The following is a 127,494-nucleotide window of genomic DNA, read 5'->3' as shown; positions in this document are numbered from 1 at the left end:
TCCAGACATCCGCTCTTTCAGGGAAGACCTTGCATTTTCCAACATGACGATGCAAGACCACATACTGCTTCTATTACAACATTATGGTTGCATAGTAGAAGGATCCGGGTACTAAAATGGCCAGCCTGCAGTCCAGATCTTTCACTCATAGAAAACATTTAGTGCATCATAAAGAGGAAGATGCGACAAAGAAAACCTAAGACAGTTGAGCAACTAGAAGCCTGTATTAGACAAGAATGGGACAACATTCCTATTCCTAAACTTGAGAAACATGTCTCCTCAGCCCCCAGACTAGAGGTCTTCACAGTGCACCCGAGACCCGTCGACCCGGGACCCGACCCGGGACCCATACGGGTTCGGGTCTATATTTTAAATGATCAGCCGGGTCCGGGTCGCGTTCGAGTCTATTACCTCGGGTCCCGGGTCTGTTTAACATTGTGTGTAATACCCGTGCGATCGGAGTCATCGGACTCGGAGAACACCCGGCCGTGATCAAACACTGCTTGTGTTTTTTGTAACTTGCAACTTGTAAAATTAGGAAAAGAAAAGAGTGAGCCAAAAAAAATCTCTCTCTCTCTCTGCCCTTAGAATCAGAGCACGCAGACTCAGAGTTAATGCAAGTGCACGCATGGTGATAATGCTTGCAGATTTGACACACTAATATTTAATATATTTCAAATCAGCAACATAATCTGAGGTGAACTGTCACATGAATGTTGTCTATGATGCTCAAAATGCGTTAAAGCATATTTTAGGTTGATACAGCTAGCACACATGTGCAGTCTCGATCGCGTTTCATGTTTCTATGGCAACCAGTGAGGGACACTTTGACTGCCAAACCGCGCTTTACATTTTCTTCCATTTTTATAATAATATAAATGAACCATTTAATCTTAAAGTTTTATTGGTCAGATTCAGACTCGACGCAGAGCAGAGAGCACAGAGATGTTAGCAAATAAATAACATCAGCGGCCATGGCATTGCACGAGCTATCGTTATTATAGTTCAAAAGGGCAAACAGTTCAGGTTATTATGCGAGTTAACTCGAGTCAGAATGTACATGTGCACAGTTGCATTTGTAATCCGTCAACCGTGACATCAAGAGGACTTTTGAAGCTGAAATAATGAGTGGATTAAGCTTGGACTTGGAATAACGAGAGGAATAACATGGATAACTTTCTTGTCGGAGGATTGTAATGCATCACAGGCAGTCAGGTAGAGAGACTACGGCTCCTTAAATTAGGTAAGACAAAAAGCTGTATTTTTCGCAACAGGTTTATTGACTTGTAATAGCAATTTAAGGTGGAATATGTGACAATCGGGTCCAGTCGGGTCTGTGTCTTCCCGACGGGTTCGGGTCCAGCTTTCAAATAATAGACGGGTCTGGGTCGGGTCCGGGTAGGCATTTTTCGGATCTACACGGGTCTGGGTCCAGCTTTTGAAATATTAGACGGGTCCGGGTCGGTTCGGTGTAGTACATTACGGGTCTCTTTCGGGTTCAGGCATGAATTTTTGGACCCGTGAAGACCTCTACCCCAGATGTTTGCAGACCGTTATAAAAACACTGATAAAAACGATTTTGTGGTGTAGTAAATACTACATAAAAACAAATGTAATTTCTACATTAAATAATTTAGTTAAGGCAAGAAGTAAAAAAAATAAGTACATTCTATATTAGTACTCAATTTAAGCTTGTAGAAATTAAAGTTTGAACTTATAAGTATATTTTACTAGGAATTGCTTGTTATGTTTACAAGGATTCTTTAAGTAAATATCAATGATTCCATATTTCCCATCATGCACTGGGGCATGACTAATTAAAAAAGAAATTTAAAATCAACTTGTTTTTTCCTTAAAATGATACATTTTCTCGTTTTAAACATTTGATATGTCATCTTTGTTGTATTCTGAATAAAATATTGAAATTTGAAACGTCCACATCATTGCATTCTGTTTTTATTTACAATTTGTAGTGTCACAATGTTTTTTGAATCGGGTTTGAAGATTTTCCACTGTCAATGTATTCTTGAAAGTATCTCACAAAAGCTGTTAAGAGCATGGTCAGCATGATGTCTTTTCTTATATTGAAATAACAACATAACAATAAGAACATTTGAGCGTGCCATAAAATTTTTAGTAACATTTGAATGTGCATCCACTGCAGCTTACTGTGACCTTCAGACACACATATATACCCATTGTTTGGAGCAGAAGTATTCGGGGTGGAACACAGCAGCTACTTTCTGAGACAGAATTGACTTAATAGCCAAAGCACCATCAGAGAGCTGATTAAAGAGAAAAAATAATGGATGGAAAGCCATACCCAATGTGTATAGTGAGTCATGTCACTTATTTTATTTATTTATTTTTTTCTTCCCTTTTATTTTTCTCTTTTAGAAGAAAAACAATGTACAGCAGAAAAAGAAAACAAGTCAACAGAGGTAATACAAAAAGCAAAACAGCAAAATAAAAATAAATAAAAAAAATAAATACATACATCCTTAATGTCAGCCATTTTCACATTTACACTGGAAATTAACTCTATGACAGCCAGAAACAAAAAAAAATTGAAAAGCATAAAAAATAGGTCTTTATTGTTCTTTATCCCATTTTTTTGTTAATGCTAATTGCCAACTATCTGATTGTGGCCTGCTTTTATCTTTTATCATATTCTTAGTAAATAAATAATAATGTTTTAGGAACATAACAGATCATTCTAATTTAATATGTTTCTCTCTTTTGAAAATAAAATATTTACCAAGAAGCACAATGGTATTTAACAACATGTTTTCTTCTTCATACACACCCCAAATTATATATATTGGTGACATGTCATGTCACTTATTGACAGGCTACAGAACTGACCCAGAATGTGTGCCGACATTATTTAACAGGAGCCTCAGCAGAATTCCACAGAATTTCAACACCATTCAATCACAAAATCCTGCACATCCACACCTCTTTATAAAATTTTGCCAGTTCATTATTGCTTTCAGCTAAAATTAAATGTATGGAGTTTTGCACATTCTGATTGAAACTTATTGCTTATTGAATTCCCTGATGTTTCACATAAGAAATCAGACAATGGACAAGAGTAGCAGAAGGGACCAATATAATAGTTTGCACAATATTGCTAATTGCAATTGCTCCATGATGATATTTCAACTTTTCATAGTTTTTAATGTATGTGACGTGAAAATGCCACATTAACTTCTTGTTCCTTCATTCTTCTTAATTGTTTTATCACAGTCATGTCTCGAGGTGGGTCATTCCAGCTCATGCAGACTTTTAAGGAAATCTCCAGCTCTTTTCTGCCGCTGTTTCTGCCAGGTCCCTGCTCAGACCCTCTCACATGGTGATCCACTTTTCAAAGTGCACTACCTTGGTACGAAAAAAATATATTCCCTGGATGTAGTGCAGGCTGAGGAGGCCATATGCCACTTACTGGAGAAATCACCAGACATAGCTACCCTAGGCAAGCTTGGCAAGGAGCATGCCCTTGTTGTCCAACCTCGCTACATAGAGGTGAAGGAGATCAGTACGGGCAGAAAGTTCACTAAAACCTGAATATCTGAAAGATATTGCATATTGCACAGCTGACACAAGCAAGCCCAATCTTTTCCTCTACATCTGTAAGCAGCGAGGCCAGCAGTTACAGTGCAGAGTGTTCTGGTGTAGCAGACCTGACCGAGCAAAAGATAGCGAGAGGTGCGAGGAGACCAGTCATGTTACAGGAGAAGAAAGTGAAAAGGAGGGTGGCAGTGATGGGAAAAGGCAAAAGCTCCACACTACCAGCAGACTTGAGAAGTGAGGTAGTGATGCTATGATGTGTGAAGAATATGGATGTGGAACTTGCACACTTCCATAATTTGTAGCGTTAATGAAGTAATGGGTTGTATAATTTTTTTTTTTAAACAGTGCATTTATGTCTGCCTACCTAAGAAATCGCTGGGTGATATAAGGTAAGGGACAGCGATACAAGGTTGTTACCTAGTCATTACTTAGTTATTGTAATTACTGTTAATAAGTAAATAAAATGTACATGTAGAACAGGAATGTAAAGTTATATAAGTATTTGTAAACCATTACACACAGTTTTTAACAATTCTGTTGAATTTAGCCTCAGTGTTAATAGCTATGGAATTACTGACTAAATGGACATTATTAGGCCAAATGTTTTTATTTCATCAACAACTATGATGTGAAAAATATGACAAGAAAAAGTTAGATAATAATAGATCCCAAATAACCAATTTCTTTTTCCAAAAAAAGACACTTTGTTGCAAAATTTGTTGCTTCTGTGACAATTTATAGACAAGCTCATTTTTGTTATTTTTTGTCTTTGATTGTAGGTCAGTGGCAGAGACAGAGCCCTTTGAGGGTGCTAATGAGGAGAACCAGTATCAGTGACATTTTATTACCACACCAGCTTTTTTTATTGAGTGAGTGACGTGACATTCAGCCAAGTATGGTGACCCATACTCAGAATTCGTGCTCTGCATTTAACCCATCCAAAGTGCACACACACAGAGCAGTGAACACACACACACACTGTGAGCACACACCCAGAGCAGTGAGCAGCCATTTATGCTGCGGCGCCCGGGGAGAAGTTGGGGGTTCGGTGCCTTGCTCAAGGGCACCTAAGTCGTGTATTGAAGGTGGAGAGAGAACTGTACATGCACTCCCCCCACCCACAATTCCTGCCGGCCCGAGACTCGAACACAGAACCCTTCGATTGGGAGTCCGACTCTCTAACCATTAGGCCACGACTTCCCCTATTGCTGATGAAAATACTAATAGCCTAAGACTTTTGCAAAATACTGCAAATATATGTATATTTTAAACAGATTTCATTAGACCAGTTTTATGAAAAGTGAATGGATGTTGATTCAACAACAAATAGTCCATAGTTGCATCATATAATGGCATATAACAATAAGTGTGATTGTTATTGGGAGCAGCTTTATGTTCAGACAACTATGGGTGTTACATTGGGACAGTGTTACATCATTGTTGATAGTGTTTTTCAGGGGGTTTCATGTACCTAGAATATGTTGAATCAGGAAAAAGACAAACATTACAACATACAATTTCAAAGAAAACCAGCTTTGCTCATTTTACCCAATACACCACTGCAGCTTTTTCTGAATTTTCCTAAATGCTTTATTACTTTATACTTATCCTTGTTAAAATATATATGGTCTCCAAGCATTTAGAATTTTTTGTTTACAAATTTATCGAGATGTTCATCTTTATGTTTATAATAGCATGTTTCTAAAATAAAACCCAATTTCCCTGTTGAACTTGTTTGTCAGGTTATAAGAGTTACTGACCCTTCATTAAGCTCCACCCCACTTGGGTATTGTTGCTAGGTCTGACAAGCTGTTCATGCAGTGCATGACGCAACTGACAACCATAACTGAACTGGCACTGCAAGAGTCTCATCCAACTCTCACTGACATTGGTTACTGACATTTGGACATTCAAGGTTTTGTTTTCTTCAGTTTGTTGTTTGTTTTAAGATATCATGTTTAGCACCTGTTACTACCTGATCTCACCTGATCAATTTTATTTAAAGCAGAAATTAACTCTTCCTTCATCATCTTATAAAGAGGAGATTTGAAAAGCTTTGTTTTTTTTTTTTTTTCAGTTGATGAATGTAAAGAATAAGCCCCGACAATTTTCTGTTGAGTTAGAGAACAATGATATGGCAATAAACCTACAATAGACTTATAGATGAACAAATATCAATGATTACATGTAAGCCTGTGTTTCAATAATGAGGACTAACATGTACAAATTTTACTGTTCATGTAAAAATGTTATTGCTGACAATAAGCCATAAAATGAACTGTACAATTACAATTTGTTATTTGTTTGTATTGTATTTAAGGACCATTTGTTTGTATCCAAAGATAATTTTGGTAACTTATACAGAACATCTACATAGTCAAAAATTGACAAAAAGGTTTCTAAGAAAGTTGGAAAAAAGTAATTTATGTGACTTTCAAAGTGGCATGGTTGTTAGTGCCAGACGGGCTGGGCTCAGTATTTCAGAAACTGCTGATCTACTGGCATTTTCACACACAACTCTCTTCTCTAGTGTCTACAGGTCCAAAAAAGACAAAAATATCCATTGAGCAATAGTTCTATTGGTAAAATACCTTGTTGCTGCCAGAGGTAGAAAAAAAAATAGCCAGACTGGTTCTAGCCGATAGAAAGGCAACAGTAACGTTACAACTGTGGGATACAGAAGAGAAAATGGCCTCAGTCACCAGTTCTCAATTCAATAAAGCACATTTTGGATGCCGACAAATTGGCAAAAACTGGGTTGTGCTGTCATATCAATATGGTCAAAATGTATTAAGAGGCGGGGGTAACTTGAAGCTTATCGTAAATTGAATTTTGTCTTATTTAATTATACAACATGAAAAAAACTATATGATATTTTCACCTCAGTTGAGTCCCTCAATTGTCCTCAGAGTGAAAAGATGGTCATAATAATACAGTCACTGTTGGAGAGTAGTAAAATATGCAGAAGATGCTGGAAAACCAAAGAATGTGCAGGAGCTGGAAGATTTTTCAGAAGAACAACAGGCAGCTGAACTGCTCAGGACCAATAAGGCACTCATGAACAAACATAAAACAGCCTCGGATATTCCAGGAAATGACACACCGTATTCATATTCAAACTTGTGAACAGGGCTATTTTTATAAATTCAGTTATTATTTTGTCTTTCAGAGTATAAACATCAGTTATGTGAAATGGCTTATTCATGAGTACTAAATAAAAAAATTACATTCAATTTTCAAGATCTTTTGTAACAATTTACATATTCTTCAAGGGTTATTTAAACTTATGAGCGCAAAATATATAACTATTCCATTGTATTACTATATATATGTTCTATTGTATATTATGTTACAGCTGTGCTGTTAGTTTCTTTGAATTTGGGGAAAAACAACGATTGATCTATTGATCTACTGTACACATAAAGTAACTAATTGGGAGTAAATCAGTTTCATTCGGATAAAAGTTTAAAACTAGAATAATAATAATTTCAAGATGTTAAATATAAAATAAATAAATAAAATAAAGCATTTAACAAATATTTTAAATAAAAATTGAACACCCCGAATTAACTTTTTCTTTTTGGGGGACCTGATCACCCTATTGAAGTTTATTCTGACATTAAGCAGCTGTCTGTATTTTATCCTGCTTTTTAGGAAGATGGACATGAATTATTGATTTAAGAAGCAATTATTTAATTATGTGAGAAAATATATGAAACCAGCACAGCTATTGAGAAAACCAATTGCCAGTTGACATAAATGGTCATTTATACATTTTAGCAATCATTTACTAAAATGAGTGCAAATTGCACCAATCAAAATCAAGTACTCCAGACAAAGAACAGTGTAATAATTACCAATACATAAATGAACAAACTGTATGATGGGTAACGTACTTTATATGAATTTATTAATCTTTTTTGTCTTTTCGCATTAAACAATATTCTCTAAGGCATAATCTGACACATGCCATTATAAAGACATTAAACTAGTCCACTTAATAAACTTGTGTCTTTAATGTCTCTGGTGCTCAACAATACAGATACATTTACACACAGGAATTTATAGAGTTACTTAACATTTTAATCCCACTCATCAATAGTGCAAGCTCATAACTGACCTAGTAAGTTGCACTACATCAAATAAGAGCAAAATGAAGAATAAACAGCCCTACTAAAGTGCACAACATTGTTATTATTAGTAATATCAGTGTTGACTGCTGGCCTTGCCAATTATACATCATCCACATTTCCACTCCTTCCACACAAACACAAGCATAAGAACATACAGCAACCCCCTAGGAAGGTGATGCCCAGTAATATATAGACCAATGTGGTGGTCCAGAAAGCAAAAAGGTACAATGTCTTATTGCAATAATTTATCCCAGGGTTGTAATCAGGCTGGTAAATAGAGTAGATCCAAAAATTACCTGCAGGGGAGAGAGGGATGAAGAAGGCATTATGAAGCACTTTAAAAAGCACTTGAAAGCACTTTATGAGTGAAAATTATTTACTGAAAAAAATTAACCTGTAAATTAATAGTACTGTACTTTTTAAACTGTTTAATGAAGATCAGTCAAACAGGCCTTGCTCAATTCCCACGGCTCTCAGCCCCGCCCCACTTATCACAGGAGCCCTGAACATTTTCAGAAATGGAGCCATCAAAAACCTTTTGGTTGCCATGGAAGCCATTTTACCTATTACTAAAATTATGTATTTTGTGTCATATCTTCTGAATCAGACATTTGCCTTCTGGCCATTACCAAATTACATATTTTGTGTCATATCTTATATACCACAGATGGCAGCCATGGTTTGTTGGTCCTTGGTATTTGTAATCTTTTGGTTTGTTTGTCCTGTCTTAAGCAATATTTTTTCCCGATCAGATTTACTAGGAACAAACGCCTGGTAAATTGCTTGGGTTTTTTACGATACCGGTGCCATATCGATACTTTTAAAATGGTACCGGTGCCTGAACCGATACTCAAAAAAAAAGAGCCACAAAAAGCTATGGATAACATTTAAAGAACATTATAAATATTTAAAACAAATCCATGGTTTCACACACTCCTTGGATGCTCTCATTTCCCAAGTTGTGCTTCCCTTACTCTAAGGCTAATACATTTATTTCATGATTTGGATCATTGTTTAATACAAAACCACACATTATGTTTCTACTGTATCTCTGTCAATCACTCTGATATTTCGTTAAAATGAGTGCTGTCTGTCACAGTCTTTAATCAGTTCTGTGAATGATTGTATGGTCATTCTTTATAAAGTAACAACAATGTCGTTTGTAAAGTACAGTACTGTGCAAAAGTCTTAGACACATTAGTATTTTCATCCCAAAAAAGATTTTAATCCAGTTATTTATATCTTTTGCAGTAGTATGTCATTATGAAATATCAGTTTACATGTCCAAACATTCATTTTGCCATTAATTTTAATAATAATCTAGTGAGATTTTTGAATGCACAAGCAGTCTGATAACAGACGGTGCTCCACACCAAAATTCTCACTAAATTATTATTAAAATTATTAGCTTTAATTTTAACATATTTTCTACTGACACATTACAGCCAAAGATATAAATAACTGGCCGAACACCTTTCTTTGGGGTGAAAATACCTAACGGCGGTTTCGTTTTCATTTTTTTTAGCACCCATGTTAATGGATTACAGCATTCACACTGCACGCAGCTGCGGTCTGTCAGTGCGTTCCAGGAGCGGTCCGTCTACAGCAGTGCAGCGTTCGTTTATGTACTGAGTCTATTGCTGCACGCACTGAATTAAAGTGACAGTGCATTGTTCATGGTAAAAATGAACATGGATTGACACGGTAATGCAGTAATCTCACAATAAATGTATACAATTAAAGCGTGTGTTTCACAGTCAACATTTGCCTTTTTGGCCAGGTTTAAAACAATAAAAAGAGCACCTTTAGATAAACAAGGCAACATAATATGTGCACTTTTATGGAGGCAGTAAAAAGAAGTTCCTTAAGACCCGTGGGGTTGCTTGTAATAAAGATTTAAATACAAAAGGCACATTAGTCGACTTTTTCCGTCAGTGACAAAGTTTTCAGTTGATCAATCAGGCATTTAAGAGGCACCGAAATGAGGCACCGAAATCTGCATTCTAATTTGGTTCGGTTCATACTGGTTCCATAGGTACCAGTGCCAAATTGGCACCAGGTTTTGATACCCAACCCTAGAAATAGCACACCAAATAACTTTCTGCCTACATTTGAACATTCAGATGTTTTACTGGACATTTTAGTCAGAGGAGCTGCGTTCCTATACAAGTATTCCAGGCGAAGCAAGAGTGCCCGCATGCTCTTAAATTCTGACAGCATAGATTTAGGATGCCGCTGCCGAGCATTCATCTGGCCAATCTCAGCTCCCTAGCAAATAAATCAGACAAACAACAACTCCTCACACGCACAGAAAAGGACTTTTTAAACTCCAATGCGCTCTGCTTCATGGAAACTTGGGAGAACGGAGTCATCCCAGAAAGCAGTTACATCTAACGGGCTTCCAGCTGTTTAGAGCAGACCACGTCACAGAGTCATCGGGGAAAACAAGAGGCGGTGGATTAGGTTTTTATATCAATGAATGCAGGTGTAAAGATGTGACAGTTTTAAAGAAGATGTGCTGCCCAAATTTGAAAGCTTTCTTCATTAACTGTAAGCCTTTTTATTCAGTGAGGGAATTGTCATCATTTATTCTGGTAAACGTGAACTTTCCTCCTGACATGCATTTGAGCACCACACTATAACTGTTGGCTGATAAGATCACACAGACAGAACAACATTATCCGGACTCTTTCATTATCATTCTCTGTGATTTTAATAAAGCTAACCCGTGAACTGCCTAAATATAGACAGAACATCACATGCCCCACCAGAGACAGCAATATACTGGACCACTGCTACACTGTTTTAAAGGATGCATACCACTCTGTCCCCCAAGCAGTGCTGGGATTCTCTGATCACTGTTTAGTTCATCTTCTACCAGCCTACAGGCAGAAACTAAAATCTAGTTTCTAAAAGCAGGAGATAAGGAAAACCAAAGTTCCATACGGCGACCCTCCAGCATGCCTCAAAACCTGTGCTGTCCAGCTATCATCCATCTTCACAATGATCTTCTACAGATCACAGGAGCTGTGTGAAGTCCCCTCCTGCTTCAAATGCTCCACTATCATCCCTTTACCCAAGAAACCAAAAAAACACAGGGCTTAATGACTTCAGACCTGTTGCTTTAACATCTATGGTCATGTCATTGAGAGACAGGTGTTTGCCTACTTGAAGGACATTACTGGACCCTTGTTGGACCCCATGCAGTTTGCTTACCAAGCAAACAGGTCTGTGGATGATGCAGTCAATATGGGATTGCACTACATCTTCCAACATCTGGACAAACCAGGGACTTAAGCAAGGGTCTTTTTTGTGGACTTCAGCTCCACTTTCAACACCATCATCCAGGACACCCTTCAGAATAAACACACAGCTCTCTGCGCCCACCTCCATCTGTCAGTGGATCACCAGGTTCCTGGTGGCAGCAGCTAGTGAGGCTGGGAAAACTCACATCCAACACCCGCACCATCAGCACCGGAGTTCCTCAAGGCTTTGTTCTCTCCCCACTGCTATTCTCCCTCTACACAAATGACTACACTCTAAAGACCCCTCTGTCAACTCCTGAAGTTTGCAGAGGACACCAGCCTGCTTATTGACAAGAGGTTGAGCAGCTGGCTGTCTGGTACAGTCACAACGACCTGGAGTTGAACACACGCAAAACAGTGGAGATGATCGTGGACTTCAGGAGAAACCCCCCTGCTCTCCCCCAATTCACCATCATTGACAGCACTGTGGCTACAGTGGAGTCATTCAGGTTCCTGGTTTACAACCATCTCTCGGGAACTGAAATGGGATATTCACATTGACTCCATTGAGAAAAAGGCCCAGCAGAGGTTGTACTTTCTTCACCAGTTGAAAAAATTCAACCTGGCACAGGCACAGATGACACAGTTTTACTTTGCTATTATTGAGTCTGTTCTGTGCTCTTCTATAACTGTCTAGTTTGGGTCAGCCAGCAAACCATATTTAAGAAGACTGCAATGGACTGTTAGGATAGCTGAGTGTATAATTGGTGAGCACCTGCCCGGTCTTCAGGACTTGTAACTCCAGGGTGAAGAAACAGGCAGGTGACATCAAAGACCCCTCTTACCCCAGACACAACCTGTTTGCACTTCTCCCCTCAGGCAGACGCTACAGATCTCTGTGCACTAGAACATCTAGGCATAAAAACAGTTTCCCCCCCATGCCATCTCCAGCTTAAACAGCTAACACAGGGCTATTCAATTGGTGGCCCGTGGGCCTAATCCAGCCACCCAATCATCTTCATCCGTCCTTGGAGTAAGATTTACACACACGCCTCGAATTGGTTTTGCTCTAATTAGTTTGTCCACGTGGTGGCAAACACTGGCCCGGGCTGTTGTTTCACAATGGAAAAAGAAAAAGAGGACACTCACCGACAATCGCTCATGTGATTATGTATTATTATGAGATATCTGCAAATTGAAACAAGTATAATGACCGTGCTATCGGTCATATCTTCTAGCGATAAATAGCACAGAGAATGGACAAAGTTGATGGTCAAATGAAGTTTGAAAGTCTGCGCATTCAATTTAACACATACGCTGAGCATCTTCAGCTGACAAAAATGCACACAATTATGTTAAAAGGTGCAATGATGGTGAGTTACCTTAAAGGAGTCCTAAGTTACCATAACATGTTGGGAGAAAAGAGAATATTTGTGTCATGTCCTGATCTAACATACGAATCATTACCTGTGTTCTGTAATTAATTTCCGTAAATCATTCTACATCTTTATCTAACTATTTCCTTTATCAATTATGGGGTTCCAATCTGTAAGCTGAATAGATACAAATTTTCTCTAATTCCATTATCTGTCAAATTATTGAATAAGTTATTGAAATTGTTGTGTGGGTTAGTGTACGTGTATTATAGTGTACTGTATTATTAGGATTGTGTGGGAATTATATAAATTTTGGAATGGTGTATTATTATTATTTTTTTTGTGTGTGTGTGTGTGTGTGTGTGAATGTGTGTTTTGATCTGCTCTCCCGGTTGCCTATAACAAATTTCTCCTAAGGGAGACAATGAAAGAGAACTTACTTATATTCTGATGGTCAAGGATTACAATGATGCAACAACATAAATGTTTCAGTTGAATAGTTAATGGTGAAATCAGTGGCATGAGAAGGAAATTACTGTATCTAAGTAGCACAGTATCACAGCATCTACAATAGTCCATATTATGGCTAATTAGAAGCTTTTGATATTTGTATTGTTTGATTACTGCACTTAAGTGTCAAACTGTCCTGCAGTAGTTTCGATATGAGCCATTCGCGTGCTATAGGCTTTTGCGGTGTTAATTGTGTGCTAATTATCAAGATGTCCACAGAGCCCTTGAAGTGCTTTCTATAAAGGTTGCAAGGCATTATTGTTTTGTAAAAGTGTTTGGAACTTCCTTGGCAAAGGGAATGACTGACCTAATGTTACCTTGAAAACACATTCAGCACTCCATCAGTTGTTGCAAATAAATATTTCTTCTTATTTTTTTTCCCAAGTATTGTATAATTGTCTTATTTAGTATTAACATTTTTCAAACAAAATTAGCTAAAACTTGATTACCTTACTGCCTTTAATCATATTTCTCTCACTGATGAAAAATATTTTGTCTTGCATTAAAAGACAATTTAATTAGCCTATTCTATTTACGTTAGTTTGTGATGTCGAAATCAACCCCATTTTGCTTTAAAAAACATTGCAAGATCTCCTAACTGAAGATAACATGATCACAAACGGAAATCACTTCTGTGAAGTGACCATTGCATGTTCCCCTTCGCTAACGGACTTCTGGAAGTGTTCTCAGTTGTTCACTTTCATTTGGAACATCCCTACAAATGGCATCCCCTTCCCGAAGTGGCCTTACGGGGCACAAAAAAAGCTGTTTGGAATTCGCCTACAGTGTCAGATAGAGTGTTGACAGTAGAGTAACCGTTCATCAAGAAGAAAGGCTGCACTGAGAAGTATCAACTAAAATAAATGCCTGGCACTTGTGGACACTAGCATGATAGACAACTCTGGCCCCAGAGAGTGATTGTAAATAAAGTTTACAGGAAATATGCTTGAAATTTCATTCTGCATCTTCTCAGATACTGCGATTTCATTGTACTTCTTCTGACAATATCACTGAATTCACAATTAACCGTTCCCCTCAACAGTTTATGTTGTTGTATTTGAAATTATTGACCATAAAAAAAAAATATATATATATAGGGTTAGACATCCCCTTTTCTCGGTTATCATGTTTGGTTCAGGAGATACAAAACACAGAATTTGGTAATGGCAGGAAGTAAAATGGCTGCCATGGCAACCACGAGGCGTTTTTGCAATGGCTCAGTATCTGATAATGTTCAGTGCTGCAATAGGGGTTTCCCATTTAATGGCTGTACACAAATAAGCACTGCACTTATAAACGCTACTTTATCACGGTTTATAGGAAAGATAAAAATGAAAATTATGTCGAAACTTTTACCTTCAGAGATTCATTCAAACAAAAACACCCACACCTGGCGAGACTTGGAAACGTGCAGCGCTAATATTTATGCAGTGAAATCAGCCTTTTGAAGTTGACCCCCCCATCCTATTCTGTGTACATGCCTTTATGCTATGATTTAATTATTAAACGTGAGCATGTATGCTGTGAAATCAGCCTTTTGAACTTCAGTCGTCAAATTAATCCATATCGCAATTCTTGATCTGTTCTTTTGAAATTATAATTAAGAATTTTCTTACACCATTTAAAGCATTTAAGACTTTTCATGGCCCTAAATTGGATAAAACTAAACTGAAGAATTTAAAGACTCGTAGGAGCCCTGCATTTAAGATAGCCTATTGGGCAGGACAGTCATTTTCCGGTCAGGCTGGTACATTTTGCAAACCCTGATTATATCTTACCAGCGATGAACCAGCAGAAGAGGAAGAGTGACACCAGTGAATTCCAGGCAGTGCAGAGACTGCTCAGAAGAGATTGAGTGCCATCTTCTGGCTCTTGGGTGCAAGGCAGGCAGGAGAGCAGACCTAGCACCAGCGCAAACACACCTGACACAAGCAGATAAATGGGGATATAGGGCTCCTTTTGACATTCATGCAGATATATTGCACCTGTGACGAAGAAGGGACTTGTTTATATACCCAAAATTAACTTAGGTTTATAAAGACCTGATAAAATAAGAACACATACCAATTGATACTTGTGCAATTGGCAGAGCAGTCATGATGAGTTTGGAGATTACTGTGAAACATTAATTAGAGACAATTAAAATGGTTTTTAACCATACTTTTGTCATAATTTAATGAATCATCATGTCAACATATTACACACACAAACACAATAACAGATTAATTGTGAGTACTTAGAACAGGTGTGCTGAGTTTGGGTGGTTTGCGAATATTCTGCAATAAACGTCTGTTCTCCATTTTCTTTACTTCACTATGACCTGACAAAAATAGGAAAGAAAAATTAGCACCAAGCTATTTTTTATATCTTGCAGGAAAAACTGTGGCTAGATAAGAGCTAAATCTCAGTAATTAAGAGGTACTGAGTTAAGTGAAACCTTCACAAACAAACAAACAACAACAACTAAACCAACCAGTAAATATAAATTCTGATTTTGCTGACAACTTCTTTCCTAGACAATAGTGATTAAAATTTTCAATAACTTTTTAAGGGTAATTTAACCACCAGCCATAATATATCACCCCAGCATTTCAAGAAACTGGAATAAATTAAAGACAGGTATTAGAGGAAATAGTCCCTAGTGAGGTTTGTATGCAGCTATATGCGGGTTTAAAGTGTGCGAGATGCAACAGTTGGAATGAAACATGATTATAGTTTGAGATATAAGACATCTAATATAATCAAAGTATGTTTTTTTTTTATATTAAAAAAAAAAGTTTAAATGAAATTAATTATATCTTTATATTTATATAAATGCACATGGATGTATTATACATATGCACATTACAAAAACCTAAGGTCATTTCTATTATATTTATTAAAATAATATACTGAGACATATATTAAACTTATTTAATATGATTGAATTAAGTCTATCCAATATATAGGACCTGAACATAGCTCCAGTCTCTCCATTTTAAAGTCATGAATCAGAAGTTGTGACCGACTTTACTTCAGTATTGTGATATATTTCAGAGTGGAACCATTTCTAAATGAGATAAATAGATTTATTAACTTCCTGGATGCTAAATTCTTGAATTAAATTGGGTTCCCAGTTACGCCAAAATAGTATGCGGTCATATTTGATGCCATACCCCACCCAACAGGTTATACATTTCAAGAGCTTGTGGTAGTGATATTTCTGAAGCAATATATGTTAAAGACAGCATGTTTCTAGAGGTGATGATACACGGGGCAACTTTCTGAGCAATGCTGTCATCAAAGGGCAAACAGTTGAGACACAGGGACCATGTCTGTTTAAAGTATCCAGACCAAATATGTTGCCCATTCTCAATGGGAATGTGCCCCAGCAACATTGCTCAAAAACACTGCCTTGGAACAATTGTTAAAAAATGTTGCACGTGTATCATCAACTTAGAAGACACTGATTCTTAATTGTACTAATAAACATATTTCTACATATATTTTTATATTTGTACTAATAAATATATTTCTACATATTTTTTATATTTCATAAAAGTTTATTGTGGACCTATGCATTTAGAAATATACTTTTGAATAAAGCTTGGCGTTTTTGTGAAATATACTGTTTAAATAAAGTAAAAACGGTTACATTTAATTTTACATGGTATATATCCAGCTAAAAGTGTGTTAAATTTGGTTTAGATACTGATATACTTGTGATATTTGGTCAATAAATAAATAAATACATACAATAAAAACAATTCTATGATCCATATGTCATGTAATTACAATATGAATACAAATGGATATGGAAAATTTTATTAGAAGGAAAACAAATATTAAATTCAAGTTAAATAATTTTGATATACACCTAACAAAATTATAAATGCAACATTTTTGTTTTGGCTCCATTTTTCATGAGCTGAACTTAAAGATCTAAGACTTTTTCTATGTACACAAAAGGCCTATTTCTCTCAAATATTGTTCACAAATCTGTCTAAATCTGTGTCAGTGAGCACTTCTCCTTTGCCAAGATAATCCATCCACCTCACAGGTGTTGGGCATATCAAGGTGCTGATTAGACAGCATGATTATTTCACAGGTGTGCCTTAGGCGTGTCCACAATAAAAGACCACTCTAAAATGTGCAGTTTTACTGTATTTGGGGGTCAAATACAGGTTTAATTATAATTATACATAATATATGATTTCATTATTTGTGTGAATGCATGATAGGAAACTGAATGTCTTCAGAAAAGTCTCAGTTGCCTTTGCTTTACATCTTCCCTCTGTGTAATGCATAATAAAGCAGTGTTTAGAAGCACAGAGCAGGTTTTTTTTTTAAGAGGTTACCGTGGAAACAGCTCTGTTCAGCAGTTCATAAGCGCCCTCTGCTGTCAAACTGGATTTACAAATGAATTCAGTCTGCCATATTTTTGCTCACACCAATGCAAAATCAGACAAGAGTTTTGTTGTAAATCTTAACCGGACGATGAAAATAGCCTACCTTGTTATCAGAAGTGTTGAGATTTTTAGAATGCACATTAGCTTATGTAGAACTGTTTATGGAGCAGATAAAATTATTATTATTAGTTTTTTTTTTTTTTAATTCTGACTCATTTTATTAAAAATGTAAAGGCTGATATGTTTATAATTGTATTTTTAAAAATTGTCTAAACTTTATTTAAATGTAGTACGTCAATAGATAACATGTTATCAATATTTTTTGTTAGTTAGATTTTTAAAATGTTTTATTTCACTGTTTAGGCAACTTAAAAGTGCATTGTGCTGCAAATTTTATTTGTTGGCTTTTGTCATAAAACTTTTCAGTGTGTGTATCAGTACTTCTTTAATATTTTCATCACATTTTAACAACGGCGTATATACCAGCTTGGATTGATACATTAAGAGATTTAAGTACTGTATAACATTGGTAGCTCTCAGCCGCTTTCATTTTTAAAAAGTAACTCCCGAATGAAATAAGATTGGAGAACCCTGCAATGGAGAATGAGTGCAACGCATCATAACACACACACACACACACACAAACACATATACATATATATATATATATATATATATATATATATATATAGATGGAGCAATGCATAAAAGCTACTGTGTGACAAGGTGTACAGTAAACAGCTAAAAAACTCAGAACTACGTTTTTATAAGCTGTCCACACCCCCCAGAAACGAGCATTTAGGACACAAATAGTTGTAGATGTCGGGGTATTTCACGTTAGGCCGTTCATTTTTATCATTTCTCAAATGAAAAGAAGGTCAGAAAAAGGGACACAGACTAATAAAATGTAGTTTCTAAATATATCTCCTCTCAGATTCACAAAGGGTGGCGACAATCGTTTGATATGGTTACAAATAATGAATCTTTCCTGTCACCAATTACATTTCCTCCTAGTGGGCGCAGTTCTCAAAGTTATATGACACGTTGCGCAGCTCTACTTTTGTGTTCTAAAAGCTCGTTTATCCGCCCCGGTGTGGGCGTGGCCTAAATGCGCTCTGTCTCAAAGAGGAAGTTTGAAGGAAGTTTTCAAATTTTTGACAGAGGCATACAATTATTATTATTTTTTTCTCCTGTGGAATAAATTGCACTGATTAATTGTTAATCACAAGTAATTTCGTTACAGTGATCTATCGGATAGTATTCATATTAATGTAGCATGGCACTACTCTAACTTACTATATAATGGAACCACATCTAAAATCATCTCCACCTGACCTCATCTCCACCTGAAACCATGATGTTTGTAAAACAAAACAGAAAGCACCCGGACAAGCTTTTGAACTAAGAGTAAAAATAAAACTGTAAAACAGTATAGAAAGTGAAATGATTCTAATATTAAAAAAAATATATAATAGTAAAAAATATATATTTAAGACCTAACGAACAAAGACACCAATATTTAATTAACGTTAACAATTCAAAATTGTGCCATAAGATCTTTAGGAATCTGTAGCCCAAAACAACCATAAGCAAAGTTATTTTTAGGAGCAGCAAAAGAGCTTTAAAACCCTCAAAGCATTTTCGGCCAGACCAAAAATGGAAGAAATACGCAAACTAAGCAAACGACGAAGCATGCAACAGAACCACTGTCTCCAGGCTGGTAGTTCATGGTAGATCGCGAGTCTTTTCGTTAGCTTAATGTGCAAACAGTACGTTTTTATTCTGATATAACGTTAATTAAAAATATATAACGGCAACTTGATCTCGCACATGAATTACATTTTACACTGTATTCAGTTAAAATTTACAACTTCTTACTTTCTCCTACCCAAGGCAGGGTCCGAACAGTTTAATATGGCTGAAAACAGCGGACGGAACAACAACATTCGGCGAGGTTGAAAAAAAAAATACTTAACGTTAATCTGTTTACCAAACCTACTAAAATTCCCGAAGCTCAGGTTTCTATTATAATTCAGAAGTTGATAGAAATACTTAATCTACTTACCCAATCTAGTAAAATTCCCTAAGCTCGGGTTTGTATTATAACTCAGAGAAACTGAGTAACATACGGAAACTGTGGCCTTACCACCGTGTACAGGCAGCACTCCTCGGGGGTGGGATCGTTCAGTTTGCGCTTATTTGACAAGCATAGATCACGTTAAAACCCAGCAACTTATGGTCAGGAATCAGGATCACGTTGAGAAACGGAGTTTCAACACATTATATGTAATTTACATAAATAATGTTAAACATTAAAAAAATGTAAACGTGTGCTTCACGTTTGTTTATAAGCATTTATATGATCGAATATGTATATAATTACTTTCACTATATTGTTGTTTCACTAGCGTAAAAACGTGTATTTCAATGAAGCAGTATTTTTTTATGTTTGTTTCTCTTTTTAAATAGTTTTTTTGTATCTACTTTACATTTACATTCTATTTTTTTTACTATTTCATAAATGTGTTCAGGCTGTAATTGCACTTAAAAACCACGTTTTGTTTTTGAGAAAATAACTTGATATCACTGATCTATATTATAGATCAGTGCTTGATATAGCCAACACATGTCATATCTGAAAACTGTGGTTTTATACAGCTCAGCATGTGACATCTGAAAACTTGTTTCTACATCTCATAGGGAAATGACAACTGACAACCACATTGAAAAACAAAACAAAACAAAAACCTTTATTATAGAAGATAAAAATGAACATCTACATCAAAGCAAATCAGTTAAATTGTTAATTAAACCCTATAAATCCCCAATTTACAATCATAAAGCACACATACTCTATGTACTTAATTATACAAATGTAAATTAGACAGTGCTGGACCCATTATCCCTTTTTTGTTTTCTACCCACACAATCCACATCTATCATTCCTTCTCCCATTATAAATATAACCATATCCTTATGTTCATTAATGAAGCATGGCTATAGCTCTGAGCTCAAACACACTGACTTGTGCTATCTTCACATACACCACTATTTTAGAATTTCAAATCACAATCAATTTCTATCCTTTATTTTTCTTTGATGTGTGTATGGCTGTCACCATAACATCTTCTCTGTACACACGTATATACAAACAGTATTCAGATGTATCTGTGTGTATACATGATTGATTGTTCATGTTTAGATATAATTGTGTGTGCGTATATATATATATATATATATATATATATATATATATATATATCACACACACACATATACACACACACTCTGTGTACACAGTGTTGATGTTTGTGAGTGAGTCTTATTGTCCAAATGTGCATAGCTATTTGCTCGCTTTCCTAATTCTAAGCATGCATGTCAGTTTGTCGGAAAGTGTTGTGCAAGCACTATTACGAGTCTCAAGCTACATTTATTGTTCTTCTGTATCTTGGTGGAGAAAGTGAGTGTGTGTTTCAATGTGTTCAATGTGACTGTGTGTTTGCAGCCGGTGATTCTGAACGTTCCAACTTGACAGCCGACTCCATACTGATAGGTGAGGTAGAGGACGGAAGGACACTTGAGCCCTTGTTCTCCAGTGAGGAAGAGGATGAAGGCAAAGACACCACAATGTATTTCTGAAGAGGGCGCGAGCCACTCAGAGCACCTGTGTTTCCAGACTCCAGTTTGACCAGTGGCTGTAAAGATGTGGGGGTGCTAGGGACTGTACTTGTTACAGGAGATCCAGACTGGGAGGAGCTGAGAGAGATTACCTGCAGAAATATTTTATGTCTACAATTACAACAGATATATAGATCAAAAATTGATAAGACCAAAAATAAAACAATGCCTGACATCTTAGGCAAGTCATTTTACCAGTCTCCACCCAGACAAGCGTTATATCTTTACCACAAACAGCACCCTCTAAATTTACAGACGTACGTCATATGGTTTATTAAGAAACACGAACAGAAACTATAAAATACTGATTCTGCTTGAAGTGAACCGATTAATTATTTTATACTTTTTATGCCCTGCTCAAATACTATGACACAAACTAATTTTAAACTCTTACCTGCTGTGTGGAGGCAGCTCCTGCACTTGTTGCCATAACAATGTATTTGGTAGCTGGGGGTGACGGCTGGGTAGGTGTCCCAGGGCGAGTGGACATAAGGGTGAGTGAACTGGGTACTTTAATAATGCTCGGTGTGCGTGGCCCACTTGATGCTGACAATCCACTCTGAGACACTGACAGAGTTGGGCGTGGCTGCAAAGAGAGACAAATGGAGAATTTAGGTTTGATTTGAACAATGTTAACAAGGTTTTTTTTTAAAGGGGTAAAACTACAGGTTATGATTCAGATCAGCTTACTGACAAAAGTATATTATAACATTACAACCGTTTTATTTCAGATTTGCTCACCTGTGTGATAGTGAGTGTGGTTCTGTTAACAGTTTGGGCTTGGAAGGCAGCCTGTGCACGGGCCTTCACCACATGTGAACAGAGCATGGTGCCCAGATAACCATAATCTGCCTTGTATTGATCCACCATATCTGGGAGTGGTCTAGTTTTAGCAACCACACTTGCACAGTGTTTCTAAACAGAACAAGAGAGAGAATTGTGAATAAACCAGAAAAAAAGGAAAAACAGTCAAATTACAACTAAATTGTATGACTTAATTTAATTGCTTTCAAACATTAAAACATAGAGCTTATATTTTGGCAGGAGAGCTTAAAGCATCTCTTTTACTGAGAGATTTATAAATGATTCTTATTAAAAAATTGGGAAGAGTGACTTCTAGTGATAAGCTAAAGCGCAAAAGAAATGAGAGATTATATGGATAACAACAATAAAGTGGAAGCATCACAGTGTCCTTTGGTATACTGCAAAATCAGTGATCAGAGGAAAGCTAATAGCTCTTGCATTGCAGAGGAAAGCTAAAAGTAAGTAACATATGATGAAGAAATAGAGAAAAAAGCTAAATTTGTTTGGCAGAGATATTCTGAAAATGGCTCAAAGGCTCTAAAGCTATTAGGGGTTGAATGCCTAGTGATTTTTTAAAGTCGACTTTTATGTGAGGAAAGTCGAGTCGAAGTCGACTAGTCGCTGATGACGTCATTAATGAACATAAGCTTGGAGCTCTGAAAAACACTGCACAGCTATGGCATATGACACAGCGCTGCCCACATTGTTATTGCTCCTATAACATCTCATTTTTATCAGTTCTTTTGGCTTTGGATCGTTATATTTTTTACAGATTTCTGCTCGTTTTAAATCAGATACAGATAACGTACCACAGTAAGGATTACATTCATATAAATGCATTAGTGAGAGCGATTGTGTGTGTGAATTATGTCTACATGGCACCGTCTCTCCACTAGTGAAGCTGTGGGATTTGGTTATTAAGAAATAAATTATAGAACTTTTCACTTTCCAAGGTATTTTATTGAGAAATCACAGAACAGCGTTGACAGTACATTTCCACGTTAAATGATTCTGTGCGTGAGCGATCTGCGCGTGACGTACGAGCCACTGTCTGAAGCCTGTGTGTGTGCATTACAGTGCAGCAGTGCATTAGATTAGAACAGCAGTTACCTTACCTGTACAATAAGCGGTTTAGAATGTGCATTCTCCCGTTCAATTTCAAGCGTCCAGTAATATAATCACCCATGCATGTGGAGTGCTTTCATAACATGTATGTATTTGTTATTTTAACTGTTTGGAAATGGGAGTGTAAATGTGGAAGTCCTTGAAAGATTCTCTTGTTGATATCCTGTTGCGCCCTCTATAGGACCGGCGACTAGTCGACATCAAGCTTAAAGCGTCATGGCACACCATTGAAGTCGACTAGTCGACTAATCGATTACCGTAGTCGGTGTAACCACTAAAAGCTATAGACTTGGAGGTTAAGAAAGCTACAGACAGAGAGTAAATTTTATGAAATTAGGGATTCCCAAACAAAAAAAGTCTGCCATAAGCAAGAAGATATAATGAAAATTACTAAAGAAATCTATATAAAGAACCAAATACAGCCAGCTCACAGGAAATAAATAAATTTTTTAGAATCACTGGACTAACCCTCCATATGGGAAGTACAAAATAAAGCTCTGATGGTAGAGATTACAAAGGAAGAAACAGAGAAAGCTGTTTCTATATTAAAGGTTAATAATGTGTTGGGAACAGATAGATTTTCAGCGGAGTCACATAAGGTCTTTAAAGATCAGTTAGTTTCCATACTTTTTGAATGTTTTAGATGTATTGAAATTATATATTCATCACAAAATGCTAGAATAAGGATCAACAGCCACCTCACCCAGAGTATTAATTTGGAAAGAAGTTGCTGCCAAGTCTGCCCTCTTAGCCCTTATTTATTAAGCCCATAGCACAGTTAATTAAAGATTTAAAGAGGATAAAAGGAGTAAGGGTTTGAGGTTTAGAGCAAAAGATTTGTCTTTACACAGGTGTGCTGTTATTTGTTACAACATTAAAGTTTTCCTAGGCCAAGGTCCACCTTAAAAAAAAGGGGAACTTACCCTAGATATAAATTAAATGTCCAAAAAACACAACTCTTAAGGTACAGTATAATTAAACCCTTCAGAATGTCAGGCTGAATAGAAATTAATTGGAATTCACCAAGTATTAAATAACTGGTGATTACAATAAATAAAAAGGAGCTTCGATGAAAAAAAAGGTAGAGGTAGAGATACTTTGTACTGCATGGATGGAAAGTTCTTGTACAAACAGAAAATTCTTAAAAAACTGCTAGATCTGCATAGTTTTCATCACTTTTAGAAGAAAGCAATCACAAGCCCATTTATTTATTCAATACCATGACTAAATTAAGGAAAAATAAAGCATCAGCAGTAGTGATGTAACTATTAACTGTGAGCCGGTTGAAAATCTATTAAAATATGTGACAGTTTAAATCGGTTGAGATCCTAAACAAATTGCAATTAATTTAGAGTTAGTTTATATGAATTCATGTCTGAGGGGAATTTACTGTCTTTAGAAAAGTTTAGATGGTATTTTTTCTTCTTGCCTCTGTATAATGCTTATTAAAGTTCATAATGCAGTGCTGCTCCGTTTACAGCAGAAACCAGAGAAATGTTTAAAGGGTTAGTTCACCCAAAAATCTAAATTATGTCATTAATAACTCACCCTCATGTCACAACAGAAGACAACGCAGCAAGACTGTTCTTCAAGTATTTTTTATTTTACTGTTTGCTTCGCAATGAGAGGAATAAGACATAATTCACCCAGAAAAGATTTGATGTGGTTGAGGATTTGAGATTTGGATTTTCTCAGAAAAAAAGAATGAAGCACTTTATTCAGCAGAGATCATAAACATAAGTCTCTTTTTATTTATTTATATACTTGTACTAGTTTTCACATAACATGTAAACATTTTACTAGTTAGACTTTTTCCAAAGACTTTTTCTAAACTATAATTCCTGACTAAATGTATAATCAAGTGAAATATTATGAAGTTTCAATAACAATATACATTACTATACCATTCAAAAGCTTGATGTAAATAATATAAATGTAACAAATAAACGTAACACAATGCTGTTCTTTCAATTTATCTCCCCTAAAAAACCTGGGAAAAAAATTCTCTGCTCTTTTCAACATTAATAATAATAATTATAATAATAATAATAGCAATAAATGTTTTTTTTGTAGAAAATAAGATTGTTAAAAGGATTTCTGAAGGATTGTGTGACTGGAGTAATGATGCAAACAATTCAGTTTGAAAGTCAGCTTTGATTGTTCCTAATACACTGTTTAACTGCACTCCCAAGTGGATATTAAATTATGTTTGGGATAATTAAATATATTCTAAATAAACTACAAACAAAATTATATACATTTATTTTGTCCTTACATTCTTTCTTGTAACTCTTCCCTCTCAGTGACACAGAGCTGACTGAAAGGCTCATTATGCAGCTCATTATGCAGGCCTTTGTCTTCTCAGGTGTAAATCACAATGATATTCATGATAGTTGACGCCTACTCGCATATGACTTTTACAAACAAAAAGTGTCTTAGAACATTTAAATCAATATATTGTTTACTCAATATATTGAGTAAACAAGATGATTTTCACATAATTTAGAAAGAAAAATTCCAGACTACAAGCTCCAGTTCTCAAAAGTCCCGGGAACCAATGTTCTGTATGTGTTTTATTGCCTCATTCAAGTGATTTAACATTTTTAGTTTTTCACTAGCCACGCATAATTTTTTTTTCCCCGCAAAAACACAATAATGTACATACATGCTGCTCACATATTATTATAGCCCAGTTTGTGCAGATTACAGTGAGACTAGACTTTAGCCATTTAGATGTGTAAGAAACTGAAAAAAAGCACAAATGTCAGGGAATGACAAAACTTCTCCAGGCCCCAAAAATACCCTTAGACTCCAGAGGGTTAATGTGGCTGACACTCCCTCGGAGTTAAAATAAACCAATATTCTGGAGTAATTGACTCAAACAGTACACTGACTAAACTGCTGTGGAGACAGAAATGAAAATGAACACCGAGCCGAGCCAGATAACGAACAAAAGATTGGCTCGTTCTCGAGTCGAGAACTGTTTCTGTCAGACGCGTCCGATTCGAGAACCAAGGAGCTGATGATACTGTGCATGTGTTGTGTGATTCAGCGTGAAGCAGAATGACACACAGAGCGTCTGAACAGAACTGTTTTTTTTGGTGATTGATTCTGAACTCATTCTGTGCTAATGTTATGAGCGCGGGTAAACCGAAGGCTTGAATCAAGGGCAATCATCGCAAATGAAGTCATTACTTCGAGCGCAAAAGAACTGGTGAACCGTTTTCTTCAACCGGTTTATTGAATTGAACTGTCCGAAAGAACTACTGGTGATCAGAAAACCGACGCAACTGGTTCTTGACTCGAGAACGAGTCAATCTTTCGTTCATTATCTGGCTCGGCTCAGTGTGCATCTTCAGTTCTCTCTTCACAGCAGTTCAGTCAGTGTACTGTTTGAGTAAATGAATTACTCCGGGATATTGGTTTGTTTTAACTCAGAGGGAGTGTCAGCCACATTAAAAAAGTTAACAGCTTAAGTCATTTGTGGATTAATGCTTATTGGAGAAGCGAACCATTTCAAACGATTCAGTTCGATTTGGTGAACTGGTTCAAGAAGATCTGGTTACATCGAATGATTAGTTCGCGAACCAGATATCACTAAACTGCAGTGTTTTGAAATCTCACAACAGACACAGAAGAGAAGACAATGCTGAATAAAGTCGTAGTTTTTGCTATTTTTGGACCAAAATGTATTTTTGATGCTTCAAAAAATTCTAACTGACCCTCTGATGTCACATGGACTACTTTGATGATGTTTTTCTTACCTTTCTGGACATGGACAGTATACCATGCACACAGTTTCAATGGAGGGACTGAGAGCTCTCGGACTAAATCTAAAATATCTTAAACTGTGTTCCGAAGATGAACGGAGGTCTCACGGGTTGGAATGAAATGAGGGTGAGTTATTAGTGACATAATTTTGATTTTTGGGTGAACTAACCCTTTAAAGCATCACCTGCTGGCAGAGAGTGAATCTGCGTTTCATGCAAATATAATTTATGTATAGTTTTACAAAACCGAAGTTAAACCATTCTGTTTTCGCTTAAAAATTTCTAAATTATAATTTAAATTAAAAACTGCTCATGTTGCATGTATGCAGCATCTTTGTTTGGGTCATGATTAAAATGCAGTGGTTGCCATTAATTTTAAATGGAAAGAGCACAGACAAAGCCTTATTTTGTTTATATAAAGATATTTATTTTGTTTGTGTTATTTATTTATTTGGAGCTTGTTTTAAAATTTTGGTTTTGTTTTGTTATTTACATTTTATCCAAAGCGACTTACAAATGAGGACAAAAGAAGGAATCAATACCAATAATATGTAAGTGCTATATTAGTATATTATTATACTTATATTTAAATTTCACAAAGAAATGTACAGCATTTTGTCCAAGCAATAATAAAAGGACGCATTTAATTCATAATTTGCCTTAAATATAATTTTGTTAATAAAAAAATGTGAATCAAATCGAAATGTGAAATCAAAATCGTGAATCGAATCGTGAGTTGAGTGAATTGTTACATCCCTAATCAGCAGATGCAGACATTACCCAACAGCATAGCAGTAAGACTTTATGAACTTCATAAAATTCCAAGATGGATACTATTAGAGAAACAATTATAAATCTGTAGCTAGGCCTGTCAAAATAATAAACATTTTGGTTTATCGCACAATCTATGTACATGACCTAAATAATTTTTGGTGAAGCAATATATCGCCCAAGATACTTACATAACAATTATTGTCACCATGTTTTTTGCATTCCACTCGCACCTGTGTCTTTTGCAGCTTCTCGTACATAATGTGATGTAGTTGGTGCTAGTTCAAATTGAAAAAATGCTTCTACAAAATAAATAAATAAAAATAATCTGCAGATTTGGCCTTGTTTAGGGATCTGTGCATACAGACATCTGACTGCTAAATAGGGATTGTGTTTTTCAGCTATACAAATCTGTATATGGAAAAACCTCCAAGTTATTTGTGAATTTTTCAAGCACGTAGTTGTAAGAATTTTTTTTTTCTCCATTAAAACTGATTGTGCAGCCCAAACCGTAAGGCCTAGAGAGCTGAAACTTGGTCAGATAGTAGTAGTGTTGGGCCTCAAAAACTGCTCATGCTACTTGATGCATCTTGGTTTGGATCATGATTAAAATGCAAATATAAAAATATTAAAATTTTGTTACAACCTGTTAATTTGTGGCCACATTTCATTAACTCAGACCCTTGTTAAATTTAAATTAAGGAATCAATTAGTAAAACATGGCCAAAATATTTATATTTTTCCCCCGCATGTCATGTCCAGGACTCGAAAATGAAACGAACAAGCACAAATTGCGTTAATACTGAATGAGAATGGCAACACAACAAATCCTTTCCAAGACAATTAACAATTTCCACTTTAATACTTTAATTAAAATGGACATTTATTTGCATAAATACCAACAACAATATGAAATATAGCTGCATGGAGCAAATATCGGGGCAAAGACCATAATTGGGTACTTTTACATTTAGCAAAGTTCCAATGGTTAAACACTTGCAACACATTGAATTTGTAAATAATCTTATCTTTAGGTATGAGAATGAAAAGTTTTTTTAGCATTTTAACCAGTGTAACATGCAAATATAAATTAATGGTAATGCAGCTTATGGTTAACTTGATAGCTGAAGAGTCACAGTATGGTAATTGGTTAGCCTGTAACTTATTAGCATTTAACAACATAAGACAACAAACATAGGCATGTTCAACTTCAGAGAGTTATTTCTCATGAATGGAAGCAAATATCAAAAATATGTTCAGTCACTTCTGTGCGGTTCGGTCCAAATATCATCTGATCAGATTTTGGACAAAATTGGACAAAATTAGTAGGAGCAGCGAATTTTTTTTTCCATTTACTTCAATAGGGCAAATTGGCACATTATTGAAAAATGACAAATGACATATCGTCAGAACCAGCATAACCCAGGGAATGAAATGATAATGAAATTTGGACAATGTTTTCAAAAGTTATAAGCATTTTCGCAAAAAAATGTATATCTTTGGAATGATAGGTGACGCTGTGTTCAAACTTCTCAGGTACTTCGATACATGGTGTTGATGATCCTTACCAATTTTTGTGCCAACAAATCAACATCAACACGTTTGGCATGACCCGAGGAATCCGTAGACATCACAAGATAATGCTGATTAACTGTTCAAAATTTATAAGCAAACGTACATTTTTGGTATCTCATGACCCATAGGTGGCACTGTTCCCAACTTTGGCATGCACTCTCATGTCATGGTGTTTTGAAGAATCATACCAAGTTTTGTTTCAACTAATCAAAGTTTGGCCGAGATACAGCCTCTGAACCAATTTCAGGTCAACATCCTTAAAAAGGCCCAGCAGAGGTTGTACTTCCTTCGCCAGCTGAGGAAGTAAAACCTACCACACGAGCTGCTGAAACAGTTCTACTCTGCCATCATTGAATCCATCCTCTGCACTTCAATAACTGTCTGGTTCAGCTCAGCTACCAAATCTGACCTCAGAAGACTACAGAGGGTAGTCCGCACTACTGAGTTAATCATTGGTACAACCTTCCCCACTCTCCAAGAACTGTACTCATCCAGAGTGAGCAAAAGGGCTGGAAAAATCACTCTGGACCCCTCACATCCACCATACACTCTCTTTAAACTGTTGCTCTCTGGTCTACGCTACAGAGCACTGAGCACCAGAAAGACCAGACATAGGAATAGTCTCTTCCCCCAGGCAATCCATCTCATGAACATTTAACAATACACATGGAACACACTATTTATACACTTATACACTTATTTATCTAACACGCACACGCACACACGCACACACACACATGCACACAAGTAACAGTCTACATTTCAATTTGCACATAATATACCTGTACATACAACTGTCTATTGTTATATATCTGTACATACAATTGTCAATTTGTTTATTTATATTCCTTATTTACTTGTTCTATTATTTTTTTCAGTTACAGTCATTTTGTTACACTGTTGAAGCTTCTGTCACAAAAACTAATTCCTGGTAAACATGCCTGGCAATAAAAGCTCATTCTATTCTATTATATTCTATTCTAAGTTTGCGACATCATAACCTTTGATATCGTTGACTTGATTGCAAATAAATGCACAGACACTATTTAACTGAACAGAGATGACATCACTGAATTCAATGATGAACTGCCTTTAACTATCATTTTGCATTATTGACACACTGTTTTCCTAATGAATGTTGTTCAGTTGCTTTGACGCAATGTATTTTGTTTAAAGCGTATGTAAATAAAGTTGACTTGACTTGAATTTGAACCAAGATGAATAAAAAAAAATCAGTTCAGTCATTTCTGTGTGGATTAGTTCGAAGATCACGTGAAGAAAATTTGAAGGAGGAGCAAAAAACAACAACAAAAAAAACCAATACTGTACTGTTTCCAAATGTCTGCTACTGTAATGGGTAGAGTATTAATGTAAGCCAGGGGTGTCAAACTCAATTCCTGGAGGGTCTGAGCCCTGCATAGATATGTTCCAACCTTTCTTCAACAGAGCAGGGGCTTGGCCCCTAAAAATAATAATAATGTAAACTAAGAGATGCAACAGGGAGCCCCTTTGGGGTTTGGCCCCTAACAAATATGACAGCACCAGAACTAAAACTACTGCTCTTTTGAATTACTGACTTGTGTTGTTGTGAGGTACTTACAAGTAACAGACTCTGGACATGATCAGCTCCGATCTTATCAATGTTGGACACCACTGGCCCGTCCATCACAGCTTTAATACGAGCACCTTCTACGGTTAGCCGAGGGATGATCAATGTCTTTATCACCTGCATGGAAATTAAAATGATTTAAGGTTTACTGTCAGTGCATGATCAGCACACTGGAATAATACAAAACAGCTTTTGAAAAAACAATATGGTACACAAGACTGCTGTACAGTATGCAGGTGCATCTCAATAAATAAGAATGTTGATGGAAAAGTGATGATTTTGGCTCACATTTAACAACAACCCACCAATTCACCACCAAATCTCAACAAATTAGAATATGTCAACATGCCAATTAGCTAATCAACTCAAAACACCTGCAAAGTTTTCCTGAGCCTTCAAAATGGTCTCCCAGTTTGGTTCACCAGGCTACACAATCATGGGGAAGACTGCTGATATGACAGTTGTCCAGAAGACAATCATTGACATCTTTCACAAGCAGGGTAAACCACAAACATTCATTGCCAAAGCAGCTGGCTGTTTACAGAGTGCTGTATCCAAGCATATTCAAGATTCAAGAATTTTAGGGAACTTCACAAGGAATGGACTGAGGCTGTGGTCAAGGCATCAAGAGCCACCACACACAGACGTGTCAAGGAATTTGGCTACAGTTGTTGTATTCCTCTTGTTAAGCCACTCCTGAACCACAGACAACGTCAGAGGCGCCTTATCTGGGCTAAGGAGAAGAACTGGACTGTTGCCCAGTGGTCCAAAAACCTATTTTCAGATGAGAGCAAGTGTTCTGCCCTGGCAATGGTGTTCTGAACCAAAGATTGACAGCTAACAGAAATAAAGCTCCATCACACGTTCTTCGTTGTGCTTATGTGATGCACACTTTACTTTACTGTAAAACTAAAAGAAACACAAAAAATACAACTTACAGAATGATTTACAAAATAGCATGAACATTTTCACATTCACAAACTTCCGTTTACAGAATTAAACAACAAAATAAACAACCGAATTATGTCTCTGAAGAAAAAATGTGACTCTGCAAACTTATTAACATATTAGCCGTCAGGTTGCGCTATATTTCAGAATCAAACATCTACTTCTAAACATCTTAATAATGACCAGCTTTAAATTAAACTAACACAACATTATTGCAGTTATTTTCAATATGTAATTTATAACTTACGGTCGTATCTACTCCAAGGATTAGACAGCATCCAAAATGCAGATCACAGAAAACGACTCTTCTTCTATTGTTTTACATGCTTTCAGTTTCGTTTTATTGAGTATTGTAATAACGGTTTTCTCCATAAGGAGTCACACTTGAACTACTTATACAAATCAAAATGAAACTAAAGAAAAAACTAATACTGAACAGAACACTCCCCGCCTGGTATAACTTGTGTTATACCACTATGCATTCCGATTATTTGACAAAAGTAAGACATCACATCACATCACATATAGGTCTTAAGTACTCTCTGAATACCCCTTGCTTAGCAGTCTTCACCATAACCTTACGAATTTTTCCATCAGATGAGGCTATAGTCTTTGCTATGAGACCAATTGACCACTCACTGCGCTTAGCTTCCCCATCCTTCAACAAAACAATGTCTCCTTCCTGAATACTCTTTCTCTCCTCTGTCCATTTTCTCCTGGGTTGCAAGGTGGACAAGTACTCCTGCTTCCATCGCTTCCAGAATGAATCAGCCAACATCTGGACTTGACGCCACTGATTTTTGTGCAGGTGACCTATCTCAAAATTTCCAGGAGGAGCTGGAGCAACACTCGCCTTCTGAGTTAAGAGCATTGCTGGTGAAAGCACTTGGGGCATGCCCGTATCTGATGAGATTGGGGTTAAGGGTCTGGAGTTCATAATGGCCATGACTTCTGCCATTAAAGTGTTAAGACCTCATGCGTGAGTCTTGTGGGAGTTTTCATCAAGAGAGCCTCCAGAATACGTCTGGGAATCCCGATCATTCTTTCCCACACTCCTCCCATTTGGGAGGAATGTGGACCATTAAAGGTCCACGTGCAACCTTGATTCTGCAAGAAGTCTTTCAACTCTGAGGTGCTACTGTCAATTTGAAGTTCCTTGACTGCTCCAATGAAATTTGTCCCCTGTCAGAACGAAAGTGCTTCACTGGTCCTCTGACAGCCAAGAAGCGACGCAAAGCACAAATAAAGCTTGACGCTGATAGGGACTCCACAACCTCTAAGTGAACTGCATTGGTATTTAAGCAACTGAATATGACAGCCCATCGCTTGTTCTCAGCGTTATGCCCTCTTGTCTTACGTGTCACCACAGTGAATGGTCCAAAAACATCAAGACCTGTGTGGGTGAAAGGTGGATCTACAGAAACTCTATCTGAAGGCAAAGCCGACATCTTCTGACTCTCTACTTTACCTCTCAGTTTCTTGCATAGCACACATTTGTGGATGATATTTAAAACAGATCTTTTGCCACTGAATATCCACAATCCAGCACTACGTATAGCACCCTCAGTAAAATTGCCGGCCTTGATGAGCCACTTGATCATGATAATGCTGATTTAAAAGACCAGTCACGTGATGGTTGGGAGGGATTATCAAGGGATGCTTCTCTAGATCAGAGATGTCAGCACAGTGAATGCGACCCCCAACTCTTAACAGACCCTCCTTGTCCACAAAAGGGGTCAAGCCTCAGGAGCGTGCTACGCTGAGAGACTTTACCAAACTTAGTCAAACTCTCAAATTCCTCCTGGTACACTTCTGGTTGTGCGGTTTTGACTATAGTCGACTTGGCTTGTGATATCTCCACACCTGAGGTTTTAGTACACAGATGCCATTTCCGACAGTGTGTGTCAGGAAAAGATTGTGAGAATGATTTTGCGATGTGCGTCAGAGTAGCGACAGCTCTCACCAAAGATCTCCACCTTGAGAAACGTTCAAATCTGCTTGAGCCTAGTAAGTGCTCTTTGACGTTAGTTGCCAGTGTTTTCACTTGGGGGCAAATTTCAACATCCTCTTCTGCTTTGACAAGTCCATATGACTCTCCTAAACTACCTTCTATAGGGCCACATTTCCTAAAGAACTCTGGACCTGAGAACCAGTTGGTAAGGGGTAAGTGGGCTGCTGCCACAAACCTGGTGGCATGATCTGCTGGGTTCTGTTCAGAACAGATGTAATGCCATTGACTAGGTTCTGTGGTTTTTCTTATGCGTGCAACTCTGTTAGCCACGTACATGTAGAATCTGCGTGTTACATTGTGAATGTAGCCGAGCACTATGCGACTGTCAGTATAGAACTGGATATTGTGGAACTCTATGTCAATTTCTTCCTTTATGAGTTCCATCAGCTCAACAGCAAGCACCGCTGCACATAACTCCAGGCGTGGAACAGTATGTGCTGGAAAAGGGGCCAACTTGCATTTTCCCATTACAAACCCCACATGAAGCTGTCCGTTTGAATCTATTACTCGTAGGCAGTGTTGGGAACGTAACTTTAAAAAAGTAATTAGTTATAGTTACTCACTACTTGTTCCAAAAAATAACTGAGTTAGTAACTGAATTACTCTATAATAAAAGTAACTCGTTACCAGGGAAAGTAACTATTTGCGTTACTGTAAAAAAAAAAAAAAAGTTGCTATAGCTAAATAATTTTTTTTTTTTTTTTAGCAGTTTTCACAAGTCAGTTGAAATAAGTAGAACAGACAGGTGTTCGTACATAACTTTCGAGATTTATTGCACGTCAACAGACAGCAAGAGTTTTATCCTGCACTCTTTGTAAGAAAAGTGTTTTTGGCCACTAGCTTTGTAGATGCGTGTGTCACACATTACATGCACGTTCTTGCCTTTGACTACAATGAATTTGAAGTAGTGCTTATATCTCCACCTTGAAAATGCCAACTTTTCATCGGATTGCTCCTGACTCGCCATTTCTCCTGCTGCTGCGAATCTCTGTGTAGCTGTTGCGTGTGTGTGACTGTGTGTGTTTGGCGCCGCTGGCTCGTGTGTGTTAAAACACTGGCTCTGATTGGCTACCATGAAACACATGACTCTGCCTTAGCCAATCATAATCGCTTATCTCGTTATTAACCCACCTGCTCACTCGCTGTGTGAGCCAGGGGTGCGTTCGGATTGCATATTAAATCAATGCATAGTAACGCACCGCATTTAACGTTCAGTAACGTTAACGGCGTTGTAACGACGGGAAAAGTAATTAGTTAGATTACCCCGTTACTGAAAAAATAACGTCGTTACCTAACGCCGTTCTTTTAAACGCCGTTATTCCAAACACTGCTCGTAGGTACGCTACTGCAGCGATAGCTAAAGTAGAAGCATCCGAGAAGATACACAACTCTCGAACCTGAGCTCCGCACAGTGAGGTTGGGACATAAGATCGTGGTATTTGCAATCGATCAAGCTCTGCTAGTGATGAAGTCCATACCTTCCACGGATCTCTTTTGTCTGCCGGAAGACCGGTGTCCCAATCCTGTTGTATAGTTGAAAGTTCTCTCACTAGAGCTTTGCCTTGCATAGTGACTGGACAGACAAACCCGAGAGGATCATATAAACTGTTGATGGTGGAAAGGATCCCTCTTCGAGTGAAGGGTTTGAGATCTTGAGAAGCTTTAAATAAAAAGCAGTCTTCCTTGATGTTCCAACCAAGGCTGCGTTGGAGAGGTACTGGGTCTTTATCAAAATCCAGGTCTTTGAGATCTTTGGCTCTCTCACTGGATGGAAAAGCTTCCATCACCGTAGCACTGTTAGAAGCCACTTTATGCAGATTCAAGCTTGACTTTGACAGCATTGCTTGCGTACGCTTTAGGAGATCAATGGCTTCTCTTTCAGTCGGGACAGATGTGATGCCATCATCAACGTAGAAGTTGCGTAACACAAAGTCCTTAGCATCCATTCCGTACTCTTCTTCGCCTAGTTCTGCTGCTCGTCTTATGGCATATATAGCAACCGCTGGCGAAGGACTATTGCCAAAGACGTGCACGGTCATTCTGTAATCAATGATCTCCTTTTCTGCACAGTTGTTTTTGTGCCAAAGAAAGCGAAGATAATTGCGATGCTGATCTTTTACTTTGAAACAATAGAACATTTGTTCTATGTCCGCCATCACAGCTACTTTCTCCCTACGGAAGTGCAACAGCACACCCAAAAGGGTATTGTTAAGATCAGGTCCGCTCATCAAAACATCATTAAGGGACACCCCTCCATACTGGGCGCTCGAATCAAAGACCACCCTAATTTTGTCAGGTTTGTGTGGGTGGTAAACTCCAAAAATCTGTAAATACCAACATTCTTCCCCTGATTGTAAGGGTGGAGCAGGTTCTGCTTGCTCATTTTCAATCACCTTCTGCATAAAACCAAAGAAATGCGTTTTCATATTCGGTTTCTTTGAAAGAGTGCGCTGCAATGAGTTCAGCCTTTGTATAGCTTGCTCTCTATTGTTCAGGAGTTGCTTTCTTGGAGAGCGGAATGGAAGTGGCGCCACCCAGTGGTTATCATCATCAAGGTACACCTCTTTGTCCATTATGTCGAGAAAGACTCGATCCTCTACAGATAAAGCTGATTTATCATCCTCTGAAGATCTGAAGAACACATTCTCTTTTAAGCCCTTTGTATAGCTCTCACTGGTTTTTGAAACCTTGAGAGAACATGGTGGGTCGGGTAGATATGACAAAAAAGGTGACTCACCCCGTTCTATGACACTGAAACTCTTTGTGCATGGAGAGAAGAATGAAGTTCGCCCATTTGGAAGTACGTTGGTCTTATAAGCGTTCACGTTGGACTGACAATGAGTCCCATTCAGACAAACTTCTCTCACTACCACCCAGCCCAGGTCTAAGCGCTGCGCATATGGTGTGTTGAGGGGTCCGTTTCGTTGTTCACGCACTTTGTGCACACTAAGAATATCTCGACCCAAGAGGAGAAGGATAGGAGCACAAGGATCTAAAGGCGGAATTTTATCTGACACAGCAGTGAGGTGGGGGAAACACATAGCTAACTCTGGCGTAGGAATCTCCGATCTGTCATCTGGTAAAGTGTTACACTCTATCAAAGGAGGAAGAGCAACTACTGTTTTCCCATCAAGCGATTCAGAATTACAGAATTAAACAACAAAATAAACAACCAAATTATGTCTCTGAAGAAAAAATGTGACTCTGCAAACTTATTAACATATTAGCCGTCAGGTTGTTAATTTAACTAATTTAAACTAACACAACATTATTGCAGTTATTTTCAATATGAAATTTATAACTTACGGTCGTATCTACTCCAAGGATTAGACAGCATCCAAAATGCAGATCACAGAAAACGACTCTTCTATTGTTTTACATGCTTTCTGTTTCGTAGTATTGAGTATTGTAATAACGGTTTTCACCACAAGGAGTCACACCTGAACTACTTATACAAATCAAAATTAAACTAAAGAAAAAACTAATACTGAACAGAACAGCAAGTTTTGTATTTCATTTTGAAACCAAGGTCCTAGAGTCTGGAGGAAGGGTGGAGAAGCTCATGGCCCAAGTTGCTTGAAGTCAAGTGTTAAGTTTCCACAGTCTGTGATGATTTGGGGTGCAATGTCATTTGTTGGTGTTGAAAGTGAAAGTGACGTGACATTCAGCCAAGTATGGTGATCCATACTCAGAATTTGTGCTCTGCATTTAACCCATCCGAAGTGCACACACACAGAGCAGTGAACACACACACACACTGTGAGCACACACCCGGAGCAGTGGGCAGCCATTTTATGCTGCGGCGCTCGGGGAGCAGTTGGGGGTTCGATGCCTTGCTCAAGGGCACCTAAGTCGTGGTATTGAAGGTGGAGAGAGAACTGTACATGCACTCCCCCCACCCACAATTCCTGCCGGCCCGGGACTCGAACTCACAACCTTTCGATTGGGAGTCCGACTCTCTAACCATTAGGCCACGACTTCCCTTGGTCCATTGTGTTTTTTGAAAACCAAAGTCACTGCGCCCATTTACCAATAAATTTTGGAGCACTTCATGCTTCCTTCTGCTGACCAGCTTCTTGAAGATACTGATTTCATTTTACAGCAGGATTTTGCACCTGCCCACACTGCCAAAAGCACCAAAAGTTGGCTAAATTACCATGGTGTTGGTGTGCTTGACAGGCCAGCAAACTCACCATACCTGAATCCCATAGAGAATCTATGGTGTATTGTTATGCTGTTTCATGCATTCAGAGTTGTTTACACTGTTAAAGAGTTGGATTCTCGTGATTCGGGAGCAGCTGTGGCCTAATGTTTAGAGAGTTGGACTTGTAAGCCGAAGGTCGCAGGTTCGAGTCTCGGTGCTGAGAGGAGTTGTAGGTGGGGGGTAGTAAATGAACAGCGAACTCTTCCACCTTCAATACCCAATGAATGAAGTGCCCTTAAAGGGATAGTTCACCCAAAAATCTAAATTATGTCATAATAACTCACCCTCATGTCGTTCCAAATCCGTGAGACCTCCCTTTATCTTCGGAACACAGTTTAAGATATTTTAGATTTAGTCCGAGAGCTCTCAGTCCCTGCACTGAAACGTTGTGCAAGGTATACTGTCCATGTCCAGAAAGGTAAGAAAAACATCATCAAAGTAGTCCATGTGACATCAGAGGGTCAAAATTTTTTTGAAGCATCGAAAATAAATTTTGGTCCAAAAATAGCAAAACTATGACTTTATTCAGCATTGTCTTCTCTTCCGTGTCTGTTGTGAGAGAGTTCAAAACAAAGCAGTTTGTGATATCCAGTTCGCGAACGAATCGTTCGATGTAACCGGATATTTTTGAACCAGTTCACCAAATCGAACTGAATCGTTTTAAACGGTTCGCGTCTCCAATACGCATGAATCCATAAATGACTTAAGCTGTTAACTGTTTTAATGTGGCTGACACTCCCTCGGAGTTCAAACAAACCAATATCCCAGAGTAATTCATTTACTCAAACAGTACACTGACTGAACTGCTGTGAAGAGAGAACTGAAGATGAACACCGAGCAGAGCCAGATAACGAACAATAAACTGACTCGTTCACGAGATGAGATTAGTTGTCCCAGCTAAAAAAGATCCTGGTCATGATTCCGAACTGCTGAAGGTAAGTGAAACGGCATCAAATGTCTGTTTTGTCAGCATTAGGCACTCAAGTGCTCGTCTCTCTCTTTAGGTCAGCCCACGGTGCACCTCCAGGAGCTCTGCTTTTTTCGGAGAGAATTGTAAAGCTGTATCTTTCTTTTATAAATATGATGAAACTAAAGACTTTTTTGAAGATATAAAGGATGCAGTACTACTCTATAGATACTCAAGATTAGCATGAGATTAGGTGAAACTGTGTTATGCCCCCTTAAACGCTTGTATAAAACAACACAGTAGTAAGCGTTCATTATTTATTAAGTGCCTTGAGCTAGAAGGTAAACTAAGGTTATCAGTTGGCCTTTATGTCACAATTAAACTGCACAGAGTAAGCAAACTTAATTTTATCATCAAAAATTTAAGAAATAATAATTTAAAAAAAACTAACAACTTAGTCTGGTAAATCAACAACTGATTTAGAACAAAACATTGCATTTTAAAAATTGTAAAAATTTGTCAAATAATACAGAACTGTATGAATGACAAAACACTGTTACCATCATGTGTGCTTGAGTTTGTGTAGCAGACAACACTACGCCTCTCAAAACAGAGACATGCAGAACATGCAGACATAATAGTGTTGTTCACTGACTGGTTGTGTTCTTTCTGCTGCGTGGTAGGCTGTTAGATTAATTTATCCAAAACAGCTTATTTTGCTGCTTGATATTTCAAATTGGTGTGTCTTACCATATTATTTTAATGTATCATCTTAATTATGAACATACAGGTTTGTAGGGATAACAGTTTTACCATTTACTGCACGTTGTTGTTGTTGTTGTTTTTTTCCTACAGCAGCTAATGAACCAGAAGTCTCGCACATTCACAGAAAACAGCTTACTTCTGCATTGAAAAATAAGGTGGATACCGAGTAAAAATGTACAGAGCTAATGTTACTCACATAAATTTTATCACACGTTATGATATTGTATATTGGTCCTAGTGTACTGATCAATTAACATAAAAGAGCCTAATAAAAATGACACCAACATATTATATAAACAAACTCTCAAATATAAAAGTGCTTCCAAAGCATTATATACAGTTTTAGTTGACAGTAAATGAAGGAGACTCACGTCATGCCCAAGTTCAGCAAGTCCAGCAATGCAGCCATAACGAGTTGTCCACTGAGTCTTATCATCCAGCAATGCCTGATGATTAAAACAAAAAACATAAAATAATGATGGGCCCTTCAAGCTTTTCAGACCACTTGTGGTGCATTGGCTTATCAGGTATATTTGCTTGACTTATTTGTTTGTAAACACACAATGAGCATGGGGTCTACTACCTTAGTAAATGTCTTTGTAATACGTGACTGGATGTTGTTAGTTGTTGTACTGAACGTCTTGCAGCTCTGAGCCATCAGCCGGGCAGCAAAGTCCCGCAGAGCCCAGTGATTGTCCACGTCAGGCCTCAGACACAGCTGCTTACTGACAATACACGTCACCACCGCTGGGATCAACTCATGGAGCTGCAAGAGTGAAAGTAGTTACATTGATATAAATATAATTTTCCTAGAACTTTAAGAACCAAAAATGACCTTTGCCAGTCAAAAAAAATAATTTACTGTAATCTCAAAAACAGCTTGTTTTATATGCAAAGAAGAGCCTATCATAACACATCATGCATATATAGAGCTTTTAAAGGTAGAGCAGTAAAACAAATCAATCAGCGTGAGAGTGAACATGATTTTGACAAACTAATCAAAAAGGTAAAATAAAATAGGCAACATTTTCGTAAGAGATGTAAGTAAAATGTATGTTATTATTAGTATGTACTGTGTGATTAGCTCACATATTTCTCTAAATATAGAGTTGGATTGTCCATTAAAGCCTTCACCATCCTCATCAAGTATATCAGCAGAGCCAGGTTATTCTGCACAACATTTACACGGACCTGAAAAAAAAAAAAGAGATTACACTTATTTTATTTACAATATACAGGAACTAATACAGGGTCGGTTCTATGGGGGTGCACCCTCAATGAAAGTAAGAGTGCACTCTCACATTGACCTCACTCTCACGATCATAATACTTTTTGCTTGTTCAGCACACACACACAAATCCCTTCATTATAATAAATTAATTGTAGACAAGATGTAAATAAGAGATTCATTGCGTATTCACAACCAGTATTGTATAATGCACTATACAAATAAAGGTGACTTGATTATTTTATGGAAATTGTTTGCAAGAGAGCAGCAGAAATTTGCAGACTTTAGAAAAAAACTATGATAAAGTGAAGTGAGTGATTATAAAAGGAGGACTCTTCCTTTGCTTTCTATATGTAGATATGAACAATTTAACTAAAATGTTTTTTCATGTTGGTAAGAGGATCGACAGTTACATACATGCTGCAAAGTTTTAGAAGTGACATCCGTATTGTGACATTATTCGTATAATGTGGGATTCACTCTTGAAATTGCAATGATTAACAGTGAAAATTAGTGCAATGGATGAGAAACAGAAAAAAAGTTAAAAGAAAAGTCCAAATGTGCATTAAGCAATATAAATTCAAAATAATATATAAATATTCCATGTCAAGAAAACTTTTATTAGTAATAAGATTTGACCCAAATCTTATTTTACTTATTCATATGATCCACTAAAAAAGGTAGTAGTGCCAAACTAGTGCCAAAAAAAAAATATATATATATGATGCGTAAATCCAAAATATACTAAGATGAAAGAGATCACCACTTGTCCAAATGTAGTAACGGTATAACAGTAATACATGTTTTAATGAGAGCAGGTGTTGCTTGGTAGCACATGGCACAAGGGTTAATACCCGAAAACGTTTTGCACTTGCACTTTTGCACCTCAAACAGGACAGGAAGGGAGACCTTCTACACCCACGTCCACCTGAGAGAGGACTTCTCATTGGACTATGGGTTGACACTAACCATCAAACCCAGTTCTAAGGTTTAGGAAGAACTGCCATAAAAAAAAAACTAAGAAAGACCACAAAGATCTATCCAAATTCATTCATACCTATGTTTGGAGACCTTAAATGGACGTAATCTGCAATACATTCACTTCACCCTCAGATAAAGTACAGTTAATTTTAATGGCTTTTGACTGTTAACACAACAGTTCACGGGAGCAGGCCTATTACATTTACATTTATGCATTTAGCAGATGCTTTTATCCAAAGTAGGGATGTCCAGATCCGATCACGTGATCGGAAATCGGGCCCGATCGCGTGGTTTCAGACTCGATCGGAATCGGACGTTACCTCCCGATCAGGACTCGGATATATATATATATATATTCTCATTCATTTTTAACACATCTTTAGTTATGCGGTGGCACAGAGTTAGACCCTTTTGACTCCACTCAGAAACAGCAACGCGTGCGGCATGACATCACTTTGTTTTCAAGAGCTGGTGTGAATAAATATAGATTCAAACTCAAAGAGACAAGATAGTCTGCGCATGACCTGATATTTCATTCGGACCCAGAATACAGCGAGATGAACATCACAGAGCGCTAAACTCTCATGCAGTGTGTGTTTCATTCATACTCGAAGCCGGAGTGCGCTCTCGCGCTGATATCAGGAAATTCCTAATATGGACAAAAGCGGCCAGCTATCGCTGTGGTGCTCACAGTAAAACAGAAACTTATGCAAACAGGAAGACATTAATATACGATCACGACAATAAATTGTTTTTCAAGTCATCTCCAGCAGGTGATAAATAAAGTATATGAACAATGCAGTGCTAATTGACATAGCATTTATTACAGTATAGAAACTATTCTGTCTAATCATGTGATAAACAGTGTTTGTAGTATATAAAAAATCATTATTATTTGTTATTATCCAGCATTTATAGATTTCTAGGCCAATTAAAAGCTAGAAATTAGAGAATATTTAAAGTTGCCTATACTACCGGTCAGAAGTTTTTGAACAGTAAGCTTGTTAATGTTTTTTTTAAAGAAGTCCCTTCTGTTCACCAAGCCTGCATTTATTTGATCCAAATTACAGCAAAACAGTAAGATTTTGAAATATTTTTACTAGTCTATTTAAAATAGCTGTTTTATATTTGAATATATTTCAAAATGTAATTTACTGAACATCCTGGATCTGTTTATTCGCTCTTCTTTATTCTTTTTGTATGTATTATAGAAGTATCGGATCGGGACTCGGTATCGGCAGATATTCAAAATCAAATGACTCGGAGGCAGACAAACCTGATCGGGACATCCCTAATCCAAAGTGATAACAGTGCATTCAGGCTAGAGGTCGACCGATATATCGGTCGGCCGATATATCGGGCCGATATTTGTCATTTTTTAATATATTGGCATCGGCCGATATCAGTGTTTAGTAGTGCCGATTTAAAGTCAGGCACGTCGGCGGGCAGCCCCGTGTTATTGTTGCAGTGGAAAGTGCTGCTGCGTATGTGAAGGACCCCAAGCCAAAACCTTTGGAAGATTCAACAACAGTCCTGGGAGATAAAGGTAGTCAGAGAGTTTCATTCTGTAAATGGGGTGGAGAAGTTGACAGCTCTCACAAAAACTGCAGCGTGTTTGAGGGCTACGTTACTCTGACCCGCTCACAGACAGCACCGCGCTCGGAGAGACAGCTGTCCTGAGCTGCCCAGAACCGTGAATGACATTTGTTCGGAAGCATGGTTTGATGCAGACAATAACCAGGTTTCCATCGAACTAATTTGTATTTAGGGATGTCAATATTCGATTATTTCCATGATCGATCGTCGTTTAAATTAACGATCAATTAATAACCTTATTAATAACCTTAATGCTGCAAAATGCGTCTGCAGCGGTATTATTATTGTGTGCAAAAGCCACTTGGAAAAAAAGCTTTCTCACCCGAATTAAAGGGGTTTTAGTATGAATAAAATGCTAGTAGCAGGACTGTAAAATGAATAGATGTGATTATGATCATTTGATAAAATGAAGAGAGCGCGCCATACGTTGGAGATCATTTTACTTTGTTGACTGTTTCCCATCAAGGAGACCGCTGAATGCGCCTCTTTAAATGGTTTCGTGGTGCTCGTTGTTGTATTTTAAAATGCAACTGCTATGTTTTCAAATGACACTATAGTAGTGGTGCAACGGATCATCATTGATCCGTGACCCGTTCGGATCAATATCTTTGGTTCGGCACACACGTGACCCGCGGATTGATTTATGAAAAAAAAAGAAAAAAGTTGCACATGGCGAGCGGAGGAACGGAGGAGCTTGAACGCCCCGCGCATTTTGGCTTCCTTGTCAGATATAATGATGAAGGAAAGAGGTTAGAGTGAAAAGATTGTGACAGATCTTTATGAACAGGAAAAAATAAAGTTGTGGATGAACTATCCCGAGCATCCTCTGTTGCGCTCACGACAGAAGGGTGGAGAGCTCTGTGACGATAACTGCTCACCATCACAGCAGACTGGGAGATGAGAAGTCCAGCTATTATGTTAAAAAGAAGATATTATGCCATGTGCACTTTAAGTTGATTGCATATATTTTAATTTAATAATTTAATGTTAATAAAAAAAAGATGAAAAACGTATGTTTATTTGTCTTGGCCTTTTTTTTTTCTTTTTTTTTGCTGATCCGAAAAATTATCCGATCCATACGAGGACGAGCGACAGGGGTTTGACTAGATGTATTTGGAGGTTATTGCTCACGTCTCGTTCTGCACATATCCAATTGTTTCCATATTCGCTATGTATCTGAACGTTAAACTATAATATATTTTTTTTTTTTAATGTAAACTAGACAGCAGAGTGGACCAGTATACTACGGTCTTTTTGAACTGACCAGTGTAACCTTTTAAATGTTTGGTTGACTGTACTTTATTTTAATAATGAACAGACTGCGATGTAAGTTTGAAATTAGAATGCACTTTAAATGTTCTGTGTCATTTATACCAAACAATTTTATTTATTTAAATGTATATTTAAGTTTACATTTATGTTCCAGCAAACTTGAAAAGTTCTACTTGATAAATGCTCTAAAACTTTTATTTAAATGATTGACATATATATATATATATATATATATATATATATATATATATATATATATATATATATATTATATTACCTGTTTTATATATTTAATACTTGGTCAGTTTATTGATTTGTTTGGTTAACTTTGGATACATTTTTTATTTTAATACCGTGCAGTGCACAAAATTAAGATTCGAGAGATGGTTCAAGTCAGTGCTCAATAAATGATGATAAGTTTAGAAATGTTGTGCATCCACTTATTATTAGTGTGACATTTTAGCATGCAAATGAAGGGGAAAACTTCAAGATATCGGCCCTAAACATCGGCAGCACATATCGGCCATCGGCTGACCCTGACCTCTAAACATCGGCATCGGCTATAGAAAAACCAATATCGGTCGATCTCTAATTCAGGCTATAAATTTTTTAACTCAACATATCATTAACATATCATGGCTCATTATTAGCAAATGATAGCTCAACTGTATCCCATCAGGTTTGGACTTTTTGCTCCCTTTAGACCTATTCGGACGGGACTAGTTAAACAGGGGGTCGTTAAAGAAATGTGTGTTTCACAGACGTACTTGGTGATTTTAATCCCGTCCGAATCTGACATGTCTGTGTTATTCTCACACAACCTCTGTAATATTTCCAGAGCAAATTACCTACTGTTTTTCAGCAAACTCAGTGAATCCTCTGAAAAAACTTATCCCGACCGAAAGCAAATGTCAGTGATTGCAGATGATATTTTTTTTTATAACACATTTCCTTGTGTGTTTTGGCCAACGTGAATTACCGTAGATGATATTACCGCACACATGGTTGATATATTTGACTCCCGGCAAATAAATAAAGGGTTAAAAGTATCTTTCCAACAGACAGTTCTTGTTCTGAGTTTCCAACTTGTGTGGTAGGCGGCAATAGCAGATCACCAACGTTCTGAGTCTTCTGTTCATTCAGTGAAGCCGAGAACTAGGGCTGGGTATTGTTTCAGATGTCCCGATTCGATTCAATTTTAATTTGCAAGCTCTTGATTCGATTCTCAATACATATATATATATTTTTACATTCAGTGAATATAGTCTTAATACAAATGAACAGTAAACATACGTTTACAAATGGTGAAAGAGCCACAGGCCTTTCCTTTAAACTAATCTTTTTTTCTTTTTTTTTGTATAGGGTCCTTTTTAAAGCATGTTCTTATTTTTTGTGGTAATCAGACGCAGGCCTAAAATATTTATTTAATTTATCCTAATCAAATGAAAATTAAACCCTTTTATTTTTTGACAAACAAAGTGCAGCACAACAGAAGTTTACTTTTAAAATTAAAAAAGAAAACTTTTTGTGATTATTCCTTTAAAAATAAAGATTTATTAATATGTATTAGCAGTAGTACCATTGAGTCTTAAGACTGCTAAATAGTAATATATTCTGATGTTTCTTAACGTTAAACTAAATTTTTATTTTGACCGGTTGTTGTGAGGAACTGTTGCTGCTGTGTATGTAACGGTAGTTTTCTCAAATGAAACTGTAAAATGTAGAGCCAGACTGATATGGGTTTTTTGGGGCAGATACAGATATTAGGGAGTAAAAAAAAAAAGATGCCAATATTGATATATTAGCTGATATTCTTTGAGTATATTATACTTGTTCAATGGATCACAAATCTAATGGTTCGAATCAAATGACTGTTTTTGACCCATGGATAGGATCATTTTTTGGATTAACAAGAAAAAAAAAATTTCAATTTTAAAAAAACTTCCCATTTATTACTTAAAGCGAAGTACTTCTTTGATACCACAGCAAATATTACTAGATTAAGTAAGAAAGTTTAAACATGATTAAAGAGACATGAGAACAGCCAGTAAAAATAAGGACAAATACACAAATTACAAGCATAGATAAATACAACACAATATGTTATAAATAAAATAAGGTTGGTAGTATTCAAATACAGGAATGTAATAATTACAAAAAATATTATAAATAGTATAAATCAAATATACATTTTATCACAGCTGTTTTGTTGTTTAATGATCAATAATGACAGAAGCAGTATTTATAGGCCGCTGTCCTTTGAAGACCTGATGCACGAATCTGATATAATGATACACATCACATCCCATTTCTTTCTCAGCTGTTTTCATTCACTTGAGACTGACTGCATTTACCTAATTGATTGTCAAGATGGGTATTTTGTGTGTATGAGTAACAAAGTTCCCTTTTGCCCTTTCTTTCTGGAAGTGTTTAAAATTCGCTTGCGTTTGTAAATATGAACAAATTATAAACTTATACTTATGGTTAAATTGTGCAATTAATCCATGGATCACAAGCGTGCTGAACCGTGAGGCTTGGATCTGTACAGATCATGGAGCCCCCTGGGATTGCTAGATCGGTCGGTGCCAGACCACAAATTTAACCACAAGTACACTTTAAAAAGATCAATACAATGATTATGGGCTCAAGTGCTTTCAGATTCTAAAAGATTAATTCTCTCTCCCAGGATTCTCCTTTTTCTTGCATTTAAGATTGAGATCTGCATTGAAAGCATATGGTGTACCCTGGTCGACTAAACTATCTCCTCATCCTATGATAAACTAGATAGATTCTAGTATGGATTCTAGAGGTATTGTGAGTATAATTTATAAATCGCTTGTGGTGCGACAGTACTCAAATATTCCGACTGAGAGCTTCTGGGAGAGAGAACTTAACACTCTGATTGACTGGGACATTGTCTGAAGAAATTGTTTTGCTTCCTCACAGAACCCAGCACATCAAATGATTCATTATAAATTAATCTATAAGGCGTATGCCACCCCCTGTATATTATATAAAATGAAAAGAAAGCCTGACCCCTTATGTCACCAAGTCAAGGTACATATATGCATATGTTCTGGGACTGTTCCAGAATTGAGATGTTTTGGTCCTCGGTGCAGGACATATTGACTGATCTTCTAAAGACTCAGATCCAAAAGGATCCACTGCTTTTTCTTTTGTTGGATGATTCCTCGCTATCACTGTCTGTCAATCAGATGAGGATTTTGTCTGCTGCCCTCACTGCTGCCAAAAAGGTTATCCTGAAACTTTGGTTTGAGCCATCTATCCCAGCTACTAAGCCGTCTACTTGGATGTCCTTTCTGCTGGACATTGCTCTTTTGGAGTGTACCACAGCTAAAGTGCATGGCGCCACCAGAGAGACAGTACAGTTTTGGTTGGACCTTGTTGAGACTTTATCAGACCTCTTGAAATCTTGAGAGGTATTGGTTATACCTCTAAACAATGATTCCCCTCTCTCTCTTTTTTTTCTTCTTATCTCTGTATCTTATGAATGTGGCTATCGAATATTTTAGTAATCGAGTATTCTACCTTAAATTCCATCGATTAATCGAGTAATCGGATAAAATGTGTTTTTGCTTAATTAAAGTGCAATATTAATTATGCAAGAGAAAATTAGACTCTTGGGTCTATTAAAATGAGCAACTAAGTTTCCTTTTTGAAACATTTTTTTATTTTTTATTTTTTAAATGCATAGAATGCAATGCATACATCAAAATAAACATTTAATTATTACCCATTGTTTCTCTGTCTGTACTTGTACTGTGAACAATGACAATAAAGTTGACAGATGACTTAAGTGCATTTAAGTGCCATTCAGTTGGGGTTTTAAATAAAGCATTTTTTGAGATGCACATTAAACACATAAAACATTAATTTAATTTATCTTTTAATTATTGAAAATTAAGCAAACTTAATTTTTTGGTAAACAAAGGGGATTTACTATAAAAAATAAAACAGAAGAAATGTTGTGTGATTAAACCTTAAAAAAAAAAAATGCTTTTTTTAGTAGTAGGCTATGTACATTCTGCTGAACAATAGTCTTTAACCGGACTTTTATTTTGACGGGTTGACGTACCTTTACAGTTCTGTGTATGTGATGTGTCGCTAGTTTTACTCAAATCAAATGGTCAAATGCTCATGAAGTGACTGTCAGATCAGTTCTGGAGATGTTGTTCATGTGTTCACGTCCTTATTTAGTGAGACAGCAGACGCTGAAATCACCGCGAGCGTCACGCGCGCTTCAGTGTGTGTGATAAAGGAAGACACGCTTCTGCTCCATTCATTAACAGAGACACGCAACATGCAGGATTCATGTTTAAACAGATTGTTCCGGCTTAATATTTACAGATATTAGTCCATATCGTGATTTGATGTAAGTGCAATGACCTATTTTTGATTAATTCATTCAAAATTTGGCAAATTCCCTGCCATTCCGCGTTAAACTGTAAATTCCGTTTTTATGACTGGATTCCGCAATTCCCTCCGCGTTTTCTGCATCGCAGAAATCATAGGGCCCTAGTTGTGGTATGCCAGCTCTATCTTGCAATGGACACACGCCACGACGTTCTCTTTACGTTTGACCGCGCTCTCGAATCAAAACACTGCTGACTCCTTGCAGTATGCGATTTCGGACACAGCGCTTGTGTCTCCTTCCGCTTTGTGGGTGACGTAAACGCTTTGTGTCACATTCAAAAAATCATTGCGAAAGAAACTGACGTGAGATTTAAAATAAATTAAAGAGGCTTCGAGGCAGAGGAATTTGCCTCGATAATTTTTTGTAATCGAGGTACTCGAGTTACTCGATTAATCGTTTCAGCCCTAGTTAAAAGCAAAGCACGAATTCTGAGTATGGGTCACCATACTTTGCTTTAAGGCACGTCACTTTCAGTTTGCGGACAAACTAAGTAATTTAAATGTTTTTTTTTAACTGCATTATATGTCATGAAAAAAAAAAAGATTCATAGTGGCGGCATATTCGCCGATACCAACAGAGGTGGAAAGTAACGAATTACATTTACTCGCGTTACTGTAATTGAGTAGCTTTTTTGTGTACTTCTACTTTTTTAAGTATTTTTTTTAATCTGTAATTTTACTTTTACTTAAGTATATTTTGTTTGAAGTATTGTACTTCGCTACATTTTAAAACACATTAATTACTGAGTAAAAAAAAAAAAAAATCGCTCCCTGGAAGCTATGTCAGTAAATAATGGGCAGGAGGGCAAACTGGCGCTAAAATCACAAGAAAGATGCAGACGGACAAAACAGGCGTTAGTGGTGCAGACACCGCTGAAAACGAAACCCCGTCATATTCTGAAGTTGAACTCAAGGAAATGAAGTGAACCCCTGGCCATATGTATGCTCTATTATGCTGTGTATGCTGTGCTTGCCTAGGGAGACCAAACTAGCAGTTTATAAAATCTCGACAAGACATCAACCCCACGTAAGCATATAGAGGTGAGCTAAATAATTGCGTCATTGCATTGGTGGTTAAAATGATGCTTTGACATTTTAGCAAGAGGTTTTGCACAAATTAGCCAAAAAGACTGGTGCGGAGTGTGCGATATATATTGTCTGCGATAATATCATAATTGTTGTTTTAATGATGTACGCGCGCATTTAGAGTGTTCTTTCACTGTGTGATTCAGTCTGTTGAAATGCATTTAGAATGAAATCAATCAAAATCATTTAGAATCAAAATCACACAAAGAATGCTTTCTTTTCCTCTAAAAATCATAATCACACACACACACACAGACACACACACACACACACACACACACACATATATATATATATATATATATATATATATATATATAGATCAGTGGGGATTTCTTTAAGACTGCAAGGGAAGCTCAGCTTCCCCTCTAATGTAAAAAAAAAAACCCAACGGTCAAATATGTACTATTGTGTATTATGTATTGTGTTAATCAGCTACATGTCGGCTGACTCGATTTTCTTCTCATACATTCCCGTAGCGTCACAGTGCATTTCCCTGTTGAAGCCGAGCGTCCATTGACTTCGATGGGGCTGCTTTGAACAGTTTTTTTCAGTGCTCCGAAGCTAGACGGTCATTGGATAAATGCTGCGATTATGTCCCGCCCACGGACGCTCAGCGTCTCTGGAGGTGAATGAAGACTGGGCTTCCGCGTGATGATTGGAGGATCTGTCGATCTCCTTTTGACTGACAGCGGTCTGCACCATAAGAAGTCGGCGAAGCTGTTTCACGCTCAGTCCCATGATCGCGGATTTCTCAAGTGTATTCGAAAGACAAACTGCGGCAATATTTCTTGATATTTGTAAAATGCAGAACCACCACAAAATTAAATTGGTAACTAAGACAGATTGAAAATGTGCGCGCGCACACACACACACATACACACTATAGCCATCTAGTGGTTAAAGTGATTTATTACAATTTTTAAACTGAATTTCCCCAAAAATGGGCAAAAATCTTACATTAAACCTTATAAAATTATCCATGGTATCCCCATGTATGAAAGTTAGAAATCTGGGTCTTTTATGAAGTGAATTTTACCTGAAATGCTTTTTTCTTTTTTTGTAAAAAAAAAAAAAGCCTATTTAAATATTTATTTATTTATAGAAATGTAAAAGATTTAAATCCTCCAAAACCTGTACAAAGTTTAGTAAAAACATAAATGAACAGAGTAAAATTATATTTGTAAAAAATTGAAATATTTTACTATTACAAAATGAAATGTTATTGTCTGGGGTCAAAAAGACCCCGAGTGTCACTACAAATGAAGACCATCAGAGGGTTATAATGTAGGCCGAAAATGAGCTTCCCCTCTTTGAAAGACCAGCAGCCGCCACTGATATATATATATATATATATATATATATATATATATATTTTTTTTTTTTTTTACAACAGGACAGTAAACTAAGAGACTTGCGTTTTAGACACCATATTGCCATTGTTTTTGCTCTATTTCTACAACAAAAATTTATTCCAAACACAGCCACCAAAGCACAGTTTTGCATCTCTGAGCAACATGACAGTGTTTCGTTTCTGAATGAATCAACTGTTTAAATGATTTGGTTCAATCGCAATGACTCACTTATTAACAGTGACTTGCTGACACATACTGGCCATTTTAATGTATCTTTTGATTTTTTTTTTTTTTATAATTAAGTTTTTATAATTTCAAATGAGTATTCAACATTTTATGTCTGGCATATCAAAACATTATTCATGCATTTGTAACTGCAGGTTAAATGCATTCTTGTCCTGCACTAAACAGTGTAATACATCTAAATGCCACGTCCGATGAAGCTTTTGCATTTCCTCTGTATTGAAAAGATGAGTTTGTTGATACTGATTTGCCAGATAACAGCCCAAATGTTTTATTATTCTAAATAACTGATTCCTTTAATTAAAAACAACTAGTTTGAGATTAATAGACCTATCCCAGGGGTGTCAAACTCAGTTCCTGGAGGGCCATAGCCCTAACCCTGCTCCAGCACACATATCATGTAGTTTTCAAATAAACCTAAATGATTAGATTAGCTGGATCAGGTGTGTTTAATTAGGGTTAAATCTAAACTGTGCAGGACTGTGGCCCTCCAGGAACTGAGTTTGACACCCTTGGTCTGTCCCATTTTTGACTCCCTCCCACTGGTTAAAATGTAACTAAGTAATTTTTACTCTGAGTAAATTTTAAATGAGCTACTTTTTACTTTTACTTGAGTGGATTTTTTAGACTGGTACTTTTACTTGTACTTAAGTAAAATTTCATTAATGTAATGGTACTTTTACTTGAGTAGAATATTTTTGTACTCTTTCCACCTCTGGATACCAATATATCGGCAACAGGCTCATATCGACCGATAATATCGGCAAAATAATATATTGGTTGGGCTCTAGTAAAATCCTAATCAAGTGACTCTCAAAGCAGCTGGAGATTATATTTGTGTATTCATATTATCATAATGAGATTGCAGAGGCTGAAAATGCAGCAAGCGTTGTCTGCGCCTTAGTATGTGTACACATTAGTAAACAAAACCATGCGCTGCACCATCCACATTTCATTCAGTGATTGCAGAAATAATGGTGCCTTATGCCTGATATCAAATCCTTCTGCAGATTTATAGTATTACTAAAGCATTTCACCTGAGCATTGCAAATCAAGCATATGGCTTTGTTCTTTGTTCTCATCAACAGTATCTCCACCACGATACGTGCTGAATAAATATTCTTTGCATTGTAACATCACGCAAGATAAATAAAGGTGACATCTAGTGGAGAAGAGTAATGATAAGATTAACGTTAAATTACATCTAGTTTTAAATGTTCTAAGACACTTTTTGTTTGTAAAAGTCATATGCGAGTAGGCGTCAACTATCATGAATATCATTGTGATTTACACCTGAGAAGACAAAGGGCCCCATAATGAGCTGCATAATGAGCCTTTCAGTCAGCTGTGTCACTGAGAGGGAGGAGTTACAAGAAAAAATGTGAGGACAAAATAAATCTATATAATTTTGTGTTCGTAGTTTATTTAGAATATATTTAATTATCCCACAACATAATTTAATATCCACTTGGGAGTGCAGTTAAACAGTTTATTAGGAACAATCAAAGCTGACTTTGAAACTTAATTTTTTACATCATTACTCCAGTCACACAATCCTTCAGAAATCATTAATCTTATTTTCTACAAAAAACATTTGTCATTATTATCATTATTAATGTTGAAAAGAGCTGGGAATATTTTTTTCAGTTTTCTTTAGGGGACATAAATTGAAAGAACAGCATTGCGTTACATTTGTTACAGTTACATTTATATTATTTACATCAAGCTTTTGAATGGTATAGTATTGTATACTGTTATTGAAACTTCATAATATTTCACTTGATTATGCATTTAGTCAGGAATTATAGTTTGGAAAAGTCTAACTAGTAAAATGTTTACACGTTATGTGAAAACTAGTACAAGTATGTAAATAAATAAAAAGAGACTTACTTATGTTTATGATCTCTGCTGAATAAAGTGCTCTTTTTTCTGAGGAAATCCAAATCTCAAATCCTCAACCACATCACATCTTTTTTGGGCGAATTATGTCTTATTCCTCTCATCGCGAAGCAAACAGTAAAATAAAAAGAACTTGAAGAACAGTCTGGCTGCATTGTCTTCTGTTGTGTGGGTGTATTCAAGCCACGCGTTTCAGTGAAACATTAGAATCTGAATAGGGTGCTCAGCGCGGGGGCATGGTCGCATTAGAAGATAATGAAGGGAGATGTGAAAAACAGACATCGCGTTGTTTTCATATGGATTACCTTATCACAGAATATTTGTGTTCGGCAGCACTTGTTAAGTTTAAAAGTAGACATGTCAGGCTTTCTATCAAAGAATATTCAAAATAAGATTTTTTTTTGACAGCCCTAGATTACAGTATTGTGAAAACATAAATTGTGCATATTAGTGTTGTCATATTTCTTGACAACATATTTCTATTTTAAATATTTCGGTGGGTCTTGGGATAGATTATTCTTGTCCTTGGGTGGGTCCTGGAATGAAAATGCTTGGGAGCCCCTGACCTATACACGTACTGGTTGTAGTAGCCATCTTACACTGGCTAATAAAAATAAAAGCATTGTAGCAGATATAAGTAGGTCATGAATGTACTCACGCCCTCAGAAATGAAGGTACTGAACCGTGGCAGCATCTGGTACAGCCCTGGGTCTGTGGCTATGCTCTGCAGGGCTTCCTGTTGGCAGAATTACAACAACATATATACAACATGTCAAAATGAAAGAAAAAATGGATCAGTAATATATTACAATGCTCCAAAACGTGCAAAACCCAAGTGAATGTCACAGGGACAAACATTTTTAGGGCGATAATGGAAAATACAGTTAATGCATAGTAAATTTTCTCAATGTAACTACCATTTTCAGGTGTGGTGTGGAAACTTAAAGGAGTCCAAATATGCTTTAGTGAAAAACAAAAAAAAACAGATACCAATATATATTGGTCAAAATTCTGTGTGTAGGCTGTATTTTATTACAGTATAGTCAACATTTTGGACTCACTTCCCATTCGTTTGTCCAAACTTTTACTGGTACTGTATATAGAATAAAGTATATAGCCTACATAAATAGAATATATATACATAAACATTTTTTGCAACGATAACTCAAATGTGGTTATCAAACACTCGTGTAATGATGTGACAAACATAAGCCTACAGTAGGTGGCCAACTAAAATGCCTTCTACTGCCGCATGTACCGCCGCTGCAGGGCCACAGCGTTAACTGCAAGTCAGTCGCATGTTGTCAAACTTTAATTTTTCTGATGATGCTATGAAATGGATGGAGTCCTATCTCACCATGAGAAGACAAAGCACCAGAGTTGGGAATAAAATGTCATCATTCAGTAGCTGTTCTGTTGGCTTCCCGCAAGGCTCAGTCTTAGGCCCTTTGTTATTCAGTCTATATGTTAACGATCTACCACTAGCATGTCCTCAAGTTGACACCGAAATGTATGCAGATGACACGGTCATTCTGGCACATGGAAGAGACAGATATGAAGTGGCAACCAAATTAACAGCAGCAATGGCAAAAATTGCCACCTGGCTCTCCGAGTCTTGCATGATGCTAAACGTAAGTAAAACTGCGTGTATGTATTTTTATATAAGGAAAAATGAAAATCGGCCAGATGTCGTTGTAAATGGGGAAAAAAATCCAGATTGTGTCAAATTTGAAATATCTGGGAGTTACTCTTGATTGACAGTTGTCTTTTAAGAAATATATAAAGCAGGTTTGTAATACTGTTAAATTTAATTTAAGACATTTTAGACACATTCGTAATCAGTTACCTCTAGATGCTGCTAAATTGTATATGCACTCAATGATTTTCTCACATTTTACATACTGCATCACAAGTTGGTCACAAACCGGAAAAACAATACTTGCTCCACTACAAACGCTATATAAACAAACTCTCAAAGTATTAGATAAAAAGCCATCAGGTTATCACTACTGCAATATCATCCAAAAGCACAAACTCTTGACTTTTGTCAATTTTGTGCGCCTTACCAATGTTTGTTTAGTTTACAGAGTAATTAATAATCTGGCTGCGCCCCCATTAAAGGAGTTCATATTATTGCTCTCAGATAGTTGGAGAACAACCAGGGCAAACAGTAGAGGTCACTGTGCTGTACAGCACAGACGTACTGAGTTTGGCAGATCAGCCTTCTCTATCAGAGCCTCTAAGTACTGGAATTCAGTCCCAAATGAGATTAGAGACATCAGTACATTTACTTGTTTTAAATATAATATAAAATTATGGCTAAAATCGATACAATCATTTACCCATTAATCATAAATTCAAAAAACAAATTTTTTGTCGTATCCTAACATTGTATTATTGTGTCTATTAATATTGCACTTTATTTTGTTTTGTTGTTTTGTTTTATTGGGTTTTTAAGAATGTGAAACTTTGTTGTCTGAAAGGCTACTTGCGTGATGATGTTTTATGGTATATTTAAATGTGATTGTTAATCGTATGTTACCTCGCCCTGCCCAGGGACTACAGATGAAATTTAGCTTGTAGCTAATTCTGGTATGGCTGAGTGCCATACACTGTCCCTGTTAAATAAACAAATAAATAAATGTTAAAGTCATTCACAAAACTCCCGCCAGGTGGCAAAAGGGACATTTTGCAAACTGACTGCAATTATATTTTGTTTTGTAAACAGAGATCAAATAACAAAATAAAACAAAAATAACTTTATAATATAACATTATTACAACCTTAACCCTCTCAAGGCAGGCGTTGCTGATTTGCAACAGTTAAAAACTAAAAACCTTATTACTCCAGATACATATTTTATGAATCTGGAGTACTAAAAACTTTACTAAAGGTTACTAAAGTTACTAAGTTACTAAAACTTAATTTGAGCCTGAGAGGGTTAAAAATCGTTAGAAAATGTATTTTACATTTATTTTTAGAAAGTTAATTTCAAAATGTGAGATAGTCATATAGGCTGCAGCCTAATGCATAAAAAAAGTAATTTACACAAAGGCTCTTACTGCATGTTATGGTTATTAAACATTGATTATGAAACCATTAAACCCACACAATTTCCTATGTTGTATTAAGGGGCTTTCATTTCGATCTACAGGCTAATGAAAGTTTTTGAATGAAAAATCCTGACCTTGGCAGTTGGTCCACTGTACAAGCAAAAATATCTATGTGTACCAGGCTGCAAGTTCACGACACTCTATTCACATCACAATTTTCTCAGACTCACACCATAAAAAAAAAAAAAAAAAAAATAATAAGAATAAGAATAATAGGATAAACCTGCGACTTTGTTTTTTATACTAGAAATCATATTAAAAAAAATGGGATATTAACTTGGAATAGATTACATTTAAGGATGTGTATTATGCCATAAAAAATAAAATGATAGAGAAGGTGGCTTATTGTGCTTATATAGTGTTATAGGCTAGGCCTAGTTCTAACACAAATTTTGGCACTATAGTCAGAATTAGGGCTGTAGTACTCGAGTCCGGTCTCAGACTGTCGTCTCTGACTCGTTGCGTTTGCACTCGGACTTGGTCATTGAACTCAGCAAATGTTCTTGTTGGTCTCGACCGAGTCCAGCAAAAAAATAAATAAATAAAAATTATTATCCTTAAAAACAAAACCACATTTGCATGATGTCGCGACTGAAAATGTGTGGAAAACGCTAGGCGTGCCACTTTCTCGTTTTTTCCAAAGCACTCTGTAGCCTGAACTCTACGCTCGTGCTCCCATGCATCTGCTGTTGCTAGGCAACCATGACCTGCTCTCCATGAAGACGCAGAAGCTTCAGCGAAGGATAAATGGATTTCCAGCACTAAAACCCCTTGCAGTAGCGGTGGCACTTGCTGCGTTCTGAAAAGTTTGTTTCTAATTTAATTTTCTACCTGTTAGATTGTGTTTTATTTATGTCTACACCTAGATAGCCTTAAACTTACCATTTACAATAATGAAATACTAATTAATGTTGTACAGTATAGGGGTTGCAAGACTACTAATTTCTTCTAGTCGATTTTTTATTTTAAAAATACTTGAGTAACTTGACTACTCGTGGTTCATGCTATTGTAAATGAAAACACATTAAATAGTTTTTTTTTAAATCAATAAACGCTTATTAATGTATAGCCTTATGCAACAATTATATATATGCATTTTAAAAACTTTATAATTCTGACATTACATATTTACATTTTCATGTAACAGCCAGTATTTGTATCTGTAACAATCGCAACATTTCTCATATCTGCATTCGGATACAACGTTGTACAGTTACATGATAAGACCGTTATGACTTTATCTTTTTTTCGTAGTTATCACGGAACATACAGTACAGACCAAAAGTTTGGAAACATTACTATTTTTAATGTTTTTGAAAGAAGTTTCTTCTGCTCATCAAGCCTGCATTTATTTGATCAAAAATACAGAAAAAAATTAATATTGTGATATATTATTACAATTTAAAATAATTGTGTTCAAATTTATTATACTTTAAATTATAATTTATTTCTGTGATGCAAAGATGAATTTTTAGGATCATTATCACATGATGCTTTAGAAATTATTTTAATATGATGATTCATTATCAAAGTTGGAAACAGTTCTGCTGCTTAATATTTTTTCAGAACATGTGATACTTTTTTAGGATACTTTGATGAATAAAAAGTAAAAAAAAAAAAAAAACTATGTTTTTAAAATATAAATATTTTGTAATAACAATATACACTACTGGTCAGTAATTTGGGGTCAGTAAAAAAAAAAATTCTTTCTATTTTTTAAATAAAATCAATACTTTTATTCAGCAACGGATGTGTTAAATTGATAAAAAGTGATAGTAAAGAAAATATATTATTAGAATATATATTATTTAAAAAAAAAAAACAATTATTTTGAATAAATGCAGTTCTTTTTAACCTTTTATTCATCAAATATATTAGACAGCAGAACTGTTTCCAACACTCATAATAAATCAGAATATTAGAATGATTTCTAAATGATCATGTGATAGACTGGATGTTACATGTGACACTGAAGGCTGGAGTAATGATGCTGAAAATTCAGCTTTGCATCACAGGAATAAATTATTTTTTGTTTTAAATTTTTTATACTTATTTTAAGTATATTCAAACAGAAAACTACTATTTTAAGTTGTAATAATATTTCACAATATTACTGTTTTTTTCTGTATTTTTGATCAAATAAATGCAGGCTTGATGAGCAGAAGAAACTTCTTTCAAAAAACATAAAAAATAGTAATGTTTCCAAACTTTTGGTCTGTACTGTATGTATGTCGTGTTAAACTATATGAATTATTAATTTCTAAAATAATATTTATCATGCAAGCAGAGAGATGTCATGACAAACGTTTAGTGATCATTTGAACACGATTCAATCAACTCAATGCACACATTTTAATTACACAGAACTCTTTAAGCAAGTCTTAATGTTTATTGAACTTATTAACAAATGTGCGTGTGCCGCGCGAACCAGCAAAAGGTAAAGATGCAAACATGTAGGACAAGTAGAAAATGTATCCGTATCTACTCAGATTATTAGCCTTCTCTTGAGAGAGAACTGGTTTTGTTTTTGAGAGACTGAGACGCGCAGCGCAGCTGTTTGATTGGTGAGCTATGGAGGAATTATTGGGTCAGATTATAAACTAAAAGTCTAAAACTAAAAGTCTTAAACCAAAACTAAAAATCTAAATTTGAAACTTAAAGTCCAAGTCGAAAATTAATTTGGTATTTAGGATTGGGCATTTGGTATTTAGGGTAGGGCATTTTGTATTTAGGATCGGGCATTTTCTATTTAGGGTTGGGCATTTGGTCATTTAGCCATTTAGGATTTAGGGTTGGGCATTTGGGGATTTAGGATTGGGAATTTGGTATTTAGGATTGGGCATTTAATCATTTAGCCATTTAGGATTGAGGATTGGGGATTTAGGATTGGGCATTTGAGGATTGAGGAGTGTATGCAAATTAGGAGGCGTGGCCAAAATACTGGAGGCTGGGTTTGAAATGGCTGGTGCGCAGAGGCACCTTATGGACAGCAGAGAGAGCTCCCAGTGCTAAGGAGCACACTAACTTCAACTTAATGACAGCTTTGTAACATTTGTGGCCTCAAACACAAAGTCACCAGTGAAAGGAGTGTTATCGGTCTGACGACGAAAAAGCAGCTGACAGTGCAGGTGTTCCTAATAATCCTTTAGGTGAGTGTGTATACATACACACACACGACATATGACATCAAAGAGAGTAGACACTCCTTATGCTTTTGAATCGCTCTCGCAGTACTTTAATGTCATTAACCGATCAGTCTTGCAGTGTGCAGTGCCGGTTCAAGTCAAACAAGCCTAATTTCTTTTCTCTCACAATCTTTATAAAATATATATAGGCTATATAGCAAAAAAAAAAAAAAAACAAGACCATCTAGTGGCAATGTGAAAGGAGTGTATCTACTAATGTCAGAGGGGTTAACCGCAGTTTAAAAAACAAGCCATTTCAAACCCAGCCTCCAGTATTTGGGCCACGCCTCCTAATTTGCATACACTCCTCAATCCTCAATCCTCCAATGCCCAATCCTCAATCTTCAAATGCCCAATCCTAAATCCCCAATCCTCAATCCTAAGTGGCTAAATGATTAAATGCCCAAACCTAAATACCAAATTCCCAATCCTAAATCCCCAAATGCCCAACCATAAATCCTAAATGGCTAAATGACCAAATGCCCAACCCTAAATAGAAAATGCCCTATCCTAAATACCAAATGCCCAATCCTAAATACCAAATAAATTTTCGACTTGGACTTTAAGTTTCAAATTTAGATTCGAAATTTAGATTTGAATCTGAACAAATCATTTTGGTGAACGAACTGAAAATCAACGAATCTCTTGAAAATAATCTAAAGTTCCACCACTAAATTCCAAGCAACATAAATGGATTTTTAAAAATTTAGTTTTTAGTGACCCGCCCAACCCGCCCCGCAAATAAAGTGCGGGTTATGAGACGACCAGCGCATCACTAGCGCTCGCGTCAGTAGAAAGCACACTCTGGTTGGCAAACTACTGTATATAGTGGAGGCAGGGTTTTTAACAATTTAACAATAGACTTTATTATTCAAAATGAGTATGACATCAGTGCACTTAACCGTAAACTTCACTTCACTTATTATAAATAACTTAACAAATAGAACAAAAAATATATAACTTGAATTAAGAAATTAAACAAGGTTACTGTGTAAGGCAAGCAAGCTACTGCCAAACCAACAGGGGCAGGTTTAAGCAGGAAGCACAGCTTTTCTAAATATATGCCGGTATCACATTTTCCTGTGGTGATTAATTGCTAATGCTTTTATCACGGTAAACTGTATTATCACGGCATTGAAATTTAGTCATAATACAGTATAACAGGTTAAATAACTTTTCTTATAACACAAATAAATGAACATTTAAATACAATAAAGCAACACAGAAATATAAAGTTAAAAGTTTTACTAAGTGCAAAAGAACTATAGCCAATCAGTTGTAGCACCACTACATATTAATATTGAATTTATGTCAGTGTTTCATTTAAGAATGGAAATGGTATTAAGATCGTTAAGTTGTATATCTTGATTACTAATACCATGATGTTCTTTTGACTCCATTTCCTATAATGCTATGCTGGACTCATGTATAATTTGCTGTGTTTGGTACTTCCTGTCTGCTGATTTTCTTCATGAATGATGATTTTTGTATGTATATAACGGGGTAGGAACCAATGTGTGGTGGTGGTGTTTTCCGGGAAGTTTTCCAATCGTCGGACCTCTAGGTTTCCAGGTGGATATCCTCGTTTGCAGCTAATGCCTCACTGGCAGGATTTACTTGTGTTTAAAGGAGTGTTTCATGACTGTTTGGACCCTGTATTACCACACTGCACCGGGGACTGGGGTATGTGTGTCTGTGACTGGCCAGGTTTGCGGTAAGAGCTACACGATTCAGCTAGTTATGCAAAGACTATGGGGACTATTTTCATTACATTCGATGGACTTTGTTCATGTGGTCTATTTAGGAGATGTATATATAATGGGTGGTGAAACAATACACATCTTTTTGCATTAGAAAATGACTGAACTTTTTTTCTCTTTATTGATGTAACCTCACTGATAAAGTAGAGTGTTACAGATTGGTGGCCAGTACGGGGAGGTTGTAAATGTGCAATTGTTGTGTATATGTTGGGGAATATGGAAAATGTTAATGAGGTAAATGTAGAACAACATGACAAAGAAACCGAGCCAGATTATTCTGCTGAGGCTTTTGTAACAAGAAGGACTTCAGCCAATGAAATCTCTTCTATGTTAAGTTCATTATATGTTACTTCTGATAAAGAGGAGTCTGATGTTGATGATAATGATGAGACAAGAGGTGTTGTAAATGTTGTGTCACAAACTGAAATGGTGCAAATGAAAACTGAAGTTGAAAATGTAAAAGAACAGATTCAAGCGTTAGAAGTTAAACTTACTGATGCTGTTGATAGTGCTCTGAATAGAGAGGCCAGTTTGAGGCAAATTATCAATATCAGTCTCTCCAAGTTGGAAGAGAAATGTAATCAGGGTTAGGAAAGGTTGGAAAGAGCAATGGTGAATTATTTGTTGTGTCGAGATGAAAAATGGGAGAAGCAGCTGCTGAAGGTTAAATTCTGTAGTACCCCTACATCTCCACAGTTACTTACGAGTAGAACCTCTATGTCTCAAACCCATTATGAGCCTGTGGTTAATGTATCTCAGATTAGTACTTCTAACTTGACTGGTCTGGCTGGAGCATCTTCCTTCTGCGCAAATCCTCCAATAAAACTAGAATTTCCTGAATTCAGGGTATCTAAGGAGATTGCGGATGTATTGCATTTTTTAGAACAATGTGAAAGCCTTGAGTTGGTGGAGGGCGGCCAAATGTACAGTCCATGATTGGAAATCATTTAAAGAAGCTTTCAAGGCAGCCTTTCTTCCTGCAGACTACATGAGTGAAGTGGAGGAAAATTTGAGAATGATGGTGCAGCAACCTGGACAAAAGCTCAGAGACTTTGCATATGATTATAGGGCATTGTGCATAAAATGGAAACCAGAGTTGAGTGAGGAAGAGCTTGTAAATAAGATCCTCAATAACATCAACCCTAAAATAGCAGGTTCCCTGAGGGGTACTGTACATTCAGTGGAACAACTAGTTAAGATTGGATCCATGGTGGAAAAAGATTGTATGAGCATAAAAGATTACTGGCAAAAAGTCAATGACCAAGCGGGTAAAGACAAGATAAATAAAAGAGGCTCTAACAAACCAGTTGTACCAACTGTGTCAGCAGGTCTATCGGTGATTCAGCGACCACACCATCGGAATCAAATTAATCCAGCATCGCTTTTGGTGGTCCCTATCATACTGGATGGATGGCAAGTCGATGCTGTGGTGGATACAGGAAGTGCTTTTACCCTGATGCAAGAGAGCCGATGGAAAGTAATTGCAGGTATGCATGATGAAGTTCAGAAAGTGAAGCAGAACTTTGTGATGGCTGATGGCAAGATGCATCAATCGAAGGGACAAGTAGAGCTGAAGTATGATTGGCATCAAGAAAGGGGGAAGGTGAAGGTGTATATAATGGAAGACACCCACCTGCTCTTTCCCATTGTTTTGGGATTGGACTTTTTAACTCATGTGGGTGCCACCGTTGATTTCCCCCAACTCTGTTCCCCCAACTACCATCTAAAAAAGATGACTCTGGTTATCCTTTTATCTGTAGCCAACAACCATCTTTTGTACAAAGATCAGGACACCAAATGATGGGCTCTCGTCCCCAGAGCAATCTTAGCTTGTATTACCCTATTACTGAGGAACAATGTCTTTCTTTTTTGAGAACCAGACAGGATGAGCCTGGAATGGTTGAAGGAGATCTGTTCCCTTCTGAAGTGCAGCAGCTGATGCAGGAATGGCCGAATGTGACGTCAGGAAAATTGGGTAAAACGTCGGTAATAAGACATCAAATTCAGACATCAGATGAAATACCAGTAAAATCCAGGGCATATAGGGTTTCACCGTTTAAAAAGAAGATTATTGAGGAAAAAGTAGAAAAGATGTTGAAAGAGAACAGCATTGAACCTTCTCTCTCTCCCTGGTCATCACCCGTAGTCCTGGTAGAGAAAACTGATGGAACGTACCGATTTTGTTTTGACTATCGGAAGGTGAATAGTAAAACCATTTCTGATGCATATCTCATGTCGATGATACATGACATCTTGGAGTCTTTAGATGGGGCAACGTGGTTCTCCTCCTTAGACCTGAAGTCAGGTTATTGGCAGGTGGAAATGGCAGAGGAGTCTAAGCAGAAAACTGCCTTTATTACGACAGCGGGGCTGTTTCAATTTAAGACCATGCCGTTTGGAGCACGGAACTCATCAGCCACTTTTCAACGGTTGATGCAGACCGTATTGAGGGGAGTCCTGGGAAAAAGCGGTTTCGTGTATATTGATGACATAATCATATATTCAAAAACAAAGGAACGCCACATAGTTGATTTGAGGGTCGTGATGGAGAAATTGTCCAAAGCAGGATTAAGTCTGAACATGAAGAAGTGCCCCTTCTTTCAACGTCGCCTGAATTTTTTGGGAAAAATAGTGTCAGCACGTGGTGTAGAGGTGGACCCTGGCAAGACTCAAGCTATCAGCGAATATCCAGTACCGGTTGATATCATGTCGCTACAAAGGTTCCTAGGACTTGTAGGGTGGTATCACAAGTTTATACCTCAGTTTGTGGATATTGCTGCACCTTTGAATAATATGAAGAGGAAGGGAGTGAGCTGGAATTGGACACAGGAATGTCAAGACAGTTTTGAACACTTGAAACGAGCTGTCACAAACCCCCCTGTGCTATCTCAGCCTAATCTGTCACTCCGATTCCAGGTTCATACCGATGCAAGTGACGTGGGGCTGGGCGCTGTCCTTACACAGTGTACTGAAGAGGGGGAGAAAGTGATTGCCTATGCTTCAAGAATGTTAAAGAGTGCTGAAAAGAATTATTCAACCTCTGAGAAAGAGTGTTTGGTGGTAGTCTGGGCGGTAGATAAGTGGAGACACTACTTGGAAGGAGTGGAATTTGAAGTCTATACAGACCATGCTGCCTTGACTTGGGCTTTTAATTTCCCGAAGACATCCTCAAGGTTGACAAGGTGGATTCTTCGACTGCAAGCTTTTAGTTTCAAGGTCTTCTATCGACGGGGTTACCTCAACCAGGTACCAGATGCTCTTTCAAGAGTATATCAGCCCCACTCGGAAGGTGGAATACCATGCATGGTCATGACAAGGTCCAAAGTCAGTACTGACTTGCCCCACAATCTGTCTGAGATAGCTAAAGACCAGGCTACTGACCCTGATATAACATCATTGCAAATTAATGATCATGATCTGCTACCGAAACCAGGGAGGATAAGAATGGAAGAACATCAAGGCATCCTGTATCGACGAGTACCTCTTAAACACGAGGGGTATAAATTCCAAGTTGTGGTTCCACAAGCCTTGGTGAAGTCGTTCTTGCAGTACTTCCATGACAACCCCTTGGGGGGACATCTGGGAATGTTAAAGACACTCATGAGGGTCCTGGAGGTGGCATGGTGGCCTACCATTCGTAAAGATGTTTGTGAAGATGTCAAGACATGCGACATCTGTCAAAGATATAAGGGAGAATGTTCCACACCATATGGGCTGATGCAGTCAACAGAAGTTACAGAACCCAGTCATACGCTGGGAATAGATCTCATGGGTCCTCTTCCTTTAAGTAAGAAAAGAAACACTGTCCTGCTGGTGATTGTTGATTACTAAACAAAATGGGTTGAACTCTTTCCCTTAAGAGATAGTACGACACCGAAGATCGTGAAAATACTCAAGGAGGAGATCTTTACAAGGTGGGGGGTACCTCGATATCTTATATCTGACAGGGGGCCGCAGTTCACTTCGAACCTTTTGGTTGAACTGTGTAAAGATTGGGGAGTGGGGCAGAAATTGACAACCAGCTATCATCCCCAAACAAATTTGACCAAGAGAGTAAATAAGACCTTGAAGACTATGATTGCGTCATTTATTGGAGATAAGCATTCAAATTGGGATCAGTGCTTACCAGAGCTAAGATTCGCTATTAATTCAGCACATCATGAATCGACTGGTGTGACCCCAGCACAACTGATGCTTGGAAGATCCTTGAAAGGTCCACTCGAGAGACTGTTATACAAACCACCGTCTCCGGACCAAGCTGCCTATTCACTGCTAGACAGACAAAGAAGATTGGCAGATGATGTAGCACGTAGAGTGGGAATGCAACGTGCCAGACAAGCCAGATATTATAATGCACGGCATAAAGATGCGCAGTTTAAGCCAGGTGATCTGATCTGGTTCTGTTCTCATCCTATCTCTAGTGCTCCTGACAGGTTTTCAGCCAAGTTTGCGCCCAAATGGGAGGGGCCTGCTAGGGTTGAAAAGAAATTAGGGCCAGTAAATTACAGTATAAGGTGGGGTTCTCCGGGAAAAGCTGACAATATCAATGTTGTTAATTTGAAAAGGTACTATGGTCCTAATCCGACTAGGTCATAGATTGGGGTAGGGAACTATGTAGCACCAGTACATATTAATATTGAATTTATATCAGTGTGTTATTTAAGAATGGAAATGGTATTAAGATCGTTAAGTTGTATATCTTGATTACTAATACCATGATGTTCTTTTGACTACATTTCCTATAATGCTGTGCTGGACTCATGTATAATTTGCTGTGTTTGGTACTTCCTGTCTGCTGATTTTCTTCATGAATGATGATTTTTGTATGTATATAAGGGGGTAGGAACCAATGTGTGGTGGTGGTGTTTCCCGGGAAGTTTTCCAATCGTTGGACCTCTAGGTTTCCAGGTGGATATCCTCGTTTGCAGCTAATGCCTCGCTGGCAGGATTTACTTGTGTTTAAAGGAGTGTTTCATGACTGTTTGGACCCTGTATTACCACACTGCACCGGGGACTGGGGTATGTGTGTCTGGGACTGACCAGGTTTGCGGTAAGAGCTACGCGAATCAGCTGGTTATGCAAAGACTAGGGGGACTATTTTAATTACATTCGGTGGACTTTGTTCATGTGGTCTATTTAGGAGATGTATATATAATGGGTGGTGAAACAATACACAACTGTTTTTCTCTTTATTGATGTAACCTCACTGATAAAGTAGAGTGTTACACGGTATCACTCATAAGATCTCATCAGTTAACCTTAGTTAATGCATTAACATTTAGAATGAGCAATAGCTACGTTTGCTATTGAACTTAATAATCTTTGTTAAAAATACTTAAATACCAAATCTTAGTTCATGTTAGCTCATTAAATAACGGTTGCAACTTTCGATTTTAACAACGTGTTATTAAATATTGAAATACCTAACATTTATTAATGTTCCAGACCTGCCAACGTTGGAATTCTTTTTTTAACTACCATCAGTGTGGCAGGCGGTCAGGCGGGCGGGTTAGTTGGTTAGGGGGTTATGGGTTTTTGAGTGGGGGTAAACAGTTTACGGTTTTACTTTTTACCGTAATGGTTTAGTTGATTTTAACTTTTTTTTATGCTATTAAAAAAAAATAAAAATAAACAAACTGTACGCTTTCATTAAAACTCAAGTACACTTCTGTATTGGGCTGGACAATATGAGCAAAAATTGATATCTCTATTTTTTGGCTGATTTGCGGTATACAGTAGCCTATATATATATATATATATATATATATATATATATATATATATATATATATATATATATATATATATATATATATATATATATATATATATATATATATATATATATATATAAGGGGGTGGTGTTAGCGCAGTGGATAAGACAGATGCCTTTGGTGTGAGAGACCCGGGTTTGAATCCACTGTGAGACACCAATGTGTCCCTGAGCAAGACACTTAACCCCTAGTTGCTCCAGAGGCGTTCCACCTCTGACATATATAGCAATTGTAAGTCACTTTGGATAAAAGCATTAGCTAAATGAATAAATGTAATATATCTTGGTATTTTGTATTTGGATTAAACAAATAAAGTGAATGCTAGCATGTAGGCATGTATATGTGAAAAAAAGGGTTAAAAATCACATTATATTGTAACATTGCAATCTAAAAACAAAATAAAATATTTTTAAGGAAGAAGTTAAAGTTACTAAACTAAAAATGAAAATGATAAAGATCACAGACTAATTGAGCAAAAAGGCTATTTTGATTAACACCTTACACTTTACAGTTAGTGCTATCATACAAATACACTTGCTTGTAGGGCTGTCACTTTTGAGAAAAATCAAATTCGAATGGATATTGAATATCATGCAATTTATTCGAATATATTCGAATATCTACACATCCCCCCCCACTCACATAAAAAACACCATAGCATAATGGAGATTCAATCACAAATGTATTAACAGTGACAGTCATAAACAGGACTGTCTGGATTATTATTTTTTTACTTAATGTTTGAAACCGCAGGTTATCAACTTGTATGAATATCAACTTATATGAAGTGCCACTATGCATATCCCACAACATTAGGCTAAATGAAAAAAAAAATCATTTCAGTGTACATCTTCAGTTCTCTCTTCACAGCAGTTCAGTCAGTGTACTGTTTGAGTACATGAATTACTCCGGGATATTGGTTTGTTTGAACTCAGAGGGAGTGTCAGCCACATTAAAAAAGTTAACAGCTTAAGTCATTTGTGGATTAATGCGTACGGGTTTGGACAACATGAGGGTAAGTTATTAATGACATAATTTTGCTATTTGGGTGAACTATCCCTTTAATGTTAACTAATGAATTAACTGATGTTAACTAAATAAGCCTATTGTAAAGTGTGAATGAACACTAACGAATCAAAACACTTTATCTAGAACATGTTATAGTCCAGATTAAAAAAAAGAAAGAAAAAAAGAAAATAAATAGCCTATTAAATCTAAATATATTAGTATTTTTCACTCTGATGAACACCATAGAATACCCTAATCTGAATGGCTATTTCAAATTATTTAAATCTGTTTTAGAAAGTAGCAGCTGCTTTATTTATGGGGTTTCCTGGGTAACGGCTGCATTCTCTGCAGTTTAGCGCCATCTGCTTTCAGAGTTGATGTGCTTCTATTTAGCACATCTCTCACGTGTTCCCCCTATACAAGGCGGGCGTAAAAGTTGAAGGAGCGGACTCAGGTGAAGTTTGAGCTTATCCGCGCATCTGTACAACAGTGTCCTGGGTCACCAGGAGCAAACAATGGAGTGCGCTCTGCTGGACAAATTAAGCAATTACATCATTCAAAAGCATTTAATCTGCATTATACTTTATGTAAAAAAAAATAATATTGGCAGCATATTCGCCAATACTGATATATCGGTGACAGACTCATATCGGCCGATAATATCAGCTAAACGATATATTGGTTGGGCTCTAAATAGGACTCCTTTCATTTTGGACCCTGAGCACACACACACATACCGCTCTTTTGGCTTCACATGATCCCACACAAGCTTCTGTGATTTCCTTATAGTACAGCTGCTGCTCTACAGAGAGCTCATGGGTGCTACGTGGCTTCATCCGCATCTTCTCTTTTCCTGAAACACCACGAGAGAGAAGTGTGAGTAAGATAGGAAAATCAGTGCGTAAAAATAATTAAAACACCAAGGAGGCACAATTTTAGTTGAACTAATTTCTGACCTTTGACTTCAGCAGAGCTAGCACCCTGACCCTTGGTCTGGATTGAGCCTTCCTCTTCCTGTCCAGGTTTTACAGCTTTGAGTGGCTCTGTGGAATCTGTCTTCTGCTGCTCTTTAGGTACTGAGGTGAAGATAAAGGTTAAGGAAAGACAATTACAGATATATATTTTTTTGTATTTAATAATATATTAATTATTATTCAATAAAAAAAGATTTCCATGTAATTTTCTTAAAATGGTATACTAGTGCACTACTGCATACATGCACAGCAGTGTTTCCCACAAATAGACTTTACTTGGGCCCAAGTATATTTGGAGAAACCAAATATTTTTTTTTACATTTATAATTTTTTTATCCTCTAAGGGGTTTTATAATCCACCCAAATAATGAAACCATCCGCGATCAATTAAACAGTGTACAAATCACCCCTCGCATCTGCTTGTTCTGTGAGTTTGAGAAGTGTTTCCTCCCACTGACATTCCCATGTGCTGCAGAGATGTGGTTGATACTTCACAGACAAAGACAGGGCTCGACAGTGTGCGTGCTTTAGTCCCATTTGTGACTAAAATAGATGTGTTCGAAGTGTACAATGATGTTTCCCCATTAAAAATTTTTTTTTTTTTACATTTTAACATTTCAATCATACTGTCGTGTTTATGTCTCATCTTTTATTGAATTTATCAGCATTTTAATCCATCTTGTAGATGTAGGTATAACCGGTACTGGTAAAATGCATTAAAATGCATGTATAGATTATATTTAAAACGATACAGAATCATGATTTTGCTCATTTTGGTAGTTGATACCCTATTGTTAAAGGGTTAGTTCACCCAGATAGCAAAATTATGTAATTAATAACGTACCCTCATGTTGTTCCAAACCTGAAAGACCTCCGTTTATCTTTGGAACACAGTTTAAGATATTTTAGATTTAGTCCGAGAGCGCTCAGTCCCTCCATTGAAGCTGTGTGTACGGTATACTGTCCATGTCCAGAAAGGTAAGAAAAACATCATCAAAGTAGTCCATGTGACATCAGAGGGTCAGTTAGAATTTTTTGAAGCATCAAAAATACATTTTGGTCCAAAAATAGCAAAAAAGACGGCTTTATTCAGCATTGTCTTCTCTTCCGTGTCTGTTGTGAGAGAGTTCAAAACAAAGCAGTCTGGACATTCGGTTCGCGAACGAATCATTCAGTTCACCAAAATGAACTGAATCATTTTAAATGGTTCGCATCTCTTAATATGCATTAATCCACAAATGACTTAAACTGCTAACTTTTTTAATGTGGCTGACACTCCCTCTCAGTTCAAACAAACCAATATCCTGGAGTAATTCATTTACTCAAACAGTACACTGACTGAACTGCTGTGAAGAGAGAACTGAAGATGAACACCGAGCCGAGCCAGATAACGAATAAAAGACTGACTCGTTCACGAGTCAAGAACCGGTTGCATCGGTTTTCGGATCACCAGTAGTTCTTTCGGACAGTTCGATTCAATAAACCGGTTGAAGAAAACGGTTCACCGGTTCTTTTGCACTCGACGTAATGGCGTCATTTGCGATGATTGCCCTTGATTCAAGCCTTTGGTTTACCCGCGCTCATAACACTTGCACAGAATCAGTTCAGAATCAATCACCAAAAGAATCAGTTCGGTTCAGGCGCTCTGTGTGTCAGTCTGCTTCACACTGAATCACACATGCGCAGTATCATCAGCTCCTCGATTCTTCTTATCTGGCTCGGCTCGGTGTTCATCTTCAGTTCTCTCTTCACAGCAGTTCAGTTAGTGTACTGTTTGAGTGCATGCATTACTCCGGGATATTGGTTTGTTTGAACTCAGAGGGAGTGTCAGTCACATTAAAAAAGTTAACAGCTTAAGTCATTTGTGGATTAATGTGTATTAGAGATGCGAACTGTTTAAAACGATTCAGTTCGATTTGGTGAACTGAATGATTCGTTCGCGAACCGGATATCCAGACTGCTTTGTTTTGAACTCTCTCACACAACAGACACGGAAGAGAAGACAATGCTGAATAAAGTCGTCGTTTTTGCTATTTTTGGAGCAAAATGTATTTTCGATGCTTCAAAAAATTCTAACTGACCCTCTCATGTAGGGGTGTGCACGGATAGTCGAACATTCGAATATTCGTTCTGCTCTAATTATTCGATAAATAAAAATGATATTCGAATTTCGCAAAAAAAAAAAAAAAAAAAAAAGTTCACAATAAAACCTAATTTGGTCACTTTCTGTGACTCTCCACGGCATATTTGAAGATGTATGCAAGCAAAAATAAATTAATGAATGAATAATGGGCCGTTCACATATCGTGCCTAAAAACGCATGGAAAACGCTAGGCGTGCCGCTTTCTCCTTTCCAAAGCACTCGGGCAGAAGTGCTCCTGGGGCATCTGCCAATGACGCGCTCTCTCCATGAAGACGCAGAAATTTCAGCAAAGGATAAATGGATTTGCAGCACAAAAAATTGCTTTCAGTAGCTCTGCTACTAAATTTATTTCAAAATGGCAATCCATATACAGCTATGATCAGCTGTTCCTTCATCTTGGCTGAGCTTTCAACGTTGTTACGGGAAAGGATGATGCGGATTAGTTAGTTCTTGTCACATGACCTGCTGTGCGCTTGCGGCATTCAGAAAAGTTGAGATGTTTTTAACTCGATGCAGTGCGGACGCGCCTGGAAAAAACGGGCGCGTCGAACTGCGTGCGCATCGCGACCGCGTCGCTTCCATTATGAGCGTGCATACCGCGCGCCTACATTGGAAATAACGAACTTGAGCGTGCAAAAGCACGATATGTGAACGGCCCATAAGAACTGCGGTCTTCTGCAGTACTACAAATATGCCGTGGAGAATCACAGAAAGTGACTGAATTCAAGAACATTGTTGCGGCATCTCTCAAGCAACGAATAAACCCCGCTAACTTGGAGAATACAGTGAAAACTCCTCTTCTCGCATCTGCCCTAGACCCTCGGCACAAAAATCTCAGGTTTCTCGATGAAAACATGAGAGAAGTAAGAAAAAAAACCTTTTTTGAACATTATCAGAGCATTTTCCTTGATGCGAGTGGTGCGGATGCAGCCGCCGTCACCAACGATGAAGAGGATGCAATGCCCACTCGTCGGAAAAAAGCTGAGCCAGTTCTTCAGCGATGATTATACAGAGAGTCCAGCCGAGACGAGTGGGAACAGTTCTTGCTGGAGCCATGTATTCCACCAGATGAGGATCCCATTCAGTGGAAAAACGAAAACACGAAGCGCTTCACAAAACTTATTCGCTTAGCACACCGTTATTTGTGAGTCCCGCCAACGTCTGTGCCGTCAGAGCGCGTTTTTTCCGCGGCCGGCATTATTGTTAACAAGATTGAGGAGCCGACTTTCCCCCGATCATGTTTACATGCCCGTATTTCTTAACAAGAACATGTGAAACAATAGAGAAAAAAAAGCAAAAAAGATTTGCTGGCAGTTTAAAAGTTTCAAAGTTAAGTGTAGGCTACGTTCTACAATAGCCTAATTGCCACAGGCTGCTTTACGTTTTTTCTTTGTTCACTTTTTTTTTTTTGCTTTTAATCTGTACTTTTGTTTGTTTGCACGCATTGTTAAAGGTTTTCAGCTACAAAACACGATGAGTAATGTTCAAGCTTATTGTGTGTAAGCTTGTTCAAAATGACGGAAACAATAAATGTTGCTGAAAAATAACGTCTGTCTCATTAAACTTCAATAAGTTGAACATCTTTAAACTTAAAGAATATTCGAATATTCGTTTTTTGTGAGCTCAAATATTCGAATGTGATATTTGCGGAAAACGCCCATCCCTACTCTGATGTCACATGGACTACTTTGATGATGTTTTTCTTACCTTTCTGGACATGGACAGTATACCGTACACACAGCTTCAATGGAGGGACTGAGAGCTCTCGGACTAAATCTAAAATATCTTAAACTGTGTTCCAAAGATAAACGGAGGTCTTACGGGTTTGGAACAACATGAGGGTAAGTTATTAATTACATAATTTTGCTATCTGGGTGAACTAACCCTTTAAGTTCACAGCTATGCGGAGGTTACCCAAACAAACTTAAGTGAAACTGGTAAATGTGACAGATGAACAAGGTAGACAAAAACAAATAAAATTCACTCTACATGATAATTTTTTTGACAACATTAAAAGAATAACATGAATATTAGGAATTGACCGATACTGAGCTCCTGTACTCGTACTCGTTAAAATGCCCCAATACCAAACGGCAATAACACACAGCATGTGATAAGTGCCACATTCAGACAAAGAAACACCAACAACAGAACAACAGACAGCAGAATGAAGTTATGAGGGATTAAGGTTGTCTACGTAGGATATCTATGCAATGACTATAATGTTAAAACAAGTAAAACAATGCACAAGTTACTTAACGTAAGAAAGAGAGAGAGAGAAAGAGAGGGAGAGAACACGCTTGCGCACTTCTGTTGTGTAATCTTTGATGTTCACTCACATAGCACATGCATTTGGATTAAAACCAAATCTTAAAAAAAGACAATTTATAGGGGCATTCACTATAAACACCATTCACTATTCAACCTTAGGCATACATGACTTTCTGGTGAAGCCTGTGTGTAATGCGCTGGGCAGTACGTTACTACTGTCCCTCTCGTTCTGCAGCAGTACAAATACAGTTGGGCGTGTTTTGCTTGCTTTAGTGTTTCTGCATTATATAAGTGACTTTGGAATATAAAAATCACAGTACGTTTCAGATAAAAAACATGATGAACCATAGAGCAAAAACATCAACAAAGAAAGTAACAAAAACGTGTAAAATGTTTTAATGGGCATAATTAAGTGTGAAAACAACCGAAGAATATACAGTTAAACCAAAAATTACTCAGAAACCAGATATACATTTTTATATATTTTTTTTACTAGTGGGTGCAGGACACTGTAGTTCATTTATGTAAATGAGGAGAGCAAAATAAAGTAAACAAATTTGGGACCAAAAATTATTCAGACCAAGTTTGGGGAAAAAAATGAAGTTCGGGTTTGCATGAAGCTGGATGACAGCATGCCCAGGAGACTACAGCCAGTCATTAAGGCTAAGGGTTGCCGACGAAGTAGTGATAGTTGTGTAAATACCGTCATACTAACAGCTGTCTGAATAATTTTTGGTTGACTGTAATCCATTACATACCTTTCTATCAAAGTTATCTAACATTATCAAGATGAATTTGTTCTGACACAGTTTAACTATGAGTTCCTGTCATATTTTATTACCATTTTCTAAACTATAGAGAATAAACTGTTATAATGTGAAATGTTGAAGGTGTCTAAATAATTTTTGGTTTGACTGCATATATTTAACAAATAAGCTAACATTATACATACTCTTTTGGTTTCTGTACCCAAGATTTAAAAAAATTACAAATGCAATAAAAATATTGGTATCGGTACTTTGTATCAGCAAGTACCAAAAATAAAAGTATCGGTATCAGACGAGTACTGAAAAAAGTGGTATCGGTGCAGCCCTAATGAATATTGATATAATGTTAATGCTACCATATGTATTTGGGTAAGTGCATTGTGGAGAGCATCAAACATTTTTTATTTATAATAATTTTTAAGTTATTAAAATGGGAGGGCTTTTTGCTTGCTTTTTAGGGTTTCAGATTGCTCATGGTTTTAGGGAAACGGTTCGGTATGTGCTATGTTCAAAAAGGACTATGGTCAAATAAAAATAAAGCAAATAATAAATAAACTACATGCAACAGCACAAATTAATAAAATAGAGCAAATATACAAATACAATAATGTTTTCCAGGTGTTTCACAATTTTCACAAACAGATATTTAAAAGCAAGCAGAAGTAAATTAACAGTGCATATTTCACAGTATAAATTATAGATCAATCCTTCTTGAAGTTACAAAGGCTATCTAATCAAGATAAATTAATTAGTGAGTAATTTCCTTGTCTTCTGTTGTTTAACATTTAAAACAGAAAGCAGAAATAACCCTTAAAGGCTGATTTATACTTCTGCATCAAAATTACATCGCAGCTATAAAATCATCAGCTTGGGTTACAAACCAGAAAAGGTGCGGCTGCTGTTCAAGCTGAAAGACTCTTATGACCCAGTGGTACAAAATGGTAATGCCCAAGTTCGTACCGGAAAGAAAATGGGATGCAAAACAAGCAGTGCATCTGGTCATATCTCGTCTTCAACACCAAGTAGTAGTGGGATTGATACAGCATGGCAACTAGCATGTGGTCCAAGTCCACAAAGATAGAGAGGAAAATACTGATTGATTGTTCAGGATATCATGAAGGAGGAAGGTGAAAGCTATAGGGTCAAAGCTGTGGGCCAATCCTAACAAGGGAAATGGACAACCTGGGAGGCCGTAATCGACAGGACCATCACATGGGCTGATCTAAGGAAGCTGCCCCAAGCAAGGTTAAGTTTTCTGATCAGGGCCACGTATGATAATTTCACAGAGCTGGCCCAGAGAATTTTGCCAGCTCTGTGGCCACCAGAGTCCCAGCATACAACACCACCTCTCTGGCTGTAAGACTGCTCTGACCAAGGGCCAGGATGCGGAAGCTAGCAGAGGTCATTGAAGCATGCAGACTCAAAGTGAACAAAGCCAAGATGTCAACATAATACCTGTCTATTCAATTAGTCAGGCAAGGAGGAGCAGCACTAAGCAGCTTTGTACGGGAGAGGTCCCTCTTGTCACCAGGAGATGAGTGGGACCTGAGAGCCAATTGAAGTTTCCACAGCAGATTGTCATAACATCTCTTCGACCTGACATTGTAATCTGGTCCACCTTCACCTTCAAGACTGACATCATGGCTGAGCTAACTGTGCCATGGGAAGACGGGATAAAGGCAGCATTTGAGAGGAAAAGGTAGAAGAATGCAGAGCATGTATCCGCATGCATGCAAGCTGGGTGGAGAGCATATACCCTTCCAGTGGAGGTTGGTTGCAGAGGCTTCACCGGAACCTCCATGCAGCATTTCCTTAAAGGTCCCATGACATGAAATTTTCACTTTCTGAGGTTTTTTAACATTAATATAAGTTCCCCTAGCCTGTATATGGTCCTCAAGTTTCTAGAAATTTTAATCTGTGTAAATCGAGATTTTGCTATTTTTCTCTGCCTTTGAGAAAATGGAAGCTCAACCGGGCTGATCTTGAATCTCCTCCTTGTGACGTTTTAAGGAGAAATGTTACCTCCCCTTTCTCTGCTTTGCCCGCCCAAATATTTACATATAATTCAGTCGCAATGCCAGCACAGGTGTTACAAACAGACTTTTATGATTTGGATACGACAGCACCGCCACAAACAGTGAGTAACAGTGTTCATTAATGCCTGATCTGTGATCAGTGATTTCTGATGTAGCTAATTATTCAAGTTCACACAGACTTTCTTTCTAAATCGTTTAATACGGTTTATGCATTAGTGAATCAAGCCATTGACTAGAGATAAACTTCACGTTGTTCATGCTTAGTAGCATGAAACAAATCTGTTATTTAAATTGTGATTTAACTACAGAGAGCGATCAAAGAACGCTCCCTTTATTTTTTCGGAGCTGTCACACATCGCGAATATATCTGCACACTTGCCTAAACTGCCGTTACAATGAATGATGCTGTTATGCTGCACAACAAATCTCTTACTGTATTCATGTGGTGTATTCATGTGTTTGCTGTTAGTTGTGGTGAAAGTATTTTGTGAGAGAAAACGTGTTGCAATAATAATGAGATCACTGCATTCACACGATAAACAGACTCCGTTTACTCAATGCTCATCACTGCAGCCTATCATGTGGTGTGAAAAGATCGAAAAATAATTATATAATCAACACTTCCACGATTCGTTAATCTCGACAGCGGTAATAGTACATATATATATATATATATATATATATATATATATATATATATATATATATATATATATATATATATATATATAGTATATATTAGTGGTAGGCCGTTATCGGCGTTAATGTGCTGCGTTAACGTGAGACTCTTATCGGGCGATAAAAAAAATATTTAAGTAAATCTATTCTCAAAGTTGGGTTGGGAGCTGAGTCTATACTAAGCAAGGTATGATGACTTTCACCTTGATATTTTATTTAACCGACTGGCTGAGGCCAGCCTAAAAACATGCTCAGGACAGTTGACGGGCCACTGCTGCGCATCGTCACGAAAGCTTATCTTTTTCACGTGTTTTTAAGCCTTACTGCTTGTCGATTTAAACATTAAAGCATCCAAAAACAAGACGCGGAAAAGCTGAACCGAGTAGCTGGTTACTCACACGCTGTGTTCGGTGCGCACGAGAGAGAGAGAGAGAGAGAGAGAGAGAGAGAGAGAGAGAGAGAGAGAGAGAGTATCACGGACTGCGACGCTAAACCGAGCTCTCTTCTGCGAAGTTCCCCTAGAAGTCCCTCCTACAACTGAACGAACAAATACAAATCGCAGTTTGAACAAACAAAAAGATGTGAAAAAGCCCAATTCAGTACTCGCGGTGTTCTGGTGTTCAGGGCTCACACAGAGAAAGGCGTCTCAAAACGCTTGAACAACGAATCTGCTTCTTTTTGCTCTTGTGCCGACAAATACATACAAAATGTCAAAATATCCACCTTGGAAATTATGCTCGAAAAAACTGTCAGTTATTTCTTAAGTGAAAGTAAACAGTTGAGGGAAAAAATGGGATGTGTATTATATTGGTGCAGCACGGACTAGATGTGCTTTCACATAGGACGCGTTTGCAGTTCACTACTCGGTACGTAAACGATCGCTGCACTGCTGCAGACGCAACGCTCCTGGAATGCAACTGGAATCCGTTAACATGGGTGTGTAAAAAAAAATGCAATGCATACGCACTGCAGACGGATTATGTGTGAAACAGGTGTAAGGTTGTTTGTACCTTGTGCAATGTGGAATTAGTTTACAGCTTTTTCAAGCACTTTGTGATGCATTTTGGACATTTTGGCAAACAGGACATGAGCCCCTTTTCTAATGCACCACCTGGCTTGAGAAACCCATTCTAAAAGACTTACTGTTTGTCAATTTTATTTGGGTAACACACATATTCTGAATTCCTTCGGCAGAATTCAAATGAACCATTTTAATCTAGATTAATTTCAAGATCACAGTGAGATTAATCTAGATTAAAAAAATTAATCTATGCCCACCACTAATATATATATATATATATGAGAGGGGTTCCACATGTAGGCTAATACGCATTTCGTATGCAAAGATGTCAGGCAATCACAACAGTTGTCGTTTACTCAGAGTCTCACAGCAGACACGCCCCTTCAAACAGAGCAATCAAGCCAGAGGGCTAATATCAGGATATAAAAATGCTTTTTATTTCTAAATTTTAAATGTAAAAATCATACTAACAATATAAGTACACCTAAGGAAACATTAAAAAAGCATTTAAAAAAAGGAAATAATCCATGTCATGGGACCTTTAAGACTCCCAGAGTCAGAGGCACCAAGCTGCAGACGTTCCTGAAAGACCTGGCAGAGGAGGCAGAGCAGGGGAGCTTTTGGCCCTGGCTACACAGAAAAGACAAAGCTTGGGGGAGGGACAGATCCTAGCTCCAACACCGAGGGATGTTCCGGGGTTAAAGGAGTAAAACATCAAGGATGTGTGGCTCCCGCCTGAGGACCCTGCAGCTGCCTAACCGGCACAGGTAGCCTTACCCGGCGTAAACCTTAGTTTTGTGAAACAAATCTGATCGGCAGATGAATAGCCTGTTTGAGTTTAAATGCAGTTTTCAATAAATTGTCTATACTCTATTTTTTGTCTCTTGCTCCTGTTTCTTCTTTTGGCATTTTGAAGCAGCACTTACAAACCGGTTATGATCCACTAGTGTGAAATGTGTAAAACTTGCAATGCATCCCCTGGTCTTAAGATTTTGTTCAGGAGTGTATCACCTTATTATTTCCATGGTGACCTGTCATGCTGTGCCCGAACAGCTCTGTATAGGCATGGGACGATTACCGGTTTCCAGGTACACCGCAATTTGACAATTAAAAAACAACTAATATTTTCTGTGGTATGCTCTGTTTTTCATGTCTTCTTAAAAAATGTATGTATAGGAAATCCCTCAGGTTGAGTGCAGTGTAGAGAGTAACATGAACGTCCTCCTCCTGTTGGTGTGTAGGATGGTGTCCTGATATTTTATTCTACACATATTTTCCTACCAGGGTTTACTGCACATGCACACATCAATATTGCATCATTTTTTTTCCATGCTAAAAATTTAATGTATTTATATTACTGTAGAGATAGGTTTAGACTGTTTAGGGTTGGTAGGGGTAGACGGTTATAAACCATAATTTTACTGTTAGCATTTTTCATTGTCGAATTGTATTACTCACTTTTTTTAATGGGAGGTAGCAAAATCTGACAGGATAGCCTTTTTTGTCTTTTCGCAACTCTCTGTTCTGGACTTGCACAAACTGTGTTGCAATGTAATAATGTTATGCAAAAATGTTATTTATGTGAAAATATGAAGTCTGTAAATGCCTGTTAACACAGTCAGATAAGCTGAAGACAGACGCACAGAGAAAAGTTCTGTAGCAAGCAAATCAATCACTGTTCATGATGCACGAACAATTGGAAGAAAATCCTCACTATATAATGATAGAGGGATTTATATGAATGTGTTTCTGAGGGGCCGATATTTCCTGCCACCGTCCTTGGGCCGGGTCGGGTCGGGCCCTTGATAAAGCACGTCACGTGTCATGCGCGTGTCTCGTCCACTCGCAGTCTCGCATGCGTGACGCATCACACCTGCTGTGCATGCTGTACTATTCAGTAGAATAAGTGCAACATGGAGCTTGAAGAAGCAAAGAAAAAAAATTAAAACAGGAGAATTAACTTTGAGCAAGTTTGGAGGAAAATCGGAGGTATGGAAACATTTTAAACTAGTCGTGGGGAGTGACAACATATGTGTTGGCTTTGTCTCATGCATTAAATGTGGTACGCATATATATATATATATATATATATATATATATATATATATATATATATATATATATATATATTTTTATATATATATATATATATATATATATTTATATATATATATATACATATTTTTATATATATATATATATATATATATATATATATCTGCGCAGCTCCCCCATAGCCTAAATGATCTAGCACAGCAGCACCTGCGGTAAAAGAAAGAAAAAAAAACAAACCGGCGCCGCCCCTGGTTATAACAGCCCACATATTAAAAATGGTCGGGTTTAAATCGGGCTCGGGCTCATAATTACAGTGAACGTGTCGGGCCGGGCCGGGCTCGGACACAACGGGCTCGGGCTCGGGTAGGGTCGGGCTTGATTTGTTGGGCCCGATCTAAGCTCTATCCAGAAGCACCTCCTGCTATCAGAGAGTGAATCTACATCTCATTCAGAGCTTCTGCTGTTTGTTTCGTTAATGCATGTAGTATAATTTCACAAAGCTAGTCAGAACATTCGGTTTTTGCTTCAAATTTGGTTATTGTTAAAAATATGTATATATGTATATGAAACTATATAACTAATATATATAAATTATCAGTTATTATTAGTTATAAACTATATAAATAATATGAAATTATATATAATGACATGTATAGTTATTAACTGTAATTACATGTTTAATTAATTAATTAATTAATTAAATTACTTTATAATGACTTTATGAACTACTTTACTTCTAAAATCAATACTATTAGAGATAAAAGTGTAACCATTCAGCCGTCAGCTACAGTATCGCATCAGACAGTGCACTATAGACCCCCTGAGGAACAGTTCCACTCATTCTCTACTATAGGAGAGGAAGAATTGTATAAACTTGTTAAATCATCTAAACCAACATGTATGTTAGACCCTATACAATCTAAGCTCCTAAAAGAGGTGCTTCCAGAAGTCATAGATCCTCTTCTGACTATTATTAATTCCTCATTGTCATTAGGATATGTCCCCCAAACCTTCAAACTGACTGTTATTAAGCCTCTCATCAAAAAAACACAACTTGACCCCAAAGAACTAGTTAATTATAGATCTCGAATCTCTCTTTTCTGTCCAAGATACTAGAAAAGATGGTATCCTCACAATTATATTCCTTCTTAGAGAAAAATGGTATATGTGAGGATTTCCAGTCAGGATTTAGACCGTATCATAGTACTGAGACTGCTCTCCTTAGAGCTACAAATGACCTGCTCTTATCATCTGATCATGGTTGTATCTCTCCATTAGTTTTATCGGATCTTAGTGCTGCGTTTGACACAATTGACCACAACATTCTTTTGCATAGACTTGAACACTTTGTTGGCATTAATGGAAGTGCATTAGCATGGTTTAAATCATACTTATATGACCGCCATCAGTTCGTAGCAGTGAATGAAGATGTATCATATCGAGTGCAGTATGGAGTACCTCAAGGCTCAGTACTAGGGCCGCTACTCTTCACGCTTTATATGTTACCCTTGGGAGATATCATCAGGAAACATGGTGTTAGCTTTCACTGTTATGCTGATGATACTCAGCTCTATATTTCTTTGCGGCCCGGTGAAACACAACAATTTAAAAAAACTAATGGAAAGCATAGTCGATATAAAAAACTGGATGACGAGTAATTTCTTACTGCTAAATTCTGAAAAAACAGAGGTGTTAATTATAGGACCTAAAAACTCTGCATGTAATAACCTAAAACACTGTCCAAGACTTTAGCATTTGTAAAACTGCATTTTTCCATCTAAAAAATATATCTAAATTATGGCCTATGCTCTCAATGTCAAATGCAGGAATGTTAATCCATGCATTTATGACCTCGAGGTTAGATTATTGTAATGCTTTATTGGGTGGTTGTTCTGCACTCTTAGTAAACAAACTACAGCTAGTCCAAAATGCAGCAGCAAGAGTTCTTACTAGAACCAGGAAGTATGACCATATTAGCCCGGTCCTGTCAACACTGCACTGGCTCCCTATCAAACATCGTATAGATTTTAAAATATTGCTTATTACTTATAAAGCCCTGAATGGTTTAGGACCTCAGAATTTGAATGAGCTCCTTTTACATTATAATCCTCTACGTCCTCAAAACTCATGCAATTTCATAATACCTAGAATATCAAAATCAACTGCGGGCGGCAGATCCTTTTCCTATTTGGCGCCTAAACTCTGGAATAACTTACCTAACATTGTTCGGGAGGCAGACACACTCTTGCAGTTTAAATCTACATTAAAGACCCATCTCTTTAACCTGGCTTACCCATAACATACTAATATGCTTTTAATATTTAAATCCGTTAAAGGATTTTTTAGGCTGCATTAATTAGGTAAACTAGGTAAATTAGGTGTTTCTCTCTTATTCCGCGGTCACTGTAGCGACCAGATCCAGTCTGTATCCAGATCAGAGGGTCACTGCAGTCACCCGGTTCCAGTAAGTATCCAGACCAGATGGTGGATCAGCACATAGAAAGGACCTCTACATCCCTGAAAGACAGCGGAGACCAGGACAGCTAGAGCCCCAGATACAGATCCCCTGTCTCAGATGACCACCAGGACCAGACCACAGGAAACCCCAAGGTTTTTTTCTCCATTCTGTCACCGATGGAGTTTCGGTTCCTTGCCGCTGTCGCCTCTGGCTTGCTTAGTTGGGGACACTTCATCTTCAGCGATATCATTGACTTGATTGCAAATAAATGCAAAGACACAATTTAAACTGAACAGAGATGACATCACTGAATTCAATGATGAACTGCCTTTAACTGTCATTTTGCATTATTGACACACTGTTTTCCTAATGAATGTTGTTCAGTTGCTTTGACGCAATGTATTTCGTTTAAAGCACTATATAAATTAAGGTGACTTGACTAGTGTTGCACGGTGCACCGATACTTCAAAAGTGTTGCGATTCTCGGAAATTAAAAATGTCACGATTACTTAATTTATTAGTATCGATACTTCAAAGAAGGACTGCGTTCCAGATTTGTAAGAGACGTATTTCATGTTGGTGTGTGCAACGCACGCTTCCAGCGCCTCCCTATGGACGTCTGTGTTTTTTCTCCTCTTGCAAGCAGCAAAAAAGCACTACAGCGAGATGGCTGCATTAGTGGCTTTACTAAACTGATTTGGATTTACTAAAATGTGTGCATAATCGCATTAAATAGTTTAAATAAGTTGTTCAGATGAACAAAGCACGAGGTTTTCTTGCATAATTAACATTTTAATTGTTTGGTCAGACAGTTCATATATAATATTCACATTAATCGGGGATTAAATGTGGAGTTATGTTTTGTATGCCAAATATGAAAACGAGCGTATCTGCACAGCACCTATAACTGCGCTTTGTATCTGCTGATTGCTGATCGAGATTTACATGCTTGGCTCACTGACCCTGTATACTCATTCATTTCTTTCATAAACGAGATGTATCAGTTCATTCAGTTCAAGATCTCATTCAGTGAAGGGCGGATTCCTTCACTACATTCAACAAATCACATGCTCCGACACATCTTGAGTAACTCTTTGACAGGATGAAACCGTTCACAGAGCTGTTTACGAGCTGCGCATGCGCTGCTAATAGCGCCGAGCTCGCTCGCTGCTGTGGAGCGAGGAACTTCAGTGAATGAGAAATAGGAATCAGTGGATTACCTGAACGAGAACGATTCGTTTTCGGACATACCATCACTAGTGCAATTTCATATAGCCTATATTAAATATTTGGAATATATATATATATATATATATATATATATATATATATATATATATATATATATATATATATTCATATTTTATTAGGTTCTTTGATAAGGTTACAAAATGAAGGTCTAAGTAGCAACGTATCTTCCGTGATGTCCCAGATGCGCATCACTAGCCTGCATGTGCGAGCACATGTGATACTGTGGCCGTCGGTCCACGACTGGCAAAAAAAGATGATGCTCATTAAAGCTCACTGGCTGAGTTTTCTCCTCTGAAAGAAAAGGTTGCACAACTGACAGAATAAGTTACAATATCTGAGATATTGCTGCTAAATTTTATTTGCTTTTTTTTTTTTTACTTGAATGCCATTGCTTAAATTGATATTATTTATCTTTTGACATTTAATCTTCTGAGTTCAGAAACATTGTTTAATATAATCGCTGTTCATATTTTTATTCAAAGTTCAGAATCAAGATACATTTATTACTCTTATGTTTCTTATGATAACTGAGATAATGCTGCTAAATTTATTCTCTCTTTACCTTGAATGTCATTGCTCTAACTTATTTTTTATATTTTGATATTTCATATTTTGTTCAAATGTTTAATATATCTGCTGTTCATATGTTCATTTATGAGTATGTTATATGATTAGAATGTTGTCCTGGTTTTAAAATAAAGCACAGCAATGATATTTGAAAGTGTATTTTCCCTTTTCAGGAAAATTATTGAAAAGGTATCGAAATCGCTTTTTTACCTAGTCATTTAAAATTACACATTTTAGAGCTGTAAAGACAATACCGTGATTTTGTTTTTTTGCTTAAGGTTATCATAACATCAAAATCTCATACCAGCCCATGCCTAGCTCTGTTTGAGTGATGTATCACTTTTATTCGATTTATCCTTGTTTATTCAAAATATTCACAAACGTGCTAACTATAATATGAAATAATATTCGGGGCTGCCCCGATTTGTGTGCAAGCAGATCGGGAGGTGCGAGATTCGTTCGTGAATGCCTAACATTACCAGATAATTCACGCCGAACATCGGGACAGATCGAGGTGCTCGACAAGATGTTTACTCTTATTCTCGGGAGGGGGAAATCGGGGCTAAAACGTGCTAAAAATCCTGTAGTGTGAGCCAGGCTTAAGTAAACATTTTTGGTTATTTCGACACCTTTATAACGATCATGTTTGCTTATATATAATGTCGATGGGCACTGCAATCATATTTATAATGTACAGTGGAGATCAAAATTAAAGAACAACCTAAAATTGCCTAAATTTCAAGGTCACTGCTTAGTCATTTGACAACTTATCCTAACAGGAGTAGAAATCAGACTAACATTTGAGGGCAGTGGCACCAGCCTCTCAGTTCTACAGATGGTGGCAACAGGAGCAGGTTTGGTAGCGCTGGTATCGTTCTTAAAAAGAAAGATAATTTAATCATAAGATTACTATTGTTTTGCATTAATAATTGCATTTACTAATAATATTACATCTTTATGTCTTGGTAATGCACTGGGCATGAGTTAGGAAGCATACAAAGTGTACTTTTATTAACAACAGTAAAATGAAAAATGTTATATAGGAAATTAACATTTCATAAAACATGGACTACTCTGAAGATGTTTTTATTACCTTTCTGGACATGGAAAGTATACCATGCACACACTTTCAATGGAGGGACAGAAAGCTCTCTGACTAAATCTAAAACATCTTAAACCGTGTTCTGAAGATGAACGGAGGTCTTACGGGTTTGGAATGACATGAGGGTGAGTTATTAATGACATAATTTAAATTTTTCGGTGAACTAACCCTTTAACAACAGGTTCGTTGGATGCTTTTGACACAATGGGAAAGGGGGCAGTGGGCTTCTTTTTTTTTATACTCTTGATATAGTGTTTAGCACTATACCTGCCTATGCCAAATACACATTACATGACATTCAAAATGAAATCATTGGACTTATTAAGTTTCTTTGTAACTGAAGAAATTGTGAAAGAGGTAGAGTAGGAAATTTGTGGTAGACATTGAAGGTGGACTGTTATTTGTGATCTCAACAGAAGTAACAAAGTTCACGAGCAGATGCTGTCTATGGCGACAACAAGACACTAATCTTGTCTTAGCAAATGTAACATACTAGGGTCTGAGACATGAAAAAATTAAAAGTCAGTGTTACAATGGGGCCAGCGTGATGTCGGGGAAGAAAGGGGGTTTGCAGAAAGTTCTACAGAAGAAACTGAACAGAGAAGTGCCATATGTTCACTGCTTCAATCTTTAATCATATCTGGTGGTGGTGAGCGCAATGTCCTCGGAGAATGCATTGGAACATTCATGTGTGTGACAAGCTGTATAAATCTGTGAAGAAATCAACAGTAGGTGCATTTACATGGACAGTTTTTGCTTCCATCAGAATGATTTCATTCTCATTGACGAATCCAAACGTAGTGTTTACATGAACGCTGAATAAAGTGAACGCTGAATAAAGTGATCGGTTGATATGCGCGTTTACATGTCACAAGCTTCTGATCGGATTTACTCTTTTGACGTGTACACTGCATGAATATAAAGAGTTTCCCACTGCTGTTGCATACTGTTTTAGAAAGCACACATGATATTTATCTACTTCGGGTACTAATTAGGCGACGACCAGCACATGAACTGTTGTGCTGCTTAATGTTACTTTAAAAAGAAAAAAAAAAAAGGTGTAAAAGTGCCCCTCCCCGCACCCAAAACTAGTCGTCTGTTGATGAGAGTCTTAAAAAAGGACTGGTGGGACGTAGTCCTGTTCCACTTCACATACGCTGAGTGAAAGGGGAGTTTTATAATGACAGGAAACTTATTTATGACACTTTATTCACCAGGAAGAACAACTCATTCCGCGCCTCATACGTCGATCAAGTATTTACATATCCTCTTGCTTGGATTACAAAAGGAATAAACCACCCCTTACAATCCGATAAAAATTTTGGTAGCACTTTATTTTACAGTCCTGTTCCTCATGTACATACTATGTACTTATTATAGTAATTACAATAACTAATGTAATAACTAGGTACTAACCCTGAACCTACCCCTAAACCTAACCCTACCCCGTGTAGTTACCATGTATTACCAGAACTTTCTTAGATAAAGAAGTTACACTTTAACTTACACTTACACTTTAAGTTCACTATAAGTACATGTAAGTACATGTACTGTAAAATAAAGTGCAACCAAAATTTTTGTCGGATCTGGCCAATTCAATCTGATTGATGTGTTTATATGTGACTTTTTATTTCTGATTGTGCTTCTAGTCCTATTACGTGTCCAAGCTAGTGGTGGCCCATTACAATGGCGAAATGTTGAAAAGACTTCACGATCAAAGGTGGACCGGTCACCTGGCAACAGTGTCTGTCATGTTAAGATGCTATGACAACATTGTGGATTTTTTGGCCATCATCGGTCTGTGACACGCAAGCAAAGCATACAGCACTTATGTAAAGCTGGAGGCTGCGGGCCTGGTGAAGTTGGTTTCTGAATCGGATTTCAGGTTCATCGCTTTCGTGTAAACCTGACCCGAACTTGACACTGCAAAGACACTTCAGGCAGAAGTCACTGATCTCTACACTGGCCTAGAACTTGTACATAGTGTGCGTGTGTTTTCACAATCTCAGATATGACCATGATGTTGGAAGCACTGTGGGCACAGTGCAATGATGGACAAGAAGAGATTTCTTCCAAACGATGAAAATAGCCAAGTAAAAGTCTTGAGAATGTTGTACTTCAATGTTCTGTTGGACAGAGTAACAAAGCAGATAAGAGAGAATGCAAAATACTTTTCTTCAGTACTTTGGATACTTGTCATTGGAGAAACGTCATCATGGTTCAATGAATGCAACACTCAGTTAGTCAAAGCACTGTGTGTGATCGACCCTGGAAGCAGTGACTTTCTGAACAGTACAACAGTTAAACCACTTTTGGACTTAACCAAAACAGAACTAGTGGATGCTGAATTCACTGTCGTTCATCAGTTTTTACGGCCTGAAACTGCTTGTTCGAACAGGGATAAAATGGGCCCCTCTTGATCTACTGCAACCAGGGCTCTGAACCGGTTCAAGGAACGAAAACAAAAAATTTTTTGACAGGAACAGTACCAGAACCAGAAACGAAATCAAATTTCATAATTTCGAACAGAATCTAAAATTTGAAATGGCCATTAACCGGTTAATAATGTTATTTTATCGTTCCATTTAAAATTTGAAATTTGCTGTCAACCAATCAGAATTCCAGTAGTAAGGCATATGCAAATGTGACGCTGAAGCCAGTGAGTGAAATATCCTCTCAGCTGTGAACTCATCATATGTAAGTCGCAATGGCAATGCACCGCCCTTAAGAGTTTATCTGAGGATAGTGTGAGATTAATTCAAAAGATCACACGCACCTGCAGCGCTTCTGTGAATAGAGAAAACAGGAAAACTAACCCCTATAGGCTTACATAAAGAGGAATATAGGCATATACACTAAATATATTTCACTTAAATCATATTGACAGATTAACGAAACGAAAGAAAAAAATTTGCTAAATTACGGTTCATTGTGACACGTTCCAAAATTTTCGGAAAGGAAAACAAAACAGCAGAGAGTAGTAGTAGTCTTTATTTTGCTAAAGCTTTACAGTTTTAATTATTTTGCAAAAGCTTGACAGCTTTGAATAATGTCTTAATATATGGCTTCTTAATATAATAATGGCTTCTGTATAACAGACCAGCTTTGGTATGACCACCGCGCCGACACACCATCATTTTGCTATATTGAAGCCTGTTCATTATCAAAACAAAATAATAATAGAAACAAATAACTAGTTACACTGCTCCGTTCAGCGTGACCGCACCTCACTGTGCTGATAAAGCCGATGTGAAGGATGATGTTTTATGTCGATGAAACTACAAACACTATATAATAAATCATATTTTAGCATCCAGATACATCAGGAACATAGAAACATTTGGATTAGTGCCGAATGAGAGAGGTAGGCATCAGCTTAACCGTAAATGAATTTGTTTTTTGGATTGGCGTTTTTATAGCCTTTAGAGGAATTGTTTTGGTGAGAAATAATACTAATAACTGTTTTTATAGTGTTTGTTAACATTTTGCTTTAGACTACAGGCATTTTAGCCTTCACTATTTCGGAAAGTAGTAGGGTTTATAAAATGCGATGTGAGCCGCGACTTAAGGTTTTTATTTTTTTCTCACCCTCAAAACGCAATATTAGGCTATACACTTTTTTTTTTTTTTTTTTTACAATGCAGCAAACATTTTTAAAAATACTTTGATGTCTTAACGTGTTGATAGATTATTTTTTTCTTTTTTTTGTAGCCTACATTTGGCCAAAATCTAGAAAAGATGATGCTTTGGCTTTGACTAACTGCAGCGGGTTATTGACTAACGTTAGATCTCTATTTTTTCCTTTTCTTTTTGAGTAAAGAAAACGCTGTACTTATATTATATTACTATTATTGTAGAGAGTGAAATGTAAGGTCAAAATTAATGTTCTTTAACTTTAAATAAGATCTAAAGGTATTATCGCGAGAACAGAGACCCGCGATTAGAATCGCGGGCAAGAATAGTCTGCGCACAGTTGTGAGAGGTAGAGAGTGTAATCAGAGACTTTGGTGTAATCACATGTGGCTAATTCCTGATGTTCACCTTACCGATCTTGCATTTATCAGTTCATATTTGGTCGTTAGAGTCTATATGTCACCTGCATGAGCTGACCGGCACTTGCCCCAAGACCAAACAATCGCAATCTTATCTTCTTCCGGCTCCCCTCTACCAGCACTGGCTGATGGGAACAACAACTACCCTGGAAGAGCACTGCAGCGAGATGCTCTTGCATTACATCTCCCACTCCACAGACACCTGTTGATTGTTGACTCTGTCTGGGGCCTGACCAAGGCTGTCTCCATGGCAACTTGCGGTGTCGCCATCATAATCTGCGGACTGAGGCACCTAGATTTAAATGCCAGTGTGGCGGCTCTCCAGGCCTACAAATACACAAACTCTTACATACATACACACACACACACACACACACATATATACAGATATGCATTCACCCCCCGACACCCCCCATCCCCCATCCATCGCCTTCGCCGCTTTGTACCGCCAGTCTGACAAGCGGGTCTGTGACCAGCACCGAGAATGGCTGCAGGAGCGGATGGCTGCTTGCTTGTGCTGGGTTACCTCCATCCCCCACTCCCCTCTCCTGTTGCAAAGTCATGTGTTTATGCTGTATTGATTATGTGCTTTTGTTGCTGAGGTGTTTCACACTGTACTCCCGAAAGAGCATAGTCTGGGGGTTATTTTTTTCTCCTCCCCTTTCTCATGTTATGTTGTATTCTTCCTCAATTCCCTGTCTTCCTGTCCTGTAACTACATTTCACTGCTTGTTGTATGTCATAGAAGTTGTAAGTGACAAATAAAATTAAATCTGAATCAAGACGTTCATGACGTTCACTCATGGGCGATTCACAATGTACCATATAGCGGTTTACCTGGCTGTTTGTTCAAATAGTGTGCTTCTGCATAGCCAGGCAACAGAATCGCAACATAACAGCACGGGTTTGTAATCATGCCACGCCATACCAGGCTCACATGGAAATACAACTGTAACCTTACCTGACTGACCTTGAAACCATTCAGCCCGACGGTAAAAAAAAGTGTAAAAAAGTGAAGGCCACTATCAGAGCCCCCCCAGCCCCCAGGTGCCAAGTCCTGTTGGAAAATGAAATCTGCGTCTCCATAAAGTTGGTCAGCAGCAGAAAGCATGAAGTGCTCTAAAACCTCCTGGTATACGGCTGTGTTGACCTTGGACCTCAGAAAACACAGTGGACCAACAACAGCAGATGACATGGCACCACAAACCATCAATGACTGTGAGAAATTTACACTGGACCTCAAGCAACGTGGATTGTGTGCTTCTCTTATCTTCCTCCAGATTCTGGGACCCTGATATCCAGAGGAAATGCTAAATTTACTTTCATCAGAGCACATAACTTTGGACTACTCAGCAGCAGTCCAGTCCTTTTTAAAGTGAGACGCCTGAACACAAGGAATGCGACAGCTGAAACCCATGTCTTGCATATGTCTGTGCGTAGTGGTTCTTGAAGCACTGACTCCAGCTGCAGTCCACGCTTTGTGAATCTCTCCCACATTTTTGAATGGATTTTGTTTCACAATCCTCTCCAGGGTGCGGTTATCCCTATTGTTTGAAACACTTTTTTTCTACCACATCTTTTCCTTCTCTTCGCCTCTCTATTAATGTGCTTGGACACAGAGCTCTGTGAACAGCCAGACTCTTTTGCAATGACCTTTTGTGTCTTGCCCTCCTTGTGCAAGGTGTCAATTGTCGTCTTTTGGACAATTGTCAATTCAGCAGTCTTCCCCATGATTGTGTAGCCTACAGAACTAGACTGAGAGACCATTTAAAGACATTGCAGGTGTTTTGAGTTAATTGATTAGAGTGTGGCACCAGGTGTCTTCAATATTGAACCTTTTCACAATATTAAAATTTTCTGAGATACTGAATTTGGGATTTTTCTTAGTTGTCAGTAATAAACATCAAAATTAAAAGAAATAAACATTTGAAATATATCAGTCTGTGTGTAATGAATAAATATAATATACAAGTTTCACTTTTTGAATGGAATTAGTGAAATAAACTTTTAAATGATATTCTAATTATATGACCAGCACCTGTATATATAATACATACATGGAAGCCAAATGCAGCGTTATATTTAAAATTAATGTATGTATTTCTGCCGTACCAAACTGCAATGAAGCAAATGGTCTGACTGGGGCATCACTCTTCCTCACGTACAGCATGCGTGCACACACAAACACTCACTCACCTATTCACTCACTCACTCACTCACTCACACAATTTATAAAAAAAAGATTCTTATTTATAATTGATTTTTTTTTTCATGTATAAATTGTGTACTCGTTTGGCTTGATATTTTATATGCATTTATTTTTGTTCTCAGGTCTGTAATTTGCAGAAGGTGCAATCCTTCTTTTGTAATGTTGTAATAAGAAGACAAAACTAAGGCCAAATGGCCTTTACTATTTAAGTTTGTATTCATAGTTTTACATGTTATACATGTTTTACAGTAAGTTGACTTACTTACTTAAAGTTGACTTAAAATGAACTTTTATTTTGACGGGTTACCATGAATACCTTTAAATTGACACTGGTTTTACTCAAATGAAATGGTAAAATGCTTGTGAAGGCACTCAGAACAGTTCTGGTGATGTTGTTTATGTATTTATGTCCCCATTGAGATGGCAGATGTTTAAAATTACTGCAAGCGTCACGCGTTTCAGTTTATGTAGTAAACAAACCTGCACGTCTCTGCCATTCATTCATTCACACAGAGAAGCGCAGAACATGCAGGATTCATATTTCAACCAATTTTTGCGGCTTAACATTTACAGATGCTGGTTAGGGATGGGACGATAACCGGTTTTATTGATAACCGTGATAAAATGTGCTGAAGGTTAGTAATATCGTTTAAAAATGAATTATCATTAAAACCGTGTTTGATTATCGCGGTTTTAATAACTCACTATTAAATCATGTCCAGCCAGCAACAGTCTGACGCAAGCGCAGCGCACAATATTTTTTTTGTTTTTTTTCGAGAAGGAATGGCGAAAGTCAGTGACTTTTCTATGCTTCTACACTTTTCATTGTAAGGAAGGAAATGCCACAGAATTTAATCTTTCTTTAAATTAAGTGCATAGAGTTGCTTGTTTTATTAGTTGTTTGTTGATTATTAAATATAAAACTTGCTGAAATGTTTTCAGTGTGAGCATCAACTATTTTTGAACACTTTCATCTCGTTTCAACAAAACCGTGATAATATTGATAATCGTGATAATTTTAGTCACTATAATCGTGATATTAAATTTTCATACCGTCCCATCCCTAATGCTGGTCCATATGGAGATTTGATTTGATTAATTTATGCTAACTTTGACAACTTCCATGACTGTCCATGTTAAAATGTAAGTTTAATTTTCATGATTGGCTTTTGAAATTCCATCAGCGTTTTCTGCTTCACGGAAATCATAGCGCATCAAGAACTGGTTTGACCGGGTACTCGGTAAAGAACCTTGTACCATGACATTTTAATTTTTTAGTACCGACTTGGTATCGAAGTACCGGGTCTTTTGACAACACTAATATATTTGCTTAAAAACATGCAATACATTTGCTACTACAGTTTCATGCAGTATTTTAATGAAACAGTTTTTAATTCAGTAATCTTTTGAGGCTGTTTATTTGTCACCCATGGTATCAATTTAATATGGATACCGAGATATTAGATTCTGGTATCATACTGAAGGGTTAATTGAGCCAACCCTAATATAAACTGAAAAAATAGTATAATTTGAAATATCTTTAATAATTGAAATCATTCATTATCACAGTAAAATTGTACAAACATATTCCCTGACTCTATAACATGTAATGCAAATTAGCAAAAGATCCAGTAAACTCTCTTACCTGGAGGTGGGTTTTCTGGTATTGCAGGCTGGACACCATCAATACTTAACCAGTGAGCTGAAAGACAAAGAGACGACAGGCTATTTTCCTTCCTGTTCATGAGGTAAATCTAATGTTGTTCACAGACAACATATAAGGCATGCAAATAGCACTTCTCACACAAAACTCATCGGAGACTCAACTCAGAATTGATTCAGTCTAATGTTAGCATGATGCTAACAATGTCACACTCATTATAAACAGTTGTAATAAACAAACAGCACAAACAAATAAAGGGATAACAGTCCATTTTAATTACATTTAAAAGGATAGTTTACCCAAAAATTAAAATTGTATGTTTATCTGCTTACCCCAAGGGCATCCAAGATATAGATGACTTTGTTTCTTCAGTAGAACACAAACAGAGATATTTACTGAAACTGTTGCAGTTTGTCAATTCTATAATGTAAGTAGATGGGAATCATGGCTTTGAGAATCATAAAAAATACACAAACAAAAACAAATTAAACCCTGCGGCTCGTGATAATACAATGATATGCAAAGAAACAAAACGATTGGTCTGTGCAAGAAACTGAACTGTATTTATACATATATATAGAATGTCAATGGTCCATTTCAGAGATAATGGTGGTAATGCACTTATAAGTCTGCAATCTGCTGTAAAGCAAGAAGAAAAAGAAGATGCCTCATGCACAGGCTGAAGAAGAGGCGAATGTACTCAGAACAGTTCAGACATTGCGATGAAAATCAGAGGTAAACAACCGTTCAATAAATACAATAAATACTGTTCAGTTTCTTGCACAGATCACTCATTTTGTGTCTTTACACATCAGTGTATCATCGCATGAGCAGGGTTTCATTTGGTTTTGTCGGTGTATGTTTTATGACTCTCAAAGCCGTGATTCCCATCCACTTACCGTATTTTCTGGACTATAAGTCGCACTTTTTTTTTCCATAGTTTGGCTGGTCCTGCGACTTATAGTCAGGTGCAACGTATTTATCAAAATTAATTTCACATTTACCAAGAGAAAACAGCCGCGAGAGGGCGCTCTATGCTGCTCAGTGCTCCTTTAGCCTACACTGAAAACATAGAGCGCCGTCTCGCGGCTGTAGACGGTAATATTTTCTCTTGGTTCTAAATAAATGCAACTTATAGTCCAGTGCGACTTATACATGTTTTTTTCCTCGTCATGATGTATTTTTGGACTGATGCGACTTATACTTGGCTGCGACTTATAGTCCGAAAAATACGGTACATTATAGGACTGACAGACTGCAATGGTTTCAATTAAAAATCTCTGTCTGTGTTCTACTAAAGAAACAAAGTCACCTACATCTTGGATGCCCTAGGGGTAAGCAGATAAACATAAAATTTTCATTTTTGGGTGAACTATCCCTTTAAAGGTACAATTTGTAAGATATTTGCAGTAAAATGACCAAAAACCACTAGACCGATTATTAACAATATCTCTAATGTTTTCAACTACTTGTAAATCAGGAGAAAATGTACATTTTAAACAATGACACGGAGCTGTGCAGTCGCCTGTCAATTACGTTAGATACCCTTTGTTACCGCCTTTACTGACGTAGAAACCACATGACAACAGTGTCGTGGACAAATGCGGAAGTAGCTTTGCGACAAACTTCAACTAGAAAGAGATGCCAATCTTGTTTGTGTTTTACTCAACAGGTGAGTTGTTTTGATTTGTATCTTTACAGAAAACGCATGATATTATAACGATCAACAATATTAGTATTATGGGGCATATACGCCAAACGCGGGGCATCGCATCTCTAGACCCGCGCGAGGACGCGTCTGATCCATCGTCTGATCGCGTCTTTGCATTGACTTTGTATGTAATCTACTCGCGCAAATTGTTGAACTTGCATTAAATCCATGATTTATCTTTCCGTCTGATTGATGGCCGTCAGCGGTTGGATAGAAGACAACACATCCCATCATTCCACGCTCCTTCTTAGCGTCATCAAACCATGCAATTGTTATTGTTTTGATAGTGCGCCCTCTCGTGGCAGGTCCTACAACCTATTGTTTTAGTTAATTTTGTATATACACTTTTAGTGTATAATAAAACATTTATTATTTACTTTTCTGCTTGTCAAACTTGGAACTGAGATCAATTCCAATGAATTTTGGCAAAAATACACTGGAGTATTTATACTCTGTATTTAGCAAAAACAAGGTATCCTAAAAAGCAAGAACAATTTTGCTGTGTTCCATTTGGAATGGATGTTATATGGCTGTTATAAGGGCAAATAATGCCCTTATATGTTGTCTAGGTAAGAAGCTCACTAGATTTTGGTACAGAGCTTGCATCTAAATAGCAAATAATCTGGCTTCATATGAGACATGCTTGTTAATTACCTTTGAGCGTAACATCAAGAGGGACTCTAGGGAGGGGCGTGTTGATGATATCACTAAGATCCACTTCCTTTTCTTCATAGAAGTGCAATTCTCTGCCGCCTCCACTTGCAAACCGAAATGGAATGAACTCTTGAGACTGGAATCCATACAGAGGCTAAAGGAGACAAATACAATTAAAGTAAAAACTTGATATACAAGGAAAAAAATTTGTGAAGGGTTCTGAATGTTGTGGTACAGCCAGAGAGAGGAAACCAATAGTTCTCACTTTGTTCCAATTTTCTCACCTCCACATTTTTTAGTTTAAGAGCATGGTCAATGTCACCAGTAGTAAGTTTGCGTCTTTTACCATGGTGCATAAACTTCAGTGCGTCCTGTGGGAGATATCACATCAACAGATAAACAAAACCTTCAGTATTTCTGTGCAATCTATCAACTGGAAAATAATGCAGACTATTGTAATCAGTTGTGATTTGATAAATGCTCTAAGCCATAATCGCAATTTCAAATGTAGCTCAACTGACAGCTGTTGAGCACAATATTAAAACTCTTAAGTTATTATGAGAAATGTACACATATTTTCAGTTAATAGTGTTTCACTTTGATTTCTCAGACTGTGTTGGTCTAATCTGTCCCACCACAAGTCAAGGAAATCAACGGGAAACACTGTATATTATACTGTATTTTATTATATTATATTACTCTGATAAATTAACTCAATCAAAAAGGAAAATATGTAATGTATAATTAAAAAATATATATATTATTTAGGTTGTCTCTATAAACTATATCTTTCATAAACAGACAAATATAAATAAAATGTTGAGTGCAATTGTAAATACCTGAGCAATCTCCTTGATCCTGTAGCTAACCTCTTCACTAAGGGCCAGACAACTGTCTTCCTGCAGTGAGCCCACACCCACTGACTCCGCCATCGCCTTCATGGATTCGGTAGGCAAGATCACCGAACACAGCTTCTGTCTGCGCTCCTCTGCCATGTCTCACTCTGGAGAAGAAAAACAGCTACAGTTCAGTCAGATATATTCACATTGCAAGTAACTGTGATTAATTATTTTCACTAACAAGATAATTGAGCATTAAGAATAATGATTCAGACTTTGATTCAGGTTTTGATTCAATTTAAAAAAATGACTTCTCATATTCTTAGAAGCATCAATGGTTTAAAAAAACTCAAACAAATCAGTGATATTTTGCATTAATGCTATCCTTTCCAAATGTATGTTTATCAATTTATAGTTGTAATAACTTTATAGTGGCATATTTTCTATTCTATTACATTCTTTACTCGCAAGTTAAAAGCCCTAGTCCAAATACTTCTTAGGTTTTTTGTTTAATTTCAAAACAAAAATAAAAATATATATATTATTTTCTTTCAGTGGGGCCAGTGAAAATGATGGTAGGGCAAGTATAAATCTGTAGTGCTGGTTCAACCTGGTAGGCAAATAATAATACTGAGTACTCCATTACAATCAAGTGAATTCACATATTGACAAAAATCGACATACATTCATTCTGTAATACATATGTATGATTTGAAAATATGATTGATTCACAAAGGTTATATATTAGCAAAGACTGAAATCAAAACGAGTTTCAAATTATATGGCTGGTGTCGAGACAAATATCCACAGTTGAAGGTAACTGGTGACTATTAAAAAAATCCAGTTTAATGATAAAAAATTAAAATATTATTTACAAAAAAAAAAAGAAAGAAAGAAGATTTTCTATTTCAATTGATTTGATGTCCAACAGGAGCATTGTATCTTATTGGTAATCATACGAATCCTATTGAGATTCATGTCTAAAATGAGTAACGTTGGTTGGTCTGTATTATGATGGAATTTCAATATCTAAAATTCCAATAAGATAGTTTTGAGATTGCAACAAAAATTTAGAACACTCCTCCCCGTAAAGCATCAACGACAGCATTGACATTTCGTCCACTATTCAACTATTGTAAGGATCTATCAGACTTAATTTAGCTACAGAAAACATGCCTTAATGATCCTAAATGTTTTTTGATTGTTTGTTTGTTTGTTTTCTTCGAGTCGATTTAAGCACATTTAGTGCGGTATCAAGTAAAGTTACTCAAATAATGATATACTACGCTGTCAAAAAATCGTACATGAACGTATCCAAATGTCTTAAAAAGCATTAAGCCGATCATGTATAAACGAGAGGAGTTGATTGTTGATGTTGTTCCTGCAATAAAATGGCACGAAAAGCTGAACAGAACTGCATGTCGTTCTTACCTTAAAGATAATGCTGCAAAGTTAAAACGATTTAAAAAACGAATAAAATGAGCAAATCCCTTATTTATGGCTACTCCGGTTGTGACTATACAGCTAACGGTTTATTTATTCACTGTATTAGTTTTTAGTATTCATATAAGATACATCCTGTTTAGCTCAGCACAATTTTTCCGAAAATCCGCCATTTTGAATTCGCTGGAAGGTCCTGAGAGAGTCGAAGGAAAGTCCGAAACTTAATCCAACATAGACGTATATTAAAAAAGCACGTTTTAGCGTCATGCCTTTATATAAGCTTTATGAGTAAGCTGGCAAACGATTTGCTATTAAATACATATGATATTCCATGAAAAAAAAAAGAAGAAAAAAACGCATCTAGGTTTAATTCTTATGCATCTTTCAAGACATCGATTCCAGAGGCTGCTGAAGACTCCTGCTATCAGCAAATCATCATGCTGCCTAGTTTTCAAACTTGCACAAACTGTATTCTTAGTGTTTATAATAATATATTATCGATATTAATATTCACTTGTTGAAATCTTCGCTTGTGCCAAAATTAAAAGTAAAGAATGTGAAAATATGCTTCTAAAACATTATTATGATCATTATTGTAATAATTATAAATTGTCGAAATCAGAATATGCACAGAACAAAATTAACATGTCAACATAAAAAAAATAGACCAACTATGTATAGCGGTAGAAAAGAAGGGAATACGTATGAATGAAAATTCAGAGGACACATATTCCTTTGTATGTGAGTGGGAGGGGAGTTTTTTTTTTCATGGTCACTAATTATTGCCCGACTTTCAACAATGCAACGTCTAATTACCCCGTGATTATGGAACTGGTTTAAAAATGGGTTAATTGTTCATTTAAAGGCGCACAAGTGGGCCGGAAGTTTGCTAAGTGATGCGGGGTTATAGCTTGCAGATTGTGTTCTCTAATTTAAACGAGGACGATGACAGAAAGTTTAATCTTGACTCTTCTAATTTTGACAGTAGAGTTTAGTGATGTGAGGGCATCTCCACTAAACTCTGATCCACATATAACTTCTCCAGTCGGTCGGTCGCAAATGAGTGAACCTTTTAAAATCAAGCAGCCCTCGAATCAAATGAAAGAGTCATCCGGCAGACAGATCACACGAGTCAAAACCGTAGCCGTGATTTGTCACGAGAATTACATGGAGATTGCGATTAAGGCTGACCTCTTTGAAGTCGGTCTACCTGTGGATGCTTCAGAGCTGCAGCTTGGCGCCGACAGTCAGTTTATAACTTCTTGTAAAGTGAGCGCATTCTCCACAAACGAGTACATCATAGCAGCTAGGCTCACCGACTGTGGCACTCAACACTGGGTATGAGCAATTCATTGTCTTTGTAGATCGCTATTTTGGGTCATCTAGGAGGGAAAACGTTAAGTTCCGTAAAAAGTCTCCCAGTAAAAGGTCATAATTTCCCCCTAACAATGCGTTCGTAGTCTCTGTTGAATGGGAATAGATAAAGACCCATGTACAGCAAGAAAATCGAGAAAACACGTGGTGATGAAGTCCGATTCATTTGTGCGAATCGGTTCATTCGAACAGTTTTGTTTGTCAATAAGCCGGTTCAAAATGAATCGGCTGTTAATTTACGTCACCGCCATGTACCTGGCTTCTCGACATGACGTGTGCTATAAGTCATGTGGGCGTAATCTAGTAAAGTTTAATGCCCGCATTTTATCCTAACGACTCCCTTTGTTAACACTTTGAAACTTCTCTATTACCTCTTTGTAAACGGACTTCTTTTACGGTTATCATTTTATTACTTATTCCTTGCATGTTGCCTATTTTTTACCTTTTTAAACGAACAAGGTTTTTTTTTTTTTTTTTAATTCATGTACCAGTTAATTCAACAGTCTGTGGTTCCCATTGGCTTCTATAGTATTTTTTTCCTACTATGGAAGTCAATTGGAACCACCGACTGTTTGATTACCAACAATCTTCAAAATGTCATCTTCTGTTCAACAAAGTAACTCCTACAGGTTTGGGACGACATGAAGGTGAGTAAATGACTCCTTTTTGGGTGAACTATCCATTTAAGCTAAGAGTAAGGGCGGAGTTGATCCTGTTTTATACTGTCTATGGGTTGACCTCATTGCTATGGAAGATGTCAGCGTGCTTACTATGAACACAGTGATTGGCTGATAGTGTCTGTCAGATTTATTCAGAGAAATATTGAAGAGAGCAATACTATGTTGCCACGTTCAAATAAAGCTTTTAAAATTGAGGCTACATGTCACTAAACAAGTTTATGTTCAGCTAACTGTCAGCCTATTACATGCTATGAGTGAATATGCATAAACACCCTTTTAATCAAGAGTAGAATAATCATGGCTGATAGGATGGGATGCAAATGTTAAAGAAAACAAGCACCGCTGTCAAATCTTGCCCAACTGGTTAATGAAAACCATGCTATAAGGAAAATTGAGTTGAGTTGTTTGAACTGTATATCCAAATCATTTCAAGAGTTTAGTTACCTTTAAAATCAGTAATAAACAGTGATACCCTATTATATTTTAATAGCAGTTATTCACTGCTCTAAATCAAAACAAATACAATTTGTATTAACTTTTCCCTTTACAAAAGTGAAAGAAAAACTGTAATAAAAGAATCCAATGTATGAACCGTGTACAACTCACTAATAATAATAATAGAATTGATTTATAATAGCCTTATATAATATATATAAAAGCCTTATTTATATAAATGCAGAATAACATTAATAATTCATAGAAATAAATACACAATTAATATAACTAATATAAATTTAATATAATTGTTTTTGTTTATTATCCACATCCCATTCAACTTGCATAGCAGCAGTTGCAGTAAATTTGCATTGATGAATAAACAAAATCTACTTATGTCAAGGCTAATTAATCTTGAGCATATTGATTTAATATCATATATCCATACTTTGTTAGATAGCTACTTGTTCAAAAAGGTAGCTTTAGTTTAACATGTAAAATATGTGGATCCTATAGAAACAGTTTAGAATAGCTTAATTAGTCCAGTGTTATTTTAGTATTAGTTATTTATTTTGCTATTTAATTATGCATTAAATATTTATGTATAATATTTGAGGACATATGATGAACATTTGATAAAGCTAAGTGCTAAATTATTTTTTTCATTTTGATTACACACAAGATGGAAAAAAGATGTTCAGAGGGATTTCAGCATATTTATATATTTTCGGCATATTTTTTTATTTTTATTAAAATGTCTCAATCAGGCCAGTAAGGATTTATCTTCAGAATACAGAATATAAGTGTATAACTGGAGAGTTTGGTGCACATAGCTGCTACATAGGCTAAGATGTTTGTACTGAAGAATGACAAAAAACTCATTTTGAGAAAACGGCATTTAAAGATTTGTAATGTAAAAGCTAATTATTTTTTTAGTGGAAACAACCATTTACAGACACAATATCTTGTCAAATCCTTAGCAATCGACAATACAAACCAACTAAAACACATCAAAACCTATAACTCAGCATTTATGGCCTTCAACTAAACAGAGAAACAGTCAAAAACAATGTGGAAATGTCAGAGCACGTTGTCGGAAATTGACATCAGCCAATGAGATTCACTTTTAGTGTTAAATGCCCCATTGTACTTTCATAATTGGTTGCTGATGAAAAGGAAATGACCATATTTGGATCCGAGAACATTTTACGGGAGAGAGAGCTAGAGAGAGAGCTTTCCAGGGTGCAGACAGCAATCGCTGAGCACCATGGTGATTTAGAACGCCAACTGAATTTATGAGAAATCTACAGACGCAAATAGACTAAAGGTGTAGTAAAATAAATACCTATGTGTATTTTGGACTTTTTTTTTTTTTTTCACCACAAGTCTGAAAGACATGTAATTGAAGACAAACAGCCCCAAATCTCAAAATTCACCAGTAAAAAAAACCGATGTTTTTGCATGTCTCACCCATAGACTGTAAAAAAAAAAAAAGTCTCAAGTGTGGAGCGTTACATAAACATCATACGTTTTGTTTCGTCACCTCAATTAAGTGAAAAAAGTCGCTAATCGACTGCATGATTCAATAATGACTTTATTAGAATTGCAATTTATACTTTTTTTAAACCATTGTTTTAAATTGCGTTGTTGCCTATATCGGTGCTTTCGGACAAAAAATAAGTAAATCATAACGCAGTAAACCCCTTTTACATTCAGCATCAGAGGAGCATAGTAAATATAATGATTAGCATCTTGGTCTGCTCTAGGAGATAACATCGTCATCGAACCTGGTCTGTCTAACACCGAAAGACGTTAACGTTAGTACCAAACACTTCTTGCACTGCAACAACTCGCTAATCGAAAAACATAAGCTGTATAAAAAAGATCCACTTACAGTGTGCTTTTTTTTTGCTGGAAAACAGCAGCTCGCTATTCTTGGTCCTCGTTGAGAAGCATCGCGACGCAATCATGAGTTATTTACTAAACTGAAAGATTATGATTTTAATTTGTGAGTGACAGACAAGTAGAAGGGTGGGGGCACACCGGGGGGCCAATCAGTTTTCAGGAGGGGCCAGTGGCCCCATGGCCCCTCCCCTGGCTACGCCACTGGCCTGCGTGAGACGCGCCTCGCGTGCATGCTAGAAATGGAACCGACGCCTATTTTTACCGCGACACGCGTGAGTGTTGGAAGCGTTTCCAGCCAAAATATAATAGGAAAATATGTTTATATGTCATTTTGTACACAAATGCATATTAATTCATGACATTTTGATATTTGAAAGTCTGTAGGTTGACATAAATTCAGATAACATATAAATGTAATTAAAAAAATAAATCAATTATCGATTTTCAAATATTGCACCTGTCAAACATATGCCGCGTTTCCACCGAAATTACCCGGAACATTTGTACCAGGAACTTTTTTACCCAGGAACCCCCCCCATGACCTGTTGCTTTCTCCGTTTCCACCGCGGTGTAAAGTACCGGAAAGATTAGGCAAATAGACTGGTGACGTAGGTCTGCACGCTTTTCTCAATACAAAGTACGCTGATTTTGGACGTGCATCCTCGGTAGTTCAGACTTTGTGCGTTTGACTCAGGAGTGTGATGTCCGCGACAACGCAAATCCGGTGAACCTGCAAACAGCAGCCTACTTGATAACTTCAGTCAGCTGACCATGGCTACTGCAATTTTCCTGTTTATTTACAATAAAACGAAATAGGATATCAAATACCACTGCCTCCTTTCATTTTGATTTAAACGTAATAACAGCTGCAGAAATGTACTTAGTTCAGGGATATGTGTATGCATTACAATGAAATGAAATATTATATAAATTTGCCTTTTATTTTCATATTAACATATAGATAAATTGAATACAGACCAAAGATAACCTGTTAGATTTACCCAAAACGAATTATATTTTATGTTTAACCACTAAAGAGACATCAAAGCCAGCGGCACACATCAGAAGGTCTAGCCGAGGTGAGGCTGCTTCTCGGCGTATAGATGATCACACAGTCTCCGAGATCGGCGGAACACATTTTTAAATAGGCGCTGTCTTTATTAATAAACCACAGATTTGAGTTTTAAACTACATTCTCTCCTGAAATACTTTTAAAATTACATTTCATGACACAATAACAGTAATATTTTGAAAATGATCCAAATAAATGGTGGTTGAACCCAAACAATGCTGCGTGAACTCAACCAATCAGCATGTTTAGCGCCCAAGCCCCGCCCCCCCAAAGTTCCGGAACTTTAAAAAGTACCACCTCACCAGCAGGGACTTTCTGAGGGGCATTTTTTTTACCCGGAACTTTATTTAGTTCCTGGTTCCTGCGGTGGAAACACACAGAGTACCAGGCCAAAGTCCCTAGTTCCTGGGTAAAGTTCCTGCGGTGGAAAAGTGGCAATAGTCTATTTTGCCGTCAATACTGTTGACGGTGTCCTTTATCAGTAGGTGTGTAAAAAAAAGTTGATATTGTTGTCATGAACACAAGAGACTGGTCTGTCGGCGGTCTCCCTCTATGTCACCTACAGCAGCACGCCAACGCCGCATCAGGCACGATTCTGGTGTGTAAAGACACAGAAAACGCGAGGCAACCGTGGCGTGGCGTGTCCGTTTTTAATTCGGCTCCCATGTTAACAGGTTAGAGCTTGCAGACTGCCTGCGTGAGACTCGCGTCTCAGGCGCGGATCGAGCCGCGCTGAAAGCACGTGCATGCTAGAAAGAGATCGACGCCTATTTTTCACGCGACACGCGAGCGTGTTGGAAGCGTTTCCAGGCAAAATAGAATAGGAAAATGTTTGTCATTTTGTACACAAATACGTATTAATTCATGACATTTTGATGTTTGAAAGTCTATATGTTGACAAATTCAGATATAATGTAATTTAAAAAATAAATAATTATCGATTTTCAAATATTGCACCTGTCAAACAGTCTCTTTTTGCCGTCAATACTGTTGACGGTGTCCTTTATCAGTAGGCTTTATATTTATGCTTAACATGAAGTTGGAGTGTAAAAAAAAAAAAAAAAAAAGCTGAATTTGTTGTCATGAAGACAAGAGCCTGGTCTTTAGGCGGCCTCCCTCTGTCACCTGCAGCAGCGCGCCGCGTCAGGCACGATTCTGGTGTGTAAAGACACAGAAAACGCGAAGCAGCAGAAACGCCACGCTCACGCCACGCAGCCAGTGTGTCACCGGCCTTATTTGCCCTGCTTCCTCCGAAGTCCCCACTTTAAGGGTTCTTCCCTACAGAGTGATTAAGGCATAGAGATGCTTGCTTCTGACTGGAATTTGCCCAGCTACTGATTTAAATCAGTTTAATGAATCAATTTCTTAAAAAAAAAAAAAAAAAAAACTATTCGGCGTGGTTCCTATACCAATGATGTTGGTCATTGTTTTTATAAATCCAATCCAGATGTCAGTACGAACTCAACTTTTTATTGTTTCTCCCAAAAACCACAAAACCTACCGACTCTCTTGTCATTTTTATATACGTTTATATACTTTTTCTTCGCCCCCTGTTCCTTAAATTCATTTAATTCATTTTGAGGAAAAACTTGGTTTGCAAATACAAACCATTTTTGTTTGTTGGCCTATAAAGTAAAAACGTTGTGACACAGAAGTTGTGCTGTGAAAATTAAGCAACATCCACAATCAATGTTTATTGCATTGCAAATTTTTTTTTTATTTAAACCAGATCCTACGACCTAAAACTTTGACTAGTTTGACAACCACTTAACACTAGCTAGCTTAATTGTATAATATAACTTTCCTTTTGTTCAGATTACAGATGACTCCCTTATATACACCAACCTCCTTATCTTCACTCCGCAACCCTCTCCAGATGGAGTGGTTCGCCTTGAGCAGGCTGTAGTTCCCATTGAATGTTATTATCGAAGGTAAGTGTACTGTGCTTTTGGCAACAGACAACTTTTTTTTTCTCTTTTTTTTCTAATCATATTTACAATAGTTTACCCTAATATGTAAATAACATACCATGGTGTTACTGTCCTTTACCAGAATTGAATGTTGGAATTTATTCAAGATCCTAATTATGAAATCTGGTCAAAAGGAAATTGGCTACAATTTTTGTTTGTTTGACAAATCTGCTGGAGCATTTGTGTTCTTTGTCTCTCAGAAGGTTTGATATTACCAGTAACCCCATCAGACCGACATGGGTTCCTTTTAGTTCAACGCAATCAGCAGTGGAGGATTTGCAGCTTTCACTAAAGCTAATGACAAGTATGTGCACAATTTTACAAGTACCGTATTTTCCGGACTATAAGTCGCACTTTTTTTCATAGTCTGGCTGGTCCTGCGACTTATTTATCAAAATTAATTTGACATGAACCAAGAGAAAACATTACCGTCTACAGCCGCGAGAGGGCGCTCTATGCTGCTCAGTTCTCCTGTAGTCTACACTGAAAACATAGAGTGCCCTCTCGTGGCGATAGACGGTAATGGTTTCTCTTGGTTCTAAATAAATGCGACTTATGAAGTCCAGTGCGACTTATGTTTTTTTTCCTCATGACGTATTTTTGGACTGATGCGACTTATAGTCCGAAAAATACGTTATAGTTTGTGTTGATTGCTATGTGCAATTTAGTTATTTAGTTGGAGGGACATTCTTGTAGAGAAGATTTGATTTGACAACACCTGTTCTCGATTATTAATTCTTTAATTTTTTTTAAAAAGAGAAGTGCCAACATCTGCCAGACTCATTTTGACAAATGTTGGAAGTATGCTAGGATGTAGACTGACGTGGACTACCACAATTTAATTGTTAACCTGTTTGTAATTTTGGGAGACTTTATTCTGACACTTTACAGCATCTACACTACATTTCTCTGACTATATGAAAAGTAGGCAGTTGTAGCTTGGTCACATTTTTGTCTCCTTATTTCTGCTTCAGGTGATTGGCGCTCCGAACGAGCCTCTTCCATGTACTTCCTGGGAGACTTCATAAACATAGAAGCCTCAGTTCGTCTGGGTCATCATGTTAACCTCCGTGTATATATTGAGAGCTGTGTTGCCACAGTGACTCCAGATATTAAGTCTTTACCCAAATACACATTTATTGAAAACCATGGGTGGGTACATTCATCAAGAATGAATTGTGTGTGTGTGTGTGTGTATGCGTGCGTGTGTGTGTGTATGTCAATGTCACCTTTATTTATATAGCGCTTTAAACAAAATACATTGCGTCAAAGCAACTGAACAACATTCATTAGGAAAACAGTGTCAATAATGCAAAAATGATAGTTAAAGGCAGTTCATCATTGGATTCAGTTATGTCATCTCTGTTCAGTTAAATAGTGTCTGTGCATTTATTTGCAATCAAGTCAACGATATCGCTGTAGATGAAGTCTATATATATATATATATATATATAAAATATAATTTTTTTTTTTTTTTTTTTCAGTTTTGTGCTGGTAAGCACCTATCACTCAAATGAAATCATTATTTGGCTAATCAACAAGTGTGTGTATAATTTCTATTTTATTTTTTTCTTACCTGTTTAGCTGTCTGACTGACGGACGGACAACTGGCTCAAAGTCCCGTTTCCTTCCCAGAATCCAGAATGACAAACTCCAACTACAACTGGATGCATTCAAATTCCACCAAGAGACAAGGCCAGAGGTGTATATTATGGAAACCACCCCCCCCCCCCCCCAAAAAAAAACATTAAATGCCCTGTGAAGATGTGGCAAACTTAAACTGAAATCTTGAATTTAAATGAACGTACTTCTCACTTTGTTATACAGATGTACATCACTTGTACTCTTCAAGCTTACCCTGTAATGGATGTAGTTGACCCCTTTCATAAAGCATGCTCCTTTATCGATGGAAGGTATGGAGCTTTGCTTTCATCCTTGGGATTTGTTGTCTAGTACACAACATTTCATCATGGACTCTTACTGTTTGTCACGCAAACCATATTTTCTGGTACATTTGGGAACCAACCTAAATTTTGCCCTCGCTCCCCTCTTTAATCTACAAGCTGGAAGGCTGCAGATGGTGGAGACTGGGCTTGTTACAGCTGCCAAGCAACAAAAGATTATGCATTCCTCCATTCTACACCGCAACAACCTGAGCCACCTTCTCCCAGACGAGACCAGACCTCATCTTCCCAAAGACCCAACAAATTTAAGATTCAAGAGGGTTCTGGAAGTTCTTTCAAATCCTTGCCAACAAGTGAACCTGTTCTCTCTTGGAAGAACGTAATTCTCCCACAAGAGGAGGATTATGGAGTATTTTCAGTGGGTAAGCATTCCCATATCCAGTGATTTTTGTGTTTTTAAGAGAAATTACTCTGACAGCACCCAACGTAATTTTATACAATCTGAGTATTTTAAAGATGAGATCTTTATTTAAATGACGGGTAAGCAGGTTTCTTCTAACCATTTTAACAAATGTGAATCTGTGTCAATAGGATGGGAAGAGGAGAAAACCATTGGTCCACTAGCCATCCTTCCAAAAAAAATGAAAATGGGGTTTCTGGCTCCTCCCAGAGTGAAGCAGGGTGTTCCACCGGTCCCTTATCTCAGTAAAGATAAGAAACCGATGCCTCATAGTAGCCTATGGAAGAATGGTGTTTCTGCTAAGATGGGTTTGTATTATGCCGCGTTTCCACCGAAATTACTTATAACAATTGTACCAGGAACTATTCCCCCCCCAGACCTGTTGCTTTCTGCGTTTCCACCACGGTCTAAAGTACCGGGAAAATTAGGCAAATAGACTGTATTGAGAAAAGCGAGCAGACCTTTGTCACCAAAGTATGCACTTTTTGTACTTGCATCCAAGGTAGTTCAGGCATTGCGCATTCGACTCGGAAGTGTGATGTCCACGATAATGCAAATCTGGTAATTCTGCAAACAGCAGTGTACTTGATAACATCAGCTCGCCTTGGCTACTCCAGTTTTCCTCTCTGTATATTTACAATAAAATGTAAAGGGATATCAAATACCACTGCCTCCTTTCGTTTCATTTAAACACAATAAAAGCCGCAGAAATGTACTTAGTAATGGCCGTATAATACACATTTCCCTGAACTATGAAACTAAATATTATATACATTTTTTTTTTTACTTTAACATATAGATAAATTGAATGCAGACCAAAGATTACCGTTAGACTTAGGCAAAACAAATTATATTTTGTTTAACCACTAAAGAGACATCAGAGCCAGTGGCACATATCGTAAGGACTAGGTGAGGTGAGTGTGCTCTCGGCGGATACATGAGCACTGAGCTCCCGCTGATCGCATGGAGGTGATGTCTCTGAAATCAGCAAGAAACATTTTTAAATAGGCACTGTCTTTTATAAATCAACAACGGTTTTGAGTTTTAAACGACTACGTTCTCCCCTGAAATACTTTAAAAATTACATTTCATGACGCAATAACAGTAATATTTTGAAAATGATCCGAATAAATGGTGGTTAATCACAATGCTGCGTGAACTCAACCAATCAGCATGTTCAGTGCCCAAGTCCTGCCCCCAAAAGTTCCAGAGCTTTTAAAAAGTAATACCTCGCCAGCAGGGACTTTCTGAGGGGCAATTTATTTTTTTTCCCGGAACTTTTAGATCCTGGTTACTGCGGTGGAAACACAGAGTACCAGCCCAAAGTCCCTAGTTCCTGGGTAAAGTTCCTGCAGTGGAAACGCGGCTTTATAGAAAACATTCTTTGCTATGGTCTCTTTTTCTAAAGGCATATGTGTCAAGAGGTAGGACTAGTCTCTCACTCCCCTCTCACTCCCCAGTGCTTAAGCATTGGGCATCATTCATGAAACACCAGTAGAATGAATGTCAATTCTGTAAAGCCATGTTTCTGTTTCCAAAAATTCTACTTTGTACAAAAACATTTAAACCTTCTCCCAACCATGAGTAAATGGTGTGTAAAACATTGGAAGGTTTTATTCTTTTAGACAAACTGATAACACTATTTTGATAATATATAATAACATTAATTAAAATTTTACCCAGAAAGTACCAGTGTCTGCAAGATAGGCTCTATTGCATTTATGTAATGTACTGGAACTAAACCTGAGAAGGGAGTCAAGGAGATCTTGCAGCATTCTTGTACATGTAGTCCACAATTATTTCATTGGTGGGAGAATGCTACTTGTAAATGAGTGTGCATGTAAACCCTATTTCCAAGTGATTGGAATGTGTATGTTCAATCTAGAGGGCTGTTTTGCACATGGGTTATGAGAGTTTCATGAAAGTTGTGGCGTGTGTGGGGTTTTTTTTTTATTTTTTTTTTTTTTTTTTTTTTTTTTTTTTAAATGGCCTCTTCAATATTTTAATGCTGGTTAGTTTACAGTAGTTAAAATGCTTAAAACTGCAGCATAAATTATTAATCTCTCCTCCAGATAAAAGTGTTATAATTCCTCAACCCTCATTGGAAGACACTGAACAAGCTAATATCATGGCAATTAAACCAGAATCGAAGAAGATGGAGGATGAATATGACAGTGAAGATGGTGACGACACGGAAGACTATGATGGTAGAGGTGAAGACCATGACTATAAAGCGGAAAAAGAAAAAACAAGAGAGGTTTATCAAAACATGTGGAAGACTAAACTCTTGCCAGAAGAAGGTAATCCACAAAACTGGCATGGTATTTAAGTGAAGTGGGGTGACATTGTTTGGGGTACATATCTTTGCTTATGTAAAAGTCTTTTATCTTGCAGATTTTAAAGAACGCTTTACAACTCTTGCCTCTAACAGTGAGGAAGACTCTGGACTTCATAATTAGGTACAAGCCCCTCCCTTCCAGATAAAGAAGAGGGTTCCCTCTAAAGAAGGGTTATGAATGCTGATAGAGATGACTCCATTTCGCTGAGATGGAGGAAAGCACACAAGCAGGAACCGAGGCTTGAGAACTTTCACCATTGCACTAATTAAATGGTTTCAAAAAAAAAAAAAAATTGTCTTCATGGTCAGATGTTTTTTTTTGTGTGTGTGTAGTAACCTTTAGGTATACATGTATGCATCTAGTTTAATTTGGTGATGCTAAATTAGATTTTAATAAAAAACATTTATGTATTTCTTTTTTCTTCCCCAATTGTGGCTCAATGATCAATCATGCAGTGACCGACTAGTCAGAAGCACCTTAAGCTGTTCAAATCAAGTCACCTTTATTTATATAGCACTTTAAACAAAATACATTGCGTCGAAGCAACTGAACAACATTCATTAGGAAAACAGTGTGTCAATAATGCAAAATGACAGTTGAAGGCAGTACATCATTGAATTCAGTGATGTCATCTCTGTTCAGTTTAAATAGTGTCTGTGCATTTATTTGCAATCAAGTCAATGATATCGCTGTAGATGAAGTGACCCCAACTAAGCAAGCCAGAGGCGGCAGCGGCAAGGAACTAAAACTCCATCTGTGACAGAATGGAGAAAAAAAACCTTGGGAGAAACCAAGCTCAGTTGGGGGGCCAGTTCTCTGACCAGACGAAACCAGTAGTTCAATTCCAGGCTGCAGCAAATTCAGATTGTGCAGAAGAATCATCTGTTTCCTGTGGTCATCTGAGACCTGGTCTTTACAGGAGATCTGTATCTGGAGCTCTAGTTGTCCTGGTCTCCGCTGTCTTTCAGGGATGTAGAGGTCCTTTCTAGGTGCTGATCCACCATCTGGTCTGGATACATACTGGATCCGGGTGACTGCAGTGACCCTCTGATCCGGATACAGACTGGATCTGGTGGCTACGGTGATCTTGGAATAAGAGAGAAACAGACTAATATTAGCGTAGATGCCATTCTTCTAATGATGTAGCAAGTACATCGGGTGGTATGGGAAGTGTTCCCGGTTCCGGTTTATCTAATTAATGCAGCCTAAAAATCCTTTAACGGATTTGGATATTAAAAGAATATTAGTATGTTGTGTAAGACAGGTTAAAGAGATGGGTCTTTAATCTAGATTTAAACTGCAAGAGTGTGTCTGCCTCTCGAACAATGTTAGGTAGGTTATTCCAGAGTTTAGGCGCTAAATAGGAAAAGGATCTGCCGCCCGCAGTTGATTTTGATATTCTAAGTATTATCAAATTGCCTGAGTTTTGAGAACGTAGCGGACGTAGAGGATTATAATGTAAAAGGAGCTCATTCAAATTCTGAGGTCCTAAACCATTCAGGGCTTTATAAGTAGTAAGCAATATTTTAAAATCTATTGACAGGACCGGGCTAATATGGTCATATTTCCTGGTTCTAGTAAGAACTCTTGCTGCTGCATTTTGGACTAGCTGTAGTTTGTTTACTAAGCGTGCAGAACAACCACCCAATAAAGCATTACAATAATCTAACCTTGAGGTCATAAATGCATGGATTAACATTCCTGCATTTGACATTGAGAGCATAGGCTGTAATTTAGATATATGTTTTTAGATGGAAAAATGCAGTTTTACAAATGCTAGAAACGTGGCTTTGTAAGGAAAGATTGCAATCAAATAGCACACCTAGGTTCCTAACTGATGACGAAGAATTGACAGAGCAGCCATCAAGTCTTAGACAGTGTTCTAGGTTATTACATGCAGAGTTTTTAGGTCCTATAATTAACACCTCTGTTTTTTTTTCAGAATTTAGCAGTAAGAAATTACTCGTCATCCAGTTTTTATATCGACTATGCATTCCATTAGTTTTTCAAATTGGTGTGTTTCACCGGGCCGCAAAGAAATATAGAGCTGAGTATCATCAGCATAACATTGAAAGCTAACACCATGTTTCCTGATGATATCTCCCAAGGGTAACATATAAAGCGTGAAAAGTAGTGGCCCTAGTACTGAGCCTTGAGGAACTCCATACTGCACTTGTGATCGATAAGATACATCTTCATTCACTGCTACGAACTGATGGCGGTCATATAAGTACGATTTAAAACCATGCTAATGCACTTCCAATAATGCCAACAAAGTGTTCAAGTCTATGCAAAAGAATATTGTGGTCAATTGTGTCAAACGCAGTACTAAGATCCAATAGAACTAATAGAGATACAACCACGATCAGATGATAAGAGCAGGTCATTTGTAACTCTAAGGAGAGCAGTCTCAGTACTATGATACGGTCTAAATTCTGACTGGAAATCCTCACATATACCATTTTTCTCTAAGAAGGAATATAATTGTGAGGATACTACCTTTTCTAGTATCTTGGACAACTAATTAACTAAATTAACTAGTTCTTTGGGGTCAAGTTGTGGTTTTTTGATGAGAGGCTTAATAACAGCCAGTTTGAAGGTTTTGGGGACATATCCTAATGACAATGAGGAATTAATAATAGAAGAGGATCTATGACTTCTGGAAGCACCTCTTTTAAGAGCTTAGATGGTATAGGGTCTAACATACATGTTGTTGGTTTAGATGATTTAACAAGTTTATACAATTCTTCTTCTCCTATAGTACAGAATGAGTGGAACTGTTCCTCAGGGGGTCTATAGTGCACTGTCTGATGCGATACTGTAGCTGACTGCTGAATGGTTACAATTTTATCTCTAATAGTATCGATTTTAGAAGTAAAGTAGTTCATAAAGTCATTACTGCTGTGATGTTGGGAAATGTCAACACTTGTTGAGGCTTTATTTTTCATTAATTTAGCCACTGTATTGAATAAATACCTGGGGTTATGTTTGTTTTCTTCTAAAAGAGAAGAAAAGTAATCAGAACCAGCAGTTTTTAATGCTTTTCTGTAGGGCTGCTCCGATCACGATCGACCGATCATTATGCGCATCTCGTCAGTAAAGCCGGTTCTCTAATCAGCGGTAAATTCCATCAGGTGCGTGATTTCACATAGAGCAGCTGTTACTACATGGAGCCATTGTTAACTGAGAAGATGCGCAAATCCACGTTCATTTTCAGCGTTTACTGGCTAAACCGACCGTCTGCTAGCTGCCTCCTGTCACAGACAGAGGTCAGTTAATTCTCAGCACATAGACACTCTTTCACCTAGATATCACACTATAGAGACTGTGTCTGTTCCCAGAACTAGAAAATACAAAAAACGTCCAGACCAAGTTAAGATTAAAAATTTAATTGAGGTTCAACAAATAAAAAACAGATGCAATACGGATAAACAAATGATAAAGCTTGGCTTATTGAATATCAGATCCCTTTCTAAATAATATGATCACTGATCATAATATAGATGTACTCTGTTTGACAGAAACCTGGCTAAAACCTGATGATTACATTATTTTAAATGAGTCCACCCCCCAAGATTACTGTTATAAACATGAGCCGCGTCTAAAAGGCAAAGGGGGAGGTGTTGCTTCAATTTATAACAACGATTTCAGGATTTCTCAGAGGGCATGCTTCAAGTATAACTCGTTTGAAGTAATGATGCTTCATATAACATTATCCAGAGAAACAAATGTTAATGATAAATCCCCTGTTATGTTTGTACTGGCTACTGTATACAGGCCACCAGGGCACCATACAGACTTTATTAAAGAGTTTGGTGATTTTACATCCGAGTTAGTTCTGGCTGCAGATAAAGTTTTAATAGTTGGTGATTTTAATATCCATGTTGATAATGAAAAAGATGCATTGGGATCAGCATTTATAGACATTCTGAACTATGTTGGGGTTAGACAACACGTTTCAGGACCTACTCATTGTCGAAATCATACTCTAGATTTAATACTGTCACATGGAATTGATGTTGATAGTGTTGAAATTATTCAGCCAAGTGATGATATCTCAGATCATTATTTAGTTCTTTGCAAATTTCATATAGCCAGAATTGTAAATTCTACTTCTTGTTACAAGTATGGAAGAACCATCACTTCTACCACAAAAGACTGCTTTTTAAGTTATCTTCCTGATGTATCCAAATTCCTTAGCATATCCAAAACCTCAGAACAACTTGATGATGAAACAGAAACTATGGACTCTCTCTTTTCTAGCACTTTAGTGATCATATTATCATATTTGATCATATTTGAAAAGCGTTAGCACTCGTTAGCTTGTCATTAGCGTTTTCATTCGAACCTATCGCTGTTTTCTTTTCTCCTCTCCCTCGCTCCAGTTTTTCACAAGTTCATCAAACAACCGCAGTAAGAATATTTCATCAAGCACGGTGAGTAATGGCTTCTCCCGTCATTGTTACTTGCACCTCTTGCCACATGTACAGTTTATCTATCTCTGTCACTGATGAGGGATTCACATGTGATAAATGCAGGGAAATAGTTAGGCTGACAGAGAAGATTTCAGAATTAGAGACACGCATCCAAACTTTAATTGAGGACAGTAAGAATGTTAGGGCTCTAGATACGGCTTTGGATGCGTCTAGCTCAGGGATTCCTGTACATTGTTCGGTTCCGGAAACAGAGCCCCAGCAGCAGGGCAACTGGGTGACGGTGTGGCAGCGTAGTCGTGGGTCAAAACACCGCTCTTCTGTTCCGATCAAAACATTAAACAGGTTCTCCCCACTCAGTGATGCACCCACTGAGAAACCTGATAAAAGTGCTCTAGTTATTGGTGATTCTATTGTACGGAACGTGAATATAGAGACACCAGCCACCATAGTCAAATGTTTACCGGGAGCCAGAGCACCTGACATCTTGGCAAATTTAAAAGTGCTGGCTAATGCTAAACGTAAATACAGTAAGATTGTTATTCATGCCGGCGCTAATGATGTTCGACTTCGCCAGTCGGAGATCACTAAAAATAACATTAAAGAGGTGTGTGAACTTGCAAGCACGATGTCAGACACTGTAATATGCTCTGGTCCCCTCCCTGCTTACCGTGGTGATGAGATGCATAGCAGATTGTCATCACTCAATGGCTGGATGTCTAAGTGGTGCCCACAGAATAACATAGGTTTCATAGACAATTGGAAGAGCTTTTGGGGCAGACCTGACCTGTTTAAAAGAGATGGTATTCATCCCTCCTGGGGTGGCGCCACTCTTCTCTCTAGAAATATGGCAAATAGTCTTAGTGTTTATACTTGACTAACTGGGGCCCAGGTCAGGAAGCAGACAGACTGGCTAAACCGACCGTCTGCTAGCTGCCTCCCGTCACAGAGGTCAGTTAATTCTCCGCACATAGAGACTTTTTCACCTAGATATCACACTATAGAGACTGTGTCTGTTCCCCGAACTAGAAAAAACAAAAAACGTCCAAACCAAGTTAAGATTAACAATTTAATTGAGGTTCAACAAATATAAAACAGATGCAATATGGATAAACAAATGATAAAGCTTGGCTTATTGAATATCAGATCCCTTTCTACGAAAACACTTTTTGTAAATAATATGATCACTGATCATAATATAGATGTACTCTGTTTGACAGAAACCTGGCTAAAACCTGATGATTACATTATTTTAAATGAGTCCACCCCCCAAGATTACTGTTATAAACATGAGCCGCGTCTAAAAGGCAAAGGTGGAGGTGTTGCTTCAATTTATGTCAATGTCAATGTCACCTTTATTTATATAGCGCTTTAAACAAAATACATTGCGTCAAAGCAACTGAACAACATTCATTAGGAAAACAGTGTCAATAATGCAAAAATGAGAGTTAAAGGCAGTTCATCATTGGATTCAGTTATGTCATCTCTGTTCAGTTAAATAGTGTCTGTGCATTTATTTGCAATCAAGTCAACGATATCGCTGTAGATGAAGTGTCCCCAACTAAGCAAGCCAGAGGCGACAGCGGCAAGGAACCGAAACTCCATCGGTGACAGAATGGAGAAAAAAACCTTGGGAGAAACCAGGCTCAGTTGGGGGGCCAGTTCTCCTCTGACCAGACGAAACCAGTAGTTCAATTCCAGGCTGCAGCAAAGTCAGATTGTGCAGAAGAATCATCTGTTTCCTGTGGTCTTGTCCTGGTGCTCCTCTGAGACAAGGTCTTTACAGGGGATCTGTATCTGGGGCTCTAGTTGTCCTGGTCTTCGCTGTCTTTCAGGGATGTAGATGTCCTTTCTAGGTGCTGATCCACCATCTGGTCTGGATACGTACTGGATCCGGGTGACTGCAGTGACCCTCTGATCTGGACACAGACTGGATCTGGTGGCCACGGTGACCTCGGAACAAGAGAGAAACAGACAAATATTAGCGTAGATGCCATTCTTCTAATGATGTAGCAAGTACATAGGTTGTTATGGGAAGTGTTTCCGGTTCCGGTTTACCTAATTAATGCAGCCTAAAAATCCTTTAACGGATTTGGATAATAAAAGCATATTAGTATGTTATGTGTATGCCAGGTTAAAGAGATGGGTCTTTAATCTAGATTTAAACTGCAAGAGTGTGTCTGCCTCCCGAACAATGTTAGGTAGGTTATTCCAGAGTTTGGGCACCAAATAGGAAAAGGATCTGCCGCCTGCAGTTGATTTTGATATTCTAGGTATTATCAAATTGCCTGAGTTTTGAGAACGTAGCGGACGTAGAGGATTATAATGTAAAAGGAGCTCATTCAAATACTTAGGTGCTAAACCATTCAGGGCTTTATAAGTAATAAGCAATATTTTAAAATCTATGCGATGCTTGATAGGGAGCCAGTGCAGTGTTGACAGGACCGGGCTAATATGGTCATACTTCCTGGTTCTAGTAAGAACTCTTGCTGCTGCATTTTGGACTAGCTGTAGTTTGTTTACTAAGCGTGCACAACAACCACCCAATAAAGCATTACAATAATCTAACCTTGAGGTCATAAATGCATGGATTAACATTTCTGCATTTGACATTGAGAGCATAGGCCGTAATTTAGATATATTTTTGAGATGGAAAAATGCAGTTTTACAAATGCTAGAAACGTGGCTTTCTAAGGAAAGATTGCGATCAAGTAGCACACCTAGGTTCCTAACTGATGATGAAGAATTGACAGAGCAACCATCAAGTCTTAGACAGTGTTCCAGGTTATTACAAGCAGAGTTTTTAGGTCCTATAATTAACACCTCTGTTTTTTCAGAATTTAGCAGTAAGAAATTACTCGTCATCCAGTTTTTTATATCGACTATGCAATCCATTAGTTTTTCAAATTGGTGTGTTTCACCGGGCTGCGAAGAAATATAGAGCTGAGTATCATCAGCATAACAGTGAAAGCTAACACCATGTTTCCTGATGATATCTCCCAAGGGTAACATATAAAGCGTGAAGAGTAGCGGCCCTAGTACTGAGCCTTGAGGTACTCCATACTGCACTTGTGATCGATAGGATACTTCTTCATTCACTGCTACGAACTGATGGCGGTCATATAAGTACGATTTAAACCATGCTAATGCACTTCCACTGATGCCAACAAAGTATTCAAGTCTATGCAAAAGAATGTTGTGGTCAATTGTGTCAAACGCAGCACTAAGATCCAATAAAACTAATAGAGAGATACACCCACGATCAGATGATAAGAGCAGATCATTTGTAACTCTAAGAAGAGCAGTCTCAGTACTATGATACGGTCTAAATCCTGACTGGAAATCCTCACATATACCATTTTTCTCTAAGAAGGAATATAATTGTGTGGATACCACCTTTTCTAGTATCTTGGACAGAAAAGGGAGATTTGAGATTGGTCTATAATTAACTAGTTCTTTGGGGTCAAGTTGTGGTTTTTTGATGAGAGGCTTAATAACAGCCAGTTTGAAGGTTTTGGGGACATGTCCTAATGACAATGAGGAATTAATAATAGTCAGAAGAGGATCTATGACCTCTGGAAGCACCTCTTTCAGGAGCTTAGATGGTATAGGGTCTAACATACATGTTGTTGGTTTAGATGATTTAACAAGTTTATACAATTCTTCCTCTCCTATAGTAGAGAATGAGTGGAACTGTTCCTCAGGGGATCTATAGTGCACTGTCTGATGTGATACTGTAGCTGACGGCTGAATGGTTGCAATTTTATCTCTAATAGTATTGATTTTAGAAGTAAAGTAGTTCATAAAGTCATTACTGCTGTGGTGTTGGGAAATGTCAACACTTGTTGAGGCTTTATTTTTCGTTAATTTAGCCACTGTATTGAATAAATACCTGGGGTTATGTTTGTTTTCTTCTAAAAGAGAAGAAAAGTAATCGGATCTAGCAGTTTTTAATGCTTTTCTGTAGGATATGTTACTTTCCCGCCAAGCAATACGAAATACCTCTAGTTTTGTTTTCCTCCAGCTGCGCTCTATTTTTCGGGCTGCTCTCTTTAGGGTGCGAGTATGCTCATTATACCATGGTGTCAAACTGTTTTCCTTAACCTTCCTTAAGCGTAAAGGAGCAACTTTATTTAAAGTGCTAGAAAAGAGAGAGTCCATAGTTTCTGTTACATCATCAAGTTGTTCTGAGGTTTTGGATATGCTAAGGAATTTGGATACATCAGGAAGATAACTTAAAAAGCAGTCTTTTGTGGTAGAAGTGATGGTTCTTCCATACTTGTAACAAGAAGTAGAATTTACAATTTTGGCTATATGAATTTTGCAAAGAACTAAATAATGATCTGAGATATCATCACTTGGCTGAATAATTTCAACACCATCAACATCAATTCCATGTGACAGTATTAAATCTAGAGTATGATTTCGACAATGAGTAGGTCCTGAAACGTGTTGTCTCACACCAATAGAGTTCAGAATGTCTATAAATGCTGATCCCAATGCATCGTTTTCATTATCAACATGGATATTAAAATCACCAACTATTAAAACTTTATCTGCAGCCAGAACTAACTCGGATGTAAAATCACCAAACTCTTTAATAAAGTCTGTATGGTGCCCTGGTGGCCTGTATACAGTAGCCAGTACAAACATAACAGGGGATTTATCATTAACATTTGTTTCTTTGGATAATGTTATATGAAGTACCATTACTTAAAATGAGTTATACTTGAAGCCTGCCCTCTGAGAAATCCTGAAAACGTTGTTATAAATTGAAGCAAGACCTCCACCTTTGCCTTTTAGACGTGGCTCATGTTTATAACAGTAATCTTGGGGGGTGGACTCATTTAAAATAATGTAATCATCAGGTTTTAGCCAGGTTTCTGTCAAACAGAGTACATCTATATTATGATCAGTGATCATATTATTTACAAAAAGTGTTTTCGTAGAAAGGGATCTGATATTCAATAAGCCAAGCTTTATCATTTGTTTATCCATATTGCTTCTGATTTTTATTTGTTGAACCTCAATTAAATTGTTAATCTTAACTTGGTTTGGACGTTTTTTGTTCTAGTTCGGGGAACAGACACAGTCTCTATAGTGTGATATCTAGGTGAAAAAGTCTCTATGTGCTGAGAATTAACTGACCTCTGTGACGGGAGGCAGCTAGCAGACGGTCGGTTTAGCCAGTCTGCCTGCTTCCTGACCTGGGCCCCAGTTAGTCAAGTATAAACACTAAGACTATTTGCCATATTTCTAGAGAGAAGAGTGGCGCCACCCCAGGAGGGATGAAGACCATCTCTTTTCAACAGGTCAGGTCTGCCCCAAAAGCTCGTCCAATTGTCTATGAAACCTATGTTATTCTGTGGGCACCACTTAGACATCCAGCCATTGAGTGATGACAATCTGCTATGCATCTCATCACCACGGTAAGCAGGGAGGGGACCAGAGCATATTACAGTGTCTGACATCGTGCTTGCAAGTTCACACACCTCTTTAATGTTATTTTTAGTGATCTCCGACTGGCGAAGTCGAACATCATTAGCGCCGGCATGAATAACAATCTTACTGTATTTACGTTTAGCATTAGCCAGCACTTTTAAATTTGCCAAGATGTCAGGCGCTCTGGCTCCCGGTAAACATTTGACTATGGTGGCTGGTGTCTCTATATTCACGTTCCGTACAATAGAATCACCAATAACTAGAGCACTTTCATCAGGTTTCTCAGTGGGTGAATCACTGAGTGGGGAGAACCTGTTTAATGTTTTGATCGGAACAGAAGAGCGGTGTTTTGACCCACGACTACGCTGCCTCACCGTCACCCAGTTGCCCTGCTGCTGGGGCTCTGTTTCCGGAACCGAACAATGTACAGGAATCCCTGAGCTAGACGCATCCAAAGCTGTATCTAGAGCCCTAACATTCTTACTGTCCTCAATTAAAGTTTGGATGCGTGTCTCTAATTCTGAAATCTTCTCTGTCAGCCTAACTATTTCCCTGCATTTATCACATGTGAATCCCTCATCAGCGACAGAGATAGATAAACTGTACATGTGGCAAGAGGTGCAAGAGACAATGATAGGAGAAGCCATTACTCACCGTGCTTGATGAAAATTCTTACCGCGGTTGTTTGATGAACTTGTGAAAAACTGGAGCGAGGGAGAGGAGAAAAGAAAACAGCGATAGGTTCGAATGAAAACGCTAATGACAAGCTAACGAGTGCTAACGCTTTGCAGGTGTACTGCACTCACGTAAATAAAATAAAAGTCAACGATCAAAGTTAATCTGATAAGATTGATCGATAATATCAGAAATATGGTGTGAATTAAGTTATATTTTACCACTTTAAAAAACAGAGAGTGATAGTAAGATAAAGATTCTAGAGAAAAAAATAAAATAAAAACAGCTACACGGAGCTACCCAACGTTGTTATAACAACGTTTTCAGGATTTCTCAGAGGGCAGGCTACAAGTATAACTCGTTTGAAGTAATGGTGCTTCATATAACATTATCCAGAGAAACAAATGTTAATGATAAATCCCCTGTTATGTTTGTACTGGCTACTGTATACAGGCCACCAGGGCACCATACAGACTTTATTAAAGAGTTTGGTGATTTTACATCCGAGTTAGTTCTGGCTGCAGATAAAGTTTTAATAGTTGGTGATTTTAATATCCATGTTGATAATGAAAACGATGCATTGGGATCAGCATTTATAGACATTCTGAACTCTATTGGTGTTAGACAACACGTTTCAGGACCTACTCATTGTCGAAATCATACTCTAGATTTAATACTGTCACATGGAATTGATGTTGATGGTGTTGAAATTATTCAGCCAAGTGATGATATCTCAGATCATTATTTAGTTCTTTGCAAAATTCATATAGCCAAAATTGTAAATTCTACTTCTTGTTACAAGTATGGAAGAACCATCACTTCTAACACAAAAGACTGCTTTTTAAGTTATCTTCCTGATGTATCCAAATTCCTTAGCATATCCAAAACCTCAGAACAACTTGATGATGTAACAGAAACTATGGACTCTCTCTTTTCTAGCACTTTAAATAAAGTTGCTTCTTTACGCTTAAGGAAGGTTAAGGAAAACAGTTTGACACCATGGTATAATGAGCATACTCGCACCCTAAAGAGAGCAGCCCGAAAAATGGAACGCAGCTGGAGGATAACAAAACTAGAGATATTTCGTGTTGCTTGGCGGGAAAGTAACATATCCTACAGAAAAGCATTAAAAACTGCTAGATCCGATTACTTTTCTTCTCTTTTAGAAGAAAACAAACATAACCCCAGGTATTTATTCAATACAGTGGCTAAATTAACGAAAAATAAAGCCTCAACAAGTGTTGACATTTCCCAACACCACAGCAGTAATGACTTTATGAACTACTTTACTTCTAAAATCAATACTATTAGAGATAAAATTGCAACCATTCAGCCGTCAGCTACAGTATCACATCAGACAGTGCACTATAGATCCCCTGAGGAACAGTTCCACTCATTCTCTACTATAGGAGAGGAAGAATTGTATAAACTTGTTAAATCATCTAAACCAACAACATGTATGTTAGACCCTATACCATCTAAGCTCCTGAAAGAGGTGCTTCCAGAGGTCATAGATCCTCTTCTGACTATTATTAATTCCTCATTGTCATTAGGACATGTCCCCAAAACCTTCAAACTGGCTGTTATTAAGCCTCTCATCAAAAAACCACAACTTGACCCCAAAGAACTAGTTAATTATAGACCAATCTCAAATCTCCCTTTTCTGTCCAAGATACTAGAAAAGGTGGTATCCACACAATTATATTCCTTCTTAGAGAAAAATGGTATATGTGAGGATTTCCAGTCAGGATTTAGACCGTATCATAGTACTGAGACTGCTCTTCTTAGAGTTACAAATGATCTGCTCTTATCATCTGATCGTGGGTGTATCTCTCTATTAGTTTTATTGGATCTTAGTGCTGCGTTTGACACAATTGACCACAACATTCTTTTGCATAGACTTGAATACTTTGTTGGCATCAGTGGAAGTGCATTAGCATGGTTTAAATCGTACTTATATGACCGCCATCAGTTCGTAGCAGTGAATGAAGAAGTATCCTATCGATCACAAGTGCAGTATGGAGTACCTCAAGGCTCAGTACTAGGGCCGCTACTCTTCACGCTTTATATGTTACCCTTGGGAGATATCATCAGGAAACATGGTGTTAGCTTTCACTGTTATGCTGATGATACTCAGCTCTATATTTCTTCGCAGCCCGGTGAAACACACCAATTTGAAAAACTAATGGATTGCATAGTCGATATAAAAAACTGGATGACGAGTAATTTCTTACTGCTAAATTCTGAAAAAACAGAGGTGTTAATTATAGGACCTAAAAACTCTGCTTGTAATAACCTGGAACACTGTCTAAGACTTGATGGTTGCTCTGTCAATTCTTCATCATCAGTTAGGAACCTAGGTGTGCTACTTGATCGCAATCTTTCCTTAGAAAGCCACGTTTCTAGCATTTGTAAAACTGCATTTTTCCATCTCAAAAATATATCTAAATTACGGCCTATGCTCTCAATGTCAAATGCAGAAATGTTAATCCATGCATTTATGACCTCAAGGTTAGATTATTGTAATGCTTTATTGGGTGGTTGTTGTGCACGCTTAGTAAACAAACTACAGCTAGTCCAAAATGCAGCAGCAAGAGTTCTTACTAGAACCAGGAAGTATGACCATATTAGCCCGGTCCTGTCAACACTGCACTGGCTCCCTATCAAGCATCGCATAGATTTTAAAATATTGCTTATTACTTATAAAGCCCTGAATGGTTTAGCACCTAAGTATTTGAATGAGCTCCTTTTACATTATAATCCTCTACGTCCGCTACGTTCTCAAAACTCAGGCAATTTGATAATACCTAGAATATCAAAATCAACTGCAGGCGGCAGATCCTTTTCCTATTTGGCGCCCAAACTCTGGAATAACCTACCTAACATTGTTCGGGAGGCAGACACACTCTTGCAGTTTAAATCTAGATTAAAGACCCATCTCTTTAACCTGGCATACACATAACATACTAATATGCTTTTATTATCCAAATCCGTTAAAGGATTTTTAGGCTGCATTAATTAGGTAAACCGGAACCGGAAAAACCCTTCCCATAACAACCTATGTACTTGCTACATCATTAGAAGAATGGCATCTACGCTAATATTTGTCTGTTTCTCTCTTGTTCCGAGGTCACCGTGGCCACCAGATCCAGTCTGTGTCCAGATCAGAGGGTCACTGCAGTCACCCGGATCTAGTACGTATCCAGACCAGATGCTGGATCAGCACCTAGAAAGGACCTCTAAATCCCTGAAAGACAGTGGAGACCAGGACAACTAGAGCCCCAGATACAGATCCCCTGTAAAGACCTTGTCTCAGAGGAGCACCAGGACAAGACCACAGGAAACAGATGATTCTTCTGCACAATCTGACTTTGCTGCAGCCTGGAATTGAAGTACTGGTTTCGTCTGGTCAGAGGAGAACTGGCCCCCCAGCTGAGCCTGGTTTCTCCCAAGGTTTTTTTCTCCATTCTGTCACCGATGGAGTTTCGGTTCCTTGCCGCTGTCGCCTCTGGCTTGCTTAGTTGGGGACACTTCATCTACAGCGATATCGTTGACTTGATTGCAAATAAATGCACAGACATTATTTAACTGAACAGAGATGACATAACTCAATCCAATGATGAACTGCCTTTAACTATCATTTTTGCATTATTGACACTGTTTTCCTAATGAATGTTGTTCAGTTGCTTTGACGCAATGTATTTTGTTTAAAGCGCTATATAAATAAAGGTGACATTGACATTGACATTGACTTTAAATAAAGTTGCTCCTTTACGCTTAAGGAAGGTTAAGAAAACAGTTTGACACCATGGTATAATGAGCATACTCGCACCCTAAAGAGAGCAGCCTGAAAAATGGAGCGCAGCTGGAGGAAAACAAAACTAGAGGTATTTCGTATTGCTTGGCGGGAAAGTAACCTATCCTACAGAAAAGCATTAAAAACTGCTAGATCCGATTACTTTTCTTCTCTTTTAGAAGAAAACAAACGTAATACCAGGTATTTATTCAATACAGTGGCTAAATTAACGAAAAATAAAGCCTCAACAAGTGTTGACATTTCCCAACACCACAGCAGTAATGACTTTATGAACTACTTTAATTCTAAAATCGATACTATTAGAGATAAAATTGCAAACATGCAGCCGTCAGCTACAGTATCACATCAGACAGTGCACTATAGACCCCCCGAGGAACAGTTCCACTCATTCTCTACTATAGGAGAGAAGAATTGTATAAACTTGTTAAATCATCTAAACCAACAACATGTATGTTAGACCCTATACCATCTAAGCTCCTAAGAGAGGTGCTTCCAGAAGTCATAGATCCTCTTCTGACTATTATTAATTCCTCATTGTCATTAGGATATGTCCCCAAAACCTTCAAACTGGCTGTTATTAAGCCTCTTATCAAAAAACCACAACTTGACCCCAAAGAACTAGTTAATTATAGACCAATCTCGAATCTCCCTTTTCTGTCCAAGATACTAGAAAAGGTGGTATCCTCACAATTATATTCCTTCTTAGAGAAAAATGGTATATGTGAGGATTTCCAGTCAGGATTTAGACCGTATCATAGTACTGAGACTGCTCTCCTTAGAGTTACAAATGATCTGCTCTTATCATCTGATCGTTGGTGTGTCTCTCTATTAGTTTTATTGAATCTTAGTGCTGCGTTTGACAAAATTGACCACAACATTCTTTTGCATAGACTTGAACACTTTGTTGGCATCAATGGAAGTGCATTAGCATGGTTTAAATTGTACTTATGTGACCACCATCAGTTCGTAGCAGTGAATGAAGACGTATCATATCGATCACAAGTGCAGTATGGAGTACCTCAAGGCTCAGTACTAGGGCCGCTACTCTACACGCTTTATATGTTACCCTTGGGAGATCTCATCAGGGAACATGGTGTTAGCTTTCACTGCTATGCTGATGATACTCAGCTCTATATTTCTTCGCGTCCCGGTGAAACACACCAATTTGAAAAACTAATGGAATGCATAGTCGATATAAAAAACTGGATGACGAGTAATTTCTTACTGCTAAATTCTGAAAAAAACAGAGGTGTTAATTATAGGACCTAAAAACTCTGCTTGTAATAACCTAGAACACTGTCTAAGACTTGATGGTTGCTCTGTCAATTCTTCATCATCAGTTAGGAACCTAGGTGTGCTATTTGATCGCAATCTTTCCTTAGAAAGCCACGTTTCCAGCATTTGTAAAACTGCATTTTTCCATCTCAAAAATATATCTAAATTACGGCCTATGCTCTCAATGTCAAATGCAGAAATGTTAATCCATGCATTTATGACCTCGAGGTTAGATTATTGTAATGCTTTATTGGGTGGTTGTTCTGCACGCTTAGTAAACAAACTACAGCTAGTCCAAAATGCAGCAGCAAGAGTTCTTACTAGAACCAGGAAGTATGACCATATTAGCCCGGTCCTGTCAACACTGCACTGGCTCCCTATCAAACATCGTATAGATTTTAAAATATTGCTTAGTACTTATAAAGCCCTGAATGGTTTAGCACCTCAGTATTTGAATGAGCTCCTTTTACATTATAATCCTCTACGTCCGCTACGTTCTCAAAACTCAGGCAATTTGATAATACCTAGAATATCAAAATCAACTGCGGGCGGCAGATCCTTATCCAATTTGGCGCCTAAACTCTGGAATAACCTACCTAACATTGTTCGGGAGGCAGACACAATCTTGCAGTTTAAATCTAGATTAAAGACCCATCTCTTTAACCTGGTTTACACATACTAATTTGCTTTTAATATCCAAATCCGTTAAAAAGGATTTTTAGGCTGCATTAATCAGGTAAACCGGAACCAGGGACACTTCCCATAACACCCGATGTACTTGCTACATCATTAGAAGAATGGCATCTATTCTAATATTAGTCTGTTTCTCTCTTATTCCGAAGTCACCGTAGCCACCAGATCCAGTCTGTATCCGGATCAGAGGGTCACTGTGGTCACCCGGATCCAGTACGTATCCAGACCAGATGGTGGATCGGCACCTAGAAAGGACCTCTACATCCCTGAAAGACAGCGGAGACCAGGATAACTAGAGCCCAAGATACAGGTCCCTTGTAAAGACCTTGTGTCAGATGACCACCAGGACAAGACCACTTGAAACAGATGATTCCTCTGCACAATCTGACTTTGCTGCAGCCTGGAATTGAACTGCTGGTTTCATGTGGTCAGAGGAGAACTGGCCCCCCAACTGAGCCTGGTTTCTCCCAAGGTTTTTTCCTCCATTCTGTCACAGATGGAGTTTCGGTTCCTTGACGCTGTCGCCTCTGCCTTGCTTAGTTGGAGTCACTTCATCTACAGCGATATCGTTGACTGATAATAAATTCAATGATGAACTGCCTTTAACTGTCATTTTTCATTATTGACACACTGTTTTTCTAATGAATGTTGTTCAGTTGCTTTGACACAGTGTATTTAGTTTAAAGCACTATACAAATAAAGGTGACTTGACTTGACTAAGCACTGCATTCCACAGCAATCTCACAGTGAATAAGGCTCCCACTTGCAGTACTAGCTGGTTTCTTCTCCCATTAATAGATC

At 37.5% G+C, this 127,494-nt stretch overlaps 3 protein-coding genes across 4 annotated transcripts; 1 reads left to right on the top strand and 2 right to left on the bottom strand.

The window, feature by feature from the left end:
* Positions 1 to 7,570: 7,570 nt before the first annotated feature.
* Positions 7,571 to 19,442, bottom strand: LOC132133226 (transmembrane protein 272-like). 2 transcript variants are annotated; one of them, XM_059546011.1, is made up of 5 exons: positions 19,291 to 19,442; positions 15,074 to 15,157; positions 14,902 to 14,952; positions 14,616 to 14,822; positions 7,571 to 8,002 (listed from the first exon to the last, which is right to left on the bottom strand). In XM_059546011.1, exons 2-5 carry the CDS (start codon positions 15,135 to 15,137, stop codon positions 7,806 to 7,808), a joined length of 519 nt encoding a protein of 172 aa, XP_059401994.1. In that variant the 5' UTR covers positions 15,138 to 15,157; positions 19,291 to 19,442; the 3' UTR covers positions 7,571 to 7,805. The 2 variants fall into 2 exon arrangements, with proteins under 2 accessions (XP_059401994.1, XP_059402003.1); XM_059546020.1 differs by having other exon boundaries at positions 19,372 to 19,441.
* Positions 19,443 to 20,148: 706 nt separating this feature from the next.
* taf6 (TAF6 RNA polymerase II, TATA box binding protein (TBP)-associated factor) lies at positions 20,149 to 98,417 on the bottom strand. The gene is made up of 15 exons (XM_059545894.1): positions 98,208 to 98,417; positions 96,777 to 96,940; positions 96,222 to 96,308; positions 95,938 to 96,091; positions 93,555 to 93,611; positions 69,283 to 69,402; positions 69,064 to 69,179; positions 54,145 to 54,222; positions 40,482 to 40,583; positions 39,976 to 40,158; positions 39,764 to 39,838; positions 30,549 to 30,674; positions 21,645 to 21,818; positions 21,298 to 21,489; positions 20,149 to 20,995 (listed from the first exon to the last, which is right to left on the bottom strand). Exons 2-15 carry the CDS (start codon positions 96,930 to 96,932, stop codon positions 20,708 to 20,710), a joined length of 1,908 nt encoding a protein of 635 aa, XP_059401877.1. The 5' UTR covers positions 96,933 to 96,940; positions 98,208 to 98,417; the 3' UTR covers positions 20,149 to 20,707.
* Positions 98,418 to 99,079: 662 nt separating this feature from the next.
* Positions 99,080 to 110,643, top strand: LOC132133144 (zona pellucida sperm-binding protein 3-like). Its single transcript, XM_059545882.1, has 10 exons — positions 99,080 to 99,557; positions 105,501 to 105,616; positions 105,856 to 105,959; positions 106,630 to 106,807; positions 107,240 to 107,357; positions 107,483 to 107,568; positions 107,719 to 107,981; positions 108,151 to 108,327; positions 110,092 to 110,319; positions 110,414 to 110,643. The coding sequence occupies exons 1-10, from the start codon at positions 99,165 to 99,167 to the stop codon at positions 110,476 to 110,478; spliced, it is 1,728 nt and encodes a 575-aa protein (XP_059401865.1). The 5' UTR covers positions 99,080 to 99,164; the 3' UTR covers positions 110,479 to 110,643.
* Positions 110,644 to 127,494: the final 16,851 nt, after the last annotated feature.

Source organism: Carassius carassius, chromosome 4 (assembly GCF_963082965.1).
Source record: "Carassius carassius chromosome 4, fCarCar2.1, whole genome shotgun sequence".
Lineage (NCBI taxonomy): Eukaryota > Metazoa > Chordata > Actinopteri > Cypriniformes > Cyprinidae > Carassius > Carassius carassius.
This window is presented reverse-complemented; position numbering and strand designations above follow the sequence as displayed.

What these genes read in the sequence shown, in the direction of transcription:
- LOC132133226 (XM_059546011.1), bottom strand. Translation starts at nt 15,137, where the DNA reads ATGGAGAACAGACGTTTATTGCAGAATATTCGCAAACCACCCAAACTC. An exon ending in ACTCAGCACACCTGTTCTAA is followed by an intron (nt 14,953 to 15,073) that starts GTACTCACAATT and finishes AATGTTTCACAG; the next exon opens with TAATCTCCAAACTCATCATG. An exon ending in AATTGCACAAGTATCAATTG is followed by an intron (nt 14,823 to 14,901) that starts GTATGTGTTCTT and finishes TCTTCGTCACAG; the next exon opens with GTGCAATATATCTGCATGAA.
- taf6 (XM_059545894.1), bottom strand. Translation starts at nt 96,932, where the DNA reads ATGGCAGAGGAGCGCAGACAGAAGCTGTGTTCGGTGATCTTGCCTACC. An exon ending in GGATCAAGGAGATTGCTCAG is followed by an intron (nt 96,309 to 96,776) that starts GTATTTACAATT and finishes TATCTCCCACAG; the next exon opens with GACGCACTGAAGTTTATGCA. An exon ending in CCACACTCACTATCACACAG is followed by an intron (nt 21,490 to 21,644) that starts GTGAGCAAATCT and finishes CTCTCTTTGCAG; the next exon opens with CCACGCCCAACTCTGTCAGT.
- LOC132133144 (XM_059545882.1), top strand. Translation starts at nt 99,165, where the DNA reads ATGACAGAAAGTTTAATCTTGACTCTTCTAATTTTGACAGTAGAGTTT. An exon ending in ACATTTATTGAAAACCATGG is followed by an intron (nt 106,808 to 107,239) that starts GTGGGTACATTC and finishes TTACCTGTTTAG; the next exon opens with CTGTCTGACTGACGGACGGA. An exon ending in TGGTGTTTCTGCTAAGATGG is followed by an intron (nt 108,328 to 110,091) that starts GTTTGTATTATG and finishes TCTCTCCTCCAG; the next exon opens with ATAAAAGTGTTATAATTCCT.